The sequence below is a fragment of the Eschrichtius robustus genome, chromosome 12 (assembly GCF_028021215.1).
Source record: "Eschrichtius robustus isolate mEscRob2 chromosome 12, mEscRob2.pri, whole genome shotgun sequence".
NCBI lineage: Eukaryota > Metazoa > Chordata > Mammalia > Artiodactyla > Eschrichtiidae > Eschrichtius > Eschrichtius robustus.
The window spans coordinates 84,904,106-85,010,056 of NC_090835.1; the positions used below are offsets into that span (position 1 = coordinate 84,904,106).

General features: G+C 48.2%; 10 protein-coding genes, 3 non-coding genes and 1 pseudogene across 15 annotated transcripts; 8 read left to right on the forward strand and 6 right to left on the reverse strand.

Annotated features, from left to right (window-relative positions):
• Positions 1-8,486: 8,486 nt before the first annotated feature.
• NCR3 (natural cytotoxicity triggering receptor 3) lies at positions 8,487-10,558 on the forward strand. Its single transcript, XM_068559103.1, has 4 exons — positions 8,487-8,544; positions 9,763-10,107; positions 10,273-10,380; positions 10,512-10,558. The coding sequence occupies exons 1-4, from the start codon at positions 8,502-8,504 to the stop codon at positions 10,556-10,558; spliced, it is 543 nt and encodes a 180-aa protein (XP_068415204.1). The 5' UTR covers positions 8,487-8,501.
• A 535-nt stretch (positions 10,559-11,093) lies between these two features.
• LST1 (leukocyte specific transcript 1) lies at positions 11,094-12,706 on the reverse strand. Its single transcript, XM_068558735.1, has 4 exons — positions 12,682-12,706; positions 12,187-12,285; positions 11,835-11,857; positions 11,094-11,300 (listed from the first exon to the last, which is right to left on the reverse strand). The coding sequence occupies exons 1-4, from the start codon at positions 12,701-12,703 to the stop codon at positions 11,151-11,153; spliced, it is 294 nt and encodes a 97-aa protein (XP_068414836.1). The 5' UTR covers positions 12,704-12,706; the 3' UTR covers positions 11,094-11,150.
• Positions 12,707-16,866: 4,160 nt separating this feature from the next.
• On the forward strand, positions 16,867-18,841 carry LTB (lymphotoxin beta). Of its 2 annotated transcripts, none has more exons than XM_068558443.1 (4): positions 16,867-17,049; positions 17,470-17,521; positions 17,719-17,793; positions 18,219-18,841. In XM_068558443.1, exons 1-4 carry the CDS (start codon positions 16,888-16,890, stop codon positions 18,671-18,673), a joined length of 744 nt encoding a protein of 247 aa, XP_068414544.1. In that variant the 5' UTR covers positions 16,867-16,887; the 3' UTR covers positions 18,674-18,841. The 2 variants fall into 2 exon arrangements, with proteins under 2 accessions (XP_068414544.1, XP_068414543.1); XM_068558442.1 differs by having other exon boundaries at positions 16,888-17,049; positions 17,615-17,793; positions 18,061-18,841.
• A 2,591-nt stretch (positions 18,842-21,432) lies between these two features.
• TNF (tumor necrosis factor) lies at positions 21,433-23,237 on the reverse strand. Its single transcript, XM_068557921.1, has 4 exons — positions 23,052-23,237; positions 22,422-22,467; positions 22,185-22,232; positions 21,433-21,854 (listed from the first exon to the last, which is right to left on the reverse strand). The coding sequence occupies exons 1-4, from the start codon at positions 23,235-23,237 to the stop codon at positions 21,433-21,435; spliced, it is 702 nt and encodes a 233-aa protein (XP_068414022.1).
• Positions 23,238-25,308: 2,071 nt separating this feature from the next.
• Positions 25,309-26,667, reverse strand: LTA (lymphotoxin alpha). Its single transcript, XM_068558835.1, has 4 exons — positions 26,639-26,667; positions 26,126-26,233; positions 25,935-26,040; positions 25,309-25,721 (listed from the first exon to the last, which is right to left on the reverse strand). Exons 2-4 carry the CDS (start codon positions 26,222-26,224, stop codon positions 25,309-25,311), a joined length of 618 nt encoding a protein of 205 aa, XP_068414936.1. The 5' UTR covers positions 26,225-26,233; positions 26,639-26,667.
• Positions 26,668-36,358: 9,691 nt separating this feature from the next.
• On the reverse strand, positions 36,359-45,221 carry NFKBIL1 (NFKB inhibitor like 1). Of its 2 annotated transcripts, none has more exons than XM_068559046.1 (4): positions 45,131-45,221; positions 43,716-43,992; positions 37,317-37,538; positions 36,359-37,136 (listed from the first exon to the last, which is right to left on the reverse strand). In XM_068559046.1, the coding sequence occupies exons 2-4, from the start codon at positions 43,978-43,980 to the stop codon at positions 36,550-36,552; spliced, it is 1,074 nt and encodes a 357-aa protein (XP_068415147.1). In that variant the 5' UTR covers positions 43,981-43,992; positions 45,131-45,221; the 3' UTR covers positions 36,359-36,549. The 2 variants fall into 2 exon arrangements, with proteins under 2 accessions (XP_068415147.1, XP_068415146.1); XM_068559045.1 differs by lacking the exon at positions 45,131-45,221 and adding an exon at positions 44,394-44,543.
• Positions 45,001-47,624, forward strand: ATP6V1G2 (ATPase H+ transporting V1 subunit G2). The gene is made up of 3 exons (XM_068559049.1): positions 45,001-45,622; positions 45,897-45,997; positions 46,511-47,624. The coding sequence occupies exons 1-3, from the start codon at positions 45,541-45,543 to the stop codon at positions 46,682-46,684; spliced, it is 357 nt and encodes a 118-aa protein (XP_068415150.1). The 5' UTR covers positions 45,001-45,540; the 3' UTR covers positions 46,685-47,624.
• Positions 47,625-49,179: 1,555 nt separating this feature from the next.
• On the forward strand, positions 49,180-60,029 carry DDX39B (DExD-box helicase 39B). Its single transcript, XM_068559043.1, has 11 exons — positions 49,180-49,268; positions 50,526-50,868; positions 51,634-51,761; positions 52,055-52,147; positions 54,443-54,626; positions 55,713-55,831; positions 57,907-58,038; positions 58,815-58,924; positions 59,025-59,169; positions 59,310-59,457; positions 59,807-60,029. The coding sequence occupies exons 2-11, from the start codon at positions 50,658-50,660 to the stop codon at positions 59,821-59,823; spliced, it is 1,287 nt and encodes a 428-aa protein (XP_068415144.1). The 5' UTR covers positions 49,180-49,268; positions 50,526-50,657; the 3' UTR covers positions 59,824-60,029.
• LOC137774303 (small nucleolar RNA SNORD83) lies at positions 50,015-50,092 on the forward strand. Its single transcript, XR_011075831.1, has one exon. It is a non-coding gene; the product is annotated as a small nucleolar RNA SNORD83 (small nucleolar RNA).
• On the forward strand, positions 54,678-54,754 carry LOC137774304 (small nucleolar RNA SNORD83). The gene has a single exon (XR_011075832.1). It is a non-coding gene; the product is annotated as a small nucleolar RNA SNORD83 (small nucleolar RNA).
• An 8-nt stretch (positions 60,030-60,037) lies between the features above and the next one.
• MCCD1 (mitochondrial coiled-coil domain 1) lies at positions 60,038-61,392 on the reverse strand. Its single transcript, XM_068559047.1, is given in 3 exon segments — positions 60,038-60,550; positions 61,073-61,377; positions 61,380-61,392. Coding segments are annotated over 3 exon segments (507 nt in total). The 3' UTR covers positions 60,038-60,361.
• A 1,374-nt stretch (positions 61,393-62,766) lies between these two features.
• On the reverse strand, positions 62,767-62,839 carry TRNAW-CCA (transfer RNA tryptophan (anticodon CCA)). Its single transcript has one exon. It is a non-coding gene; the product is annotated as a tRNA-Trp (tRNA).
• Positions 62,840-75,046: 12,207 nt separating this feature from the next.
• Positions 75,047-78,903, forward strand: LOC137773514 (BOLA class I histocompatibility antigen, alpha chain BL3-7-like). Its single transcript, XM_068558245.1, has 8 exons — positions 75,047-75,183; positions 75,477-75,746; positions 75,947-76,222; positions 76,844-77,119; positions 77,235-77,345; positions 77,777-77,809; positions 77,950-77,997; positions 78,161-78,903. The coding sequence occupies exons 1-8, from the start codon at positions 75,120-75,122 to the stop codon at positions 78,163-78,165; spliced, it is 1,083 nt and encodes a 360-aa protein (XP_068414346.1). The 5' UTR covers positions 75,047-75,119; the 3' UTR covers positions 78,166-78,903.
• A 10,236-nt stretch (positions 78,904-89,139) lies between these two features.
• LOC137773153 (MHC class I polypeptide-related sequence B-like) lies at positions 89,140-95,896 on the forward strand (annotated as a pseudogene).
• The last annotated feature ends 10,055 nt before the right edge of the window (positions 95,897-105,951 follow it).

A 105,951-nucleotide genomic window follows, 5' to 3' on the forward strand; every position in this document is an offset into this window, starting at 1 on the left:
TGACCAGGGATCGAACCCATGCCCCTTGCAGTGGAAGCATGGAGACCTAACCACTGGACCACCAGGGAATTCCTGATTAAGTTTTACATTATTTAGTCAATTCTGGTTTAGGTTTGCTAATATTTTTAAGTTTTTTTTTTTCTTGCATCTATGTTCGTGAGGGAAATTGTTTTATAATCTTCCTTTCTCAAATTGTCCTTGCCTCTAAATCCTCTCCTGAAACATAATGTAGACATATGATTGTGCAGTACGTGGAATTCTCAATAGACTCTCTGCATAAAAAGAAATTAGATCTGAAGCAATTGTGAAAAATGTTAACATCTGACAAAGCTAGGCACTGGGTACATAGGTATTCATTATATTATTCTCTATTAATATTTCAAATGCTGAAAATATTTCATGATAAAAATCTAAAAGAAGGGACTTCCCTGGTGGCGCAGTGGTTAAGAATCCGCCTGCCAACGCAGGGGACACAGGTTTGAGCCCTGCTCCAGGAAGATCCCACATGCTGCGGGGCAACTAAGCCCGTGCACCACAACTACTGAGCCTGTGCCCTAGTGCCTGCAAACCACAACTACTGAGCCCACATGCCACAACTACTGAAGCCCACGTGCCTATAGCCCGTGCTCCGCAACAAGAGAAGCCACCACAATGAGAAGCCCATGCACCACAATGAAGAGTAGCCCCTGCTCACAACAACTAGAGAAAGCTCGCACGCAGCAACGAAGACCCAGTGCAGCCAAAAATAAATAAATAAATAAATAATAAATTAAAAAAAAAAAAAAAAACCTAAAAGAAAACAGAGTGCTACTAGGCACCAGTCAGAATAGCTAAAATTAAAAAGACTGACAATACCAAGTGCTGACAAGGGTGTGGAGCAACTGGAACTCTCATACACTGCTGGTGGGAATGTCAAATGTTACAGAGACTCTGGAAAATGGTTTGGTACTTCATTATAAACATAAACATAGAATTACCATAAGACTCAGCCATTTTACTCTTAGATATTTACCCCAAAGAAAGGAAAACGTATGTCCACACAACGATTCATATACAAAATGTTCATGGCAGCTCTATTCATAATATCTTTTAAAAGATTGGAAATAGCACAAATATCCATCAACAGGTAAATGGATAAACAAATTATGGTACATCCACACAATGGAATACTACTCATCAATAAGAAGGAATTAACTACTGACACATGCAACAACATGGATGAATCTCAAAAAACATGCTGAGCAAAAAAAGCAAGATGCAAAAGGATACATACTGTATGATTCCACTTATGTGGAAGTTTAGAAAGACAAATCATCTAGAGTGACAGAAAGAGAATCAGTGGTTGCCTGGGAAGGGACACAGTGGAAATTTTTAGGGTAATAATATCTTTTATACCTTGATTGTGATAGTGCTTACACTATCATTTGTCAAAACTTATCAAAATGTACACTTAAAATTGGTTCTTTGATTATATGTAAAGTATACTTTAATAAAACTGATTTTTAAAAGTTATTTATTTAAAAAAAATTGTCCTTGCCTGGCTTTTGTAGCAAGGTTATATTAATCTCGTGAAGTAAGTTGAGAAACTTTTCCTGTTTTCTGACCACTAGAATAATGTTTTTTTGGCGGGGGGTGCTGCGTTGGGTCTTCATTGCTGCGCAGGAGCTTTTTCTCTAGTTGTGGTGAGCAGGGGCTACTCTTTGTTGTGGTGTGCGGGCTTCTCATTGCGGTGGCTTCTCTTGTTGCAGAGCACGGGCTCTAGGTCTGAGGGCTTCAGTAGTGGCAGCATGCAGGCTCAGTAGTCGTGGAGCACAGGCTTATTTACTCCTCGGCATGCGGGATCTTCCCGGACCAGGGATCGAACCCATGTCCTCTGCATTGGCAGGCAGATTCTTAACCACTGCACCACCAGGGAAGTCCCTAGAATAATTTTTATATGACTGGAATGATCTCTGTTTTGAAGCTTTCATAACTATCTGGGCTTGATGATGTTTTTGGTGCTTAAATTTTGAACATCTGATTCAATTTCTTTAATGGTTATAGCTATATCAGGCTGCTAATTTTTTCTTGAGTCAGTTTTGGTCATATATTTTTCTAGAAAATTATTCATCTTATCAAAGTTTGCAATCTAAATATCTAGTGTATCAGACATTACATTCCCTATAAATTACTTTTTTTGTGTGTATGTGTATGCCTTTTCTTTTTCTGTTTTACCAGTCTGGTCAGAGATTTTTAATATAAGTAGTCTCTGTAAATATGTATTTGTTTTCTGCTCTATTATTTCTTCGTTTTCTAGTTCATTAATTTCTAAAAGTATCTTTATTATCTTCTTCCTAAATTTTGGGGGATACTCTGTGCACTTTTTCTAATTTCTTGAAACGTCTGTTCAACTCATTGATTTTCAAACTTTCTTTCCTAATCCTCACATTTACTTTCTTCCATGAATTGTTTTAGCTACATCCCACAGTTTAGTTAGGCAGTGTTTTCACTGTCATTCAGTTCAAAAAAAAATTTTTTTTTTTTTTTTGGCCATGCCGAGTGGCTTGTGGGATCTTAGTTCCCCGAACCAGGCCCCGCCGAGTCCTAACTGCTGGACCGCCAGGAAATTCCCAGTTCAAAATATTTTAAATTCCATTATATTTTCTTTTAACATTTGAATTATATAGAAGTAAGTTTTTAAAGTTTACAAATACAGGGACTTCCCTAGTGGTCCAGTGGTCAGGACTCCGTGCTCCCAATGTAGGGGGCCCGGGTTCAATCCGTGGTCAGGGAACTAGATCCCACATGCATGTCGCTGCTAAAGATCTGCATGCTGCAATGAAGATCCCGCACCGCAACTAAGACCTGGCGCAGCCAAAATAAATATAAATAAATAAATAAATAATTTTAAAAGTTTACAAATACATTAGAAATGCATTTTTAAATTTTCCAAATGTATGATAAATATTCTTTGTTACTCTTTTACACTGTCATGGATTTTGGTCAGCAATTGTGTTCTAAATGATTTTGATTATTTTTTCTAAACCTCTCTCTGTGTACCTGAAAACAATGGATATTTTCTAATTATTCTAATATTCTACATAATCCCATTACATCAAGCTTCTTAATTGTCTGCTTTTACTCTTTTATATCTTTAGTAATTATGTGCTTGTTTGATTTATCAGTTTCTGAGAGATGTGAGTTAAAGTCTTCCTCTAATAGTGTAGATTAAATTTTTTTTAAAAAAAGGATCCTTGCACAGAGTGTCCGTGGGCACCCAGGACCACCCAGGAGTGGTCCCAGCCAGCCAGCCTGGCAGAGTTAGGTAAGGCTTCTCAGTGGGTTGGGAGGGGGTGATCAGTCCCCAGAGGAAAAGGAGAGCACTTTGCCAGCCTTGGCTCATTCTCCCACTCAAAGAGAAATGGGGGAGAAAGAGGGTGAGAGATGGGGTGGGGGAAAGAGGTGTCCTGATGGGGAAGGGTGGGAGGGACAATGTGGAGAAAGATGGGAAAGCAGAAAGAGATGTGGAGACAGATGGGGGAAGAGAAAGAGAAATATGGAGAGAGAGGGTGTCTGTCACATGGAAGGTGCTCGCTAAATATTTGTTGAATGAATGAATTAGTGAATAAGCAGACGTTTGCGTGTGCGTGCACATTAGCCTGTGTACATGGATGTGTGTGTGCATGTGTGTGTGAGATGTTTAGAGAGATGCAGCATGTAGATAGAAAGATAGGGAAGAAACAAGTCATATTAATAAAGATGGTGAGACAAAAAATAGAGTTGTGGACAGAGATATGAGAGATAAGGAGAGAGGTAAGGGAAAGAGAGATCAGAGAAGATGAAGATAGGATGTCTAGCACATGGAAGGCACTCAGTAAAGGCATAGTTGAATAGATGGATGAGCCCTGATGCTCAGATAGGGAGGCGTGGAATGGATATTGAGAAGAAACCCACTATCCATCGGAGAAGCAATTGTCCTAGTTTCATCCTGAGATGATGAGGACCTTAACTAGCAGTGAGAATCAAAAGGCAGAGAAAGATGCTTAGATATCTCAGAGGCAGAATGGATAGCACTTGGGGTTTGTTTGGATGGGGGAATGGAGGGAGAAGGCAGAATAGGATAAGTCCCAGGATTTTGCTTTGAGTGACTGGGTAGATTGTTTCCATTCACTGGGGTGGGGAATATAGAAGGCTGACCTGGTTTGGGTAGACACTGATGATTTTGAAATGCCTGTGGAACATTCTGGAGGAGATGTCTAGAGGGAAGTTAGATAATCTGGACTCAGATCTCAGAAAGAGGCCTGAGGTTAAGGTACAAATTTAGATGGAGATATAGACTGGGGACTCGACAGAGACTAGCAGTAGTTAAAACTGCGGCTATGGACTTCCCTGGTGGTGCAGTGGTTAAGAATCCATCTGCCAATGCAGGGGACATGGGTTCGAGCCCTGGTCCGGGAAGATCCCACATGCTGCGGAGCAACTAAGCCCGTGTGCCACAACTACTGAGCCTGCAAGTCACAACTACTGAGCCCGCGTGCCACAACTACTGAAACCTGCACGCCTAGAGCCGGTGGTCTGCAACAAGAGAGGCCACCGCAATGAGAAGCCCGTGCACCGCAATGAAGAGTAGCCCCCGCTCACCGCAACTAGTGAAAGCCCGCACAGCAACGAAGACCCAACGCAGCCAAAAATACATGCATACATACATACATACATAAATGTATTTATTTAAAAAAAACACAAAACTGTGGCTATGACAGAATTGCCTAGGTAAGCCCATAGTATATGCTCAGTTGAATGAAAGTAGGAGAAACATCCCGGAAGTCTTCCAACAGGAGAATGGTGTGAAAGCACATGTGGGGGGTACAGGAGTTGGGAGGGACTCAGGTCTGATTGTTTTTATGTCCCTGTGAAAGAAGAGGTAAGATGGAGAAAAGATCCAAGGTATAGGTCATGTAGAGTCAAGGTGATGGATGGAGTGGACAAGGTGAAGGAACTGTGAAATTAGTGTATTTAAAAGTAATTTGCGGGCTTCCCTGGTGGCACAGTGGTTGAGAATCTGCCTGCCAATGCAGGTGACACGGGTTTGAGCCCTGGTCTGGGAAGATCCCACATGCCGCGGAGCGACTAGGCCCGTGAGCCACAACTACTGAGCCTGCGCGTCTGGAGCCTGTGCTCCGCAACACGAGAGGCCGCGATAATGAGAGGCCCGCGCACCGCGATGAAGAGTGGCCCCCACTTGCCGCAACTAGAGAAAGCCCTCGCACAGAAACGAAGACCCAACACAGCCATAAATAAATAAATAAATAAATAAATTAAAAAAAAAGAAGACCTTAAAAAAAAAATACACTTTAAAAAAAAAAAAGTAATTTGCAAGTTGTGTGCAAGAATGTTCATAGGAGATGTACTCATAATATCAAACCAATAGAAATAATCCAATTGTATACCATCAGGTGAATGGATAAACAAACTGTGGTACATCCATATAATGAAATACCACTCAGCAACAAAAAGGAACAAGCCACTGACACCTGGAACAACATAGATGAATTTCACAGACATTATGCAGAATGAAGGAAGCCAGATACAGTACTGTATACTATATGATTCCATTTGTATGAAGTTCAAGAACAGATTAAACTAATCTATAGGGGTATAAATCAGTAGTTGCTCCTGGGAGGGGGAGGGGATTGACCAAAGAGGGGCATAGGAGAGTTTCCTGGGGTGGTGGAAATGATCTGTATCTCAATTGCAGTGCTGTTTACATGGGTGTATATATTTGCCAGAGGTCATCAAACTGTACACTTAAGATCTATGTACTTTACTATATATATATTTACATCTGTATATAATGTCGTATACATGGACATTAAATCTTCCAGAGAGATGGCAGAGATTGAAATAGAGAGGAAGCTGGAGAGTCGGGCGTCTGCTCTTGGTGAATGTGAGGGAGTTGGACAATGACAGCAAGAAGGAGAGGCCAAAGGAGGTGGGGTGAACCTCAGAGGAGTCATGGTCAGAGGGTGAAAGTATAGCCTGAGAACCGTTAATTAGTTGAAAAATATTTATAAGGACTCAGCTGGAGGAGAAGTCACCCAAGTCTCACCCTTGACAACACATAGAGGAGGAAACACCAGGTGAGATGGGATCACTTGTGCTGGGATTCCAGAATCTCTTCTGTTTTTTTCACTCCTTTTCCTGCTCTAAGCTCTAAGTTGGGAGTTTGTTGGCCCTGACCACCCTCAAGGCAGCCCACAGCTGGATGTTAAAGCAATCAGACCAGAGACCTGTGTACATCCATTTCACAACTTTCCTACTTGTTGCCTTTCTTCTTGAGTACCTGGTAAAAGTTTCTTTTGAAAAGTTACATCCTTGAGTTTGCTGAGCGGATTAGCACAGCAGTTCCCATCCCACAGGTTAAAGTTCCCTAGAGGGTCTCAGATTTATTGAAAGGGTCCTTGAATCCACACATACACCAGGATTTATTCTAGATGGACTTTAAAAAAAGCCAAGTACTGTCTTCATAATCCACAACAGTTTTGGATATTGGAAATCTTAGGTGGACAAAAGAGGTTGAAAGAGCAAAACACCTTTGAGTTCAGGCCCAGCTATAATCTTGGTCATTCTAGCCCAGGACTGGGGAGGAGATAAAGCCTAACACACACTGACCCTCCACTACAGTGGAGTCTGAAAACTGACAGACGCTACTCCCATTTTACAGATATGTAAGTAGGGGAACCATGATTCCTATTTACGTTGACTTGGCTTCTAAGCTGCATTGCCCTGGGACATGGCCATGTGATTAATTATATGCCCTGTGAAATATGGAGTTTTATCCTCAGGCCAGTTGCCCATTCCAGCCCCTCACCCCCACTCCACTGGTGGTGATCTTCCCTCCCTCCCCAAACCATGGGGTTCTCACAGTTGAGTACAAGAGACAATTTGCTCCACATTGACCCTTTGGGGATGGGGATGGGGCGTTGATAGGACAAGGCAAGGTAAGGGACAGGGCAGAAGCTGGAATTAAGGCCCAGTTGAGAAAAGCCACATATTGGTGCCTCAGGCCTCCCTCTTCTCTGTGACCACCAGGGGGCAGCCCTTGCCTTGCCATGGCACCTCATTTCCACACCCTCTGGTTAGATGGCCCTGAGGAGGCAGCCACTCCACTAAAAGAGAATGGCTGAGTCAGTCCTTCCCAGATTGTGAGGTACCGTGCTTGTCTAGGTGGTTCAGAGAGGTTCAATAATTTGTTCAAGATTATGTAACTAGTTTGTAGGGGAGCTGATCACAGCCTGACTTCAAGCCAGCATTCTTAACCATAAAATTACTACTTCTCCAAAAATGCTCCAGATCATTGCGGTGGAGATTAGGACTGCACGATCTATGGCTGTATTGTGAAAACAGCGAGAAACTCGGACAGAAAGAAAGAATATGTACTGATATAAAAGGAGCCAGAGGGAAAATGTGTGGCGAGGGCTGGGCGGGCTTCACCCAGCATATTACACATCATCCTCTATTCTCTGTGCTGTGTTATCTCATGTAGGTGTGTAATACGTATGCAAGAGTGTGTTGCATACTCTTGTACTAATCCCTGCATAACCTGGGAGTTACGTGTAACATAATGGTGTAACCTAATGTGTATTTCATTTGGGTCTGTCAAAATGCATTTCATGTAATGGAGGCACTTTGTGATTTCTCAATGTTAGCTAAATAATGAATAAAATAAAAAATGAGTGAATTGACCAGTGGGTGATAAATCTGTGCAGAACACACCTGGTAAAGCAGACCTCTGCAAGAAGTGTATTCCTTTAACAGGGATCTGAATGTGAATGAACCCAAACTTCCCCATCAGTGGCACTCACTCTGCCAATCCACCCAAGTCAGCACATCCTAAGTGAAACAGGGTGATTGCTACGCAAATGCAGCTTCCAGACAAAGTCCCTGGCAACTCCCTGCCGCCACCAATCAGCTGACTTCTGCTAATCCTCTCACTTATAGAATTTCTAGAGCAGCCCTGGGGGAGGGCCGGACTCGAAGGAAGGGAATAGATGGGGTGGACCTGGGCACTACTGAGCCAAGGGGAGGGGAAGTAGGTTAGCTCTGAGCCCAGAAAGGCTCTTGGAGGCTAATTCTTGGTAAAGGGTTGGTCTTCTTGAACCTCAAAAAATAGGGGAACCACATCCTGGTCTCACCCGTCCACCCACCCACCCTAGCATTACCGGCCATCTAAGCCCCACCCTCCCCCTCAAACACTTAGGCAACATGCCCACATGCTGCCCCCACCTCCTAACGACCCAGATATCACCGTCAGCAGCATCCTCTTTCCTCAGGGAGGTGTGCATCTGATGCCCGAGGCCCTAGGGAGTTGAGGTCCTTTGTAAGTGATGTGTGAGTCCTGTGTGTCACAGGAAGCTCCCCACCCCCATCCAGTGACCAAAGTCCTGGTCAAAACTAGTGGGTTGTTTTCCTCCACCCAGACCTCACTGCTCATGTCCCCCTCGTCAACAGGAACACCCTTCGACATGGCCCGGATGCTGTTGCTCATCTTCATCACGGTCCATCCAGGTGACAGGGGTTTCTCCCAGGACCCTGTGGGGTGTGGGGCTGGGAGGATGGAGGATGGGGGAGGCTGGACATAGATGTCCCGGGGGAGCAGACTGGGTGGGGGCTGAAAGCAGGGGGTCCTTCCATAAAGCTGATACCCAGTGGGCTTCCCCAGTTCGCAGTTCCCTCCCTGTCACCAGCTGGGAAGGTCATTCTCCAGCTTCCATCCCAGAACTCTTCCTTCCCAGCCACGTTCCTAACAAGATAAAGTTTAAAGAACCAGTAAAAAAAGGGCTTGAAGGAAGGAAGGGCTTGAAGGAAGGGGTCAAATCTTTTTAAGGGGTCAGTTTTAATTCGATGAGTTTAATAAACTTATTAAACAAGGCTTATTATCTAGGGTCTAGATATAATTAGGAGTTTAGGAGATCTAATTAAATCTAAGTTAAGTTTCTTAATGAAACTGATTTTAATTGTCAGACATATTCATTAACTAAAGGCAGTGTGGATTCCAGACCAGCATCAGCATCAGCGGGGACCTAGGGCAAATTCTCAGGACCCACTCCAGACCTACTGAATAAAAAATTCTGGGAGTGGAGCCTGGGAATCTGTTTTAACAAGCCCTCCAGGTGATTCCAACGTGCTCTCAAGTTTGAGAATCACTGAAATAGAAGAATGATTAGTAAATTTCATTAACTAGAGAATTTAATCAAGAATTTTAATAATTGGTTTAATTCATCAATTTAGGTAAGTTAAATAGGGATCCCAAGCAATTATAGCCATGTCTTCACCTGGAGATTTAATTAGTTAATGCTCTTTAACAAAAAAAAACCAAAGTAGCAAGGATGGTATGCTACAGAATGCTATTAGTACTAAGATAATACCTGGAATAATATAATTAATGCTATTAGTTAACTAGGCAGCCACATTCATGAATGAGCTTCACTTTCACTGTGACAAGTTAAATTTCAGCAAAATGTTACTAGTGAACGGAACTGGAGAATGATGGGAGAGGGTGAGGGTGAGAGTTGGTATGGGAAAGAATTTGAAAAACAATTTAATAAGCAATGTTAAGAAATTAGATTGGTAAAGAGGAAAGGATTAATGAGACATCTAAAGTGCTCATCCCTCTGGGCCCTCTGTGGGTGGGGTACAGCAGGGATAGTCTACTGCAAGCTCTCTTGTCCTTTCTCTTTGGAGTAATTGGGGAGGCGTTTCTCTGGGTCTTCTCTCTGCCCCCAGGATCCTGTGCTCTCTGGGTGTCCCAGCCCCCTGAGATCCGTACCCAGCAGGGCACCCCTGCCTTCCTGCCCTGTTCCTTCAATGCCAGCCAAGGGAAATTGGCCATTGGTTCTGTCACGTGGTACCAGGACAAAGTGGCCCCAGGGAAGGAGGTGAGGAATGAGACCTCAGAGTTCAGGGGCCGCCTGGCCCCTCTTCCCTCTTCCCGCTTCCTCTGTGACCACCAGGCTGAGCTGCACATCTGGGACACCCGAGCCCGTGACGCCGGAGTCTACGTGTGCAGGGTGGAGGTGCTGGGCCTGGGTGTCGGAACAGGGAATGGGACTCTGCTGGTGGTGGAGAAAGGTGAGGTGCTGGGAAGCTGTGCCTCCTTGGCCGGAGGCCCCACTCTCCCTGGTAGTTGAGAGTCCTTCCCTGAGGCCCGCTGTCCTCCCTAAGCCTGTGCACGCTCCTTCCCAAGGTCTCCTTTCCTAAGCCCTTCTCCCCCTCCCCATCCCCGCCCACATGCAGGACCTCCTCAGCTAGCGGCCGGCACAGTCTTCCTCCTTCGGGCTGGGTTCTATGCCTTCAGCTTTCTCTCAGTGGCCATGGGCAGCACCATCTATTACCAGGGCAAATGTGAGTAGTGGAGCCGGGACAATGGGCGCAGAGATGGGAGGGGCACTGAGAGGGCTGGAGCAGGCGGAGACAGAGACCAAGAAGAGAAGGAGGGCTGCAGCACTGAGCTACTCCTGTGGCCTCTCCACCAGGCCACTGTCACATGGGAACACACTGCCACTCCTTGGATGGCCTCTGATGAGTGATTTCAGACCCCAGTGATCCCAAGTTCTTCAAGAGACCCCCCCAATAAATCTCTCTCTGCCCCACCATTAACTCCTTTTGTGTATTTCCTGCTCTATCTCTAGATGCCCCAATGTGCCCTGTTCTGGGTTCTCCCAACTCTTACTCTCCCTTCTACCAAGTCTGGTCTGGAAAGGTCCAAGGAGGGAGCTTCCCAGGATTGTGCCTAGAGTCCCCTCCCACCATCATCCTGAGACTCAACACACCTCCTTCTCCCACCCAGGAGGCTAAGGCCCTTTGTTCTGAGAAAAGTGGAATATCAGACATGATTAGTTCTACTTCTCAATGGCCCACAGACAAATGCTCTTTTCTGGCCTTCAGGGGAGCTTGGGTCCCTAAACACTCTTCTTCACCCAGTGAATCCCAGGTGGGTAAGAATGGGTGGGAGAGTAAGTTGCTTAGGTTTTGATGGTGGCCCTGTTGAGCTGGGGCTTGAGGTGGATGGAGAAGCCTGAGACACAGAGGGTGGCGAGACCATGGTCTTTACTGGGTGAACCACAGGATGGCCCTGACCACCCGCCTGGGTTGGACGAGGCGTCTGGAGGTGCTCAGATGGGTTTGTTCTTGGCAATGCAGGCGTAGTCCGTGCTGGGGTCCTCCTTGCTGCCTTCCCTTTCTTGGTTGCCGGGGCCAGGTCCCTCCCGTTCAGGCAGCCTCAGCAGGGACGCATAGTGGGGTTCCTGTTTCGAGAGCTGGGCCTGGGGCCGGGGCGGAGGGTGCTGACAGGAGGTCCCCAGGAGCCTCCCTCCCCTGACACTCCTCTCTGAGTTCTTGCTGCCCCCCCGCCCCACTTTCTTACCTCATTGCCTCTATTTGCGCGCTCTCTCCCTCTCTCTCTCTTTCCGTCTCTCTCTCTTGTCCTTTTCTCTTTGTGTCTCTCTTACTCTCTCACTCTCCCCCTCTATCACTCTTAATCTCCTTCTCTTACTTTTTCTCTTGATTTCTCTCGTTTTCCCTGTGTCTCTCTCATTCTCTCTCTGATTTTTCCCTCTCACTTTTGTCCCTATCTCCCTCATTTCTTCCCCTCTCTCTCCTTTCTGTCTTATTTCTTCTTTCCATCTCTACTCCTTTCCTTTCCTCTCTTCTTCTCATCCCTTATTTCCCTCTTTCTGCTTCTCTCTTACTTCCTCTGTCTCTCTGTCTCTCCTGCTCCTGTTTCTCCCTCTTCTCCTGCCCCCCGACCTCAGCCCCCTCTTGTTGCCCCATCACGCACTTCCTTGCCCCAGACTCACCCAGCTCCTCTCCAGCCTCCTCACTGGAAGAAAAGAAGAAGCTCAGCTCGGCCCTTGCCTCCCTTGTGCCACCTCCCAGCCCTCCTCGCTCACTCCCCACCCCCAGCAGGTGTTTCCTCACTTGCCAACCTCCTTGTGGTTCCCACAGCCAAAAGCCAAGGTCTCTCTCTTTGGACACTCTCCCCTCCCCTCTCCCACCCAACTTCTGCCCCCTTCCTCAGGCAGGAGGGGCGAGTCAGGGTTGATGGGGGCGTCTGGGAGCACAGTAGGAAAGGGTGTGTGTTGGGCGGCACAGGGTGCTGCCTGGGGGTGAGGGGCGAGGGGGTACGAGGGAGGTGAGGGTGGGGCTCACCTCTCCCACGGAGCCGACACAGGCAGATGGACAGAACGACCACAGCGAGGGGCAGGAGCACCCCCAGCCCTAGGCCCCCATATAGGTAAGGGTATATCCCTGCAGGGAAAAGGGGTGAGTGTCAGAGGGCCCATTTCTCTCTTCAGCTTACCCCATCCTCCTCGTTGGTCGGGGATCTCAGCTCCTTTCTCCAACAGTTTTAGAGGCAGAAAATCATTCTCTCAGAGGTTCTTCACCCCAGACTGTGTTCCGTCACCTCCTTCCAGAGGTGGCCATCCCTCATCAGTGACCTTGCTCGTCCCCGAGACCACTCGCCCCTCAGAAACCTCCCACCACCACTGCTGCCCTCTCTGGGCCTCCCCATGAAGTCCCTTGTCCCCTGCACTGGCTGGCCCCGAGAGACCCTGGCCACCTACCCACGACCCGCGCACACACGGCTTTTTATCCACTGTTCCCTGTGCACCACAACCCTCCCTGGGCGGAGGGTTACCTTACCGTTTGCCTCACAAGCTTTCATTAGGTTGGGGACTGAAGACTAGCCTGCAGGTTGGGAAACCTAGCGCTGCTCTTCCAGGCTAAATGGCCTGGGGTGAGTCACGTGCCCCAAGTTCCTCATCTGTAAATTCCGGGGCCTCTGTTACAATCGTTTCCCAGACTGAGGAGCCTTAGCTATGTGCCAGCCCTGAACTGGGCTCTTTCTATTTGTCACCGCTAATCCCCATAACAACGTAGGGTATTATGGTGCCCATTTCCTTGGTGAAGGACCTGAGACTCAAGGCTGGACTCCGACAAGGACGTCCAGCCCAGAAGTGGCAGAGCTGGGGTTCAAGGCCAGCTCTGTCCAGCTCCAGAGCCCACTCTGTTTCTCCAACCCTAGGCTGACCAACTGGTTCATAGGGGCCTCTCCAGCACTGGATAGTTCTAGTTTCCGGTGAGGGGGCTGAGGCAGGAGCTGGGGTCCGGAGGGTGTGTGGGGACGGGTGGGAAAATAGGGAAGGTGGTGTCCAGCGCCACCTGGCAGCTACGGCCGCTCCCTCAGCCCCAGAGCAACTCAGGAAAGGGGGGCCCCCACTTGGCTGGTGTGGAGAGCCGCTTCCCTTGGGCAGATACTGCTGGGGCTGAAGTGGGACATGGAGGAGCGTCTGGGGCCCATAACTTCCCCTCAGGCACTTCCTGCCCTACAACCACTGGTTCCTGTTTGAGGGCAAAGAGGGGGCTGTTGACTTCATCCAGAGCCAGATGCGGTGACCAGGGTGTGGAAACTGAGACCATCCGGGGTTCAAGAGGAAGGCTGGGATGTGGAGGGTGGAAGGTGGGGAGGAGGGCCTGCGGTGGCCATGACGGGGAGTGGCGGCAGAAGTGGATTGTTTAAATTTCTTTGGGGAGCGCAGACAGAGGCCAGACAGAGGACTCCCTCAGGGCCCAGGGAACCTCAAAGCCATATTCTCCCTTCCTTCATCTTAGACTCACGTCACTCTCGGGGTGACTGTCCCCTCCCTGGGTTTCCTTCATGGGGGTTCCCTGCTCTCGCCCAGCTTACCTAGAGTCTGTGGCCAGACTCCAGACTGACCGGAGCTGCCTGGGTAAAGTGTTGCCACCTCAGACATTCCTGCCCCTCCTCTGGTTTAACTTCTCCCCCAGCCTGGGTGCCTCCTAGCATTGTTAGGAGAGGAAGTTAGGCTTTGAGGGTTAGGGTTACAACATCTTTTCCTTTCAGACTCCTAGGACTATAATTCAGCCTGTGATCCCTGTCAGCTCCAGCCATCCTATTGATCCTGCAAGTCGTCAGTGATCATATACCTTCTAGGTGCCTTCCCTGATTCACTTTTCCCAATTACACTGTGTCGCTGAGAGCTCATGATCCTGGTATGTGTGGACACACACTCCAGCTCCCAAGGCAGACTGGGAGTTCTGGTGGATTTGGGTAACTCTCCTGGTATTCTGGGGTTGTATCTAACAGGGCACTTGGCTGACTGATTAACAAACAGGAGAGTCAGAGACAGCCAGACTAGATCGACATGAGCACTGCTGATAGATCTAGGACAGAAAGTTGATGACAAGTTGGTGTTGGGAGAAGAGGTGTGGGCAATCCAGATGGCCTTCCTGCAGGGAGCAGCATTCTGATATTGAGCACAAAAGTAAGGGTGGTAGTCCAAGGACCTGGATGAAGGCCTCATAGTGGCACTGTGATGGAGAGGGAGATAACTGCTGGAGGATGGCACACCTAGTCCTTGAGGAGGGTGAAGACGTGGGAGCTCATGTGGAAGCAAGGACTGAAGAGGAGATCTGGTGCCTGGGCCCATAAGCATTTGCATTTCCTTCTCCAGATCGAGAAATTTTCTGCTACTTCCTTCCCTTCCCCCATCCACAGTGTTCCCATGCAGGACAGTAGGAAAATATTGTTTCAAAATGTTTTATTATTAAAACATTCAAACAGAAAAAAATTGAAAGAATTGTACAGTGAACCTATCCCTACCACCTAGATTCTACAATTAATATTCTTCTGTATATTTGCTTTATCATATATCTATCAATCCATCTCATTTTTTGATACCTTTCAAAGTTGCAAACCTCAGTACATTTTACCTCTAAACCCTTTACCATGCTTATCATTGACTCAAGTTCAGTATTTGTTTCCCTATTCTTTTTTGGGGGGAGTGAGGAAGGTAAGATTTACATACCCTGAAATGGACAAATCTGAAGTCAGTGCTCACTTTTTAAACTGTCTTGTGGTTAACGGTATGGAGCCAGACTGCCTGCGTTCAAATCCTGTCTCTGCTACTACTGTGTGACCTTCCACAAGTTCTTTAACTTCTCTGTGCCTCAGTTACCTCTTAGAGTTTTTTGGGGGTTTTTAAAATAAATTTATTTATTTTATTTATTTATTTTTGGCTGCGTTGGGTCTCCATTGCTGCGCTCAGGCTTTCTCTGGTTGCGGCGAGTGGGGGCTACTCTTCGTTGCGGTGCGCCGGCTTCTCAATACGGTGGCTTCTCTTGCTGTGGAGCCCGTGATTCTTAACCACTGTGCCACCAGGGAAGTCCCCCTCTTAGAATTTTTATCAGGATTAAAAGCATTATTATAGGACTTCCCTGGAGGTCCAGTGGTTAAGAATCCACGCTTCCACTGCAGGGGGCACGGGTTTGATCTCTGGTTGGGGAAATAAGATCCCGCATGCTGTGCCGTGTGGCCAAAAAGAAAGGAAGAAAGGAAGGAAGGAAGGAAGAAAGAAAGAAAGAAAGAAAGAAAGAAAGAAAGAAAGAAAGAAAGAAAGAAAGAAGGAAGGAAGGAAAGAAAGAAAAAGGAAGGAAGAAAGAAAGAGCATTATTATATATAAAGTGTGTAGATTAGTGACAGGCACATACCAAATGCTATCTGGATATTAGCTATGTTGTTATTATTATTATTATTACCTGAACACACAGAGTTATCAAGAAGGGGAAGTGATCTGGGACCACCTCCAACTTTCTTGACCTGGTTTTTCCTCCCTTCAACTCCTACTGCTCTGCCTACTATACCATTCATTTGGTCCTTACTGCTTTGTTTCGCTTACTCATTCATCCTTTTGTCCTTTCTTCACTTAACACTTAGTCAGCATCTACTAAATGGATGGAGCTCATTCTAGACTGTGAAGCTCTTTGGGGGTGGATGCCTCATCGCTCTCCTGTCTACACTCTGTGTAGCAAGGGAGGTAATGCTCTATTTCCATCCCTCCTCAGTGAGTCAATAGTCAGTGGTGAGGCTGAGGCCCCCTTCAGCTGCCATCACCGTGGATTGGCTTAACTCTGCCTTTCTCACCTAGCTCTGGGGGCTTGGAGGGAGCAAGGGAATGGGAGGAGGAGGTCAGTCCAATGTGGGGACAGGTTCTTCTTAGGAACCTAGACATCCATCCCTGAAGATTCCAGTTCTCGTCCTCCTATTCCAGCCCTTGACCTCAGGGATATGGATGCAGCCCTCCCTCCAGCACCCACCTCTGGGGTGCAGAAGAATGCAGACCAGGGACTTCCCTGGTGGCATGGTGGTTAAGAATCCACCTGCCAATGAAGGGGACACGGGTTCAATTCCTGGTCCGCGAAGATCCCACATGCCGCGGAGCAACTAAGCCTGTGTGCCACAACTACTGAGCCTGCGTTCTAGAGCCTGCGAGCCCGTGTGCCACAACTACTGAAGCCCGCGTGCCTAGATCCCGTGCTCCGCAACAAGAGAAGCTACTGCAATGAGAAGCCCGTGCACCACAACGAAGAGTAGTTCCTGCTCGCTGCAACTAGAGAAAGCCCGTGCGCAGCAACGAAGACCCAGCGCAGCCAAAATAAAAAAATAAACTAATCAATTAATTTAAAAAAAAGAAGAAGAATGCAGACCACGCTAGCTATCCGGAGTTCTGTGTTCTCATTGTAGCTGCCTGACTTTCTGCAAGCTAGTTTCCCTCTCTGGGCCTCAGTTTCCCTTCCCACTGAGTCAGAAGATCTCTAAGGCCCCCTCCAGCTCTACCCTGAAAGCCTGTCTCTTCACCCCAACTCCCTCCCCAGTTCAGAGAACCCAGGCATCCAGCTGCCCCACCCTAGCTCTGGGTAAACAGGAAGCAGGGTGAGGGGAGCAGGGGTGTTCGGAAAGTCCCAGCCAGGTGTGTGGGTCTACAGGGAGGGGGTGGCCCCACCCCTGAGGTATGAAAGCCCCCCTGCCCTGGCCCTGGCTCAGTCTCAATGGGGGCACTGGGGCTGGAGTGCCGGGGTAGGAGGCCCCAGGGGAAGAGATGCCTCCTGCTGGCTGTCGCAGGAGCCACTTCCCTGGTGACCCTCCTGCTGGCTGTGCCTATCACTGTTCTGGCTGTGCTGGCCTTGGTGCCCCAGGAGCAGGGAGGACTGGTGAGTGGCTGCCACAAATCCTCCAAGGGCCGTATATTGCTGATGCTCACTCACCTCTGGCTATGCCTCTTGCCTCCTCCTGCTCAGCTGGCTTGGCTGTCCCCCAGTGGGGATGTCTTCTCTGTCTCTTTGCTGGTCCTCTTTCCACGTTCCTGTGATGCTGTTGTGCCCTGATGTCACCAAGCCCCTTTCTGGTTGTCTGTATGTCTCTTCTCCTCTTCCCAAGACATACTTGGGCCTCTGTCTCTCTGCCCAAGTACAGATGCCTTGCTTGCTCTCCATTCCAGGGAGGTGTGTTTTGAGGCTGGGGCTGGCGGGAGAAACCCCAAGTCTGGAGCTTGCATCTATGTTGGGAATGGGAGGGGTGGGGTTGGCATCAGCTAAGACTGAACTCTGGGCCCTGTGACCCCACCCACTCAGGTAACAGGGACCGCTGACCCAGGCGCCCAAGCACAGGCCCATCAGCGATTTGGTAAGAGCCGACCATCTCCCCCTCCCCTGCTTCTGCCCCTCAGGGACTCCCAGCTCCCATCCATCTGCATCCCCAGATACTCTCTTCCTCCAGGAATCCAGGTGCCCCATCCCTGGGCCCTGGCGCCTTGTCCTCTCAAGGTGACTACACGTGGGTGGCCGCCCTGCCCCCAACCGTGGACTCTTCGCCCCTTCCAGAGTCCGGGGAGCTGCCGGTGGAGGAGGAGGCAGAAACAGATCTCAGCCCCAGGCTCCCGGCTGCCCACCTCATTGGTAAGGATCTCATAGACCTGAAGAGTCCAAGGGTGCCAGTTCTGCTCGCCCACAGTTAGGGTCCCTTTGCTCTGTTACTGCCGTGCTGGGTTGCCCACCTGCTTCGCCGCTGCTGTAGTACGCACTCTTCTGCTCGTCCAGCATTCTAGCTTCTCGCTTCCCCCCCCACCCCCGCCGGAGGAGGCAAAACCCGGCCTGGATCTCCCCACCACAGCGCTCCGTACCGCACACCCAGGTGCCCTCAGTCCCAGCTCGTACTCATTGCAGAGGGAGCGCCATCACCCCGCTCCCCCAGCCCGGCTGGACTCCTGCAGTGGGTTAAAAGCCCCAACTGTCCCTCATGCCCACCCTCCCAGAAGTCCCGGGCCTGGATCACTCCTTTCAGGATCGGATTTCCGAGAGCCAACTGGCCCGTTTCTCCGCAGGCGCTTGGACCAGGGGGCAGGGGCTAGGCTGGGAGGCGAAGAAAGAAGAGGCTTTTCTGAGGAGCGGGACGCAGTTCTCGGGCGCCGAGGGGCTGGCCCTCCCGCAGGACGGCCTCTATTACCTCTACTGTCACGTCGGCTACCGGGGCCGGGCGCCCCCTCCCGGCGGGGACCCCCTGGACCGCTCGGTCACGCTGCTCAGCCGGCTGTACCGGGCGGGGGGCGCCTATGGATCGGGGAGTCCCGAGCTGCTGCTCGAGGGCGCGGAGACCGTGACCCCAGTCTTGGACCCCGCCCGGAGGCACGAGTACGGGCCCCTCTGGTACACGAGCGTGGGGTTCGGTGGCCTGGTGCAGCTCCGGAGGGGCGAGAGAGTGTACGTCAATATCAGTCACCCCGATATGGTGGACTACAGGAGAGGAAAGACCTTCTTTGGGGCGGTGATGGTGGGGTGAGGGCTACCCGCGTCCCTAAAACAACTACTGCATGGTGGGAGTATGTGAACGAATCAGCCTAGATATTGGGGACCCAGACACCAGGGACCCCATGGCCTTGGCGAAAATGTAGAAGACTGTTTGGAAACTGATTTTGAGCCTGGTGAAAATAAAGAATGTAAAACTTTAGTGCTGCCGGTACAGATGCTGAGATGCTAATGTGTCTTCATTCAGGGTGGGTACACAAATGTTGGTTAAATAGGCTCTCTATTTTTCTGGTCTCTTGAAACAATTCATAACACCTGGCATGGCCTCTGTTCCCTGGGATGGGGATCTGTGGGTCCCACCCACCCCTGCCTCTGACTGGCCTTGCACCAGCATTAGCCCATTTGGAGGGTAGAAGGAAAGGGCTCTCCACAAACCCCAAAGCATCTCCAAGCAACCTGATTCTCAAGGCCACATGGTCCCCGCAGACTCAACACTGCACTCTTCTCTCTTGGGTCCCTCCCGGTAGTGATAGGGGTCATTACCAGGGAAGGCAAGCACCACTCAGAAAGGCCCAGCCAGCAGAGTAAACCTGAATAGGGCTGATAATGAAGCACTGAGGGGACAGCGTTTCTGCCCTGCTAGCTGCCTGAAGGCCCTGTTAGCCACAGTTGACTCTTCTCCAAGGGAAGACCCACAGCTCGGGGAGCGGGGGAGTGGGGGTGGGGACCGGGGCATGAAGGGAGGAGGCTAAAGGAGTTGGGAGGGTGTTTGAGAAAGAGAGTTGGGGTGGGGATAGTGCCCGAGGACACCAGGGAGAACCTGGGGAGGAGGGGGAGGAGGAAAAACTGATGTCACCTGGCCCTGTCCAGGGTGGGATGGAAGGTCCTCACCCCTCAGTCACACTTCAGGTCCCCTTTCCATAAGTGGGCAAGTGTCGGGGCCCCAGAGTGAGTAACAGCAGCCCCTTCACTCCATGACCGACTTTCAGCCCCAAGCTAGAGGAGGCCGAGGAGGATCCAAGGCTCTATCTAGGTTACCCCAGTGGGTCACCCCACCTCTGCGGCACACCGCACAGTTTTCCCCCTGCCTGGCAACGCTAGCAGGAAGGAAAGCCCAACTTCAGAGCCCAGTGAGGGCTGCCACTCTCTGAGTCTTCATTTCTGACTCCATATTTGTCTTTGACTCTGTGTCCAGAAGAGCCTTCCTGGAGGGGAGGAATGCATTTCTCTTTCCACTTCACCCACCTCCCATCCCTCTCCTCATCATTCGCCGAGAAAATCAGGGAGACCAAGCTGGCATGGGGGGTGGGTCCTTCACCTACATCTTAGTCCTTGTTTTTTATTTTCTTCCTCCTCTTCAATTCCATCCACTGAGAGATGGAAGCGGGTAGAAGACTGGGGGCTGGGAAAAGGGAGAAAGCCAGAATTCATCGAGTGCTCCGCTAGGTGCTCTGTTGTAAAGAGTTTAGGTCTTCTGTTCTCACAGGGCCCCGTGTGCGGTGGGCGTTCCTACTTCTCTTTGATAGACGAGGTTCAGTGACTGGTTCAGGTTGCACAGTTAGGACTGCGCTGGCACGGGGAGGGGCGTGGGGCGGGATCAGGCGGTTTGGAGCCCAGGTGCCTGACTGTCTGGAAGTCCCTTGGCTGTGATTCAGGTACCTGAGAATTTGGCCGCTCCCCGGGTCTTTCGCTCAGGCCGCAACAGCCGGAAATCTCATCTGAGCTGCAGGACTTCCCCCGCTTGGATAGGAATTCCCAGAGTTGGAAATTCCAGTGCCCTGAGGGAGAGTTAATTAAGTTCAGGTTCCTTTCTTGGGGGAGGGGCATATTCAGCTAGGCTTTGTTTTATGTAGGGTCTCCTGAGCCCCAGCAGTCCAAGGAGTGAGGTGCAGGGATCTTAAGCCCTGTGGAGAAAGAACTTCAGGGAGCCACGTCTCACCCCCAAGGAGAGGCCAATGAAGAATTAATTCCCAGGAAGACGCCATATTTCTTTTCTAAGCACACTTTATTTCTCGCCACTGACCAGTAGGGCGGTTACAGACACGACTCCCCTGGGGAGCAGAGGTTCAGTGATGTAGCGACAAGTCAGTCACCAAATCAGCATTATTTAGGCAACTTGATCAGATAAATATTTTTTAAAAACATAAGCAAAAGGAGGCACAGAGGCCAGGAGGCAGGGTGGGAATGACCTACAGTTCAGCTCCGTTTTCACAGAAAACACATCTGAGCCAAGGCAGCCCCTACATTGGGTCTCCCAGGACACCTTGACCTCCTGAATAAATACATTCATTAGTAAATAAATAAATAATAAATAAATAATAAATAATCACAAGTGCAAACATAAATAGAGGGAGCTGGCCCCGTTGGGGTGCGGCTGGGCTCCGCATCTCAGGGAAGTCTGGAAACATTGGAAGAAAGGGAGGCCTGAAGTCCACTCATGTCAAGTTCTGGGTGAGATCTTCTCAAGGAGTGTTCTGAAGTGTTCCAGTCAGAACCCAAGTTCCCCTGGCCCCCACATTCTGGATGTCCCAGGTTGCATCCAGGAATCCAAACATGAGGACCCCAGTGAGTTCCAGAGCCCCAGTTCCAATTCTTGGTGGTGGTCAGTGCCCCATTGTCCAGGCCACACTTCCCTGCATCCCTGATTTCTAAGTGTTGTTGTTGTTTAAAGTTCTAAGCTTGGAGCCCAGCCCTGAGCCCCTAATTCTCTTTCTAAACCAGAAGGGGATGAGGGGGTCTGAAGGAGTAAATAATAAAGTAATTGAGGTGGGAGAGGATGGATGTCCTGCCCCCTCACAGGGCAATGATCCCAAAGTAGACCTGCCCAGACTCAGCAAAGTCCAGATAGTCGGGCAGGTTGATCTCAGCACTGAGTCGATCACCCTTCTCCAGCTGGAAGACCCCTCCCAGGTAGATGGGCTCATACCAGGGCTTGGCCTCAGCCCCCTCTGGCGTCTCCCTCTGGCAAGGGCTCTTGATAGCAGAGAGGAGGTTGACCTTGGTCTGGTAGGAGACAGCGATGCGGCTGATGGTGTGGGTGAGGAACAAGTGGGTGGAAGGGCAGCCTTGGCCCCTGAAGAGGACCTGGGAGTAGATGAGGTACAGCCCGTCTGTCGGCACCACCAGCTGGTTGTCTTCCAGCTTCACGCTGTTGGCCAGGAGGGTGTTGGCATATGTGTTCAGCCACCGGAGCTGCCCCTGAGCACTGAGGTTGGCTGGAGGGAGGGAGAAAAAGAGGGAGGGGTGAGTCACTGTGACCCTGTCAGTTCCACTCTCCACATCCTGGCCCTCAAGTTCTGCCCACCCCCCCCCCCACATCCGGTTCCTGTCCCCTCTGTCTGTCTTCCCACATCCCATCTGGCCATGAGGTTCTGAGTATCCCCCTCAAGATCTAAGTATCCTCCACCCTCCCCTTGAGCTCAGTGAGACCTTCTCACCCTGTCTCCAAGGTCTGTCTACCCTCAGCCTGGCTTCAGCTGCCAAATCCTACCCCTCTCCATCCCATCTGCTTCTTCATCCCCCAGACACATCCTCAGAACTCTTACCCACAACATGGGCTACGGGCTTGTTACTTGAGGTTTCAGAAGATGATCCTGAAGAGGAAAGAGAAAAGAAGAAGGTGAGAGACTCTTAAGCTTCCCAGAAAATATCCCACTACTTTGACCTCCTTTCCTCCTCCCCCCAAACCCAAACTCTAAATTTCCCCTACTGCTTCCATCCCAGGACTAACCCCTACCCCCACCCAAGCCCAGAATTAGGAGAGAGGCTTTGGAGACACTTACTGAGTGTCTGAGCCAGAGGGCTGATGATGGAGTAGCCAGTTGGGAACTGTTGGGAGAAGAAGGAGGATTAGTATCAAAGCAAGTCACCCCTGAAGGAGAAACAGCCGGCTGCTTCTCTAGCTTGTACTCTCTGCCCTGATGTGTCTCGTTTTCTCTCCCCATTCATCCATTTTTTTCATTCATCCATGCATTTAACAGTTCTTGCATTGAGTTCCTTCCGTGTGCCAGACACCCTTAGCTTCATCTTTCCTAGCTCTCTTTCATACCTGCTGTATCTCCTTCTGTCTCACCATCTTTATCCAGATGACTTGTTTTCTTCCCCATCTTTCTACCCATATCCCTTATCTGTCTACACATCTCTCTTTATATCTAAATCCCTGCTTACTCATTCATTCATTCGACAAATATTTAGAGAGCAACGCCCATGCGCCAGGCACCCTATTTCTCCATCCTTCCTTCTCTTCCCCCATCTCCCTCCACGTCTCCTTCTGCCTCCCCATCTTTCTCCACTATTTGCCTCCCCAAGCCTCCCCATCAGCACACCTCTTTCCCCCACCCCATATCTTGCCATTTTTCCTCTCCCATTTCTCTCTGGGTGAGAGAATGAGCCAAGGCTGGCCAGGGACTCACCTCTTCCCTCTGGGGGCCGATTACCCCGAAGTGCAGCAGGCAGAAGAGCGTGGTGGCTCCTGCGACCAGGAAGAAGGAGAAGAGGCTGAGACACAAGCACCTTCTGGAACCCTGGGAGCCCCCTGCCGTCTTGGAGAGCGCCTCCTCTGCCAGCTCCACATCCCGGATCATGCTTTCAGTGCTCATGGTGTCTTTTTCTGAAGGGCTCAAGTCCAGCTGGGAGATGGTAGAGCCCTGTGGCAGGCTGTGTTAGAGGGAGTGAGTCGTCTGGCTGCCTGTCGGGGTGGGGGTGTGTGGTCTGGGAGGTTATTTCCAGGGGGGTCTGGAGTTGCTTGTCTCTCTCCTGGCTGGTCCCCTGGTGTCCTCGCTCTGGGAGCTTCTGCTGGCTGGGTGTGCAAACAGCTGCATTTATACGCTCTGGGGTGAGAGGAGGGCGGGGAAAGGCTCTCATTCAACCAGCGGAAAACTTCCTTGGTGGAGAAACCCATGAGCTCATCTGGAGGAAGCGGTAGCGGGTCCTACACCTTCTGTCTCGGTTTCTTCTCCATCACGGGGGCGGGGGTTTGGAAAGTTGGGGACACCCAGGCATCAAGGATACTTCCTACCCTACCCACCCGGATTCTGAGGGGGGCTCCCTGGGCCAGTTACTGCTGTAGATGTAGGACCCTGGAGGCTGGACCCCATTTCCCCTCTGCCCCCCCAGTTCCCACTGTTTCCATTTCTTTGGGGGATGAGTTCTGTGGCCGATTTCCTTCTGATTTCCAGACCGGACTCAGGTAACGGTAGAACTAGAAATGGGAGGGGCTTCAGAAAGCTGAGTCCTTAATGGAGAGAAAACTTGGGGGAAGCTGTGCTGGGTCCTGAGATGTGTGTTTGGGTCCCTGGGGGCAAGAGGAGCTGGAGGAAGGGAAGCTTGAGGCTCTGCAAGGGCTGGGGGAGGATGGCAGGGACAAGCCTGGGACAGCCCCAGAGGAGTGAAAGAGACGCTGGGAATTCACGAACCCCACCACGGCAGACCTTCTCCTTTCACTCTGACCGGGGACTCACCAAAACTCTGGTGCTGGTTTCAGTCTTGGCTTCCAAGGGCATGTGATGCCCCAATTTTTGCATGAAGACCCCACCCTTCAGAGTCCCTGTGTGTGGCCATGTATCTGCAAAGAATTCCCTGCTCCCTCCAGTTTCCTGGAGACAGCCCTGGCCCTCAGAGCCCCTGCCCGTGACCATGTCTCCTGAAATGTCCCCTATGTTTTCCAGTCCCCCAGCCTTGGAGGCTCTCCCACTCCTCGGGGCCCTGGCATGGCCATGTCTTCCAGGGGGCCTCATGCTCCTCCTCCACAGTCCCAAACAAACACCCTCCAGTGTGGTCACTGCTCCTCAGAAGCCTCCTGTAACCCCCATTCCTCAGGGGTTCCCTGACCTCCCCTTCTCCAGACTTTGGACCTGCATCTTTCCTTTGTCTTCTCAGCTTATCCTCTGGTCTCCTCCCACCCCTGTGAGGCCACCATATTTCACCAGAGCCCCTTAGGCCTCTCTGTATGCCCACAGCTCCTGTCCCTCTGATTCCTGTCCTCCCTCCATTCCTTAGAGACATCTGGGGAATTCTCCCCTCCCAGACAGACAGATACAGGCAGACAGCATTTCAGAGAAAAGAGGTTTATTGGGCTTCATCAAGGGTCAGATGTCTCCTCGTGGGGTGTCCAGTCAAGCAATGGCTGGCTCTTAAGAGCCTTTCACTTCCTTCCAGAGCCCCTTGGTCCCTCAGACCCACTCTTTTTCTCTCTTGCTAGGTCATCCTTGTGCCCACGCCCTCTCACTCTTCATCTCTTGGGTGTATTATCTCTTTCTTCTGCCGTCCCCCTTCTCTCCATCCTCCATAAATAAATAATTTAAATTTTTTTCCCTTCATAAATAACCCCCCTCCCTGCCCCCAGTCATCCACCCAAGCTCCCTCATGTGTCAGCTCCCCTTCCATGTCCAGGGCAAGGCCCCCTAGACGGGCAGGGCAGAGGAAGGGCTCTGGGCGGGCATTTCCAGGCAGGCTTGAAGTCCTCAGCCGAGCATCCGGGGTGGTTCAGGAAGGTGTAGCCCCCTGGGGTGCCTAGAATTCCTTCTTTGGAAGCTCCAGGTGCCGAGAACGGGGGAAGACTTGAGACTGATGGAACGGTCAAAGGAGAGGTGTGGTGACCCCTGAAGTGGTCAGAATGGAGGCAAAATGGGGAGAAGGCCTTGAAACCAAATTTTTTCTTTCTGGATTTTTCTATAGAGCAAAGGCTCCGAAGAAGACACTACTGGGGCTGAGGAGCAGGTGGGAGATGCCATCTGTGTGAGTGGATAGCTGGTCTCCCCGAGTGAGCAGGAACACAGCCCCCTGGTACACTGAGCGCACCCAAGGTCCCTGTGGCCCTGGGCACACGGACTTCTGAGCGCTGAGGAGAGGCACGTGGAATGGGTACTGGGAGGAGAAGAGCTGGACCTCGTGGGCCAGGTAGAGAGGGGTGGGGGTGGCCTTGGGGAAGCATCCTTCCCCGGAGAAGACCACCTGGGAGTAGACAAAGTAGAGGCCACTGGTGGGGACCAGGAGGGAATTGTTGCTCAGAGAGAAGCCGTGGCGGAGGAAGGCACGATCCGTGTTTGCTCTCCAGCGCAGTGAGTCCTGGGTGCTGGGGTCTCCTAGGAAGAGCCAGAGGGGATGGCAGTCAAGGACCTGGGGGTCAGAGGTCTCAATCCCTGAGGAAGCAGGTGCTGGACTGAGTTCCTGGGGGATGGTTGGGAGGACAGAAGGGAGTGGGAGTGGGGGTGAGCTGGAGGGGATGCTTGGGTCCCTGAAGGGGGATGGGAGGAGGGCTGGGGGCTACATGTCTAAGAGGGCAGGTGAATGTTTACCAACAAGGTGAGCGGCAGGTTTGAAGGTGCCTCGGGTGAAGTGATTCGGGGGGTGCTGATGGGCAGGCTGTGCAGTTGAGGGTGGGAGGCCAACACCAGAGAGCCCCTAGGGGAGAACAGAGTCAGAGAGGTCCTCAGGCCCAAGGTCAGGCTGGGCTGCCCACACAGTCCCCATTGCCCTGCTGCCTCACCTGGGCCTCGCGCGGCAGGGCCAGCAGCAGTCCCAGAAGGAGGAGGAGTAGGGGGGTGCTGCACACCCTCAGGAGGTAGAGACGTCCAGGTGGTGTCATGGGGAGAACCTGCAGGGAGAGAGACAGTGAGCGGGGCGGGGCGCGATGCGGAAGATGGGCCTCCTGCCCGTGGAGACAGCCACCCTGAGAGACGGGGCGACAGACAGAGAAGGGGACAAGATGCAGTCAGGGAAACCCCAGGTGAGCAGGGGGAGAGAGAGAGAGAGGAACAGAGATGAGAAGGGAACAGAGAGGGATCAGAATGTGTGACACAGACAGAGAGAAAGAGATTGACAGATAAAGAGTCAGAGAGAGGGGAACAAACCAAAACCAAACCCACCAAGGCCACGGCCCAGGCCCAGGCCCAAGCAGGAGGTGCAGGAGGGGCCGAGGCCCAGGCGGAGGGACTGAACGCCCCGAGGGAAGGAGTCCACAGCCGGGGAAGCCCAAGGAGATGGGGTGGGAGAGTCTCACCTGCTGTGCGGGGCCCCTTGGCCGGGACGCCTGGGTCCCTTTATAGAGGAAGCGGCAGTGGCAGCGTGGCAGGCAGCGGGCGGGTTCTAGGCCGGGGCTGGGGCCCGGGGAAGCCCCCAGGGCTTAGAAGATGCTGCTGTTTCAGTCGAAGGCAGGAAAGGCTGAGGCCTAGGAGAGAACCGCAGGCTGGGGGCTCAGACGACTGAGTTCTGGGAAAGGGAGTGGGGTCAGGGGAACTGTGGGCTGGGAGGGCCAGGGAGCGGGGGTCAGGCTTAGGAGTTCCAGAGAAGGGACAGTAAATTCAGAGGAGGAGGAGAAGGGGAGCAGCTGGGGCGTGGGCTGGAGGCCCGGTTCCCTGAAGAGCAATTATGTATAACACCTCTGCACCCTTGGCTGATTACAGGCTTCTCTCTGTGCACATTTCCTCCTCTTGTACCCCTGTCCTTGTCCCAAAGACTCAAGTCACATTTGTCCCAGTATGTGCATTTTCCAGTTTGTCTGGCAGGTTTCATATCGAGAAGTTCCATTATATACCCTCCTGCCTGGTACATCCTGGTTTATGCCTGTTGTCCTGGTAGAAATATTCATGGACCCCCTTTTACTCTCAAAAGTGTTCTGGTTTGGAAGATCTCGCTCGTGATGAGCCATGAACTCACGTATGATGAGGTCTTGTCTCACTGCTGAAGGATGCCCTCCACCTCATCCCGACCTCAGGTGGGCTCCACAGATCAGATTTATATAACCCCAAACAAACACATTCCAGGATCAAGGAATGTGGCAATTGCTAAAGTTCTCCACAGGGGATGCTTCAGAATTCCACACAGGTGGAGCTTAAGGGTGGCGACCTAGGGCAGGGTGGGGACAGCAAAGGGACTTGTCTTGCAGCTGCACTTGTAAAGCCAATACACTGTTGTAAAATCATTAAGGATTTCCCCCTTCTATTGATGTAGAACTCAGGTACAGTGAGGTGCACGTCTCCTAAGTGGGCAGCCTGATGAACTTTCCCATCTGTTTATAGCCATGTAGCCACCATCCAGTTCAACATAGTTTTTTTTTTTTTTAATTTATTTTTATTTATTTACCTATTTATTTATGTCTGTGTTGTGTCTTCGTTTCTGTGCGAGGGCTTTCTCTAGTTGTGGCAAGCGGGGGCCACTCTTCATCACGGTGCGCGGGCCTCTCACTATCGTGGCCTCTCTTGTTGCGGAGCACAGGCTCCAGATGCACAGGCTCAGTAATTGTGGCTCACGGGCCCAACATAGTTTTAGGTCCCCAGAAGGTTCTCTCGTGCTCCCTCCCAGTTCATACCTTCCAAAGATAACCAACCACTTTCTGACCTCTACAACTATAGATTAGTTCTTCCAGCTTTTGAGCCTCATATACATGAAATCACACAGACTTTACTCATCTGTATTTGGCTTCTTTCTCTCAACGTTATGTTTGTGAGATTCATGTATATTGTTGTGTGTATCAGTGATTTTTATTTCATTGTGATGTGATGTTGTGTGAATATACTCTAATTTATTTATCTATTTTTCTGTTAATGGGCATTTGGTTCGTTTCTAGTTTTTGGCTAGTATGAAAAACGTTGATATGAACGTTATTGAACATGAGCGAGTTTTCGCTTAGCTTGCAGGTTGCAGGTTAAAAAAAAAAAGCAAGGTTTCTAAAGATGATTTTAGTCACATTTCATGAGATTGAGAAAATAACAGTTGGCCCCCTCAAATATTATTATTACTCTAACTTGTTATGCTTTCATTTGGAGGTTTTTGGAGGGGCTGGGGCTGAGGATGGTGGTGATGGAAACTAAAGCCCTCCCTCTGCTGCACTGGGCAGAAAGTTCCTGAGGCTTCTTGGTGTCCTGTGGCACATAAGTGATATTCAGGGTGTGCATCAGCTAGTTCTCCTGTTTTCCTCCCCGCTACTTGAGGCCCTGCAACTTTGCCTTTCATGCCTTCCTAGTCTAACCTATTACTTCTTTTCATTCCATCTTTTTGGGTTTTTTTGGCTGTGCCTCGTGGCTTGCAGGATCTTAGTTCCCTGACCAGGGATTGAACCCGGGCCACGGCAGTGAAAGTGCGGTGTCCTAACCACTGGACCACCAGGGAATTCCTTCATTCCACCTCTTTAGCTTTCTATTTCACAAACATTTATTGAGCATCTGCACAAGGCATTGAGGAAACAGATGTGAAAGACAGTCCCCTGACCTCTGGGAGCTCAAAGACTAGTGTGGGTTCCGTGACAGTGGGCTTATGGCAGCCCACAGTAAAGCCATCAAACTTGGCCTGGGGGAGAGGTGATTCAGGCATTAAGTATCAAGGCTAAGATGGCGAAGGGCATTCCTGATAGAGGGAATAGAAGGTGCAAAGACTGGAGGTAAAAGAGAGTATGAAGTGCACTAACCTGTGCAAGCGAGTACACATAAAAGGAGCAGAGATGAGGCTTGGGAGGTAAGCTGAGACCACATCCTGAGGGGTTTAAAACCAAGAAAAGAGGTTTGGATTTCATTGTAATTGTGATGGGGAGCTACCAAAATTTTTGAGTGACAGAGGGACCCACCCAGATTGGCATATTTAAAACATGAGTCTGGATGCTACATGAAGAATGAATTGAGGAATGGGAGTTGGGGTCTGGAGGGGAAACCAGAAGTGTGGAGACCAGTTAGGGGGGTTTTGCAACAACTCAGCAAGGAGGTGACAAGAGCCTGCATTTAAATCGAGGCAGTAGCAGGAGAATGAAGGGGAGGAGAGAGTTTCTAGGCAAAATCTACAGGTCTTGGTGGCTGACCAGATGTGATGGCGGAAGAAGGGTAGCCACAGAGGCCTCTTTTAAATATCTTGGTCTCTATCTTGGCTTCATCTTATTTCTTTTAACCTCACTGTGTCTTGTGTCACTGTTGGCCTCCCTCTTGGTCCCTGCTCCTTTCCTTTCCTCTGTGTCCCTCTTTCTCTGGAGTCCCTTTTTCTTCCTGCTGTCTCTTTCTGCCTCTCCAATGGTAGGAGCCGATGGACTAGGAGAACTCGGCTATATTAAAATGTAAAATGGTGTTGCAATTAACGGTGAGAAATAGAGAGAAACGGAGAAACTTCGGTCAGAGAGAAAGACTGGGGCACTGAAGAAAAAAAAGGGGAAGATGAGGACAAGTGATGGGGAGACATGAGAGACAGAGAGGAAGGAAGGGTGAGAACTGGGCCGAAGCTCCGTGTCACAGGCATTTGCGATGTGCTGAAGGATGCTCCTTGAGATGGGCCAATCTTGGTTTCAATCTCAGTTTTGGAGGTTGTGTGAAACTCAGTTTCTTTCTTGAGGAGGCCAGCAGTTGGTTTGGGACTTTCCCTGAGTGGGAGGGGTGATGACTGGAGTCTTGTGCTCCAAACCGAGGGATATACAGTTTCTACAGTGGTCTCTGTGGAGAAACTAGTGAAATCTCTGAGCCCTCCAAATAAGGCTGAAATGACAATAGCCTCAAACTTGAACCTAGCCTCAAAACCTAAAGTGGGATTACATATCAACTTTGATCCTAACCCATATTTAACCTCAACCCAAATCACAACTCAAACTCAACCCTAACCTCAAATCTAAACATCTCAATAAATGAACCCCCAAATAAACTTATCCTCTAAACTAACCCAGCCCTGTTTCTAGAGCTAATCTTGGAATTAACTCATCCCCATTCCTAATCCTATAGTTAAACCTGACTCTAAATGTAAGTTCAATTTGAACCACAAACCTAAAGTTGAGCTTTATCCTGCTTTTCCCCATTATTCATCCATGCCTCCATTTAACAAGTCTTTATTGGGAGCTTACTATGTGCTCGGCACTGTTCCAGGCAGTAGGAATATAGTGGCAAACAAGTCAGACAAGGTACCTGTACTTGTGGAGCTTCCACTCTAGTGAGGCAAGGCAGAAAAGAAATACACTGAAGAAGAAGGCAGTAAGTAGGGCTATGAGGAAATAAGATAGGGCCATGTGATAAGAGTGGCAGGGAACTACTTTAGACACAGTGGTCAGGAAAGCCCTTTCTGAGTAAATGGCATTTTAAGCTGAGACCCAAATGACAAGAGTGGCCAAGTGAAGGCATGGGGGAGAAGCATTCCAGGTAAAGAGAACAGCTACTGCGAAGGCCAGAAGGTGGAAATGGGCTGGGGGTGTTGAGGAACAGAAAGGAGGCCAGCGTGGCTGGAGCAGAGAGAGTGGGAGAGAGGTGGGAGATGAGGTCAGAGAGCAGGGGCAGGGGCCCGATCATGCAGGGACCTGCAAGGACGGGTAAAGCACCTGAATTTTACTCAACCATGGGAAGCTCTGGAGGGTGTCAGGGTGTGCACATGTTGCGTGGGGGTGGGGGGAGGAGGGAGGGAGGTCTGAGGTAGAGGTGATTGGATTTACATTTTTAAAAGATCATTGTGGCTCCTGTGTTTAGACTGGACTGTAGTGGGTAACACTGCAAGCAGGGACACCAGTTAGGAGGCAACTGCAGTAATCCTGGGGAGAAGATGGTGGCCACCATGAAGGTGGAGAGAAGTAGACAAATTTGGGATATATTGGGATATATTTCATGGGTAGACTTGACAGGACCAGATGATGGATTGGATGGATGGTGGTGGGGTGGAAGACGGGGAGACTGGGAGAGAAGCAGGATTCTGATGGGATGGGAGAACCAGAAGTTCAATTTTGGATTTAAGTTTAAACCTATTGGACAGACATCCAAGTCTTGGATAACATTCAAGCCTTGCCAAGAAATGTCACTTGGCAGTCACATATATGAGTCTAGATTTCAGAGGCAATGTGAGAACTAGAGAGTCAACAATGGGAACTGTTGGCACAAAGAAAGCCATGGAATTGGAAGAGATACCTTATTTTACGCATCCCCCTAAGATTCCTTCAAAGTGTTTTCCCTCAGGATAAATGCAGTGTATCTCCCATCCTAAATTCCAGAAGCAGCAGCCTCTTGCTTCCGGAAGCAAAATCCTCCAGACTTAGTTTCCTTCTGAACTCTCACTGGGATTTAGCCTCCCTGGATCCGATTCCCTACCCAACAAAGGATGTTTCTACCAATCCATTTCACAGTATTTTATGGAACTCCTCAAATCCTCTATTTCACTTTTGAAAGCAACTTCCTCTGGTACTTTGAAACCTGGCTTTTCCCTAATAACGTTCCTTCTGTCTTTGGTGAAGGCTGCTCTTTCTTCCACACCCATCACTAGGAGCAGGGGGGCAGAGGAGAGGCCACTGTTCTCTCTCCCCTCTGCATCACTGATAACCTCCTCCTCTCTTGAAGTCCATGCCTTTTGCATTTTCCACGTTCTTCTGGTCTTCACAGCACAATCTTCTCCACCAACATCTCTACCATGTACTTAACAATTTATGTATCTAGATAAGTTTTTCTTCATCTCTCATTCCCTTCTTGATATTCTACCAAGAAAATCTTGAAAAACGTGATTTGGGTAAACTCAATGGTCTCATTCTTGGGTCTTTCTCCTAGGCTGCCAAGCATTGCAGGAGAGAGTCATGTCCTCATAAGAGGCCTACTACTAATCCTGACCATCTAACCTCAGAAAGCCCTCAGTGTTCCCTAATCTTTGTTTGTTGATTCCCTTGTTCTTCTCCTGCAGGTGATGTTCTAAATCTCCACGCCTCCCGACCTCTTTACTCTCAGTTGGTGATGCTATCATCCTTTTATTGAACTTAAGGCCATCCAAAGTGGATCTCTTTACTGCTTTCTTTTCCCTTCACTTTATGTTTCCTTTTTCCTTTCCTCTTGATTCAGAGAAGGACTCTTTCTCCTGTCCAAGGCTGATTCTTTGTACTCTGTTTCCCACTTCCCCATGTTTACCATACTCTTTCCCACCTTTCTTTTGTCTTCAGTATCTCTCTTTTCATGCGCCTTCATTTTACATACTCAACTTTATTTCTTGAAAATAAAAAGCCTTCCCTGGACTTTCTCCCTTAAATGTCCATCCGTCTCTCACCCTCCTTTTCTGTGTGATGTCTCAAGAGACTAGCCCCCTAACTAACCACTTTTTCGGGAACTGGTAAAATTTTCCTCACTGTAAAATTCGTGGGTTGAGCTAGAGATGATACTGTTACCTTCAGTATTCACCATTCTATGCCTTTGTACTCACCACCTCCTTTTCCTCACCTCCCACTCATTCCTTAACCTACGTAAAGTTGATTTCTGTGCTTCTGGTAAGTGGAAACTGTTTTCTCAAAATCTGTAATCGTCTAGTTCCTGAACCCAAAGGATCTTTTGAACTCTCACCTACTAGACTTCTTTGAAGCATCAGATATGGCCGCCCAGTCTCTGGTTGGCATACCTCTCCCTTGCCCTACTTCTCTGACTGCCCCCCCGACCTCTCTCCTTTATTGGTTCCTCTTCCTTTGATCATCCTCAAGGCTCTTCTGGTCATCCTCTCTTTTGGGGATCCTGTCCACTCAGAGGCTCCACCTCTACTGGAAAAGGAATGATGCCCAAACCTATGCCTCCAGCAGCCCCAACTTTTCTGTCGGGCTCCAGACGTGCTCACTGGAAATCTCCACCTGAGTGTCATGCTAACACCTCAAACTCAGCAGGACTTCCTTGAGTACTTTATTACTCTTAGCAGGTGCACCTCCTGTCATCACGTGTAGTTGGTCCTTGTCTGTATGTTGTTTCGTTAGACTGCAAGCCCTATGAGGGCAGTGACTTTATGTCATTTATATCCGTTGCCTAGCAGAGCATCCTGCTCCTTTCAGGTGCTTAATAAAAATTTGATTGTATGTCTGAAATTAACTCATTTTCCCCTTAGCCACACTCCTCCTTGGTTTAGGGTATCATCGTCTTTCCTATGCCCTTGGCTCAAAACTTGGAGTCACCTAAGACTCCTCTTCCCTCACTCCCACCATCCAATCAGTTGGCATGACCTAACGACTTATCCCTGTCAAAGTTTATAAAATCTGTTCCTTCCTTTAACGCCACTTGGAGTTATTGGGACCTAAGTAGAAAGTACACAAGTTTTGGAGTAAAATGAGTTTGATGCTAATTCCACTACTTTTGAGCTGTGTGACCTTAAGCAAGCTATGGTATGTTTATGAGCCTCAGTTTCCTCATCTGTATAATGGAGATCCACCACGTCCCTTTTGGACAGTTGCTGGCAGGATTCTGACATTAGGAAAAGGGCTTGACATGGTTAACACATAGTATGTGGCCCCCAAAATGGCAGTTATTTTTATTCCTTGTCTGTACACCTGCAGCACTCCCCTGTACTCCCTCTTCTTCACAGCTGTCACAGTGCCACTGCCCACAGATAAGGTCCAAATCCCTTACCTTGACATTCTGTGTCCTTTCTTCAGCACATGCTCCCTCACACCTGTGCTTCATCTACCTCAGGACACTTGTCTTTCCTGTTTTCTGACTCCTGGCCTCTGCTCAAGCTGTTTCACTCCTCTCTGGGGCCCTTCCATTCCCCCTCCCACAGAAATCCTACCCATTCATCAAATGCCCGCTCCTCCCTCAGAGACCCCCGGGTGCTTTCAGCCGGAATCCACCTCCCCTTCCCTTTTTTGCACATCCACTGTACCTTACTCGTTTTTACTCAGAATGCCTGGAATCAGTTGATTAGGTATGGGCCTGCCCCCCCTATTGGATGGCAAACTTGAAACAGAGTTTGCATTTATCATTGGGCTATTTGATGCTCAGCTGAACTGCACTGAATAGAGTCCCTCCCAGACCCTTCTAACTTAATCCAAATCTGCCCCAACCCAATCCCCCAACTGACCCTCTTCAATCTCACTGGTCTCATTCCCAATCCCGTTTCTCTAACTGAACCCCAACGCATCCTCCTCTGAGAAGTGATTCCTCTTTCCAGGTCTAGAGAGCGAGATATGCACACTCCTACCTCCCCAGTGTTTCATGGTAGGCACTGAGTCACCCCTTGGGGATCCCTGGTTCCTCCTCCCCACCCCCACCATGGAGGACAGGATGCCTGCCGCCTGGCCCCAGGGGGTCAGAGGAAGCCAGGGCCTCTAGGGTTCAGTATTTTTATCAGCCTAGGAAATTAGAGACACAGAAGCGGAAACCGTGTGGTCAGAGAAAGTGAACAGCCCTCATCTCAGGGGAACCCCCAACAGGGCTGGGGGCCAGACACCAGGGAGAGACGTTGAAAAGAGCGAGGTCTTGGGGGCCAGGTATCAGGGCTTGTTTTGCTTTGGTTTTATGTGACTCTTGCAGAAGGGCAAATGATGTGCTTAAAAACCAGACAAAAGTCTGCTGGACGAAGGAACAAATATGGACACCAAAGTTTTCTGTTCTTACCTCTCAACGCCCAGCTTAGGGGTCCTAACCCCAACCCCGCCTCCGCTCCCAACCTGAGCTCTTTGCATGCCACTTCCGAAATCTCCGGCCTGTGAGAGGAACCGGACGCCTGGGTTGCTCACAGCTCGCAGTCTCTTCTCTGAATCACAGCAGCTTCCTCTCACAGGATCTTTCTCACCAGCCCTTCCTCCTCCTGCCCCCTGAACATCTGCCTGGTCCCTCGGAGACCTGGGGCCTCTTGGCTCTCTGTCTTCTCCAAGGGTCTCACACCCGCCCCATGTTTCCATGCTTCCAGAGGCTTCCCCTCCCTGTCACCTCTTGCCCTCCACTTCCACTCCTGGGATGCTCCTGTGTAGACCGGCATTCCATTCCAAACCTGAAAAATAAGTTCTGATTCATGATTCTCTGATGCAGACAACATGCGGACTGTGCACGTGCCAGCACATGCCTGTACTCTCCTTAGTCCTGCCCTTTCTCTTTGCTGAGTTCCTTCTGTGTCCTGCTGGTGGCGGTGGGGTCTGGTGCTGTCTGCAAACTTCCTACCCCAGTTCCCGGGAGCTGAAGTGGGGACTGAGTATGAACAGTGGAAGGGAGGGTGCCCTTCCCCACCCCCCGCCTTGGGAATCCTGGACCCTCTTCCTCTACCCTCCAGGCCCTTTCCTCAACCTCAGGAAAAGGGGATGTTTATCTGGAAGGCCAAGACTGGGCTGCCCAGAGATGAAGCCCAGGTTTGGGATGGCGGCAGAAGCTCGATGGAGGGAGCCGAGAATCGGGACCCTAGAGGAGGAGAGACGGGACTGAGAAGCTAGAGGAGAGGAATGGCCTTGGGTGTGGATCCCTGGTTGCCCAAGAACAGACAACCCAGGTTACATAATTTGGCTCTTTCCGCCTCCTTCCCCTGCTCCTAATTTTAGCAACCGAAATTCCACTCCCCCACAGGGCTCTTCCTCCATCCTTTCTGCTTCCATCCCCCATCCTCCCACAACCTCCTCATGGTCCCCCAGCTCCAGCTGCCCCCAGTTCAGATCATTCAGTGACTCAGCAGAGGGAAAGCCCTGTGTTGGGGGAAGGGGGTGTTAAGTGGGGAGGAGGATGTGGTTCTGGCTGGGGAGGGGAGGGAAACTGGTTTTGTTCCCCTTTTTGTCTCTGTTCACATCTACTTCTCCAACCGCTGACTGAAGAGTGGAGAGGAGCCCAGTGTAGGGAGCGGAGAGACTGGAGGGCAAGCTGGGCCTTCTTAGGGCCACCCTCGTGGGCGGATGGGCAGGCAAGCAGGGGGCTCCTAGTCTCCAGCTGAGGGCACGAGTTAGGGTGTGCGTGCATGGTGCAGGTGTGCAGGAGCTGTGGGTTTGGGCAGGTGGAGTGGGAAAGGAGATGTTATGGGTGATGAAAACCACAGTGATGGAAAAAGGCAGAGGAGACACCGGGAGTGAGATGTGGAACCAGGTCTTATTAGGAAATGGCAGAGTCAAGGAGCAGTGGTGGTGGCCCGCATCCCCCCACCCCTGCTCATTACAAGTTTTGCTCCCGCCCCACATCCTCTGCCGTTCAGCACTGGTCTCCTGACCTTACCCTTCTTACTGCCCTGCACTTCCTGCAGTTTCTTGCTCTTTCCCTGGGGTCACTTGAGGGCCTCCGCATGGCGATTCAGGGCCTGAGAAAGGGCTGTCACAGCTCCCATCACTCGGCCCAGCTCCCAGGTCTCAATCTGGCTTCGGAATCGTTGCAGGAAGCGGTCGGGGTGCCAGCGGACCTGCTGGACCCTCAAGTACCTCCTCAGAGCCCCCTGCTCCTCCAAGGGAGGGCCCCTGGCCACCAGGGCTGCAGCCATGGCCTCTGGGTCTCCTCCGCCAGGGCAGGGCCAGGGCACATCACCGAAGCGCCAGAGTCTGCCCCTCCCTGCTCCTCTGGGGTGCTCTGCCCTGGGCCCGGCCCTGGCTGGCTCCGGCACTCGATCCCCAGGAGCCTCCTGTGCCCTCCTGGCTCGGCTCTCACGCAGTTCTTCCTCCTTGGCCCGGGCTCGCTCCCGGAAGAGCCGCTGCTCCTCCTCCTGCTGCCGCCGGCTCTGACCGGAACCCTCAGCCCGTGGGGGTCGGCAGGCTCCCTCTGCCTCACGCTGTTGCGGGCGCTTCTGGGCATGTTCCCGGGCCATGCGATCTGACCAGGCTGAGAAGGACTCGGGTTCCTGGGTCTCATGGGAAGCATCATCTGTTTGGGAGGGTGGGAGGTGGTGGTCGCAGAGGGGCCATGAGAAGGTGACAGGCAAGAGAGGTGGGGCAGCACAGAAGAAGGGACCATAGGAAGCCGGTGGGAGCATTCGTGGAGTGGGTGTAGGAAAAGCAGCCAGTACGGAAGAAGGGCGGCTGTGGATGGAAATGGATTCCTTACCTTCAAATCTCCCAATGACTTCCTGCCACTCGTCCTCCAGCTCTCCCTGCAGCTTCTGTCTCCATTCCCGTTCCTTAGAGGCCTCATCTTCTTCCTCCTCTTCGGCAGAATCCCAGGGGGGTCCCCAGCCCAGAATTTGCCCTGGGGTCTCCCCATCCTTATTCTTTATTCCCATGGCAGAGGGACAGCGACTCAGCAGTGGCAGGAAGAAATCCGTGTAGGCTGTTTGTGGGAGAGCAGTGAGCAAAAGTTAGCTGGAACTCTCACTCCTCGGTAGGGCCGCCATCTTGAATCCTACAGGTTACTTACTCTCTTGGTCTTAGAGCAATGAAAGGGTTGCCCACATGGATGCCTCCTGGGTGCTAGGAAATCACCAACACTGACAAATATTTATTGATACTTTACCACATGCGTGATAAGTGTGGTAGTTTAAAATATCCTGACCTGTGTCTTCACAAACTAATTTAGTGTCCTGGGAGCTCTACTACGTCAATGACATTTTCTGGTCTGCCTCCAGCCACCTAGGGTGATGTCAAAACCCTTTGACTATGTATTCCATTTTTGGCTTGAAAATATTGTCACTTTATACCTCTCATTGTGCTTCTCACCCAAAACTATGTTCTCCAGACTGGGAAAATACCTGAACACTCTGATTTGTACCATTCTAAGTATACAAATACTTAATACTTTTCTTTATATCGCTTTTCAATAAGCTGAGTAAGATAAATATTTTCAGGGGAATTTCTCTCAGCCAGCCTTAGCCAGGGGATGCTGGGAGGGGGACGGAGAAGTAGAGAGTCCAGCCCAGTAACGAATTTGAGCCATAGAAATGTTCCCAGCAGCAGAGCAAACTCTTTCCAAATGACTGCTGACCTAGGGCAGGGGAATGGGGCTGAGATAGAGGGTTCCACTCAGGGCCTGGCTGACAGGAGGCTGGGGGAAAACAGGAGAGGGACTGACATTCCTGAGCTCCCCTCTTCCTGAGCCCTGACCTCAACGCATCAGCTGAGTGCCATGCTGCTCTCCTCACTGCCCACCCAGCACCCTACGCCTGGCCAGCCTGCCACCTGCCACGGTCGCCAACCACCTCTGCACTCTCAGGACAGAGCAAGATGAGTGAGGCACCCTCCCTTCCTGTGGACCTAGTTTCTCTCCCTATGGCAGGAAGAAGTGGGCCGGCAGTCTTTAGATCTTTATTCAGTAGTGCTAGAACATACCGGCTACCTGGCAAAAGGATGAGAGAGAGGAAGGGTTGTCCTGTCACTGCCAGGAAGGCAGAAGAGAGAAGGGTCCAGCCTTGGCTGGCCAAGGTCCACTGCCCCCACCCATCTCCTGGCACACCTGAGCATCACCCAACCCAAACCACATCAGAACGAGGGGTGGGGGCACTTCTCTTTAGTACTGACATGACCTGTCACAAGCCCTCCCAACTTGTCCCTCCCAGCAAGTACCTGGTCTTGTCTTTCAACGGCTTATATCCCACCAGGGCTCACAGCAGGTGTGAGGGTGGGTGGAAGGTTTTTAAATTCATAGGTTTGAAGGGGTAAGGCCTCCAACTATAAAACATCGTGAGTAAAATCTGGTACAGAATATTAAATAGCCACTAAAAATTATGTTTGTGTGTGGAAAAAGCTGGCTGCAAAACTGTACATAGGATCCAATCACAACTCTGTGAAAAAGAGACCAAATCCCATGCTTGAAATAGATAGACTGGATGGGAATATGTAAACATTCTAGTCTCTGGGTGGTAGACTATGGGTGGCTTTCCTCCAACCTTAGCTGATATTTTAATGTGAAAGGGACATAATTAATATGAAATTTTCTTTTCTTTTTAAAGACTAAAGAATAAATTTAATCACTGTTAACAGTTTGCTGTGGTCCCTTCTAGTCTTGTCTTGGTTTATATAAACACATAATGCACAATTTCTTTTCAGTTATGCGACCATACTACTATATATTGTTTGGCAACTTGCTTTTTTCATTTTAACACCTCATTTATATTTTCCACAGGAGTATACACAGTCTACCTCATTCTTTTTTATGACTGTGTAGTGTTCCACTGTGTGCATGAAACAAATCTTCCCACCCCCAATAGAAAGACTTTGTTTCCAAAAATGATCAGTCTTATGTGTGTGTCTCTGTGGACTCCTTACAGTACTTCTGTGGGGCAGGTTCTCAGAAGTGGAATTTCTGAGTCAAACAACATGTGCAATTTTGCCAAACTGCTTTCAAAAAGTTTGTGCCATCAAGAATATATGAGCACCTGATGAGGTTATAGCTTTATCACTTTCAGGAATCTTTTTATATATGCGATAAAGAACATTATTCAATTACTCTTGAAATGAACTAGGTAATTATCAAAGTTAAAAAAAAAAAAGAATATATGAGTGCCTGTGTTATCCTTTACCAAAGCTGAATATCCCCAACCCTTTAAATTTTGCCCATCTGATAGATTAAAAAAATGACTTTATTAATGAAAAATTTCATATTCATATTCTTTGTCTACTTTCCCCTGGAAATTATACATGTACATATGAGAGCTCTTTATATAGTATAGACACCAACCCTTTGTGTCTGTGTCACGTATATTGGAAATATTTTCTCCCATCTGTCTTTTCAAAATTGTAATGTAGTTAAATCTGTATCAATATTTTCATTTTACAGCTTTTGACTTTATTTCATTCTTAGGAAGGTTTTTCTCCACTCCAAGATTATGCCCTTCTGTGTTTTCCTACTATATTTCTAGAAATATAAAAAAAGGAAAAAAGTACAAAGTATAGTATGATAAGCAACCCTATTCCTACCACAAGGTATGTTAATATATTTTCATTTTGCAACATCATTAAAAAAAAAACCATCATAGATAAAGCTAAAGTTTTCTTTGATACGGTCTTCCAAGTTTTATTCCCCCCAGGGAAAACCCTCCCATGCATTTCCTGTCACATATAGGTGTTTAATCTGCTGTAATTTACTTTTAAGTCAGGTGTAACGTAAGACTATTTTTCTCCAGAGAAGACAAATGGTCCAGTATCGTTTATTAAATAGTTCACCACCACCCCCTCCAGTGATCTGAAACACCAACTTTACCACCAATTTAGCAGTATAGATCAACTTTTCCCTTATGTTCTTTAATTAACATGTTGTACTTTTATATTGGGAAAAATAAATGTGAAAAAAAAGCTTTGTGGAGTAAAAATGTACTTCTTCTTAGTGATGGAAGCACTGTTCTTCTCCTCCCCATAATGAGACATGATTTCTACATTAATGAGATGTTCATACTAATTGGTACAAAACACTTTTTAAAAATGCCGGACCAGAAGTTTATATTGAGTGACAACTGAGACACAGGAAGAAAAGGTAACAGTGGGCAGGGTGGTTGGAGCCGGCTTCCAGGAGGAGGTGGGGACTTACACTGGGCTGTGAAGGGAGAATAATCTAGCAAGGTGGAAAACTTAGTAGGGCGGACAGGAAGGCGACAGGCAAGAGGCAGATAAAAAAACAAGCATGTTTGTTGAAAACATGCTTGGGGTCACTGAAGACAGAGTCACGAAGCAGGAGTCTCGGGTTTGTGGGCTCGCCGTGGGAGGTAAGGTTGGAAAGCAAAGAGAACATAAACCGGACAGCTCAGTCATCTGCAAAGCAGGGCCACAGCCTACTTCTACTGAGCAGATCAAAGTGGGTAATGGATGGGAAATGTCTAATACTGTGCTGGCACAGGTGCAGTGAACGTTACATTTAAAAAAAAAGAAAACAAACACACGAGCTGGCTTTGGACTTATTCTTTTTGCAAAGACTGTGAGAAAACAACCCCGTTTCTCAATGTTCACTCATTCTTGCTGTATGTAGAGAATGGCTATTGTTGGACTAAGGTGTGTTTATATGGGGTCTCTGACAGCTAAGACCACCTCCCCATGAGGTGTTACCAAAAGCCTCAAAGGTAGTGGCCATTCACTGGCATCTCACTAGGTGTGACAACCCAGCCCAGCCAATTCAGCGTGAACTGGCACATCCCTTAACATGGGAACTGAAGGGAACCTACCCTCCCCCAGGAGATTCTGGGTCATTTCATCTGTTCAAAGGAAATATCTGCATTTTAAGGCAGAGTGGTCTCTAGAGACAGGCCTTTCTACCAAGGAGTTAGAAGGCCACCTGGTGGTAGGGCTGGCAGGGGACCAGGAGGAAGGAAGGCCTGAGAGGGCTAGGGAGTGACCTGAGTGTAGGTGAGATTTCAGCAAGGTCCTGAACCTTCTGGGCCCTGCTTTCCTCATCTGTAAATGCAACCATAATGTCATTCTCACATGATTCTTAGAATTCAGTACAATGAAGGAAGCACCTACCATACTGTAAGAGACATTTCTGTTAGTTAAAAAGCCTTAATTGAATAATACAAGAATAAAAATAACAATACTTATCATCTAGTGAGGACCAAAACTGCCAAGTGCTTGCCTCACTTACTCGCCACAACCTCCATTTTAGAGAAGCAAATTAGGTTCATAGAGGCTAAGCTGCATATCCCTGTCACACAGCCTGTAAGTGGCAGAGCTGGAGCTTGGATGGGGTCTGAGGTCGGCCTCAGGGCACTCTGCTCTGTTGCCATGTACAATGTCAACTGTCGAGTTAGGTGCCTGCGCTTTGTAAACCTCCTCTCTTTGTTCTCAGTTAAAAAAAAAAAAAATCTGAACAGGGTAGCCTATCTCACTTATGTTAAGGGAATTAAAGAAAAGGGGATTTTTGACTATATGGGGGAGGTTTCGGGGATGTGGGTGAGGTTCCTGTGTATTCTTGGGGAGCTGGGGGATGATAATAGCAATCAAACTGAGTTCAGGTTGTTCGTCCCAACCTAAAGGTTTTCATCTAATGTTCTTATTACAGAAGGAAAATCTCTAAAAGGGGAAAGGGGTTTCACCTGTTATTTTCCTAGGAGGGCTGTACCTCTGCAGAGCTGTCTCTGCTGCCACTAATGTATCAACAAGTCCCCATCTGAAACCCTCAATATCAAAGGCTTTCCAGAATGCAGATATTTTTGGGATTTGATAGAGTTGATCTGAAAGTATACATATAGTTGGCCCTCCATATCCTCAGGTTCCACATCCGCAGGATCAACCAACCATAGACCTAAAATATTCAGGAAAAAAGAGTTCCAGAAAGTTCCAAAAAGCAAGACTTAAATTTGCTGCTTCCCTGCAACTATTTACATAGCATTTACATTGTATTAGGTATTTTAAGTAACCTAGAGATGACTTAAAGTATACAGGAAGATGGTTTGTAGGCTATATGCAAATAGCATATCATTTTATAAAAGGGACTTGAGCATCTGTGGATTTTGGTATCTTGGGAGGGGGATCCTTGAACCAATCCCTCTCGGATACCAAGGGACAACTGTACACTGTATATTATGTAGCCCGGGAGAGACTGGGTAGCCCCAGTAACCAAACACGTGAATGTTTCTGCAGTGAAACATATGAATATTGACATCAGTAGGATAAAAACATCATAAATAGCCTAGCTTTAGTTTATGTTAGGTTTTGTTACCAAATGAGTTTGGTGGCAGACTGATGAAAAATGTTTGGTTCTCAGAGTGTTTCTGAGTTTCAGAACTGTGGGTGAAAGAGTATGGGTCTGTTGATAACCACAGGAACAATGGCCAGTATCTAGAGTGTTTATCATGTGCCAAGTGCTCTAATTATGTACTGTGTCAGCTGATTCTCAAAACATGTCACAGCATGGGTGCTTTGAACACAGGCGTTATTACTGTATAATTCTATAAAGTATCTCACAGGTTAGAGCATAGGCAGTCTAGTTAGGCTGTCTGGGATACAACCCTTGCTCTTAATAGCTGTGTGACTTTGGCAAAGTACTTAAACTTCTCTGTGCTGTTTCCTCATCTGAGAAATGGGGGATGATGTTAGTACTTATACCTTCATAGGGTAGTTGTAAGGATTAAATGAGTTGCTTTGTGAGAAGTGTCTGGCACACAGCAATGGTTGCTATTATTTAATTTTGCAGATGGGCAAATGAAGCATCAGGCAAGTTTAGAAACTTACCAAGAATACACAGCTATTAAGTGTGGAGCTGGGATTTGAACCCAGGCAATGTAACTGCAGAGAGTACCCTCTATCCTGCTTTTCACACTACAGGCAAACAACCAGTCAAGAGACAAAGTACCTACTGATCTAGAGAGATGTGTAATTTGAATACTAGTTGCTGTTTGGGGAATGTTGGGCTCTTCAGACAATGGTAGCTCAATAATGTAAAGGCACAAATGACAGCCACAAGCCAACTTGGTCAACTATTTCCCTAAGTCCCATGACCAAATAACTAGCTTATTTTTCAACCACTGGCCTTCATCTCAGACCCCACCAGTTGCTCATGACCTTGTTCCCCACGAAGCAGACTCACCATCAGGGCCCTGGCGGGCAGCAGCATGCAGCGCCGTGTCCCCGTGGCGGTCCTGGTGGGCAGGGTCAGCCCCAAGCCGAAGAAGCAGGCACAGGGCAGGGGCATCGTGGCGGGCGCAGGCCCGGTGCAGTGGTGGAGGCTGCCCAGCATCTACATCAAGGCCTGGGTGTCGCTGGAGGAGGGCTTGGGCCCGGACCAGCCGTCCTGCAGACAAATAACGACGGAAGCGACGCTCTCGGCGTTGGCGACGGGAAGTGGAGGCCATGGAACTCTTGGGCTGAGGAAGAAGGATAAACAGGCAGCAGTCAGGACCCCAGCCTTGGATGGTCCCTCCCCCTCCATCTCTGACACTCCCTCTGTTTCTCCCTTCGGTTCCCCATTTCTTCTTACATTTTCAGCAAGAGATGAGGCCAGTCCTAACCCTCATCCCTTTACCAGGTGATAGGTTTGAAAACAATTTTGAGGGGAGCTGGGGTCACATTTTTTTTTTAATGTGAAATTTGAGAAAAGGATAAATGATTACTTAGAGGCTCATTAGTCCAGGTAAATTTTTAATAAAGGACTTTGTTATATAATAAAGACAAATAGAGACTGATGGGGGAAATTTTTATCAATAGAAATCTGAATTTTAAAAAGTCACAATTTCAAATAATGATCTAGAAATTGAATATAATGTACCCGGCAGACAGATGTAGAGGCTTCTCCCTCTGGGACTTGGGGGGAGGGGTTACTCATCAGACCTGCCCCCCGCCCCCTAAGTACCCCCGGAGCAGTAGGCCCGAAGCCTGTGTTTAAGACGCTCCGAGGAAGGGAGGCGGGAAGGGCGGAGACACTCTAGACTGACGGAAATGGCGCAAGCCGAGACGCAGGTAAAGGGCGGAAATGAACTGTGAGGCGCGTTACCGGATGTCATTCCTCCCCGAGGGGGCGGGAGGTGTTTCCTTGGCCTTAGCCTCCGGGGGGAAACTAGGGAACTTAAGATAAAGGGTCCGTCTGAAACCGGAAGACTGGACGACGGGCGAGGAAAAGGAAGAGCAAGGGCTTTTTCGAGGTTTAACCCCGCTTCCCCCTACTGGGAGGAGAGAGGAGATGGTTCAGTGATAGGCGAAAAGATGAGAAGAGAGAGAAAACAGGGGAGATAAAGACAGGATAAAAATCACAGTGAAAATGAAAAATCAAAACCACAGTGAGGCCAAGAAAGGGGCAGATCATAAAAGAGAAAAACACAGGAAGCAAAAGACAAGGAAAACAACCGCAGGACAAAGCAAGTGAGGTGAATGGAGAAATTTGGAGTTGGGAAAGGTGTAGAAAAAGGAGATGGAAATGGGAGGGAGAAAAAGGAAGAGGAGTTGGAAGAATTCAGAGAAGCCCAGCATACTCTATTCCCAACACACCACGCATGATAATTTCCTTACCTCCTCACCCCATTCTCAATCCCTCTATGCCTCCTTCTCTCTCAAATACCCCTCTCCTCTCGGCCCCTGCCCCCATTCCTAGACCTTCCAACTGGGAAAGCCCTGCACCTACTGTGAAGTTAGCAGGCAGCTTTGGACCTGGTCTCTGCTGCCCCCAGGCGGTCCTTCTGGGTACTGCCAGAGTGAGAGGTGGGAGAGGAGGACCAGCCATCAATGGGAGGATCAGTTTGGGGGAGACACCCGGTGCAGGAGGCTGAGCGAAAAGGGGAGCACTAAGACCCAGGGGTAGTGGAAGGCTGCAGCAAACAGCTGGAGGAGGAGGAGGAGTAGGCGGTGTGGGGGGAGGGGAAAAGTGGGAGCCATCTGGTACCTTGGTAGCTTCCGAAACGGCATCGGTCATAACGACAGAAATGGCCAGTCAATCCCAGGGTATCCAGCAGCTCCTGCAAGCCGAGAAGCGGGCGGCTGAGAAGGTGGCAGATGCCAGAAAGAGTGAGTCTCCTTATTTCTCCCTTAGGAATCTGGAAAGAAAATTGGGGGTGGAAGGACAGCAAACATTTGAGTCCTTAGGATAACCCAAGGCTGGTGGGGCGGGGGGAGGGAGGCTGGGGGCGCTTATTAGGAGGAAAGAAATGGGTGGGTGTCAGAATCTAGTTCTTGGCTGGCTGAGAGAAGGCACTAACGTTTTGGGAGGGACTGACCCCTGCTCTCACATTTTGTGTGTGTGGGGTCTACCCCCACTTTCAGCCCTTTCTCCTGCCTCCAGGGAAGGCCCGGCGTCTGAAACAGGCAAAGGAGGAGGCACAGATGGAAGTGGAGCAATACCGCAGAGAGAGAGAGCAGGAATTCCAGAGCAAGCAGCAGGCAGTGAGTCGTAGGGGAGGCTGGGATGGGACCCCAGGGTGCAAGTTGGTGGGTATATCTGGTGAGGTGTGTACAGGGTGATTCCACAAGAAAATAAGGTAGTAAAGGGCTGAAGGGGACCTGATGAAGACCATGATATTGGTCAAGCTTTGTGATGTGTAAGAGAGTCTGGGAGTTTTGAAGGACTTGTACAGCTTGTGGAGGTGGGGGGGATTGCCACAGTCTCTGTAGAGTATGATGATATTTGGGGTGGAGGGCAGAGTTTTATGGGCATGGGTGGTGAGGTGGTGGGGATGGTACGGTCTGTTGTAGGATGATGCTGCATGTCAGGTCTTAGGGGAGAGGGCATTATGTTGGTCTCTTCAGTGTCTAGATGTTTCTATGGATGGGAGTGGTTTTGGAGAGGGCCTTTCTTCCTGGTCTTGCTCCAGGGTCCTTCCCTCCACATGCGTGGATGCTTCTTTCTCTGTTTCTGCTTTCTCCTTTCTCTTTTCCACCCTTTCTCCCACCCACCAGGCCATGGGCTCCCAAGGGAATCTGTCAGCTGAGGTGGAGCAGGCTACAAGGCGCCAGGTGCAGGGCATGCAGAGCTCCCAGCAGAGAAGCCGCGAACGTGTCCTGGCCCAGCTTCTTGGCATGGTCTGTGACGTCAGGCCCCAGGTCCACCCCAACTACCGGATTGCTGCCTAGGACCCACCCTAGGGCCTGACTCCTCCTGCCAGTTCCCTCCTGCAAAGAAATCCCCAAGTGAAAATCAACTCCCACCATAATCCTTTCTCTCCCTTGCATTCCCTAAAAATTCTAGGAAGCAGGATCCAATAATTCTCCTGTGAAATTTATAAATATCCTGCTCAGACCTGAATCTCCTTATTGTTCTTTCACTGGGAGCTTGGAAACTGCCAAGTCACCCTCACCCAGCCCCTCTGTGAAATTTGTAGCATGGAGAAGTAGGGATGCGGAAAACACTCTGACTTCAGAGCCTGGCAGGCTCGGGTCCCTCTTCTGACCCTGCCACTTGCTGGCTGGGCAACAAGAACAAGCTACTTAAACTGTAACCCCAGTGTCCGTCACAAGGTTGGAATAATAATAATAATGCCTACCTTGCAGGGGTGTTGCATTGATTAGGAATCATTCTATAAAGAGCCTAGCATGGTTTCCAGCATGTAGTAGCTGTGATTCAATAAATGGCAAACCTGTGATATTATTACTACTCTCTGCCCACCTTCCAAAACCTAAACACAGCTGTTTTCTCACTTCTGTCTGTGGCTTTGTAATTCTACTCATTCATTCTGTGACCCTAAAAATTCTCTAAAAAATTGGTTCTTCCCACCTCTCTTTCCCCAAAGACCTTATTATCCCTGAAAAGATGAAATGATGGCCTCATTTAGCCTCTCTTCTGTGGTTCCAGGAAGATGTTTGCATTTCTTAGCCTCTCTTTTTGTCTCTGTTAAGTTGGTCTCTCTCTTTATTGGATTTCCCCCTTTTCCTGTTTCCCCAAAGACCCATCAGATGCTTATTACTGCTTCCTGAGATCTAAAGTGATGCTGTGTCCCGCATGTGCATGGCCTTCCTTTCTACATCCTCAACACCTTACTTTCCCTTTGTAACAATGAAAAAGTGTCAATAAAATAATTATGGGCAAATCAATTGCTGGGTGGAATCAGCCTCCTTTTGCTTCATCATTTCTCATTTTCAGTCACTCTTGTTCCTTGTTTATGTATTCCCCAAACACCCAAAAGGTGTTGGAGCTTTGAGAAACAAAAGCAAATGGTACATTATTTTTTCTCTAAAGTGAGAAACACGTGGCTCCTCCTTTGTGAACCTGAGGACTATAGATGGTAACTGTAGAGAAGAGCTGGGGTGTAGGAACAAGCACTCTGCCCCTTACCTTGCTTTATTTTCCTTCATAGCACCTATCGATACTTGACATGTTCATGTGTTGTCTCCCCTGTTATGTGAACTCTGTGAGGACAGGGCTGTTCACTGCTGTGTCCCCAGATCTTAGGATAGCACTTGGCACAGGACAGGCAGTTGATAAATACTGTTGAAAAAGATTAATATTGTGGGTTTGAAAAACTGCGCTTCTGTAACATCATCCTTGGATCACTGTTATTTCTTTTGGCCACAGAAAACGAGCCTACTTCACCAAGCACTCGAACCAGTGAGGTAATCTGTAGTGTGTATTTATTAACCAGACTCTTTAAGCAGGGAGTCAGGATACAGTAGAGAATAAAGAGGTGTTTACATCCTGGCTCTGTCACCTTATTAGCTGTATTACTTTGGACACGTTGCTTTATTTCTCTGAATCTGTTTGCTTGATATAGCATGGGAATAAGGGTGCACCTTGGTATTAAATGGTTAAGTGTGATAACAGGTAAAGGGCCAAACGTCTGTTGTCAGTTTTGTTAAGTCACATCTGACTTATGTAGCATACAAAAGCGGGGCGGGAGATATCAAATGTTTCATTCAGGAAAAAAATCCAGGCTGAACCAAGGGGATATTGGGGGCAGGGCTAAGCACATTCTGGTAGAATTAACAACATTTGTAAAAAGTTATTTAACCCTCAAGCCCTACCGTTTATCGTTAACATTTGGGGCAGAATCTAGACCCTGTCCCCCACTCAGTGGATTCAGAACCCCTTCCTGATTCCAGCCCACGCCCACGAACCTCAGGGCCCTTAAGGCATCAGCTACATCGGCCAACATTACTTTAGGCAAATGCCGTCCACCGGCTCCATGGCTGGGGAAAGGGTAGGGGTAGGACTCGTGAGCACGACTCACTTCCCACACCTGGGGCCGGTTGTTCCCTAGCTCCAGCGCCAACGCCCCCAGGTCACCTTGACTACCGGGCCAAGGACCCCGTGGGAACTCGAAATCCCGCCACCTTGGGTCTTCCTGCGCCCATGGCGGGGTGCCCAGAGAGAAGGCCTGCGTTGCAAGAACGTAAATGAAGAGAGAGGCGTGGAAAAGAGCAGGACAAGAGAAAAAACATAACAATGGGGAGGATGCTAGTTTCCTTTATGCCTTTTGTTACTGGTAGTAGCGGAGAAGTTAGACGTGGCTTAAAAAAAATTTTTTTTCCACACAGGCATTTTCTAAAGGCAACCCAGGAGCGCGCGGAACTATAGAACCGTGGAAGGTCCTTCTTCCGGTCCCTTACGTCTGCGCGGTCGTAAGGCGGGAGGCCGGGGTAGAGGGAAGCCGGGAACCGGAAGTGAAGGCAGGTTCCCTACTTCGTCGCTGTTGCCGCCGCCATACGCCTTCGCCTTGCTCAGGTAAGCTTTGGCCTTCGGCACCATCCGCCTCCATCTGCGTTTCTCTGCGGCTATCCTGTCGCACGGCCTCCTGATAACCATTGTACAGGCTATGGTCTGGTCGCTGGAGTCTGATTGGGTCGTTACTTCCATCACTTGCATCCCTCGAGATCAAGAAACTTCGGGGGGAGGTAGGGAATCCAGGGGGGCCCAATCCAAGATGGTGGCCCCGGCGCCATTGTGCTTCCTTTGCTCCTCGCTCTTTCGGTGGGCCCCTCGGTTACCTGAGAACCCAGCGACAGTGAGAGGCGGCGCTAGGCGTCTTCTGGTCCTGGGCATTTGCAGAGGGCGGGGCTCTTCCCACTTTCCCGCTTATCTCTCGGTCCGCGGTGGGAATGGAAGGAGTACCGACTTGTGGGCCTAGTTGGATTTTTCTCACCTCGGACTGCCCACCATTATCTGGAGTGTTTTCCAAATGTTTACGAGTGGTGTCGTTGTGTGTTTTCGGAAATGAGTTACACCTAGGAGTAACATAACGGTGATGGGAGGTCACTTGGTAAAGCTTCTGTTAGCCGGAACGAGGATACATCTTTCTTAACTACTGTGTTTTTTTTTAATTCATCGTATGATGGAGGAGTGGGTTTTTTCTCGGCCGAGCCATTTCTCTAAGCCCCTCTCTCCGCCATTAATTACACAAGGATTTCTTAAACGCCAGAAGGAGGTTATTGAGGAGTGGGAGGCTGGAATGCCGCGAGAGGTGGATGGCAGCCACATGATGTTTTCATTTTGAAAAGTGAGCGCTTTGCGTAATGACGACCGTAATCTGTCACCCTTGACTGATGGCTACTGTCGACACCTTGAGATTATAGGGAAAGCACAAGGTCTTCCGTTGAGGACTTTTCGTTTTGTCACTTTCATTTCCATTCTCCATTTTAAGTCATTAATAGTGTTCTGTTTTTCAAACATGTATTTTTTTTTCTTGTTACTGTCACAGACCAGGAATTTATAAGTCGGTTTTGCCCTTCCAACTTTCCGGTTTCTGCTTCTCTGATCCTGTCTTTTTGGGAACTTATGTCCTAACCACTTCCCCTGGGCCCACTTTTCCCATTCCCTGTATTATGTTTGCCTTTCGCTTTTATGTCTTGTCCTTCTTTGTTATTTTTTTTCCAGGAAAATGTTTCCTAGTTTAGGGAAAGTGGAAAGAATGTGGGGATGGAAAAGATGGTGAAGGCTCTGCTCATGACTGATGAGTTTTCTCTCTGTTTTTTTTTTCCCCAGCTCTTCTGTCAGAAACTAGTGTGTTTCTTTTCCTTTACTGTTCCTCAAGCCCCCACTTTCCTTCTCTGTCTTCCCTTATTCTGCGTGAACTCATCCAGAGACCCCTCCCCTTCTCCCCCTGCCGGCCCAGTTATGGCAGAGAACGATGTGGACAATGAGCTCTTGGATTATGAAGATGATGAGGTGGAGACAGCAGCTGGGGGAGATGGGGCTGAGGCCCCTGCCAAGAAGGATGTCAAGGGCTCCTACGTTTCCATTCACAGCTCTGGCTTTCGTGACTTTCTGCTCAAGCCAGAGTTGCTCCGGGCCATTGTTGACTGTGGCTTTGAGCATCCATCAGAAGGTAAATTTTCTGTTGGGCATGGAGTATTCATTAGGGTCTTTAAGGATACAGGAAACAGTATGGTCATAGTCCTTCAGGTGATACAGATATATATTCAGGATAGATCAGGAAATAAGTACCAAAAACTAATTTAGCAATAGAAGAGGTTTATATAAGTTGGTCTTTCATTCGTGATAGCATGTAAGTGCTGGTGATCTAAAAGCAACTTGGAGTGGCTTTTTTTCTTGCCTGTTTTTAATTTTGTCTCTCTGACTTTTAATTTAAAATTTCCAGAGAGGAGCTGGTTGGACCCTTGGGCTAGGCCAACTCTGGTCTCTGGAAACCTTTATGGCTGGTCTAAGGATGGCTGGCTTTTGGGTCAGTTACCAAGTTCTTCATTTTGTTCAAGGTTGTTGCAGGCTTATGTGCCCCAAAGCATGACAATCTAAGTATGAGAAATGGCCTGTAGCAGGCACTCAAAATTCATGGATTGCTACAGATTAAGGAACATTCAGACAGAATCAGGAGCACCTAAGGCGTCCAATTGGTAGATGCAAGAGGGTTGTTAGCAGGACTTTGGGCCCTGGAGCTGGAAGAGGCTGTGTTAGAAGGAACTGGGAAGGTCTGATTTGGGAATCACTTGACTGAGAGGGCAGAGAGGTAGAAAGGGTCTGGAAATTGACAAGAACAACTTAAGAATTGAGTGGTGAGAAATGGGTTTGGCCTGGTGGAAAAGGTGGTGGAGTTCTCTGGAGACTAATTTATCTTTTTTTTCCTTACTTCTAGTCCAGCATGAATGCATCCCTCAGGCCATCCTGGGAATGGATGTCCTATGCCAGGCCAAGTCAGGCATGGGAAAGACGGCGGTGTTTGTGCTGGCTACACTGCAACAACTGGAGCCAGTTACTGGGCAGGTACACTTGGGGAGAGACACTTGGGGAGAGTGCTGGGGAAGGCATTTTGGCTAGTAATATTTAGGAAGGGTATTTTTGTCTCAGCTACATGATGCATTCAGAGCCAGGAGTGCTTGTTGTTAAGATGACCTTTATCATCCTTGACCAATAACCATGAGAGTATTCTGTAGTAATCACGGGGTTAATGATTTAGATCCAGAATTGTAGTCACCTGTGATCTGCTGGGTGTGCTTTTGTGACATACCTGGTGAAGGGGTATACTGTATGTGTGTCTCCATCTACTTCCCCCCCAGGTGTCTGTACTGGTGATGTGTCACACTCGGGAGTTGGCTTTTCAGATCAGCAAGGAATATGAACGCTTCTCTAAATACATGCCCAATGTCAAGGTAAGCCAGGGTAAAGAGACCTGGGGGAGTGAGGGTGTGGGGAGTTGGAGGCATTGGAGTCTTGTTAGATCAGCAGTCTTCACATCCCACAGGTGTTAAATAGCTATACAGAAGTCTCAGTTACGTGTAGTACGTAGTAAGTTTCTGCAACTTAGGTGTATAAGAGATTTATATTCTAGGGTTCATTTGGGTATGCATTGTACTTTCAGAGATGTCTGCTGTATTTTGATTTTGGAGAAGCTTTATAGTTTGTCTTGGTTTTAAACACGTTCTATAAATATGTTTGTGCATTGTGTAACCTTGATATTCAGGGTGTGGTTCCCAGACCCGTGGTTTCAGTGTCATTTGGGAGCCTGTTGGAAATGTAGATTGCATGAGTTCCACCTCAGTCTTACCGAATATGAATATGTGTTCTGACAAGATCCTTGGGTAATTGGAGTTTGAGAAGCATAAACATATGCTTGATGTATATAACTTTGTACCCTCCTTGGGTGGAAAAAAAACAGTATTTTTGTTCAGATTGTTGTAATTTTCCTCATAATTGATTATTAATTTACGTGTAGAACTAGGAATGTGTGAGTAATAGCCCTAGACTAAAAGTAATTTGTTTAAAACCAAAGTAGTAAAAGTGGTATCTGTGCCTGGTAAAAGTGCATAGGTAATCCAGAGGGCCTTATAATGAAAAGATTCTGTTCTCCCGTGTAATCGTACTTCACAGAATACCACTAGTTAACTTTTTTTTTAAGTTCTGATGTTCTGTGAAACCAAGTATTAGGAGCTGTTTTCTCAGTTTGTCAACTTAAAGACCTTTTTGACTTTTTCGTGAAAGATTATTTAGCTTGTTTACACTTTTTCTCCTAGAATTGGAAAACTGTATTAATTTAAATTTTCTAAATATAGTCAAAGCTGGTGTGTGTGTTATGTATGTTTGTATTCTTATATTGTCAGTTTCATTGGGGTTTACTTTCTGTCCTTTTAGCAAGCAGTCTTGTTGGTAGGTTGATTCTATAAGTTGAAAACCAGGAAACAGTTTCCATAGTTAATGACTGTGGAAACATTTGTCATTGAGCTCAGTAGAGGACTAGGATTGCACTTCTTCCTGTATAGGTCTGACTCATCACCTTGTGGACTCAAAAGAGGATGGTCTTGGTGTCAAGATCAAATATAAATTTTCATGACATAGTCTTACTTTTCTTTCTTTTGCTCAAAATTATGCTTCAGTGATTTGTTTAAGAGGTTGGGCTAGTTCTACAGAATGTCTTACCTCTGGGTTTGTCTGGTTACTCCCTTGTGTTGTTTTAACTTGTTCTTCCCTCCCAGTGTTTCCTATAAACTGAGCTTCCTTGCTTTCTTTCTCTCTTTCTCTTTCTCTCTCTCTCCCTCCCTCTCTCCCTCTTTCCCTCTCTCCCTCCCTCTCCCTCCCTCTCCCTCCCTCTCTCTCCCTCTCTCTCCCTCTCTCTCCCTCTCTCTCCCTTCCTTCCTCCCTTCCTTCCTTCCTTTGCTGTGCCACGCGGCATGTGGGATCTGAGTTCCCTGATCAGGGATCGAACCTGCGCCCCCTGCGTAGGAAGCGTGGCGTGTTGACCACTGGACCGCCAGGGAAGTCCCTAAACTGAAATTTATATTTGAAAGCTTAACTGGTACAAGTAAACATTTTTGGTTAGAATTCTTTATAGATGATGCTATGTATCTCCTGTTTTGTTGCAAACCTGCTTGTCCCACAGTTAATGGTTTTAGATTTACCCTAGAATTAGGGTCCTGACAGTCTGATCTTTCCCCCTTGAAACTAGAAAGGAGTTTTTGGTGCTATTTGAGAGAATATAAAGGCCCAGATCCTCAACAACCATTCCCCTAATGGTTTTAACATGGAGTAGTATATTTAGCCTGAATCAGTAATTTCATAGGGTTTATGCAAAGGAGTTTAAAAATCTGGGGTCGTTTAGGAAAACTTGATGTCCATGAGGTTTTTTTGGTACTTGATACTTTGGTGATTTCTTGCCGTCCTCGTTTTTACGGTGAAGCCTGGCCTTGGGGAAGGAAGATTGTTAGATTAAGTCAGAACTAAATGCTGGTCCTCACTGCCTCAATCAGCCATGTAGTTTAGGGCAGGTCACTTTTGTTTCTTAGGTTTAATGTTTGGGGGATATAATAATTTTAGATTAGGTGATTTCTTATGTTCCCTTTAGCTCCGAAGTGTTCTAAGACTTGGTTTAGAGTAAACTGAAAGGATGGGAACCTTGGGGAGGTTGAATTCTTTCCTTCCTTGTGAGATACTCTTGTCTCCTGTGTTGGCAGGTCGCAGTGTTTTTTGGTGGTCTGTCTATCAAGAAAGATGAAGAGGTGCTGAAGAAGAACTGCCCGCATATCGTCGTGGGGACCCCTGGCCGCATCCTAGCCCTGGCTCGAAATAAGAGCCTCAATCTCAAACACATTAAACACTTTATCTTGGATGAATGCGATAAGATGCTTGAACAGCTCGGTGAGTAGCAGTGCTGGGACTGGGCTAGTGATCTGGGAGTTGCCTTTTGGAGCCAAATGATGTTTATTCGATACTGGAGCACTTTAGTGCCAGGACGACTCTTAATCTATCACCCATGACTGATGGCTCTGGCTTCCCTGGTCAGTCTTTGTTAGGCTTTTTAAGCATCCTTAGTGATCAAGGAGGAAGGTGTTATGTTCTTTCTTTTGGTGATGTTTATCTTTGAGAAAAGGGACTTTGCTGATCTTGGATATTAGTCACACCACTATTCTCCTTTGTAAAACCCTATAGTGGGTGTCATAGGGGAGAAACTTGAGCTGAATGAGGAGACAGTCTACTCTTTTTGGCATCCTCAGCTCAGCATATATTGTCAGAATTCATAGCTGAATAGATCTCTAGACTTAAGTTCCAGAATTAACGTGGAGGGTGTTTGTGGGAGTTTGTGTGGTGTGGTATTCTGGTGTGCTAAGTGGGGTTAAGGAAGATGTTTTGTAAGAACTCAAATTTGGTGAATGAGAGAGTAGGGATCGACATAGCCCCAGGGATAAGTCATTCCAAATGATCTTTGGCTATTCTAGATGGCGAGCTATAAGGTGGGCTCCAAGTAGAGATGTCATATTTGCCTGACTGGATAGGACAGTGTGATCCAGAGGAAGCATGGAATGGACTCTGACAGCTGGAATGTAATAGGTGCGCGATATTTGTAGACAGTTGGAGCTTGGGGAGAGAGGAATAGGGAGAAGGGCCTTGTAAAGCATTTTTCAAAGGACTTATCTTTGTGAGCCTCTGCAGTGGGCTTTATCCCCATTTTTTAGTTGTGGGCTTTGGGGTTTCATCTGATTTCTTGTGTGGTTAAAATACACAGCTGGACCCTGGTCCCAAATCCATTGTTCTTTCCACTGTGTTATTCCTATGGATATGATTATATGGTGGTTGGAGAAAACAGAGTAGAGAGAGGCCTGAGGCAAATCTTCCCCTGAACCGAGACTCTTGCTTACCAACAGTCTTTACCTCATTGGTAAGCCTGTTTCTGGTCTTTGTTTACGGTATATGCTTCTCTTCTACTATAGTTTCTTTTTCTTGTAGACATGCGTCGGGATGTCCAGGAAATTTTTCGCATGACCCCCCATGAGAAGCAGGTCATGATGTTCAGTGCTACCTTGAGCAAAGAGATTCGCCCAGTCTGCCGCAAGTTCATGCAAGACGTAAATACCCTTCTACCTTCTCTCCCTCCACTCCCCGCCCGCTGCCTCCTCCCCCTCCGCGCCCTCTTCCTCCAGACTCCCTTGTCCTTCAAGCGCCAAGAAGGGGGCACATGCCCATTTGGGAGTGATGACTCCTTGAAGAGACACACAGAGGCAGAGACAGTTAGTGTTAGGGTCTGCGCGGGCGCCAGGGAAACTCCGGAAGACTTGGTCGGGTTAACGTGAGAGCGGGAAGTGTTCGACTTTTTTTTTTTGTAATCACAGCGTTTTTGAACCTCTTCTCCCATTTGGGGGAGGGCAGGATTTTCTGCCCTACCACCCACCCATCGTCTCCTACATACTCCCTACAGCCACGCACCCTCAAGGTGGCATCGAGCATACAACCGGAGCCTTCTGCTCCCCAAACTCATAACGTCCCGGTGGCAGGAGAGCAAGAGAGGGACAGACAGATGGCAGGGCATTGTCCAAAAGAAGAGCAAACAGCACAGATGAATCCGCTCCCTCCCCACCTCCAGGGGTGGGGGCCTTTGGCACCTCAGTCCCCGAGTCCATACTCCTTCCCACCCGTACCTCCTCCTCGCACCCATCCGGAACCTTGGTTGATGTGAGCCGGCAGCAGAGAAGCACCGTGGCGCGGCGGGGGAATGCGGACGGCACCCGGCGGTGGATGGCGGCAGCGGAGGCCGCGGGGAACCTGACCAGGAAGCCGAGGACCAAACCAGCCTCTTTTTCCGTTCCCGGTTTTTTTCCTGAACCCAAGGCGTGCCGTGTTCCCTATTTCCCTCCATTTGTGTTGGTGGGGAGGGGTGTTCTGAATGGGGTGGTAGATTTTTTTTCATTTTTTAAACACTTTTTTTTTTTTTTAATACTTGGATATGGGAAAGGTAAAGTGAGGAGCTCCACTTGGATGTAACCAGGTGGGTGCTAGGGTCTGGGGCTAGGCAGGGCCGTTGTATAAGCAGTGGAGTGTGTTCTTTCCCTCCCTGCTCTGCTCCTTCCCATGGGACCAAAACTCTTCAGCTGTACTTGGGGCTCAGATTAGATCTGAAAGAAGCCATGGAACTTCTCTTTGGAAAGCCTACCTTTGCTAGTCTGACTTCTGAGATTGGGCTTCTGGTTTTCTCGCATGACACACACATCCTTTCCCGAAATCTTGGACCCTGGAGTTTTATGTTAACTATGTCTTCAAGTTAGTGAAGAGTGCTAGGAAAGTTGGGCTTTGGAGTTGAGTCTTGGGTCAATTTTCCCTTTTTTTTTAAAATGTTGCCTTCCTTCCCTTCAAGGGTTGTGTGTGTATATGTTTTGTTTTGTTTTTAAAGATGAGTGAATAACTGCTGCTCTGAATTTGCTTCTTAGCACCACTTAATGATACCTTCCACGTAACAGTATAGGTGGTTTGATTTTTAGTTGAGACCAGTCTTATCTAAAACTGTTTCCTTGTGGTCCGAGGGCAAGTTGTTGCTCATCTTGCGTAATTTTTGCTTCTCTTTTCATGGCATTTTGACTTATGTCCACTGAAGCATTCTGATCTTCCGCCTTTCTAATGGGGATATGGAAGACGTCCACCTTTCTAATAGGGATATGATTCTCGTAGTTGACAGCATAAAATGGAGTAGTCCTTGTCCTCTCACCGATATTAAACCAGCTCTGATGGCGTTATTCTGACCTCGAGTCACTGTTTCCCATCATTTCCCAGGTGTTTGGATCATGTTCTTTCTTGGAGAATCACCTCCCATTGTTTTCTTTCCTCCACCACCACCATTTGAGGTAATGGCATCTTGCCATTGGGTGGTTGTACTGTGTCTTTTCCTCCCTGCAAAGTTTCTTTCCCGTGAAAATTTTCAGTTGGAAAATCTTAAAACTCAACTGATAGGAAGGAAATTAGATCTACTGTGGAAAAGACCACATTAAAATGTGGGTATTTTTGGGGGTGGGGTTGGGTTTCCAATCTCCTCTCTTCTCCCCATCCCGCCATGGGGTGTATTGGAGATCAACTTCCTCCACCCCCCCAGGTTTAACCCCCCCACTCTGCCCTCCTCCCGTTCCCCACCCCTTCCCTCCCCCCTCCCCCCCAGCCAATGGAGATCTTCGTGGATGATGAGACGAAGCTGACGCTGCATGGGTTGCAGCAGTACTACGTGAAACTGAAGGACAACGAGAAGAACCGGAAGCTCTTTGACCTTCTGGATGTCCTTGAATTCAACCAGGTCAGTTGTTCAAGGTCCAGTAGGGAGAATGAGCACGTCTCCAACTGTTGCAGAAACCTCTATAATATATCCTTTTATTGAGGAAACCATGTGTGTCGTGTGAAAGAGAATGGTGGAGAAAGTCTCTTAAATGAAAATTCTATTAAATGAGAGAAAAATGTCTTTTGGTGGCACTGAGCGTGAGCAAGGTGGGAACTGCTTTTCCATGGCTGGCATAGATATTCAACAAAATAAAGCTCAAATTATAAAATCCTTGAAGAGTTTTAATAAGTTGGTGAAAGTGCAGAAATACATTAGGCCTGTTAGGTTCTTAAATTTTATTTGTTTCTTGTACTACTTACTAAGGGAGAAGTGTTCCATCACTTTACCTGTTGTGTGATTTGCTTGCACTAAAAACTACTTTCTAGAATTAGGGTAGGTTCTTATATTTGATGTTTTGGTGAGTCGGAGTATCGGTCGTGGTCTTTCCAGACTTTAGTTCAAATTTTTACCACTCATGAGGTGGCTTCATCCTTGTCTCCTAATATGTCTGGTAATTTTAGTTACTGTTTTCCATACCTTCTCTGCAGCATGTCTGTCTGCTCAGGAAAAATCAGAGCCAAGAGGGAAAGGCTAAGTAATATTTAGAGCAGAAGAGGAAATATGTGATGGGGACTAAGAGGAGTTCTTTTAGAAGAGTGTAATTACTGAAAACTCTTGGACGTAATCTCTCTCACACACACCCACATGGACGCACATCCCCCCCCAATCTTATACGTACACACACACACACACAGGTGGTGATATTTGTGAAGTCTGTGCAGCGTTGCATTGCCCTGGCCCAGCTCCTGGTGGAGCAGAACTTCCCAGCTATTGCCATCCACCGTGGGATGCCTCAGGAGGAGAGGTGAGTCAGAGATGGGGAAGATGCTTTGTGTCCTTGCGAGGAAAAGAGACCCTTGAGAGTGAGGAATCTCAACATTTTTCTGCTTTCCTTTCTCACAAAGGCTTTCTCGGTATCAGCAGTTTAAAGATTTTCAACGACGAATTCTTGTGGCTACCAACCTGTTTGGCCGAGGCATGGACATTGAGCGGGTGAACATTGCCTTTAACTACGACATGCCTGAGGATTCTGACACCTACCTGCATCGGGTAAGCCCCACACCCGGAAGGTATCCCAGGGTCCTCTCCCACCCCCTTAGTTTCTTTATTCATACCGTACATCTTCATCCCTCCTCTTGGGTGTCTTCCTTCTTTGGGGTCTACCAGTTCTATCATCTGTCTTCTTCCAGGTGGCCAGAGCAGGCCGGTTTGGCACCAAGGGCTTGGCCATCACGTTTGTGTCAGATGAGAATGATGCCAAGATTCTCAATGATGTGCAGGATCGCTTTGAAGTCAATATTAGTGAGCTGCCTGATGAGATAGACATCTCCTCCTACAGTGAGTAATGATCTCATGAAACTGGCTCCCCCAGTCCTTTAGGTTCTCCTTGTTCCTTAGTGGGTTTTTTCTTAAAGCCCCTGGTGCATAGTGGGCACTTGACAAATTTGTCATGTGTTTTCTCCCCCGCACCCCCATCTTGATGCTCTGTTGGGATGTTTAGTTGACCTCTTTATGGGGTCTCTTCTCATCAAATTACTTCTCATCGAAGTATTTCTTTCTTTACCCCCAAATGTATCCTCTGACCCACACACTGCACAAACATCTGCATGTGTTTCAGAGGGGCCTTTTCTACCAACCTAGCTTTTTCGTTTCCATACATTATTCTAACTGCCATGTTTTTCTTCAGTTGAACAGACGCGGTAGAGGACTCCCCACCCATTCTGGAGTGTGACAGTCTGCTCCTCTTCAGGAGATGATGCCAGGCGTGGGGATGAAGGAGACACTGCTGCCGCCTACCCTTGACGACCCCGTGCCCCACCCCATGGCTTCCCTCTTTTGCATCGCCACCACTCCTAAACCCCCATTTCCCTGATTTGTCAGAATTTTTTTTAACAAAACTAAAAAACACATGCATCTGTGGTGTCTGTAAGCGCTCCGTCCCTTTATTGGATTTGGGCTGAGGCTATTTTAGGGCATAATCCAGAGTAAATTCCCGTGGGGACTGTGTACACTGCTGTGGGGCGGAGGTCAGTAGGAGGTGTCAGACTGGGGGATGTTACTGAAAAGACTGCAGAGGCCGTGGCTTCTCACTACTTTCAAATTTTTGGCCCTTTGTGGTGGTTTCTTCCGTTTCCTTGGTGGCCTGGGAGAGGCTGGGATGTTTCTGATCAAAGGGCTGGGGAGGGAGGGTAGTGTGCAGTATTTCCAGTGTAGGAGGGTGAAGTGGCAACTGGTGGAAAGCTTAGGCGTCTTCTCCCAGGCTCTCTCTGTGTCTCCTCATCTGTTCCTTGAGCTTCTGGATCTTGAGCACCAGGGCCTGGGCTTCCCAGGCCCCCTCTTGCCCTTCGAGCAGGGCTTGGTACAGCTCCAACTGCTGCTCCAGCAGCTCCTCAGCTTGGGCCAGCTCAGCTGTGGGGCGGGGCCAGGGGTCCTGGGAGAGGAGGGTGTTAGGGAGAGAGCATCAGCCAGGGCAGGGGGCTGAGGCTCACTGCCTCCTTCCTGTTTTTCAGCCCCATTAGTTTAAGGTCATCTGTACTGCAATGCCAGCAGTACATCTGGACTGCTTCCTGTCTTAGGCATAGGCCTGGGGGGAGGGGGAAAGTTAGAGATCACAGCCCAGGGGCTGTAACTGGACTTCTGTGCGACGTATGGGAAGGGGAGGACTGGCTGTCCCAACCCCCCCTGAGAAATAATTAACTGTTGGATGAGGGGAAATGCCTGTTCAAGGACTTCGTGGACTGTGCAGGGAGGGAGGGGTGTAGGTAAAGGGTGCTCTGAGGTCTGGAGTGGGGTGGGGGTGCTGGGGAACTGAGGAACTAGGCAGCATGCTCTAGGGGTGGCGGTAGTGTCTGCATTCAGCTGGCCTCTGGTACAGGGTGAGATGGAGGGGATTCCCTGCCCCCAGTACAAATTTGCCCTCACGCTCTCCACCCTCACTCTTGGCGCCACTTACCCTGGAAGGTGACGTCTGCCCAGTGCCTGTGGAGCTCGTCTTTTCTGTGCTTGCCTTGGGACCCTGGGAGCAGCACCTCCAGGAGCCCTGGAGTGCTGGGGGCCAGGATGGTAGGAGGAGGCGACGGCAGCAACTTCGGGAGAGCCAGGGCAAAGGGAGAACCATGGCTGGGGAGGCAAGGAGCTGTCTGAGCCACCCAACAGCCACCAGGAACTGGCTCGCTCCAGGCTGTGGCCTCGCTTCAGTGCCTGGCCCTGCCCCTGCCCTGCTCTGCTGCACCCACCCACCTCCTAACCTGGCCCCAGAGTCCAGGAACTCATGTTCCCTGGTGTGAGAATGTTCCTGCCAGGTTAGGCAGAACTTGCTTTAGAACTCTGGTCCCCAGCCTACTGCATGTCTTGTGTCTGTTTTTCTTAGCACTGTGTGTTTTCTCATTCCTCTAAAATCTGCAAGGTAGAAATTGCATTACTGGTTGGCAGATGAGGAAATGCTCAGAGAATTTCGTTCAGCACTTGCTCAATTTAGTAAGTATGGGCTGGGGCCAGCTCTGGGCCGGATGTGCTCAAGGCTCCACAGCTGGTTGGTGGAAAAGCCAGGAATATTCACCCCCAGGTCTACCTGACTTGAAAGCTCATACCCGTTGACCTGGCTCAAGTATTGCTTCTCCCTCTGTTTCCCTTTCCTCTTCTTACTGGCCTAGAGAGACCTTTTTCCTTGTCCCCGTTGTACATTGCACATCGTCAGGGTTTACCTTCTCTGGTAAGTCTGGGCACTGTACACTGGTACCGGTTTCAAGCTTTGTTGAACTGGTGAGCCCTCCCATCAGATCTGCACTAGAACAAAAGCCTTGTGCGCCCACTGTGTGAGCCTTAGGTATACATATTGGACTTCCTGCAGTGTGTCCTGCGATGTCCTGTTGTGGATGGAGGGCACGGCCACACCTCTGTGGCTCAGAAGGGGGTGGATGGTTCCAGCTTCGACCTAGGAAAAGATAGGTCCTCGGACCTATCTTTTCCTAGGTCGAAGAAACTAACACATGCCTCAGAAAGCAAGGTTGCTGGAGAGTGGACAGCTGCTAACCAGCTTGCTGTCTGGGACATCACACTGAATTTGCAGGGAAGATGGCCTCTGCCATGGTGTGGGGGTCCAGGAACCAGAGAGGAAGGCCTTCCTGCAGGTCAGTGGTTCTTGAACTTGAGAGGCTGAAGCACCTTTAGATGAGGTCAGAGACCTCACGTTCCCCATTAGCTGGCAGGTTCCCATTTTTCAGTGGAAAAAGAGAATCCCTGTAAAATTTTGGAAGAGAGAAGCTTTCCTTCTTGTCTCTCAGTGATAGGGTTATACATGGTTCATTTTTGAACTGCAATGTATGCACAGGCTAAAGTCTTACGTATTGGGACGTAAGAGGCCCAAACTACTGTTGTTACAGTTAAGGGAAACTAGTATACGATTAAACAGCCCACAACATTCAACATTGAAGTGAAACTAACCACATTTATAAATTAAAAGCAAGATTAGCAGCTGTTAAGAAAATAAATGAAACTTGTGTAAGGCAATCTAAATGATGCACAAATAACGAAGTATCCTTCCTGAAAATCAGACATTTCAACCAACTGAGTTTTTATTTATTTATTTGGCTGCACTGTGTCTTAATTGAGGCATGTGGGATCTTAGTTGTGGCATGCAGGATCTAGTTCCCTGACCAGGGATTGAACCTGGGCCCCCTGCATTGGGAGCATGGAGTCTTAACCACTGGACCACCAGGGAGGTCCCAACCATCTGAGTTTCTATTTCAGGTTATGAACTCCAAAATGGACTAACATCCAATAACTTGTAGTGTGCAGTCCTAAGCTGTGAATTGTAATAGAGTCTGTGGATTTGGCTTTGTTCGTCTGTGAGAACTAAAGAAAAGGCTGGTATTTGGATCAGTTCAAATCTATTGGATGAGCTGTGGATCTCATAGTCATGGAAATGAAGGGATGAAGATAGATAAATGTAAACCTAGATTTGTTACTGTGTATATTTATTTTTGTTATTCCTGTATCTAATAGTCTTTCTTTAATAAGTTTTATTTATGTTTAGTAGTCTTTTTTTTAATTATTTATTTTTATTTATTTATTTTTGGCTGCATTGAGTCTTCGTTGCTGTGCATGGGCTTTTTTCTAGTTGCAGCGAACAGGGGCTACTCTTTGTTGCGGTGGTGCGTGGGCTTCTCATTGCAGTGGCTTCTCTTTTTGCGGAGCATGGGCTCTAGGTGCGCGGGCTTCCGTAGTTGTGGCACGTGGGCTCAGTAGTTGTGGCTCTTGGGCTCTAGAGCGCAGGCTCAGTAGTTGTAGTGCATGGGCTTAGTTGCTCTGTGGCATATGGGATCTTCCTGGACCAGGGCTTGAAACTGTGTCGCCTGCATTGGCAGGCAGATTCTTAACCACTGTGCCACCAGGGAAACCTTGCATTTATTTTAAATGAAAAATTTTTATTGAGGTATAGTTGATTTACAATATTATGTTAGTTTCAGGTGTACAACATAGTGATCCAAAATTTTTATAGATTATATTCAATTTAAAGTTGTTACAAAGTAATGGCTATTTTTCCTTTGCTGTATAATACATCCTTGTAGCTTATTTATTTTATACATAGTAGTTTGTACCTCTTATTCCCTTACCCCTATCTTGCCCCTCCCCGTTTCCCTCTCTGCATTGGTAGCCACTAGTTTGTTTCTATACCTGCTGTTTCTGTTTTGCTATATTCATTCGTTTGTTTTATTTTTTAAATTCTACATATAAGTGATAACATACAGTATTTGTCTTTCTCTGACTTATTTCACTAAACATAATACCCTCCAGGGTCATCCACGTTGTTGTAAATGGCAAATTTTCATTATTTTTAATGGCTGAATAGTATTCCATTCATCTGTTGATGAACACTTAGGTTGCTTCCATATCTTGGCAATTGTAAATAGTGATGCTCTGAACAGTGGGGTGCTGCTTCCATATCTTGGCAATTGTAAATAGTGATGCTCTGAACAGTGGGGTGCATGTATCTTTTTGAATTAGTGTTTTCATTTTCTTTTTTTTTAATTGGAGTATAGTTGCTTTACAATGTTGTGTTAGTTTCTGCTGTACAGCAAAGTGAATCAGCCACACGTATATATATATATCCCCTATTCCTTGGATTTCCTTCCCTTTTAGGTCACCACAGAGCATTGAGTGTTTTCATCTTCTTTTTTAAAAATAATTAATTAATTAATTTGGTTGCGCTGGGTCTTAGTTGCGGCAGGCAGGCTCTTTAGTTTCGGCTCACGGGCTCCTTAGTTGTGGCACACGGGCTCCCCAGTTGTGGCATGCGAACTCTTAGTTGTGGCATGCATGTGGGATCTAGTTCCCTGACCAGGGACCGAACCCGGACCCCCTGCATTGGGAGCTCGGAGTCTTATCCACTGTGCCACCAGGGAAGTCCCCATATGGTAGTTCTATTTTTAGCTTTTTGAGGAAACTCCATACTCTTTTCCACAGTGGCTGTACCAATTTACATTCCCATCAACAGCATACAAGTGTTCCCTTCTCTCCACATCCTCACTAACATTAGTTATTTGTTGACTTTTTGATAATAGTTATTTTGACAGGTATGAGGTGATAGCTTATGGTGGCTTTGATTTGCATTTCTCTGATGATTAGCAGTGTTGAACATCTTTTCATGTGCCGGTTGGCCATCTGTATGTCTTCTTTGGAAAAATGTCTATTCAGGTCTTCTGACCATTTTTTAATTGGATTGTTTTTTGATGTTGAGTTGTATGAGCTGTTTATGTTTTATATATTAACCCCTTATCAGTCACATCAATATTTTCTCCCATTCATTAGGTTGTCTTTTTATTTTGTTGATGGTTTCATTTCCTCTGCAAAAGCTTATGAGTTTTGGACTTCCCTGGTGGCGCCGTGGTTAAGAATCTGCCTGCCAATGCAGGGGACACGGGTTCGAGCCCTGGTCTGGGAAGATCCCACATGCTGCGGAGCAACTAAGCCCGTGTGCCACTACTACTGAGCCTGTGCTCTAGAGCCCGTGAACTACAACTACTGAGCCTGTGCGCCACAACTACTGAAGCCCGCACGCCTAGAGCCTGTGCTCCGCAACAAGAGAAGCCACCTCAACGGGAAGCCCGTGCACCACAACGAAGAGTAGCCCCCACTCGCTGCAACTGAGAAAGCCTGCACATAGCAATGAAGACCCAATGCAGCCAAAAATAAATAAATAAATAAATATTTTTTTAAAAAAAAGCTTATGAGTTTTGGGACTTCCCTGGTGGTCCAGTGGCTAAGACTCTGTGTTCCCAATGCAGGGAGCCTGAGTTCGATCCTTGGTCGGGGAATTAGATCCCACATGCTGCAACTAAGAGTTCGCATGCTGCAACTAAAGATCCTGCATGCTGCAACTGAAGATCCCACATGCCACAATGAAGACTGAAGATCTGGCGTGCCGCAACTAAGACATGGCGCAGCTAAAAAGATAAATAAATATTAAAAAAAAAAAAAAGCTTATGAGTTTTGGGAATTCTCTGGCAGTCCAGTGGTTAGGACTCGGTGCTTTCACTGCTGCCACTCGGCGTGACCAAAAAAAAAAAAAAAAGAGCTTATGAGAGTTTAATTAGGTCCCACATGGTTATTTTTGCTTTTGTTTTGTTTCCTTTGCCTTAGGAGACAGATCTGAAAAAATATTGCTACTATTTATGTCGGAGGGTGTTCTGCCTGTCTTCTCTTCTAGGAGTTTTATTGTTTCAGGTCTTACATTTAGGTCTTAAATCCATTTTGAGTTTTTTTTTTATATATGGTATGAGGAAATTTTCTAATCTCATTCTTTTACACGTAGCTGTCAGTTTTCCCATCACCACTTGTTGAAGAGACTGTCTTTTTTCCATTGTATATTCTTGCCTCCTTAGTTGTAGATTAACTGACTAGATGTATGAGTTTATTATGTGTCTGTTTTTGTGCCAGTACTATGCTGTTTTGATTACTGTAGTTTTGCAGAATAATCTGAAATGAGGGAGCTTGATACCTCCAGCTTTGATCTTTTTTCTCAAGATTGCTTTGGCAGTTTCGGGTCTTTTGTGGTCCATATAAATTTTAGGATTATTTGTTCTAGTTCTGTGTGTCCCATAGATTTTGGATCATTATGTTTTTGTTTCAGTAGTCTCTAGGTATTTTTAAATTTTTCCTTTGATTTCTTCGGTGATCCATTAGCATGTTGTTTAGCTTCCATGTGTTTGTGTTTCTTGCAGATTTTTTCTTGTAGTTGATTTCTAGTCTCCTTTGTTGCCTCATTTTGGCTAACTTGCTGTTTTTGTTTCTATGTATCTGATAGATTGGTTACATTTCCTGATCTTGGAAAAGTGGCCTTTTGTAGGAGACATTATGCATCCCAGCTGTGCACTCCTCTCTGGTCACCAGAGCTATATGCTCTAGGGGTGCCCCCTATGTGGACTGTGTGAGTCCTTCTGTTGTGGTGGGCTGACTACTGTGGACCGTCTGGTAGGCGTGGCTGACCCCTGGTCTTGTTGATTGCCAGGCCTTGCCTTGTGCAGAAGCTGATGGCTGCTGTTTGGCAGGGCTGGGTCATGAGGTAGCTTGTGTGGGATCCCAGAGGCTCCTGGGGCTAAAGCTGGCTCACTGGTGGTCAGATCCAGGTTTGGGGGTGGGGGGGTGGTTGTGGATTCGGGTTCCTGGATCTAGTGTTGGTCTGCTGATGAGTGGGGCTGAATCCTGGGGTGGCTGGCTGAGGAGTCTAAGGTATCCCAAAGCTGGTGTTGGCCTGCTGGTGGGTGGGGCCGGGGCATGGGGGATCCCAGGGCTTGTGCCCGCTCACTGGGAGGTGGAGCTGGGTCCTGGGGTCTCTGATTGCGGGACCCTAGGGGTCCCAAAGCTGGTGTCAACTTGCTGGTGGATGGGGCTGGATCTCAGGGCAGCAGGCTGACGGGTCCAAGGTGTCCCAGAGCAGGAGTTGACCTGCTGGTGGGCAGGGCTGGGGCTTAGGAAGTCCCGGGACTGGTGCCAGCCTGCTGGTGTGTTGACTGGGTCCTGACAATGCAGGCTGCGGGGCTGTGTTGGTCCCTGGGCCAGTGTCCACCTGTTGGTGGGTGGGGTTGGGGTCCGGATGATCCCAGGGCTGGTGCCCACTCACCAGTGGGTGAAACTGGTCCCTGGGGCTAGTGCTGGCCCACTGGCTGGCAGAGCCAGGACCTGGGTTCTCTGGCTGCTGGGCCCAGGTATCCCAGAACTGGTGTTGTACTGCTGGTGGATGGCACTGAGGCCCAGCAGGACCTGCGGCTGGCATCGCCCTGCTGGTTGGTGGGCTGGGTCCTGCCCTGTCAGACTCGGGGCTGTGGTGGTCCTGGGGGTGGTATCCGTTCACTGGTGGGGGGAGTTGAGGTTTAGTGGGTTCTGGTGTTGGTGCCTGCTGATTGGTATGTGAGGCTGGTCCCGAGGCTGGTATCGACTTACTGGTGGATAGTGCTGGGGCCCAGAGTGTCCTGGGGCTGGTGCCTGCCCACTGATGGGTGGAGCTGGGTCCAGGGGTTTCGGGCTGCAGGGCCTTGGGAATCTTAGGTCTAGTGCCTGCACACTTGTGTGTGGGGCTGGCTCCTGGGCCCTCTGGTGGACAGGGCCATGTCTAAGGGTGGCTGGGAGCTCAAGGAGTTTAAGGCAGCCTGCCTGGGAGCCCACATCCCCTCATTCTCACCGCCACCCCCCACCCAACACGTAATGATCCTTTTGAGGTCTGTGCAGCGTTGCATTGCCCTGGCCCGCCTCCTAGTGGAGCAAAACTTCCCAGCCATTGCCATCCACTGTGGGATGCCCCAGGAGGAGAGGTGAGTCAGAGATGGGGAAGATGTTTTGTGTCCTTGCGAGGAAAAGAGGCCATTAAAAGAAGGGACTTTCAACATTTTTCTGCTTTCCTTTCTCACAAAGGCTTTCTCAGTATCAACAGTTTAAAGATTTTCAACTGTGAATTCTCGTGGCTACCAACCTGTTCAGCCGAGGCATGGACATTGAGCAGGTGAACATTGACTTTAGAATTCCGACACCTTCCCCTGAATGTTCAACTTGTCAGCATTAGAGACCAATACCGGGCCCTGATATAGCACTATCTCTTGAGTGACCAACTAGCTGCTAATTGACAAATTGACTTGCTTTCTGTCCCCTCCATCCTTGCAGGGCCAGAGGTTCATCTTCACTGGGACAGACACCTATTCCATGTACGGATCTTCTTTTCCAGTCCTCAGAACTGTAGCCAGCACCGCTACCTGGTGGCCATTGAAATTCCTGATGCACAGACTTGGAATTGCTCTTAGCAGAGTATCTGACCAGGGGCCAGCTTCACAGTGAAGGAGGTGCAGGCTGGGCCATGACCATGAGATCCACCTGTCATATCACAATCTGCACCACCCAGGGGCTGCCGGCCACACAGAATGCTGGACAGGCCTTCTGAAGATGCAACTAAAGCTCCAGCTTTGAGGAAACATCTTGAAGGGATGGGGTTACATCTTTCTGGATGAAGTGTATTATTAAATCAGAGACCTTTATATAGTGCCATGTTCTCAATAGGAAAATAAGGTGGGTCCAGGACCAAGGTTTGGAAACAGGTGTCACTCCATTTACCATTACTTCCAATCACCCACTGGGGGATTTTACACTTCCTGCCTTCACATCTCCACAGGGTTGGAGGTCCTGGTTCTCAAAAGGGGCACTCTTATAAGGTATACCACAAGGATACCATGGAACTACACCTCTACACATTATTGTTGCCACCAGGGAAGTCTGGACTCCATGTGCCCAGAGACCAGCAGGTGAGAAGAGGAGTTCCCTCTTCTCGAGGCAGGAGTAATTTACCCTAATCTGCAGAAAGGGGTGGAGCTACTATCACACAATGAGGGCAGGAGGAATCCATTCAGAAGTGGTGGTAGACTGGGCGCTTCCTGGTTCTCTCACGTTCCCTGTAATTTGAACAGACAAGTGCAGCAACCCAGCCTGAGAAAGGCTGCTCAAGCTGTAATGACAGAATACCATCGGCTGGGAGACTTAAAAACAGAAATTAATTTGCTCACAGTTCTGGAGGCTGGATGTCCAAGATCAAGATGCCAGCAGGGTTAGTGTCTGGTGGGGCCTCTCTTCCTGGCTTGCAGACAGTGACCTTCTCACAGCCTTTCCTCTGTGAGCACAGGGGAATTGAAAAAGAGAGACGGAATTCCCTGGTGGTCCAGTGGTTAGGACTCCATACTTTCACTGCTGAGGGCCCGGGTTTGATCCCTGGTCGGGGAACTAAGATCCCACAAGCCACTCGGTATGGCCACACCACCACCCCAACCAAAAAAAAAGGCTATCTCTTGCTCTTCTTATAAAGACACCAGTCCTATCATATTAGGGCTCCATCCTTATGATCTTGTTTAGCCTTAATTACCTCCTTAAAGGCTTTATCTTCAAATAGAATCTCATTGGTCTTTAGGTCTTCAACATAAGAATTTGGTTGGGAGGGATGTAATTAAGTCCAATAACAGAAGTGTTTGATTTCCAGAGGCCCAGACCCATCAGGTGTGAAGGTTTGGGTCACACTCCCAGGTAAGGCACAGGGCCCACGCTCCTGTGCTCTGAAATCTATGGCAGCGTTTGTGCAGAGGCCCTGCTTCCCGTGGGCTGTTCCCAGACAGTAACTGGTCACAGCAGGGACACTATGGGAGGCTCATTCCTGGGAGACATGGGACTCCTCTGATGACCAACTGTGACTTGAGGACTCCCTCTGGCGTTGCTTAACTTCGCTTAGATTGTTTTTGGTGGTCTTGGATAGTCCAGGAAACCTCTCCTTCTGTACATCACTTTCGATCAGAGTTGCATCTTGGTCTGCTGACTCTCATCTTTTCTGGTTCCCTCTCCATATTCTCTGACAGATGTTTAATAAAATTCTGCTGAATTTAATCCTATTTTGGCATTTGTTTCTTGGAGGACTGGGACTAACAAAATAATTTCCATCTGTATACCAACAACCTGTTTACTTATTCCATCTTGTAAAATCCTTCTCTTTATCCAACTTCTCCTACCAGCATCTGTTCCATTTTGCTTGTTTCGTATTATCTCTTTGAGGTGATAGATGTTTGGTTTTTTAAAAATTGAAGTGTAGTTAAGTTACAATGTTGTGTTAGTTTCAAGTGTACAGCAAAGTGATTCACTAAATACATATATATTGGTATATATTCTTTTTCAGATTCTTTTCTATTATAGGTTATTACAAGATATTGAATATAATTCCTTGTGCTATCTATTAGATCATTGTTTACCTATTTTATATATAGTAGTGTGTATATGTTAATCCCAAACTCCTAATTTATATCTCCCCCCACCCACTTTTGCCTTTGGTAACCGGAAGTTTGTTTTCTATGTCTGTGAGCCTATTTCTGTTTTGTAAATAAGCTCATTTGTATCATTTTTTTTAAGATTCCACATATAAGTGATATCATTTGATATTTGTCTTTCTCTGTCTGACTAACTATAGATGTTTGCTGTTTTAAGCTGCTAAGATTTAGAAGTAGTTTGATACACAGCAATAGATAACTAACAAAGCTCTCTTAAGTCTCTATTATTCTATAGGTATTGCCTAAATCTGTTTGATCTCCTTTCACCTTGAAAATGTTATTTATACTCATTTCCAAATCCTCTCTTCCTCTTCTTTCTTTTTTTTTTTTCCTTTTTTTCCCCTCTTCTTTCTTTTACTTTTATTTTCTTTTGTCTTTTCTCCTTCCCCCTTGCTTTCTTCCTTCTCTCCTCTCCTCCTTCCTTTATTCTTATTACTGGATGTTTCAAACATATAAAATAATACTATGTGGTTATACTGAAAGGAAGCATTATCTGTATATGCTAAAATTATAATGCCAAGGTATATGGAATAAAAGTAAAATAAAGGAAGAAAAGAAAACGCGTGGGTGATTCTGCAAACAAGGAAGTGACTTTCAACTCCTATTTCCTTTCCTTAAGCTGAGTTTGTTTGTTTCTTTTTAAAAAATATTTATTTATTTATTTGGCTGCGTCGGGTCTTAGTTGCGGCATGCGGGCTCTTCGTTGCGGCACGCAGGCTTCTCACTAGTTGTGGCGCGTGGGCTCCAGAGCTTGCAGGCTCAGTAGTTGCAGCGTGTGGGCTCTCCAGTTGTGGCGCAGGCTCAGTAGTTGCAGCACGCTTAGTTGCCCTGTGGCATGTGGGATCCTAGTTCCCAGCCAGGGGTTGAACCCGCGTCCCCTGCATTGGAAGGTGGATTCTTAACCACTGGACCACCAGGGAAGTCCCAAGCTGAGTTTGTTTCATTTTCAGAGCAAACACATCAGCTCCATGAACTCTTACACATTTCTGGTAAGAGCTTAAGTTGGTACTAGCACTTTTTAAAAAATTTATGTTTTTACTGAAGTATAGTTGATTTACAATGTTGTGTTGGGTACTAGCACTTTGGAAATCAAAATAGCATTATCTAGTATGGTTAAAGTGTATATACCATATACTCCAGTATTTGATTTTTAAAATCCTGAAAAAATATTTAATTTTAATTTTGGTTTTAGCACATACATGAATGCTTTGATGCTCCTCCCTTCCAAAGGTGGAGCTTAATTTTCTCCTCCTGAGTGTGGGCTGCACTTAATGACTCACTTCTACCTGATAGAGTAATGCTGATGTAATGGTGTATGACACTGGGTCTAGGACATAAAACTCACTTCAGCTTCCATCTTTGTTGCTCTCTCGCTCAGATCACTTGCTCTGGGGGAAGCCAGCTGCCATGTCATAAGCAGCCCTATGGAAAGGTCCATGTGGCTGCAAATTGAGGCCCTCTTCCGAGAGCCGTACGAGTGAGCCGTGTTTCATGTGAATCCTGCAGCCCTAGTCAAGCCATCAGATGATGCAGCCCTGGCTGACAACTTGATTGTCTCCTTTAGAGAGGCCCAGAGCCAGAAACACTCTGGGAGATAATAAATGTTTGTTGTTTTGAGCAGCTAAGTTTTGAATAATTTATTTTGCAGCAGTAGGTAACTAATATAGTGTCTCAGGAGGAAAATAAATTATTGTACTTTAATTTTTGTTTGCTCTAAATTAATTATAAGATATTAAACATGTCATTCGGTTTTAAGATTTAAGAAGAATTTCCTTCTTAAATGGCTAATAGGAATTTTTTTTTTTTTTTTTTTTTTAAATTTTGGTTGAGCTGGGTCTTTGTTGTGGCACACGGGCTCTTCCTTGCGGTGCTCAGGCTTTCTCTAGTTGCTGTGCACGGGCTTCTCTTGTTTCGGCCTCTCTAGCACGGGCTTAGTTGCCCCGTGGCATGTGGGATCCTAGTTCCCCAACCAGGGATTGAACCTGCATCCTCTGCATTGGAAGGCAGATTCTCAACCACTGGACCACCAGGGAAGTCCCAATAGGATGTATTTCATTACTATTCAAACACTCTATTAACTTGAACTTCAGTTTCTAGCTGTGACCCAATTAAACACAAAAGGAAGAGCCAAGCCATGATAGGCAGATTCTATGAAGGACTTCTAATAACCACCCCCCTGGTTATTCACCTTGCTCACAGTTATTCAACCAAACACTAATGTAGGCTCTGCTGTGGGGATGGGGTGGAAGCCAGCCAGGAAAGGCAGCAGGAAGAGAGCACCACAAAGGGTAGCAGGGATCCTCAGCTCCCCAAGGATCCCACATGGCCAGAATTTTTTTCTTTTGTCCCAGGCTGTGCGGCCTGCGGGGTCTTAGTTCCCTGACCAGGGATTGAACCCAAGCTACGGCAGTGAAGGTGCCCAGTCCTAACCACTGGACCACCAGGGAACTCCCCAGATTTTTAATAAATATATATCTACAGGCTTAGCAGGATATTCTTTGCAGATAGCATTTACTACATTCTGTGGGGCTGCATAAAACCAATTGCCTTGCAATGTTAATCAGGGTAAAGAAAATAATACCAAGTGCCCCGACAAAATATGTACATTCCTTAGGTGTTAATCATAAACATATGCAATGCATGAATGTTGGTGAAGGGCATTTTGACTGCATTGAATACTTGCACCTTTGGGGTGATTAAAATTTGCACACTCTTCTAGTTGAAATACACAGTAACACATTGTGCTTCCATGTATTGAAGATATTATGTCCAGGATCTGTAGGGAAGGAAAACTTTTCCTTTCTTCCCTTCTAGGTTCTTTGGCTGGTCTAATAATTAAATTGACATAAGACAGATTAGCAGGAGAAAATAAACTTAATTTCATATGTATGGGAGTTCATAGACATATGAGACCCAAGTGACCAAAACAGGCAGCTTTTATACCTTTTAGACAAATAAACAATAAAAATTTGAAGAACTGACAAGACAAAGAAATTGGGCCTTGGGGCAGTAAATTAGTGAAGTAAGAAGTTTCCTTTAAACAGCCTTCTTGGCCCTAAATTCCCTACCTCTGGTGTTAAGGTTGCCTTCTACCCTCCTGGTACAGGGAGGGTACCTTTGACATGCGAGATTTACTTCCTGCTTTCAAGGAGACAAAGGGCGGTCAGAATGTCCTTCTTGCATTGCTGTTTCCTAAGTAACTGTTAATGAAAATTCAATTAACTATCAAGTTAAGAAGAAAAAAGGGAATTTTATTTGAGCGAAACTGAGGATTATAACCTGGGAAGCAGATTTTTGGAAAGCTCTGAGAACTGTTCTGCCTGTTCGAAGTCAAAGGCACAGTCACATACATTTTCGAGACAAAGGATCATACATCAAAATGACATACTGATATTTTACACAAAGTTCACCAAGGGTACATAGTCCAGGTAAGTACGTACAAAGCGTACAAGTGAGCAGCAAGTCACCATGACCCCCTACAGAGCTGGGAAAGAATGCTATTCTTTTAAGAAGTTACACTGCTAGCGTCAGAAGAAAAAAAGAAAGTTGATCTTTATGGTTGAGCAGGCACTCCCATCTTTGAGGAAGTTTGGTTAATGTGTAATGCGAACACACACGGCACATTAGAGAGGGAGGGAGGAGGCCCAAGCAAGCACAGAGAGAGAATTTTATGTTTAATTTTTTCTTGTCTTGCCTTAAAATATAAATTTTATTTCATCATAACTTCAGTTCAAAATAATCAATGTGCCAAAATGATATATTTTGGGGTGGTATTTTTCTGCTCCTCTTCAACTCACACGAACTCAGGGATATGGAATGAAGAAAATTTTAAAACACAGCAACACAGGAGACACTGATACATGGTTTGGGAAAGTAAAATTTAGGAGCTTTGTGAGTATGATTGGCAGTGCTATTTAGACACATTTCTATATTGGTAAGGGCCAAAATCAGTTTTACAGATTAGATTCCTGATGTTTGCGGATCATCAAGATTGTGCTCCCCGCTATGGTTAACAAACACAAAGGAAACTGATCCATATGGGAATCTCTCCGGTGTTTTCAGGAACAACTTCTCCAGGTTTAAAGCACAAAACCCCTGTTCCTCCACCTCCATTCCGAGGGAGACCTCACTCTCTGGCATCAAGGTCCCTAGCGGGTGAGTTTTCTTCTAGAAGAGTCCAAGGGGTGAGAGATAAGGGGTGAGAGGCAGATGGTCCTGTTCAGCCACGATGGTTTCAGAAAGAACACTGGAGGAAAAACTGGCTGAGCCCAATCTGGGCATGGCTTCTTGGTTTCCTCAGACAGCCCCTGGGTCAGGACTCAGAGAGACAATGTGACGAAGAGCACTCGGTGCAGGAGGAGCGGGATCAGAGCCAAGTCCCAGAACTCGAGTGTGGCTCACAGGGTCTCTCTGAGGGCGGTGTCTGGGGCGGGGACGCTCTGTGTTGGGGATTCTTCATCTCCCCTGAGTTTCACTTTTTCTCTCACAGCCTGTGTCGAACCCTCCTGACTGGATACTCATGACGACGCCCCAGTCCTCACTCCCATTGCGTGTCCGGTTTCTAGAAGCCAATCGGCGTCCCCGCGGTTCCCGGTTACGAAGTTTCCACCGACCCGCCGGGACTCAGCTTCTCCTCAGACCCCGCGGACGCGGGTCATGGCGCCGCGAACCCTCCTCCTGCTGCTCTCGGGGGCCCTGCCCCTGACCGAGACCTGGGCGGGTGAGTGCGGGGTCGGGAGGGAACGGCCTCTGCGGGGAGGAGCGAGGGGACCGCCTGGCGGGGGGGCAAGACCCGGGGGGGGGGGGAGGAGCAATTCCGCAACTCTCCGCCCACACCCTCACCTCGCCGCCCAGCTCTGACCGCTCCCCTGTCCCAGTGTCCTACACCCTCCTCTCACCCATTCAGGTCTCACGCCGCCCCTTGCCCCCCACCCCCCAGACCCCACCACCTCGGACCCGGGGACCCGCGCCGGGAGGAGGGTCGGACCGGATGTCACCCCTCCCCGCCCCCAGGCTTCCACTCCCTGAGGTATTTCCACACCGGGGTGTCCCGGCCCGGCCGCGGGGAGCCCCGCTTCATCGCCGTCGGCTACGTGGACGACACGCAGTTCGTGCGGTTCGACAGCGACGCCCCGAATCCGAGGAAGGAGCCGCGGGCGCCGTGGATGGAGCAGGAGGGGCCGGAGTATTGGGAGGAGGAGACGCAGATCTCCAAGGACGACGCACAGACTTTCCGAGCGAACCTGAACATCCTGCGCGGCTACTACAACCAGAGCGAGGCCGGTGAGCGACGCGGGCCCGGATCCGGGTCACGACCCCCATCCCTAGGGACGCGCAGGCGTCGCCCTGAGTCTCCGGGTCCGAGGGTCACCCCAACATTGCGGGACCCCCCGGTCCCCGACCCGGGAACAGCCCGCGGGGACTTTACCCGGTTTCATTTTCAGTTTGGGTTTAATCACTGCGGCTGGTCGGGGCGGGGTCAGGGTCTCACACCCTCCAGGAGATGTACGGCTGCGACGTGGGGCCGGACGGTCGCCTCCTCCGCGGGTACAGACAGTTCGCCTACGACGGCGCCGATTACATCGCCCTGAACGAGGACCTGCGCTCCTGGACCGCGGCCGACGAGCCGGCTCAGATCACTAAGCGCAAGTTTGAGACGGTTGGTGCTGCGGAGCGCAACAGAGCCTGCCTGGACGGGGCATGCGTAGAGGCGCTCCGCAGATACCTGGAGACCGGGAATGACACGCTGCAGCGCGCAGGTACGAGGAGCCGCGGGGCGTCCCTGGTCTCCCCTCGGGCTGGAGCTGGCTTCCCACAAGGGGAGGAAATGGGGTCCCTGTGGGAACACCGCCCCAACTTCTTGTCGGGAGAGGGAGGAATCCGCCGAGGTTTTCATATTCTGTACAAGACAGTGACTCGCCGGTGGCCTCACTTCTCTGAAAGACAGTTAAGGAATCCAGTCTCTTTGGGGAAGAAGCCGGAAACCATCCCTGAAATAACTGATCATCGGTGCCCTTTGACCCTGACCCCCATCTTGTGAACCATGACTTTCTCTCTCAAGGCCTGTTCTCAGCCTGAGGACATCTTAGGAGGCCTGACTCCAGCTTTTCTGAATCATACAGCCTCCACCAAAGACAGGACCATTACTCTGTATTCTCCCTTTTACATGGAGCCTCCTACCTTGGCTTTCATCCTTATTCTAGAACTTTCCAAGGACTGGGAGATTTTCCCAGACCCCGGAGTCCAGGCCTGTGTCTGGTGTTTGTGCTCATTATTTTCAAACCCACTGTGCTGTCCAGTCTCAGGATGGTCACATGATGCTGCTTTAGTGGCCCATGAAGGTAACACTAAGTGTGAATTTTCTGATTCTTCCTCCTCAGATCCTCCAAAGACACATGTGACCCATCACCCCATCTCTGACCGTGAGGTCACCCTGAGGTGCTGGGCCCTGGGCTTCTACCCTGAGGAGATTTCACTGACCTGGCAACGTGATGGAGAGGATCAGATCCAGGACATGGAGCTTGTGGAGACCAGACCTTCAGGGGATGGAACCTTCCAGAAGTGGGCGGCCCTGGTGGTGCCTTCTGGAGAGGAGCAGAGATACACGTGCCATGTGCAGCACGAGGGGCTTCAGGAGCCTCTCACCCTGAGATGGGGTAAGGAGGGAGATGGGAGATGGAGCTTCTCAGATAAAGCAGGAGCCCTTCTGGACACGTTCAGCAAGGTCGGGATTCAAGCCTGAGGTCAGAGCCCCTTCCCTTTCCTCCACAGAACCTCCTCAGCCCACCGTCCCCATCATGGGCCTCATCGCTGGCCTGGTTCTCTTGGTGGTCACTGGAGCCGTGGTGTCTGGAGCTGTGATCTGGAGGAAGAAGCACTCAGGTAGGGAAGGGAGGGAGGGATCTGAGTTTTCTTGTCTCACTGGGGGGTTTCAAGCCCAGGTAGAAGTTTGCCTGCCTCATTACTGGAAAGTACCCTACACACACATGTGGAATATGGAGCTGAGTGCTAACACTTACCCTTTTGTAAAGTACATGTGAAAATGAAAGACAGATTTTTCACCTTCATAATTCCAGTTGGGGGCCTGTTTCTCAGCACTTGAAGGTCAGAGGGGGAAGGTCCCGCTAAGGACAGAGTCCCAGGAGGGCAGCTGGTCCAGTCCCCCCACATCTCCTTTCTTCATGTTCCTGCTCCTGTCCTGGATTTTTGGTTACAGTTCTGGAAAGTTCTCTGTGGTCCAGGACTAGGGGGTTCCTCTAGGATCTCAACTCAGTCTTTTCCCTGGCCTCTCACGTGATGTTTTCTTCTTACAGGTGAAAAAGGAGGGAGCTATGCTCAGGCTGCAAGTGAGTATGGAGGGGGTGTGATTCCTGAGACCCTTGTGAGGGTGCAGACAGGAGGCCATGGGGGGCTCACCCTCCTAAAGTTCCTTCTCTAGTTTCTCTCCTGTGGGTTCTGACCACGTCCTGGTTTTGTTCTCCCCCAGGCAGTGACAGTGCCCAGGGCTCTGATGTGTCTCTCACGGATCCTAAAGGTGAGACCCTGGAGGGCCTCGATTGGGAGAGGTGTTGGGGCCGAGGGGATTCCCCGGGTGGTGGGGATCTTTGAGTGGGACATTTGACCATGTGGGGGGCTGTTGGGAAGGTCAGTACTTACATGATTGACCTGAATTTGTTCATGATTATTTTCTTTCACAGTGTGAGACAGCGACCTCGCCGGTGGCCTCACTTCTCTGAAAGACAGTTAAGGAATCCAGTCTCTTTGGGGAAGAAGCCGGAAACCATCCCTGAAATAACTGATCATCGGTGCCCTTTGACCCTGACCCCCATCTTGTGAACCATGACTTTCTCTCTCAAGGCCTGTTCTCAGCCTGAGGACATCTTAGGAGGCCTGACTCCAGCTTTTCTGAATCATACAGCCTCCACCAAAGACAGGACCATTACTCTGTATTCTCCCCTTTACATGGAGCCTCCTACCTTGGCTTTCATCCTTATTCTAGAACTTTCCAAGGACTGGGAGATTTTTCCCAGACCCCGGAGTCCAGGTTGTGTAACTCCCACTCACACCAGCCTTGCCAAATGCATTCTGCTCAGTCCCAGCCTCTCTGTGTCACCACGTCCTGAGTAGAGCCTGAAATGTAGTCTCCTGAGTGGTGGGGTCTGAGCTCCATGCTGTGTCCACCTGCAAGAATGTTTGGGAAAGTGGGTTTTCCTCTTTTATGGAGGAAGGTGTTCTCTGCCTCCTACCAAGACTCTTTTAGTGTGGAATTCTCCTAATCTAGGAATTTTCCTAATCAGGTACGGGGGTGGCGAGGGATGGAAAAAGAACATCAAATTTCAATTCTTAGAGCAAAGATCTGAGACTGGAACTGGATCTGGTACATTGTAGGCACTCGGGTTTGGTTGAAAGAATAAGTGACTAATAAATGACATCCAAGGTAGAGATTTACTTGCTTATTACTCTTACTCTGAATTTCTTCGTGAGCTGGTGAGGGATTTTTTCCTTCACGCAAACAATCCTCTGATTCTCAGATGCCAACTGGGTGTCCTACAATTCAACTCAGTTCTGACACGAGCTACCTGGAATTAGCATCAGACCCCACAGGTTTAAGGGCTCGGTCCCGCAGACTTCCTTTACTTCACAAGCAAGTTGCAAGCATCAAGTCCCTGTGTTACCTGCACTTCTGTCTGACTTGAAAAGCTAGGGGTTCCCCCCAAGTCTGATAATTTGGTAGAACAAGTCATAGAACTCAGAATGCTATACTTACAATTACAGTCTATAATAATTGATACAAGTGAGCAGCCAGATGAAGAGGTACCTAAGTCGAGGTCTGGAAAGGTCCCGAGTGTAGGAGCCTCAGTCACCATGGAGTTGAAGTGTGCCACTCTCCCAGCATGTGGATGTGTTCATCAATTTGCAAGGTCTGTGAATTCGATCATTTTAGGGTTTTTAATGAAAGTTTCATGATGTAGGCATGATTGATCAAATCATTGACCATTACTGGTTGACCTCATCCCCCAGCCCCCCTCTCCCCAAAGGTCAGGGAGTGAGGCTGAAAGTTCCAAACCTCTGATCATGGCTTGTTCTTTCTGGTGACCAGCCCCCATCCTGAAGCTTCTAGGACCGCTCAGAAAAGACTTACCTCCTTAGCACCCCGAAGACACTCGTATCACTCAAGAGATTCCAAGTGCAGGGACAAAGACCAAGTTTCTTTTTTTTTTTTCTTTTTTATTACACCACAGGCCACCCCCGTCTTTGACCACAGATCCTTTAGAGCAGAAGGACCATAACAGTTAAAAGAGGCTGGCACATGACTAGAGTCCCATTCAGTCATTAACAACTTGTCTAGTCCATCATCCTATTGAGGATATTTACATGACAAGTAAATCCATGAAAAATTGCTCAACATTTTTAGTCAGAGGGGAAATTCAAATTAACCATAATATGGCATCGCTGCACATTGCCCAGAGTGGTTAAAATGAAAAAGTCATGCAAAATCAGTTGTTGGCAGGAATTTGGGCTAATTATCTCTCTTATATATTGCTAGTTGGAGAGCAAATTGATTCAAATATTTTGAAAACGTTTTTGCTGGTAGCCAAACATTCACTCACCAGCACTTCCACTCTTAGTTATATACTCAATAAATATGCATGCATATGTGTGCCAAACATATGAAAATATTATTCATAGCGGCCCGATTTGTAAAATCTGGATATAACACAAATGCCCATGAACAGTAGAGGACGAGAAATGTGGTCTATTCATATAATGGAACACCATGAGAGTAAATAAACTACAACCACACACAGCAATAGGGGTGAGACCCAGTGACATAATGTTGGGTGAGAGAGCCAGACACAGAGGGGCATCCACTGTATAATTCTTTCCAATCAGAAACTGGCAGATCTTACCTATGGTGTTAAAAATCAAGATAATGATTACTCTGAGGGGTGGGGTGGGGATGTTCCTTTATGACTGAATAGGATTCAAGAGGGTTTCCTGGGATGCTGGACATGTTACTTGATGTGAGTGTTGTTTACCCCAATGTTCACTTGGTGAAAATCCACTGCACACTTATGAGCTGCCCCCCTCTCTATGGGTGTTGTCCTTCATGAAAGTATAATTTTGTGGATTTTTGAAATAATTTCCTCTAAGCTAACATAGAATTCTTCTTACTGAGAGCCCTCAGAAATGCTGAAATGAAAAAAAATCACTACAATTTTTAAAAATTCAAGGAAATGTGTGCCTGTGAATCAGATATAAAGGAGAGAAGCTAAAGTGAGAGCAGTGAGCCTGGAAGCCGACACAAGAATAGTCTGGGGAATGGCTGTCAAGCCAGGAAGTAGGAATCAAAACCCAAGGAGGCCCCTGGGAGGTGGACAGTGTGAATGATCCCCCCAAGTAGTGCATGAATGACTCATGGGCAGCAGCTAATGGACTGACTGGCTGGTCAGGAACTTGAGCAAAATAAAGTTGGAAAATTGAGAGGTGAAGGAGAGATGCGTTCATGGACCTCTGGCCATTAGCAGAGTGAGTGGAGATGCGGGTGTGCACGGGTAGATGCCCAGAAGAGGGAATGTATGTGGTGCGGGCTGCTTGTAATCGGGTGGGGGGTGTGATTTGATGGATGGTCAAATCGTGTGGCTGTCCCCAGTTTTAAAAGTACTCTAAGGGCTTCCCTGGTGGCGCAGTGGTTGAGAATCTGCCTGCTAATGCAGGGGACACGGGTTCGAGCCCTGGTCTGGGAAGATCCCACATGCCGTGGAGCAACTAGGCCCGTGAGCCACAACTACTGAGCCTGCGCGTCTGGAGCCTGTGCTCCGCAACAAGAGAGGCCACGACAGTGAGAGGCCCGCGCACCGCGATGAAGAGTGGCCCCCGCTTGCCGCAGCTAGAGAAAGCCCTCTCACAGAAACGAAGACCCAACACAGACATAAATAAATAAATAAAAAAAAAAAAAAAAAAAAAAAAGTATTCTAAGGACTTTCAACTGATTTAGAGTAAAATCCAAGCTCCACCAGGCCTGGCCTCTCCCTGCAGCATCCTCCCTCGGGCTCCCTCCAGCCTCCGCACCTGCGCACCCTGTGCCCGCCCTCGTGCTCCTCCCAGGGGGCTGCACAGCCTGCTCCTCACCTCACTCCGGCCTCAGCACCACATCCCTCCCGAGAGAGGCCTTGCCTGCCCCCCATCTAATGCCACCCCTCCCCACACAGCCAGTTTCTACCACATCACTGTCATTTATTTTTTCTCTTCATATTCATAGCACTTATTATTGTTTGAAATGCTCATTTGTTCACGTAAGTACTTGCCCGTTGTCTGTCTCCCCAGCACCACAAGGTTTGCTATGGAGTCCATCCCTGCACAAAGTGGCCATGACAACTAGGAAAAAGACTGCATGGGCTCAACAATATGGCTTTCCACTTAGCAAGGCCGACCTGGCATCAGCCGCTGCTGATTGCTCAGCCTACAGATAGCAGCTTTTTTTTTTTCTTCTGTTTTTCTTTTGGCCACACCACACAGCATGCGGGATCTTAGCTCCTAGACCAGGGATCGAACCCGCACCCCCCGCAGTGGAAGCATGGAGTCTTAACCACTGGACCACCAGGGAAGTCCCTACAGATAGCAGCTTTGAAAAGAGAAATAAGGGACTTCCCTGGTGACACAGTGGTTAAGAATCCGCCTGCCCATTTTTCACAGAACTAGAACAAAAAATTTCACAACTTGTATGGAGACACAAAAGACCCCATATAGCCAAAGCAATCTGGAGAACGAAAAATGGAGCTGGAGGAATCAGGCTCCCTGACTTCAGACTATATTACAAAGCTACAGTAATCAAGACAGTTTGGTACTGGCACAAAAACAGAAATATAGATCAATGGAACAGGATAGAAAGCCCAGAGATAAACCCACGCACATATGATCACCTTATCTTTGATAAAGGAGGCAAGCATATACAGTGGAGAAAAGACAGCCTCTTCAATAAGTGGTGCTCGGAAAATTGGACAGGTACATGTAAAAGTATGAAATTAGAACACTCCCTGACACCATACACAAAAATAAACTCAAAATGGATTAAAGACCTAAGTGTAAAGCCAGACACTATCAAACTGTTAGAGGAAAACATAGGCAGAACACTCTTTGACATAAATCACAGCAAGATCCTTTTTGACCCAGCTCCTAGAGAAATGGAAATAAAAACACAAATAAACAAATGGGACCTAATGAAACTTAAAAGCTTTTGCACAGCAAAGGAAACCATAAACAAGACCAAAAGACAACCCTCAGAATGGGAGAAAATATTTGCAAGTGAAGCAACTGACAAAGGATTAATCTCCAAGATTTACAAGCAGCTCATGCAGCTCAATAACAAAAAAACAAACAACCCAATCCAAAAATGGGCAGAAGACCTAAATAGACATTTCTCCAAAGAAGATATACAGATGGCCAACAGACACATGAAAGAATGCTCAACATCATTAATCATTAGAGAAATGCAAATCAAAACTACAATGAGGTATCATCTCACACCGGTCAGAATGGCCATCATCAAAAAATCTAGAAACAATAAATGCTGGAGAGGATGTGGAGAAAAGGGAACACTCTTGCACTGTTGGTGGGAATGTAAATTGATACAGCCACTATGGAGAACAGTATGGAGGTTCCTGAAAAAACTACAAATAGAACTACCATACGACCCAGCAATCCCACTACTGGGCATATACCCTGAGAAAACCATAATTCAAAAAGAGTCATGTACCAAAATGTTCATTGCAACTCTATTTACAATAGCCAGGACATGGAAGCAACCTAAGTGTCCATCATCGGATGAATGGATAAAGAAGATGTGGCACATATATACAATGGAATATTACTCAGCCATAAAAAGAAATGAAATGGAGGTATTTGTAATGAGGTGGATGGAGTTAGAGTCTGTCATACAGAGTGAAGTAAGTCAGAAAGAGAAAAACAAATACAGTATGCTAACACATATATATGGAATCTAAGGAAAAAAAAAAACGGTCATGAAGAACCTAATGGCAAGATGGGAATAAAGACACAGACCTACTAAATAATGGACTTGAGGATATGGGGAGGGGGAGGGGTGAGATGTGACAGGGTGAGAGAGTGTCATGGACATATATACACTACCAAATGTAAAATAGATAGCTAGTGGGAAGCAGCCGCATAGCACAGGGAGATCAGCTCTGTGCTTTGTGACCACCTAGAGGGGTGGGATAGGGAGGGTGGGAGGGAGGGAGATGCAAGAGGGAAGAGATATGGGAACATATGTATATGTATAACTGATTCACTTTGTTATAAAGCAGAAACTAACACACCATTGTAAAGCAATTATACTTCAATAAAGATGTTAAAAAAAAAAAAAAAGAATCCGCCTGCCAATGCAGGGGACACGGGTTCGATCCCTGGTCCGGGAAGATCCCACATGCCGCGGAGCAACTAAGCCCGTGCGCCACAACTACTGAGCCCACGCCCCTAGAACCCATGCTCCGCAACAAGAGAAGCCACCACAATGAGAAGCCCGCACACCGCAAGGAAGAGTAGCCCCCGCTCTCAGCAACTAGAGAAAGCTCGCGTGCAACAATGAAGACCCAACGCAGCCAAAAATAAGTAAATAAATAAATAAAAAATATCAGCTTAGGATTTATAAGAAGAAAACCAAGTAAAATACTGAATTGAAATAGTTATTTTAAAAAGAGAAAATAGGCAAAATTCAGAACAAAACATAGTTGTCTGAGATATGTCACTGCAGACAAAGCAGAGATTTAAACAATCTTAAAACTGAAGAAATTTATGTCAATGGAAAAGACTTACTACAAGTCAATAAGTTAAAGCAGTTATAAAAATTGTTTCCCTTCAACGTTATCCAGAATGTTTTAGAGGTTAAGTCCTACCAAACCTTCAAGGAAACCTAACGATCTATACAAAATATTCAAGAGAATAAAGAAATATAGGTTGTATGTAAAGTATGCCCCAACCAAGTTGGTTTTAAAACTATTATTCTCTTTGGAATCTGTACTTTGGTTAGGTAAACAAAACAAACAAAACACCTTGTTCTTGTTGCTAAGCGCTACACCCTGCACACCTGGAGGTAAAGAGTCCTAAGGTTTGCAACTTACTCTCAGGTAGTCCAGCAATAACGATGATAGCCACCTTTTACGTATTCAGAGGGAGATCAAACAGTTATGGTAAAATTTTAATAAATGACAGAACTAAAGAATAGGGCTTCCCTGGTGGCGCAGTGGTTGAGAATGTGCCTGCCAATGCAGGGGACACGGGTTCGAGCCCTGGTCTGGGAAGATCCCACATGCCGCGGAGCAACTCCCCCACTTGCCACAACTAGAGAAAGCCCTCGCACAGAAACGAAGACCCAACACAGCCATAAATAAATAAATAAATAATTTAACAACAACAACAACAAAAAGAATAAATATAAGTTAGAAATAATAAAAATATATTTTAAAATTTATTTCCCCTGTAGATTTTCCCACCCTTTTCCATCTTCTCTCTTCCTTTCTTCAACCCTTTCTCCCTTCCCGCCCTCCTTTTCCCGGTCTCTCCTTTACATCTTGTCCCCTGCACATTCGAGCACCACAGTGAACACAGGTGACTCTGTCCACCTCAGGCCAGATGCGGGCGGACAGGGGAGTGGGCGCTCGCCGGGGCAGTTTGTAAGCTGTGCCTGGACCCGCTGTTACTGTGTCCTTTAGTGAAGTCACTCCAGTCTTTGAAGGACGTCACACCAGCTCTAAATTATATTCCCCACGGAAGAAGGAACATTCTCGGTGGGTATTTCCTGGATCCTTAGTCATTGATTTTCATCCAGATCGGCGGAGCCGACTCAAATCGGACGTTGCGAGGCGGACCCTCTGCTTCCTGGGGCGGAAGCAAGGCTGAAGGAAGAGTTTTTGGTTCTTAGAATCTAAGGGCGGGGCCAGGGGTGGGAGGGGCTGGAAGAAGCATTTCCCTATTCACACGCCTCAGAATCAACCAAGACCTTGTTTAAAATAAGTCGGATTCCAGATCCCCTCCGGATCTACCAACTCGGAATTTCCGAGGACCACATAGGTCTTCATTTTCTCAAGCGGCAGTTTGAGACCCAGAAACCTAAATGCAGCTCTCTCCCCTCCCAGTCTGCACATAAGTTCCCTCATTCTGCTTTTAAATCCGTGGACGACTTTTATTTCCTTCAACCCAGGGTTTGGCAGACAGGTGATTTCCAGTCCTCACTGTAAACTCTGGCCCAGCAGAGAAAACTTCAGGGCCTTCCTGCGAGCCCCGCTTTGGGTTCTGTGAGCATCTGCGCTGGGTGGTTTAGGTTCCTTTTCCGGACCCAGCAGTGGCGCCAGAGGTCTGCAGCGAGAAAGATGCCGCAGTGCGGGTGACTCCAGGGGTACAAAGGTGAGAGTGGAGGGAGAAAACGTCTTTCATGGGGCAGAGCAGAGGGGGCTGGAAGCAGGGTGGGGTGGAGGGAACACACTTTGTACAAAAGACAACCTGGGAAGCTTGGCGGGGGGCTGGTGTGTGTTGGGGGGTGAGGCAGCCAAATCTAGATCCAGGGAGCAACCCTGACCCTGAGCCCTATACCATCAGGGCCTCTTCCACCCCCAGAATGAGTAGGATTGGCTTTATCTCTAGTTACAATCGTCTCTAAATGCTGTGCAACAAACCTAGAATATTAGTGTTAAAGTATTAAAAGTCTTTTCTGGGAGGGTGGGGGTGAGCTGAATGAGACGGTTTGCTGGATTTGCACACATAAGAAGTCCTCTAAGGAGTGTTGACATCATGGAGGAAAGGGCTTGGGCCCAGCTGTCAGGACAGCTGGGTTCCATCTGCCTCTCTACATCTCACTATTCTTGCTATCTTTAGAAGTGAAAAGATTCTCTCTGAGAATGGGCAGGACCCAATCCCTGAATGGCTAAATAAGTTATGATACTCAAAGTAATTAATTAATAAAAATGGATGTGAAATCTAAGAAATAGTTAAAACTTTGTGATGCATGACATTTCCATCCACAGAAAAAGTGTAGGGTAGGGGTCTTAGTGGAATGGTTAGTAGTGACAGGCAGAGTTCAATGTGAAAAAGCATTTGCAGGGGAGACAAAGATGAACACAGTTCCTGCTCCTGGAGTGGCTCATTGTCTAATGGGAGGAGTATAAGACGGTAAGATAGGGTTCAAGGGAGGGCACACCTGGTACCATCAGGGAGGTTCAAACCATGGCCTAGACCAGTGGTTCTAAAACTTGCCAATACACTGGAATCACCAAGGGAACTTTAAAAGATATGAAGGTCTAAGTCTAACCCAAGGGATACTGATTCAATTGGTTTTGGCCACTGCCTGAACATATAGACAGTGAAAACTCTCCAGCAGGTTTTAATAAGCAGCCAAGTTTGAGAACCATGGTGTAGGTATTCCAGAGACTAAGAGATGAGTGCTGGGGATAAGTCACAGCTTTCAGTAGAAGGAGGCCTTCAGGATGGCATTATTATTACAGTATTATTGAAGTATAGTTCATATATCACATAATTCACCCTTTTAAAGTTACAGTTAAGTGGTGTTTAGTATAATCCAGAGGTTGTGCCACCAATCCCACTATGTAAAAGAGATCTTTTAGGATGTGCAGTTCTGATGGGCTGGAAGGCAGAGGAGAGTAATCCATAAGAGGGCAATGTGTAAGCAGTGGCATCCTGATGGGACAGGGTAAGGAAATGGGGGGAGCCCACTTTTACTGGAGTCGTACCTCCCACGAAGAGTAGATGGCTTTATCTCTCATTGCAGTCATCTCTAAATGCTGTGAGACAAACCTAGCATATTAGTATTAGTATTAAAAGTCTTTTTTGGGGGAGAGGGGGTGTGACTCGAATGAGACAGTTTGCTGGAACTGCCACACCTAGCAAGTCTTTGAAGGAGGATGGTCATGGAGGAAAGGGCTTGTCAGGAGAGCTGGGTTCTATCTGCCTCTCTATACTTTCACTACCCTTGTGACCTTTCGCAATGAAAAGAAACTCTCCGAGATGGGACAGGACCCAATCCCTGACCTGCTAAATAAATTATGATGATCAAAGTAATTAATTAATAAAAATGATGTGAAATCTAAGAAATTGTTAAAACTTTCTGAGGCACGACATTTCCATCCACAGGAAAAGTATTGGATAAGGATCATAGTGGAATGGTTACTAATGAGAGGCAGAGTACAACTTTAAAAAAAGCATTTGCAGGGAGACAAAGATGAAATGAACACAGTTCCTGATCCTAAAGTGGCCCATTGTCTAACGTGGGGAATATAAAATGGTCAGATGGGGTTCAAGGCAGGGCACACTTGGTTCCATCAGGGAAGTTTCAACCAGGGCTAGACCAGTGATTCTAAAACTTGCCCTCACATTTGGAATCGCTGAGGGGGCTTTAAAAGATACGAAGGCCTAGGTTCAACCCAAGGGATACTGATTCCGTTGGTTTTGGCCATGGCCTAGACATATGGATAGTAAAAACTCCCCAGGTGGTTCCATAAGCAATCAGGTTTGAGGACCATGGCGTAGGAATGCCAAAGACCAAGAGATGTGTGTTGGGGATAAGGCACAGCTTTCAGTAGAAGGAGGCTTTTTCCAGGATGGCATTATTATTATCATAGTATTATTGAAATATAGTTCATGCATGACATAATTCACCCTTTTAAAGCATACAGTTAGATAGTTTTTAGTATAATCCCAAGGTTGTACCACCCTTACCACCAGCTAATTGGGATGATCTTTTAGGATGTGCAGTTCTGATGGGCTGGAAGGCAGAGGAGAGTAATCCACAGGAGGGCAATGTGTAAGCAGTGGCATCCTGATGGGACAGGGCAAGGAAATGGGGGGAGCCCACTTTTACTGCAACCCAGGGGAGATGTCACCAGAGAAGTGGAAGATGATGCCAGACAGCTGGTTGTGGCAGCTGCAGGCTTTGATGCTGGAGTAGAGACCTTATGTGTTAATTCTGCAGATGGGGCAGCTGTGGATGGCTGGGGCCTTATGGTTATGACTAGAGACAGGCAGGAGTTTAGGAAGCCTTTCCAGTTCTCTAGGCTGAGGTAGATGAAAGCCTGGACTAAGATAGTTGCAGTGGGACTGAAAAGGGGTTGGAGGAGCTGACTGTGAGCCCATGAGAGGCAGGGAAAAGGGGATCAGAAGGGACCAAGCTGGTCGTGATGCTTAAAGAGAACTTGGGGAGGGAGAGAGGCTGGTGTGCGGGGAGAGGGGTAGAGTTTGCCTGTACATCTGTTGGGGTTGAGGGGCAGATGGGCCCAGAGGCGCAGATGTCCTGAGGCAGGTTGGAAAGGGAGTCTGGAGAGGTTGGTGTTGGGGTAGATCACGGGGAACCACCTCATTGGGCCTGAATCAAGAGGCTGCCTTGGGAGAGTGTGGATACCTATAGGCTGAGGCCACAGGAAAAGAGACGTGGCTCGGTCTTGGAGTCAGTGGGAGGAGAAGGAGATTATAATGGTGGAAACATCTAGAAGAGTTTGAACTCTTTAGTCCTTCATCTGGGGAAGTGGCTTCTGAGAGGCAGAGCTGCTGAAATCTGCAAATCTGGTCTCAGCGGACTGTTGCCAGTACCTCTGCTGTGCAAGGTGGAGGGAGGGGGTTATGGGAGAGAAGTTGTGCCTGAAGGAAGAAGGCCCGAAAGGCCGGAAACGTGGGGTGTCTCTGAAGCAGCCTTGTGAGACCTTCCCTGCCGTGGGCGGGGAGTCTTCTTTGCAGGGGAGGGAGGCGGTGATCTGGGCGCTTCTGGCGGGGGGGCGCCCTAACTCTCTGCTGCTCAGAGCCTGTCCCTTCAGCATTTGTCTGCACTCACCCTCCGTCTCACCTTCCTGGGGATCCTAAGGCTTTTCTAGCCTCCCGGCTTTTCTAGGCAGCGGAGGCGGCCGGATGGCGGTCCCCGCTCGGCGGAGGGAGGACAGGGACCGGGACGGGGCGGGGGCGGGGCCAAGTTTTTAAACCTCCGTGCGGGCCGTCTCCGCTGCCAGTGCGCCGCCGCCGCCCGGCTCAGCGCCGCCCGCTCGGCTGCTGTCCCGGAGCCTCTGGGAGGTTGACAAGGTCTGGGCCATGGCGCTGTTCCTTGTCCTGCCGTTTCTAGCCGGCGCTGCCCTTTCTGTGCTCCCGGCTACCGCCGCTGGTGAGTGGCGTTCATTGAGGTCCTCAGCCGGGAGCCTGGGGCGGTTTCAGGGTCCGGGTGGGATTCGGTGAGCGTCGCGGGGACCGTCTCACTTGCGGTGCAGCGGGGTGGGGAGTGGGGGGCGGGGTGAGGTCGGGGAGGGGCCGGGAGCTGCTCGGGGCCTCTGGCCACCACGGCACGTTCCCGCTTTTCAGTCTCTTTCCAACTCCCACCCTCTGCTCCCCCTGCTGCACCCGCCCTCCCTGCTTTCCTCTTCCTCACACATCCCCGTCCTCTGAATCCCCTGGCTGGAAAGGCTGCCCCCAAGCCCGGGTTGCTCCCGTCAGAGGCGATCAAGGGCTCTTGGAGGTCCGACGCTCAGGCGGCCACTTCCCACCGGTGTGTGGGGCTCCCTCTTAGGCCCCTGAGCGCTGTCCTCTCCTCTTGTTCTCAGCTCTGCCCTCTTCCCGTTTCTGGCCTCGGGAATCGGGGAGCTTCCAGGCAGGCAGCGCTCAAGGGCCTCAGTCCTTGGAGTTGGGGGTCTCTTTCTAGTGACCAGGAGCTCTAGGAAGGGCCCAAGGGCCCTGAACCACACTTCCTACTGCTGTGGGCACCGTGGCCGATCCTGACTTTCACTGAGAGAAGCGACAAAATATGTTTTCACATGTTCAGATACAGGGAAGTCATTCTGGCTTATGCATGAACTAAGTTGAATTTTGCGCTAAGTAAATTGCCTCTTTGTGGCCTGTCAGACATACACTGTACATCTGCTTTAATTATTAAAGGAAAGGGCACATTGACCAGAAGTAAAGAATGTCCATGTTAAAAATAAAGACTAAATGCCCCTCTTCCTGGGACTCCAACGCTGGTTCACCTTTGATGATAAGACTCCCTTCCCAGGTGCCAAGGCCATACTGTATGTGCTGTACGTGTACGTGCTGGTCTGTTTTTGTTTGTTTTTAAACCTTGGAGAAATGTAGCCCTACTTGCTTAATGTTCTTTGTTCTGACAAGATATACAACTGTGCTAAAGGGGAATTCCCTGGCGGTCCAGTGGTTAGGACTCGGCACTTTCGCGGCCTTGGTCCCAGATTCCACCTCTGGTCCCGGAACTAAGATTTTGGCACTAAGATTTTGGCACGGCGACAACAAAAAAACCCCACAAGTGTGCTGAAAACCCTGCTTCTCCAGAGCAGTTTCTCAGAGTTATCTGGGAAGCTGGCTTCTGGACTAGTCCTTAATTTGGCTCAAATAAAACTCTCTATTCTTATTATAGATTGTTTATTGATTATTTTCACTGACAGAAATTAGAGTGTGACAGCTTTGGAGCCAAGGGATTCTTCCTGTGATTTCTGTGGTCTCCACTCCGCACCTCCCCCCTCCCCTGCCAATGTTTACTCTAATTTTCTGCTGTGCCCGTGTTCCCACCCCTGATTCTCTCCTTGCCTCCTCCCCTGCCGTCACTTGTGCCCCCTCAGGATTTGTCCTCCCCCTCCCTGCTGTCCCCTCCCCTCTGTGGTTCTCTGATCCCTTCCTACGGCATCCTCACCCTCATCCCCTTTCCCACCACCGGGCCCTCTCCTCCTCTCATGGCTTTTTTAAAACATTTATTTTATTTTATTTTTTATTTTGGCCACGCCCCCCCCCCCCCCCCCCACCGCGGCTTGCAGGATCTTAGTTCCCCGACCATGGATTGAACCTGAGCCTTCACAGTGAAAGCGCCGAATCCTAACCACTGGACCACCAGCAGACTCCCCCCTCATGGGTCTTTACCTGCAAGGATCAGACACCTGCATGGCTCCTACCTCCCCCCAGCTTTCACTAACCTTACATTTCTGTGGATGACTTTTGCCCAGGGGGACTTCCCTCCCTCATCACTACCCTATTTTATCACCAGGGGGAGCTGTGCTGCTAATGATAACTGGGCCTTGAGCACAGTGCACAGCCCCTGTGGGAGGACCTCTCCCCTGGTCTTGGCACCCATCCTCCTAGCTCCGCCCCAGTGCAGGCACCTGCTCTTGGCCCTCGTTCAGTGTGGGCGTTTCACCCAGCACTGCCCCTTCCCCACTCCTGCATCCTAAACCTCACCCTCTTGAGACCTCCACTCTCCAGGCCTCAGCTGCTGGACTCCACTTGCCCTTGTCCCTCTGCACCTACCATCATGGCACCTTGCCCAGCTCCCACTCCTTGCCCGAGTGCCTTGGGGCCTCACCACGTTCTCATCAATCACAAGCTTCCTCCCAGGAATCACCACGCCATCCTCACCCTCCCTCAACCAGAGCCCCCCTCCTCTCCTGTCTTCACCCTAACCCAAGGGCCCCCAGAGTCACCCCTGAGGCATGCTCATCCCCTGCCCCCCAATCCAGGCCCTCACCACTGTCTCCTCTGCAGCCCCTTGCCCTTCCTCCCTCCCCAATAGGAATACTACCCTTGGTCCAACTGCCCACCTCCTTGGCCTTCATCACCCTCTCTTAGGTTCACTGACCCCAGTGGGCTCTCACTACCTCAACCATGTATCCAAAATCCTTGTTGATGCCACTTGGTGAGTTGGCCTTTCCCTACAGGGGGTCTTCCCCCAGCCCCGCCCTCCTGTGCTGGCTGCCTGACCCACACCCTCTGTGGAGGTGTGACCTGCCCCCAACCACTCCCACTGTGCAGGTCCCTCCCAATGTGCACCTTGGCTTTCCAGTTCTATTTTCTCTTGCCACCGCTCCTTCTAATTCTCCATGGCCCTTGGGCACATGGCACTGACTCAGGCCCCCAACACCCACCACTCCCAGGGGACACTGGCAGGTCCAGCCACCTCCCCACCTGGGGCCTCACCATGCCTCTTGCACTCTGGGCCCAGACCCACTGTTTCACCTCCACCAGGGGTACTGGCCCACCTTCCACTCTCTTAGGGCCACAGCCCAGCCCCTCAGGCCCCTCTGCCTCGTGCCTCACCCTCCCTTGAGCCCACCTCGTCCATGATGAACCTGCCCCACGGGCAGCAGCCCTTGCTCTGCATCTCACCTGACCGGCCTCTGACCAGGGATGCCTCTGATCCTGGGCTGACACTGCCCCTCCCTCCCCTCTGACTCCACCTCCCCTCACCCTGGTCTTCCTGCCTCTCCCTTGCCCCCTGCAGGCCAGCCTCTCCCCTTGGCCTCCTGCCTGGACCCTTAGGGAGCTGGTGCCTCCCTGTCCTGGCACTTGTCCTGAATGTTTGCCCATCTCCACCCCTCCCTCCACTCCTCAATTCCCCTCTCCTTCACTCCTCTTTTTCTTTTTTCCCCGGTGTTGGAAAAATTCTCATTGTGGTCCCTTGTACACGTGCATGTTCTGCATCCTCAGTCCTGGAGCAGGTCAGGACAGCAGAACTTGTCTGGTAAACATTTGATGTGCACTTGTTTCTGGAAAGCTGTTTCATCTGCAGTTCCCCCTTCCCCAGGATCACACAGTCTTCATTACAACCTCACGGTGCTGTCCCGGGATGGATCTGTGCAGCCCAGCTTTTTCGCTGGGGGACACTTGGATGGCCAGGCCTTCCTGCACTATGACCGTGAGACAGGCAGGGTAGAGCCCCGGGGACTGTGGGCAGAGGAGCTGGGAGCTGAGACGTGGGACACAGAGTCCAAGGACTTGACAGAGACCTGGAAGGACCTCAGAAAGCTTGTAGCAGAAATCCTGGCCCTGCAGGAGGAGAAAGGAGGTGAGAGTGGGGAGAGGCTGAGAGTGCTATGCGGTGTTTCACTGGATTTGGGGGCAGGGGCCAGAGGACAGGTGTCTGTGAGTTCAGCAGGGGGGTGGCCATGACTCAGCAGCACTGGGAAGACATGGAGGGGAGCAGGGAGGGAGCCCTCTGGCTGGAGTTTCTCACTTGGGTGGGAGGACAGAGGGACACGGGGACTGGAGGAGTCACTGCTGGGGTGGGGTGGGGTGCAGGTGTGAATTCCCTCCAGGAGATCGTGGGCTGTGAAATCCAAGAAGACAACCACACCTGGGGCTTCAGGCTTCTCTACTATGATGGGGAGCTCCTCCTCTCCTTTCACCCAGAGACCAACGGATATACAGTGCCCCAGTCCTTGGCTCGGAACTTGGCCATGGAAATGGAGAGTCCGGGGACACAGATGGCTTTCAAAGCAAGTATTACCGGGCCCACGTGCAGGGAGAGCTTTGTGGAAGACTGCGGGGCTATCTGGAATCCTGGACAAGCTTCAGGGAGAGAACAGGTACTGCTCCTGGACTAGGGCCCTTCCTCTCCCCCAGACCCCTAGAGCCTCCACGCCCTGACTCTGCACACGGAGACCCTCCCTGTCCTCTGGGTGCATATATGCTCTGTTGGCGTGGTGTCCTGCAATTTGCTGTTCTGTTAAATCCACTGTAGAAAGATGGGCAGGTGGGGAGGGGAATGAACCGCCCCGGTGACAATCATCCAGGGGAGCAGTGGGCCCTCTGACAGAAACTGTACCAATGAAGGTGAGTGTCAGTCAGGAGAGGAAGGCCCTAGACTGGAGTGGGCCCCCCTGGCTCCCAGCCTGCCTGTTCCAGAAAGTTCCCTGCTGGTCCCCAGGAGCCCACCCCGCACGGCCCGCTCCTCAGCATCAACACGTGGATCCAAGAGAGTGAGGCCCCGTCACAGCCCCTCCTCCTGCCCGGCTAAAGGAACTGGGCCCCAGGGTGCAGAACAGACTTGGAGCAGGTCTGGGGTGGGCGAGGGCTCAGCCAGAGGTGGAGAGTGGGCAGCAGCAGCTCTGTTCTCTCCGTCTTCCTTAGAGGGAGCAGGGCTTGGCCCCGGGCCTCACTGGTTCTGTGCTTTCTCCCCCAGGGCCCCCAGCCGTGAACGTGACCCGCAGCCAGGACTAGGAGGGCACAGTCAACCTCACATGCTGGGCTTTCAGCTTCTTTCCCCGGAATATCTCAGCGGCCTGGTTTTGGGATGAGGAACCCATGAGGCGGGACGCCCAGCAGTCAAGGGTGTCCTGCGTGATGGGAACGGCACCTACCGGTCCTGGGTGACCAAAAGTGTTCCCCAAGGAGAGGAGCAGCGGGTCCAGCGCCACGTGGAACACAGCGGGAATCACAGTGCACACACTGCGCCCTCTGGTGAGCCTGGGGTGATCCTGGAGGGGGTTGTGACCCTGGGAGGGTCAGAGGCCAGGATCAGGGAGAGGAGAGCAGACCTGTGGCTCTGGGGTGCCTGGGTTATATGTAATAAGGCCCTTTCTCAGGAGAGACCCTGGTGCATCAGAGTCAGTGGTGGACCATCCTGGGTGTTGCTGCCTTTGCTCTTGTTTTTATCATCGGGCTTTGTGTCCTTTGCTGCACGAAGAAGAAGAAGACAGCATCAGCTGTGGGGAGCCCAGGTGAGAAATCTGGGCAGGGGGTGGGGATGGGAGGGGCTCTGCCTGGGATGTAGGGTCCCCCTCGTATCCCTCTGCACAGATGTAAGAGGATGAGAAACCTCTGTTTCAGGAGCTGGATTTTGGGTTATTTGTGAGGGGAATGGGAGCCACGTCTGCTGTAACCCCTTGGTCCTGCCCAAAGCCAGGGCTGGACTGGGGCCCTTTAGTATCCAGCGGGGCCTCTCTTTGCTCTGGGTGAGACTGGGTGGCAGTCAGGGTTGCGGCTCTCTGCTCTGTTCTCATCTCTTTTTGTCCACTCTCGGCTTGTCAGGCCTCATCTAGGGGGGATGTGTGGGATCATATACTGGTTGGGAGGGTCTAGGTCATCATGAATTGATTCAGAGGGAACCTGAAATAAAGTGTCTGTGACCTCGTGGCGTGGAGTTAAAAACTGAGGAGGAATTTAGATGGAAGGCAATGGCTCTTATCTCTTCCTGAATTTCTCTTCCCCAATTTTTTAGCCCTTGTTAAAAATCCAAGTAAAAGAACCACAAGGCTCAAACTAGGGGTCAGTGGATGGTGCTGGAGCCCTGGACATGATGTCCCCTTGGGAGGTCCCACTTAGAAAAAGATGTTTTGCATCTCTGGGAACACACAATTAAGTGTCTATGACCTGGTGGGGAGGCGTTAAAAACTGGAGAGGAATTCAGATGAAAGTCCTGAAATCTGGAGAGCCTGAGGAGGGGGTATCCTTGAGAGAATACAAGTGTTTCCTACCCAATTAACTCATCTGTTTTTTTGTTTAATTTAATTTATTTATTTTTGGCTGCGTTGGGTTTTCGTTGCTGTGCGCAGTCTTCTCACTGCGGTGACTTCTCTTGTTGCAGGGCCCGGGCTCTAAGCCCACGGACTTCAGTAGTTGTGGCCCGCGGGGTCTAGAGCGCAGGCTCAGTAGTTGTGGTGCACGGGCTTAGTTGCCCCGCGGCATGTGGGATCTTCCTGGACCAGGGATCGAACCCGTGTCCCCTGCATTGGCAGGTGGATTCTCAACCACTGTGACACCAGGGAAGCCCCTTATTTTTATTTTTTTGAATTTTATTTTTTATACAGCAGGTTCTTATTAGTTATCTATTTTATGCATATTAGTGTATACATGTCAATCCCAATCTCCCAGTTCATCCCACCACCATCCCCCCACCCCCCACCACTTTCCCCCCTTGGTGTCCATACCTTTTGTTCTCTACATCTCTGTCTCTATTTCTGCCCTGAAAACCGTTTCATCTGTACCATTTAGACATTCTTTTTTTAAATATCCTTTTCCATTATGGTTAATCACAGGATATTTTTTTAAAAATAAATTTATTTATTTATTTTTAATTTTGGCTGCATTGGGTCTTCATTGCTGTGTGTGGGCTTTCTCTAGTTGCGGCGAGCAGGGGCCACTCTTCGATGTGTTGCATGGGCTTCTCATTGCAGTGGCTTCTCTTGCTGCGGAGCACGGGCTCTAGAACACAGGCTCAGTAGTTGTGGTGCACAGGCTTAGCTGCTCCGCGGCATGTGGGATCTTCCCGGACCAGGGCTCGAAACCGTGTCTCCTGCATTGGTAGGCGAACTCTTAACCACTGCGCCACCATGGAAGTCCTATCACAGGATATTGAATATAGTCCCCTGTGCTATACAGTAGGACCTTGTTGTTTATCCATCCTATATATAATAGTTTACATCTGCTAATCCCACACTCCCAGTCCTTCCCTCCTCCACCCTGCTCTTCCTTGACAACCACAAGTCTGTTCTCTGTCGGTAGCACTTTCACTCTTGATGCCTCCGTTTCTTCATCTGAGAAATGATGAGGACATTGCAGCACTAACCTCTAGGACAGGGTTTCTCACCATTAGCACCATTAACTTATTGGGCCAGATAGTTCTTGGCTGTGGGGGGCTGTCCCGTGCCTTGTGGGATGTTTAGCCGTAGCCCTGGCGTCTATCCATTAAGAGCAATATTTCCTCACTTTACAACACCTGCTTCTGCCAAGTTAGACAACAAAAAATGATCCAGACATTTCAAAATGTCTCCTGGGGTCCAAATCTCCCACGATTAGGACCCACGGAGGTGCGGCCAGGCCAGGAGCTCTGCTTGCCTGGGTCTCCTCTGGGTCCAGGGCAGGATTAGGTCAGGCATTTGCCCACCTGTATAGGTGAGCTCCTCTTTTGCTTTGGTCCAAATAAGGCCTTTGCCCCCCTTTTTTTTTTGTCCTGAAAACTTCTATCCATCTTTAAAACAAATCAGTTTCTCCCTTATATCTGCATTCAATGAATCCGTCTTCACACTTTCTTTTGGTGCCTTCTGGAATGTATCAATTCAATCCTAGTAATTGGCATATTTGACATATAGGATACATGATATTGCCCTAAGTAGAGTTCTGATTCCTTTAAGGCAGAGAATGTGTTCTCGATTCTGCTATCCAGAGGGCCTAATATAGTTTATTTTACTTTAGTTCACGAGGATGTTGCTTCTCCTCTTTAAAATATGAATAACACTTGAATTACTGGGCACTTCTTTTTGACCATACGGCTTGCGGGATCTTAGTTCCCCGACCAGGAATTGAACCTGGGCCCAGAGCAACGAAAGTACCGAGTCCTAACCACCAGACCGCCAGGGAAGTCCTGAATTATGGGCACTTTATTCCTTCATGCAATGTGTACTTATTGCGCACTGTATCAAATATGTGGCATTATATTGTCTCAAGGATCTCATCAGGTAAATAAACTATATTAAAGATGCTGTAAACTGTATACATGTACTTTATGTCCAAGGAGATTCATGTTCTGTGGTCTTTCTAAAGAGTATCTCTGTGTGGTTTCTCATTAATGTCTGTATGGTATTTCTTTTTTCCATCCTTTTACTTTCAACATTTCTGTAACCTGCTACTGAAATTGTGTCTTTTGTAAACAGCATATAGCTATTCATTTATTTTTACCCACCTGACCATCTTTGTCCTTAACTGTAGTGTTTGAGTTCATTTATGTTTAATGTCATTACAGACACACTTGGGTTTACTACCACCTGGCCACTTACTGTCTTCTAATTCATTTATTCTCTGCTTCATTGTTTTTCTTTGTTGCCTTCTTTTGGATTAACCAAAAACTTTTCATTATTGTAGTCTTCTTAATTAGCTTTCTAGTTACACATTCTTTTATTTTTCCATTAGTTACCCTAGAAATCACAGTATTAATTTGAGACTTATTATATGATCACTTTCACAACTTTTTGGCCTAACCATCAGACAAACCAAGGGAAGAATAGGCACTCTGACTCTGAGACGTAATGGGATGGAAGTAGGAGAATCAGATGACAGAGCCGTAGATGCACGCCTGCCAAATGTCAGGCTGCGGGCACTGAGTCACCTGCCATCCAGAGGGGATGGGTGGGATTGGGAGGACCCTGTGGCAGCTGTTTTCCTTGTTTCCCTCCCCAACCAGGGAAGGCAGGACCCACTCTACCCAGGGCCCTGTGCATATTCCCTTCTCTCTGAGGCATCGGGACTTTGTTTCTGGAGCACATGAGAAAGAATCTTCCAGACACCAGTATGGATTTTAAACACCTGTGAGTCTGAAAGGACGACAGGTTTTTGTTTGTTTGTTTGTTTTTATTGACCATGGGTTTTTCTGCAGCTCTTTGCTAGCATTTGCCAGTCCCTGTGCCTGGACTGATTTGAATACTCTTTCTTCCTGTTCCACTTACCCTCCCACTTCCCCTTCCAGCCTTCCACCACCCTTGGATGAATGAATTTTTGTAATTCTAGCTGTTGTATTTTGTGGACCTGTTATTCTTTTTCTGTGAAGCACATATATTGGACGTGAGAGGTAAAGGAGAATCTGTTGCTCCTGGTCACTCCCTTTATACCCATCACTGCCTTGTTTCTTGTAACTCAGGTTAGATTTTGGTCTCTTGCTCCACTGCGAAACACAGTCCTGAAGAGATGGGACAGGAGGAGAGACCTCACAGCCCGATCTGGGTTTTGAGGAATGATTTTCTTTCTTCCCCTTGAACAGGAAAAAGCTTTTTTCACTGCTACATTTAAAGTTCCCCAACTATAGGGAAGTACCAATTTTAGACAAGTGCCACTCCAACACAGAATGCTCAGAGAACCTGAACTTTTAAACTCTGGAGGTCTGAACTTTACTGTTGGCCATTGCTGGGTCTGTCTGGTATTTCCGAGGAATATTGGGTGCTGCCAATAGGAACTGAAGGGGTAAACTTATTAAACCCACTAAACATGTTGGTGGGGGGAAGCTGTAGATGCAGAGGCATCTGAGACCTCTTCCTCTTGAACCCCAGCCCCAAAGACTCTCTCCGACTATGGCTGTCCCTGGCCTAGAGCTGAGATGCTCCAGACCCAGCCGAAGGTCACCTCCCTGGTCACACTGCGGTCATGCGCAGTGATGACATGCATTGCCCTGAGGATGATCTGGCCTCTGAGACTTGTCTTTAAAAAGGAATACAGGGACTTCCCTGGTGGCGAAGTGGTTAAGAATCCGCCTGCCAATTCAGGAGACATGGGTTCAAGCCCTGGTCTGGGAAGATCCCACATGCTGCGGGGCAACTAAGCCCATGCACCATAACTATTGAGCCTGCGCTCTAGAGCCTGCAAACTGCAACTACTGAGCCTGCGTGCTGCAACTACTGAAGCCTGCACGCCTAGAGCCCGTGCTCTGCAATGAGAAGCCTGCGCACCGCAACGAAGAGTAACTCCCACTTGCCGCAACTAGAGAAAGCCCGCGCGCAGCAACAAAGACCCAGCACAGCCAAAAAAAAAAAAAAGAAGGAATCCAGTATTTTGCCTGTGCAGTGAATATTTATTACAATTTTTTGTCTATCAATCATGCCTATTCCTTGCTAGTGCACCCCAGTATGCTTTAGGGAACTGTGATATACCACCTGGATGTAGCCTGGAAGGCCTGTTGATCAATGTTGATTGCTTCTTTTAATGAAGGAGTGGACAGCAGGCCCAAGCTATACTGACTGGATATGCTGTCACGGGAATGTGAACCTTGAGCTAGTGCAAGAGTGTGAACATTGTGCGGTATTATATTTTTTATCCCAGTGGTCGTTCCTTAATGAGACTGAGGATCAGTAGTTGCTGCCCCTGTCCCAGTGCTGCCCTGGCCCCCACCTGCCCTGAGTCTTACTTCTTCGGCTGCACCTATGGGTCTATAATCTATATCCATTATTCCCAACACATTCCCTTTTTCCCACAGAGTAAGACTGCTTTTGTTTTTTACAAATAACCCAACAGATTACTTCACAAAGTACACAATGCTGTGGGGATGTGAACTCAGATATACAGAGATGTTATTGGACAATTTTTATCTTTTTTTAATTAATTTATTTTTATTTTTGGCTGCTTTGGGTCTTCTTTGCTGTGCGCAGGCTTTCTCTAGTTGCAGCGAGCAGGGGCTACTCTTCGTTTCGGTGCATGGGCTTCTCATTGCAGTGCCTTCTCTTATTGCGGAGCACGGGCTCTAGGCACGCGGACTTCAGTAGTTGTGGCACACGGGCTCAGTAGTGTGGCTCTTGGGCTCTAGAGCGCAGGCTCAGTAGTTGTGGCACATGAGCTTTGCTCCCCGGCATGTGGGATCTTCCCAGACCAGGGCTCGAACCCATGTCCCCTGCATTGGCAGGGGGATTCTTAACCACTGCGCCACCAGGGAAGTCCTGACAATTTCTATCTTAAAAATAGTAAAAGTGATGAGTGATTAAAAAAAAAACGTTTATTACCTATTCAGTATAATTCTTAGTGTCAGGTGGAACTTGTAGGATTGTGAAGAGGTTTTCCAAATGAAAATCTAACAGATGAGTATATGTGACCCTTGTAGAATTTAAAGCATATAAGTGAAGGCAAACACGAGATTTGTCCAGGAACATAAAATACATGTTAAACAAGTATTCAGGGAATTCCCTTGCCGTCCAGTGGTTAGGACTCTGCGCTCTCACTGTGGAGTGCAGGAACTAAGATCCCACAAGAAATGTGGCCACAAATACCCCAAAAACAAACAAACAAAAAACAAATATTCGATGGGGTAAGCAGGTTAGCTCAGGGCCACAACTTTTTCGGGGAGAACTCAAGAAGAGTTAACAGTCCCTTTTTCCAGCAGGTTAATACCCACAGGCCATGAGCTCTCATGTGCTAGTAGAATCTGAGGGACCCACTCTCATTTACCACCATGACCTTGGTCTCTAGGCTTACACTCTGATACGCATCCCACGAAGTGAACATAGGTCCCTTTTAAGTGGTTGTCCAGCCTGTGTTCGTCCATCCTGATTAATGGAGACCTCATCACCTTCTGGCTTTGGAGATTGTTCTTCTTCATGAATATCTGTAGCTATTTCCTCTCCCTTCCACCTAGACATAACCCATGAGGCCATATAGAATAAGCCTAATGTCTGTCACTTTTCCAACATTTATTCTTATAATTGAAGACACACATCTTGTCTTTAATTTCACAGAATCTGCATAATCTCAGCATCCTAACTGTTCTTTGTCAACTCTCTAGGTTCTGAACCTCTTGTGGAGCATCACTTATATTTCCTGTTATTCTCATAAAACACGTCACCTGGGGTTTTTGCTCTCTGGCTTCTGGTTGGGTTTGCCATTAGCAGGCACTGCAGGGACCACTGTGTGGGAGGAGAGAATCCAAGGCGTTGATGGCCACTCTCTCCTCCAGGGCTGCACTACAGTAATGCCTGCATTCCTCTCCCTTCAGCAGTAACACTTGTTCGGTGACCCCTCTCAGAGGCTACAGCTCTGCTGGGTTCTAGAAACAAATTCCTTCTGCAGTCCCTTCAGTCTAGAGGTGGTAACAGCTTCCGGCTTTTTCTAGTTCCAGGGTGCTCTACCTTCTATTGCTATTAGCTGCCTACAGCTCTGTAAATAGCGTGGTCATTACACTCTCTCCACTTATCTCTTTGATTCTGCCAACTGTTTCATTCCAGGACCCTACCAGATTTTGGTCACTCAGAGGGATAAAATATCAACAAGAATATACTCATATTACAACATTGACCCATCATACTAATGCTAAATTTGGCTTACTGTAATATAGTGAATTAAGCAGTGCTCTGAGCCAAAACAAGCTTGAGGGAAAAAAACGGAGCTGGAGGAATCAGACTCCCTGACTTCAGACTATACTACAAAGCTACAGTAATCAAGACAATATGGTATTGGCACAAAAACAGAAATATAGATCAATGGAACAGGATAGAAAGCCCAGAGGTTAACCCACACACCTATGGTCAACTAATCTATGACAAAGGAGGCAAGAATATACAATGGAGAAAAGACAGCCTCTTCAGTAAGTGGTGCTGGGAAAACTGGACAGCTACATGTAAAAGAATGAAATTAGAACATTCCCTAACACCATACACAAAAATAAACTCAAAATGGATTAAAGACCTAAATGTAAGGCCAGACACTATAAAACTCTTAGAGGAAAACATAGGAAGAATACTCTTTGACATAAATCACAGCAAGATCTTTTTTGACCCACCTCCTAGAGTAATGGCAATAAAAACAAAAATAAACAAATGGGACCTAATGAAACTTAAAAGCTTTTGCACAACAAAGGAAACTATAAACAAGATGAAAAGACAACCCTCAAACTGGCAGAAAATATTTGCAAATGAATCAACAGACAAAGGATTAATCTCCAAAATATATAAACAGCACATGCAGCTCAATATTAAAAAAACAAACAACCCAATCAAAAAATGGGCAGAAGACCTAAATAGATATCTCCCCAAAGAAGACATACAGATGGCCAAGAGGCACATGAAAAGCTGCTCAACATCACTAATTATTAAAGAAATGCAAATCAAAACTACAATGAGGTATCAGCTCACGCCAGTTAGAATGGGCATCATCAGAAAATCTACAAACAACAAATGCTGGAGAGGGTGTGGAGAAAAGGAAACACTCTTACACTGTTGGTGGGAATGTAAATTGATACAGTCACTATGGAGACCAGTATGGAGGTTCCTTAAAAAACTGAACATAGAATTACCATAAAACCCAGCAATCCCACTACTGGGCATATACCCAGAGAAAACCATAATTCAAAAAGACACATTCACCCCAATGTTCATTGCAGCACTATTTACAATAGCCAGGTCATGGAAGCAACCTAAATGCCCAACGACAGACGAATGGATAAAGAAGATGTGGTACATATATACAATGTAATATTAGCCATAAAAAGGAACGAAACTGGGTCATTTGTAGAGACGTGGATGGACCTAGAGACTGAAATACAGAGTGAAGTAAGTCAGAAAGAGAAAAACAAATATTATATATTAATGCATATATGTGGAATCTAGTAAAATGGTACAGGTGAACTGGTTTGCAAGGCAGAAATAGAGACACAGATGTAGAGAACAAACGTATGGACACTAAGGGGAGAAAGCGGGGCAGAGGAGGGTGGTGGTGGTGTGATGAATTGGGAGATTGGGATTGACATGTATACACTAAAATGTATAAAATAGATAACTAATAAGAACCTGCTGTATAAATAACATAAAATTCAAAAAAAAAAGAAGTGATCTGGTGACAGTGCCAGAGGGAAGCCAGGGTAAAAAGAGTCTGGTAGTTAATGCGTGAAATTCAGAGACCCCATGAGATGCTGCTGTCCTGCTGCCTTTTCTCTCTCCCTCTGTTTCTCTCTCTGTTTCTTCAAAAGAAGAAAGAAAAACATGGAGCAGTGCCTCCAAATTTCAGCCAAACTATTCATCAAGCCAAAGAATAATACATGCAACATGTACTTCAAACAGATTCCGATAAAAAAACTACTAAAATATTAATTCCACCAAAATGAGAGAGGGTATTAAATAGAGAAAGTGTGCACATCCATGTTCACTGCAGCATTTCTCACGAAAGCCAAGAGGCAGAAGCAAACTAACTGCATTGGCAGATGTATGGATAAAGATCATGTGGTACATACATATAATTGTATATTATTCAGCTTTAAAAGGAAGGAAATCTTGTCATTTGCTACAGCATGGGTGAACCTTGAAGACCATATGCTGAGTGAAATAAGCCAGTCACAAAAAGACACATACTGCATGATTCTACTTACATGAAGGGTCTAAAGTAGTCAAACTCTTAGAGATGGAAAAGAGAATGATGGTTGCCAGGAACCAGCGGGGAGAGAGAATTGGAATTTTTGTTCAATGGGTATAAAGTTTCAGTTTTGCAAGATGAAAAAGTTCTAGTGCTCTGTTGTAAAACAACAACGTGCATATATTTAACACCACTGCACTGGACACTAAAAAATTGTTAAGCTGGTAAATTTTATGTTATGTGTTTTTTTAACCACAATAAAATTAATTAAGCCTACTCATTGAGAAAGAAAACACATTACTTAATTAAAATGTATTAGTATAAGCTTACCATTAAAAAAGAGAGAGAAAGATGTAGGCTACAGAAAACCAGACATACAACACAGGAGAAAGACAACGAGAGATCCTTTCTGCCTCAACTGTCATCCATGAACCGACAGAATCAGCATCATACTTACCAGATAGAAAACCAAGCTCACAGGTCCCATCCTTGACATCCTTACTCAGTCTGCCTATTAGCAGGATGCCCAGGTGACTCCACAGCACTTGGTTTATTTATTTTTAAAATTTTTATTGGAGTATAGTTGATTTATAATGTTATGTTAGTTTCAGGTGTACAGCAAAGTGATTTAGTTATACATATATGTATATCCACTCTTCTTTTCTTTTTTAGATTGTTTTCCCATATAGGCCATTACAGAGTATTGAGCAGAGTTCCCTGTGCTGTACAGTATCCACAGCACTTTAAAGCACTGCCCAGATGGTGGTGGAGGGACATCCTGGGAGGGTGGCTCTGCTCCAGATGTAGAAGATTCCAGTCCAGGTGGGAGCACATCAGAAGGGCCCAGGAGGTTATCTCCAAAAAGGAAAGATTGATAGAATGCCCAAAGTATCCTCACTTCTCTAAAAAATCATACAAATAGAAGAAACATCAAAGTTCAATTAGTGAGAGCTACATAGGAAAGAATCAGACAAAAACAAAGGCAATTATTAACTCAGGGAGAACAAGAGGTTGTGCAGAAAGTGAGAAGTAGTAGAGTTTACACATGAGTGTATTAGTCACGCAAAAGAAAAAGCTGAATGAACTAAAGACGATCACTACATAAATAAACTGGGAAAGTGAAGGAATGGGAAGCGTGAAAGAAAACAATGACTATTAACTATTGCATCAGGGCTTCCCTGGTGGCGCAGTGGTTAAGAATCCACCTGCTAATGCAGGGGACACGGGTTCGAGCCCTGGTCCGGGAAGATCCCACATAAAAAAAAAAAACAAAACTATTGCATCAGCCACTGTGTGATGTGACAGACAGTGGCTGCGACAGAAAAATCAAGCAACAGTTCTAACAAGGCATTTTGTTTAGAGACTTGGAAGTAAAAGCCAAAAGAATCAGCTAAAAAAATACAGAAAGTGGTCGCCTCTGGGAAGACAGAAATTGAGGAGAATCAGAGAGGACTACAATAATAGTCTATTTCATATGAAATCTTGCACAGATATTTGACTCCTTAATTTATAGGCAATTGTGCCTTTGATTAAAATAACCACACAAAAAATGAATGAGTATGAAAGTTTATGCTTAACGACAACTGAGTACAACAAATGACACTTGAGAGTTGACTAAAATGCAAGAATACTCGCATGGAAACATGCAGGCACAAGTGTGTGAATGACATCAACCCTGAAAAAAACATGAAAGAATACGTCAGTATACACCTATCTGGATAAATAGATGCATGAATGAATTCTCTATCCCTGTTGCCTTACTGGGCACCCTGTGAACCCGGCAGGGAGGGAACAGTACCTGACTAGAGCCCCTCATTACCCTCTTGCTTCCAGGCAGGTCCTGCTGCAGAAAGCGCTCCTGTCAGCTGCTTCGAGTCTGTGGGAGGTGCCCCCTAGTACACTC

What these genes read in the sequence shown, in the direction of transcription:
- LST1 (XM_068558735.1), bottom strand. Translation starts at nt 12,703, where the DNA reads ATGAAAGCTTGTGAGGCAAACG. An exon ending in GAAAGCTTGTGAGGCAAACG is followed by an intron (nt 12,286 to 12,681) that starts GTAAGGTAACCC and finishes TTTTCCCTGCAG; the next exon opens with GGATATACCCTTACCTATAT. An exon ending in GTGTCGGCTCCGTGGGAGAG is followed by an intron (nt 11,858 to 12,186) that starts GTGAGCCCCACC and finishes CTTTTCTTCCAG; the next exon opens with TGAGGAGGCTGGAGAGGAGC.
- ATP6V1G2 (XM_068559049.1), top strand. Translation starts at nt 45,541, where the DNA reads ATGGCCAGTCAATCCCAGGGTATCCAGCAGCTCCTGCAAGCCGAGAAG. An exon ending in GGTGGCAGATGCCAGAAAGA is followed by an intron (nt 45,623 to 45,896) that starts GTGAGTCTCCTT and finishes TCCTGCCTCCAG; the next exon opens with GGAAGGCCCGGCGTCTGAAA. An exon ending in TCCAGAGCAAGCAGCAGGCA is followed by an intron (nt 45,998 to 46,510) that starts GTGAGTCGTAGG and finishes CCCACCCACCAG; the next exon opens with GCCATGGGCTCCCAAGGGAA.
- LTB (XM_068558442.1), top strand. Translation starts at nt 16,888, where the DNA reads ATGGGGGCACTGGGGCTGGAGTGCCGGGGTAGGAGGCCCCAGGGGAAG. An exon ending in CCCAGGAGCAGGGAGGACTG is followed by an intron (nt 17,050 to 17,469) that starts GTGAGTGGCTGC and finishes CCACCCACTCAG; the next exon opens with GTAACAGGGACCGCTGACCC. An exon ending in ACAGGCCCATCAGCGATTTG is followed by an intron (nt 17,522 to 17,614) that starts GTAAGAGCCGAC and finishes CTCTTCCTCCAG; the next exon opens with GAATCCAGGTGCCCCATCCC.
- TNF (XM_068557921.1), bottom strand. Translation starts at nt 23,237, where the DNA reads ATGAGCACTGAAAGCATGATCCGGGATGTGGAGCTGGCAGAGGAGGCG. An exon ending in TCGGCCCCCAGAGGGAAGAG is followed by an intron (nt 22,468 to 23,051) that starts GTGAGTCCCTGG and finishes TTCTCCCAACAG; the next exon opens with TTCCCAACTGGCTACTCCAT. An exon ending in CCCTCTGGCTCAGACACTCA is followed by an intron (nt 22,233 to 22,421) that starts GTAAGTGTCTCC and finishes TTTCCTCTTCAG; the next exon opens with GATCATCTTCTGAAACCTCA.
- DDX39B (XM_068559043.1), top strand. Translation starts at nt 50,658, where the DNA reads ATGGCAGAGAACGATGTGGACAATGAGCTCTTGGATTATGAAGATGAT. An exon ending in TGGAGCCAGTTACTGGGCAG is followed by an intron (nt 51,762 to 52,054) that starts GTACACTTGGGG and finishes CTTCCCCCCCAG; the next exon opens with GTGTCTGTACTGGTGATGTG. An exon ending in TAAGATGCTTGAACAGCTCG is followed by an intron (nt 54,627 to 55,712) that starts GTGAGTAGCAGT and finishes TTTTTCTTGTAG; the next exon opens with ACATGCGTCGGGATGTCCAG.
- NFKBIL1 (XM_068559045.1), bottom strand. Translation starts at nt 44,450, where the DNA reads ATGAGTAACCCCTCCCCCCAAGTCCCAGAGGGAGAAGCCTCTACATCT. An exon ending in TGCCCGCCAGGGCCCTGATG is followed by an intron (nt 37,539 to 43,715) that starts GTGAGTCTGCTT and finishes TCCCACAAACAG; the next exon opens with CCTACACGGATTTCTTCCTG. An exon ending in AGTCATTGGGAGATTTGAAG is followed by an intron (nt 37,137 to 37,316) that starts GTAAGGAATCCA and finishes CCTCCCAAACAG; the next exon opens with ATGATGCTTCCCATGAGACC.
- NCR3 (XM_068559103.1), top strand. Translation starts at nt 8,502, where the DNA reads ATGGCCCGGATGCTGTTGCTCATCTTCATCACGGTCCATCCAG. An exon ending in CTTCATCACGGTCCATCCAG is followed by an intron (nt 8,545 to 9,762) that starts GTGACAGGGGTT and finishes CTCTGCCCCCAG; the next exon opens with GATCCTGTGCTCTCTGGGTG. An exon ending in TCTGCTGGTGGTGGAGAAAG is followed by an intron (nt 10,108 to 10,272) that starts GTGAGGTGCTGG and finishes GCCCACATGCAG; the next exon opens with GACCTCCTCAGCTAGCGGCC.
- LTA (XM_068558835.1), bottom strand. Translation starts at nt 26,224, where the DNA reads ATGACACCACCTGGACGTCTCTACCTCCTGAGGGTGTGCAGCACCCCC. An exon ending in CCCTGCCGCGCGAGGCCCAG is followed by an intron (nt 26,041 to 26,125) that starts GTGAGGCAGCAG and finishes GTTCTCCCCTAG; the next exon opens with GGGCTCTCTGGTGTTGGCCT. An exon ending in ACCTGCCGCTCACCTTGTTG is followed by an intron (nt 25,722 to 25,934) that starts GTAAACATTCAC and finishes GGCTCTTCCTAG; the next exon opens with GAGACCCCAGCACCCAGGAC.
- LOC137773514 (XM_068558245.1), top strand. Translation starts at nt 75,120, where the DNA reads ATGGCGCCGCGAACCCTCCTCCTGCTGCTCTCGGGGGCCCTGCCCCTG. An exon ending in CCTGACCGAGACCTGGGCGG is followed by an intron (nt 75,184 to 75,476) that starts GTGAGTGCGGGG and finishes CCCCGCCCCCAG; the next exon opens with GCTTCCACTCCCTGAGGTAT. An exon ending in TGACACGCTGCAGCGCGCAG is followed by an intron (nt 76,223 to 76,843) that starts GTACGAGGAGCC and finishes CTTCCTCCTCAG; the next exon opens with ATCCTCCAAAGACACATGTG.